Genomic DNA, 138,269 nt, shown 5'->3' on the forward strand with positions numbered 1-138,269 from the left:
TTACAAGACGCGTGGAGTCAGATGAGTCTCGTTCCCCAAGACCACCCTCAGGCTCAGAGATTGACTAGAAGGACTCACAAAGCTCTTAGAAAAGCTCTTAGACTCATGGTTATGGTGAATTACAACAGAGGGATACCAATTAAAATCAGCAAAGGGAGAAAGTGCATGGGGCAATGTCCAAGAGAAACAAGGCACAAGCTCCCAGATGTCCCCTCCAAGTAATATCACACAGATGTGCTTAATCTTTCTAGCAACAATCTGTAACAACATATGCAAAGCGTTATCTCTCAGGGATGTTCACCCGAGCCTCAGTGTTCAGGGTGCTTATTGGGGTCAGTCACAAAAGACATGCAGCAGGGCTTCCCTGGTGGCGCAGTGGTTGGGAGTCCGCCTGCCGATGCAGGGGACGCGGGTTCGTGCCCCTGTCCGGGAGGATCCCACGTGCCGCGGAGCGGCTGGGCCCGTGAGCCATGGCTGCTGAGCCTGCGTGTCCGGAGCCTGTGCTCCGCAACGGGAGAGGCCACAACGGTGAGGGGCCCGCGTACCGCAAAAAAAAAAAAAAAAAGACATGCAGCACCTGCATGAAAGACCTCAAGCTACTCAGACTCCAGCCCCTACAACAAAAATAGGTGTTCAGCATAAATCACACTGTTGGCATAAACTATCTGCTTGCACTGGCACCATGTGGCCCAAGGCCTCAGGCATACAAAAACACTCTTATGAGGTACATTATTACAAGGACTCAGAGCTCTTCTCTTAGGAGCCGGTCTTAAAAAAACAGGTCTTTCTTGGGAACATGCAGGATTTGAGCAACCTGGGCCTGCTGAGTTAACCCTTTCCCGCACACATTCCCAGGGTCAAGACGCAGGAATGCTCTGGCAGCTGACAGCACCTCCTGCACCTCAGTTACCTTCCAAATATAAGGTCCTCTCTGCCTTCCACACAGGGTCACTGTGATTCATAATAATAATCATTGAACTCTTTCAAAACCAGCAGGACACCTACAGCAAAGATGCTTTTATTATTACTATTACTCTCATCGTAATCACTACTGTTCATGGGACAGGGCATGGGAATGAGCCCTTAATGCTTCTGTGTGATCTCAGAACAGGTCAGAAGTGCCTTTTTCCAGATGCTGTAGACAAGGACAACCTCAGAGTAGTGTGTCTTCACTCCTCCCTGGCATTTAACCCTGTCCTTGCTTTTCTCTGTCTCCCTTCCCTTGGCAGTGGCTCAGAAATCCAGGCCCCCAGCACGAGAAGCGGACTCTGTTTGGAGACATGGTGTGCTTCTTGTTCATCACTCCTCTGGCCACCATCTCGGGCTGGCTCTGCCTACGGGGCGCCGTGGACCACCTGCACTTTAGCAGTCGGCTCGAAGCCGTCGGACTAATTGCACTCACTGTCGCACTCTTCACTATTTACCTCTTTTGGACACTAGTAAGTATGGCTCAGGGCCTGGGAGTTAGGTCGGTGGGAGCTGGCACAGGCTACCCTCTTGTCTGTAGCTCATCTCACCCACCCGGGAGCAGACAGACCTTCAAATGCTGGCGAGAGTGTGTGAATCGGTTTACTACTGCACGTGAATGTGTGTGTGTGTGTGTGTGTGTGTGCACTGCTGGGAAGAGCAGATGAAGTAAAGAAAAAGCCCCAGCTTCTGAGAGTTCCTCAAAGACATGCACCCCAGACATCCCTCTCCTCTCGTAGCCAAGGACTCCATCTGTTAGGAGGCCTGGCGTTTTCTTTCTCTCGTCTATGCTCCTCTCTCTTGCCGGGATTGTAATGTATGGTGAATGATTCACTTGGCCACTGTTGCTGTCGCTGCCTGCACAGATCATGAATCCTCCTGCTGGTTATTTTCTTTTTATGTCCTGACGCGGCCTAAAGTCCTTGTTGGACGTGGAGCTGCACTTCGCCTGTTGATTATTCTGGGTTGGGATATTGACTGTGCTGCCCATAAAAACACTAATTCATCTAGCTGAGAAGCTGTCACTAAAGAAAAACCATTTCCCAATAAGTGTTCCTGCTGTGTATGAGGGGAAAATCTTTAACCCTCTCTGGTTCTTTATTGTTTTCACCCCGTGATTGCTCGGGTACCAGTTGGCAGTGCAGCATCTGCCATCTCTTGATGCTTCCCTCTGAGACCTGCAGGGAAGGATGTCACGATCCTCTAGAAGGTTTTCAGAAAGCGGGCCCCCTGCTTCCGGGCATGACTCTCTAGTGCCTGCTCATCTCTAATCTGAGCACATTCCATTGTTATTCAATATGTACTTCCTGTCTAGACTGTCCCGTTCCCATACCGGCAGCACGGTGGTGTCGGAATGTAGAAGCTTCTAGCGCTCACACTTGCTCCCTTGCTCTGTCTCCCGAGTCCTGTGCCACAGCTGCCATTCCTGCCACACCGACCAACCGCAGCCCCTGCTCCTCGCGTTTCCCTCTTGTCCAGCTCTTTGCCTTCTCTCAGGGGGGAATTTCAGACAATAAGTGGGGGACACATTTCAGTCTCAGTGAGAGGGGCATGACATGAGCCTTGGTAAACAGGTAGTGTTTACGATGCTTGGAGCTTTATCAGAGTCCTCTGGTTAAGGTAGGCATTCTGTTCCCAGCCTAATGAAGCACCCAGGCAAAACTATTATTGTCTCCTTTAAATGTCTATGCTTCCAAAGTGTGTCCTGATTCATTGTGAATCAAGCAACCATGCTCACTCAGAAGCCACAAGGACACGGTGATGGGAGGAGGCTTAAAAATAAGAAATTAAAGGGCTTCCCTCGTGGCACAGTGGTTGAGAGTCCGCCTGCCAATGCAGGGGACACGGGTTCGTGCCCCGGTTTGGTAGGATACCACATGCCGCGGAGCGGCTGGGCCCATGAGCCATGGCCGCTGAGCCTGCGCGTCTGGAGCCTGTGCTCTGCAACGGGAGAGGCCACGACAGTGAGAGGCCCACGTACCACAAAAAAATTAAAAAAATAAGAAATTAGGGAATACCCTGGCGGTCCAGTCGTTTGGGCTCAGAGCTTTCACTGCTGAGGGCCCACATTCAATCCCTAGTCGGGGAACTAAGATCCCACAACCTGTGTGGTGTGGCCAACAAAAAGAAAAAAAGAAAAGAAAGAAATTGTCTGTCTACTACTGTCTAACTACTGAACCACCTTGGGAAGTCATTTCACTTCTCTGAGCCTCAGTGTCCTCATCAGTAAAGTGGGGATGAGATTAATACCCATCCTGCCAACTTCCCCTGGTCTTACGAGATTGAAGTGAAAGCATCCATGGGAAAGCACTTTGGGAAATAATTAAGTGTAAGTTTTTACCATGTTTAGAGGTTTGCTAGTCTCTGATTTTTCTTATACAAGTGCGTAAGGTGAAGGACGGATGAAGATATAGACTTAAATGATGGGCATTCAAACCAACTTAAGGCCTTTTTGAAAATCTGCTTTGTAAAGCACACACTTACCTAACAAGAAAGAAAAAAAGAGATTACCTATGATGTGATCCTATTTCATCTCTCATCCCAGGTGAAAGGAAAATTTGGGAGGGAAAGGTCCCCGGAGTGGCTCTTTCAGGAGTCTGATAACATACGTCATTCCAGAAATGCTTCCAAAAGGCAGTGCTGCGTGGTAACAAGCACATCCCTTCAGAATCCAAAGGCTCTGTGTTTAAACCCAAGGTTTAGCATCCTGATAGCTGTGTAACTTCAAACAGGTCCCTAACCTTTCTGAGCATTCTTCTCCTAATGCAAAAACTTGGGGAAACGACTGCTAACCCCTGGGCCAATATGCTATTGTGAGGATGAGGTGGGATGACCTCGGGAACATCCATCAGAGCACCTGGCAGAGGACGGGTTTTCTTCCTCTGACTGCTGTGTTCCCACATCCTGCACTGCCCCCTGGCTCCCCGTAAAATGCCGAGCAGCTGGAGGGAAAGAAAGCGCTTCTCCCCTTGGGTGTGAAGAACGCACGGCCATAGCTCAGCAGCAGGTTATCGAATCTAGATAAATCTAGATAAATCCCAGATAAATGCTGTACTGAGTGGCCCTAGCAAGAGCCGTAATTCAGAAGCTGACAGCACTTGGAAACTGCCCTCCAGCAGAATCGCACTGTAAACAAGCTGTCAGGCTTCAGGAGAATACGCTGTGAACATGTCTTAGATAAACAAACAGTGTCAGTCCCAGCCCGGCTCCTCGGAGGAGCCCTCCTGGAAGGGCCTCGCCGGGCGCTGTCAGGAGGGACCCGCGCCCCGTGCTGCTCGCCTGCGGGTGCCTGTGGAGCTCCTTGCCTCCACCAGGGCCCAGGCTTGACGCAGACTCGGGGAGTTCTGCCTTCTGAAACCTACTGTGCGGGAACACAGGTGTCTGGGACCCAGGAGGCCAAGACCTCTACCACCTCCCCACTGAGGGCTGGGCGGGGGGGGGGGAAGGGGGGGGAAGATACCCCAGAAACATCACTGTGCATGTCACCAACGATTTGAAGCCCATGGACACGAGAAGAGTAGGTGAGAACTGAGTCCACATGAAGCATTTAGAAAGTGTCCACATAGGATGTGCATTAACCCAGTGTAGCGATGCCCACGTGCAGTGACCCCCAGGAGGTACCACCATCCGCCACATCGCTGATGCAACCAGTGCCCAGCCCAGAAACCAGTTACATCACAGGATGAAATGAATGATGCTCCGGCTCCACTGGCTGACTCCCAGTCCCACGGGTTAATCATTTAAAATCTCTTTACGAAGGGGGAAGGTCCCACAGAACACTGTCCCGGCAAGGCTCACTGTGGGGCGGGTCTAGACACACCCCAAGGGTGTCCAGCACGACCTGGTGTGGCTGATTCACACCCACGCCGCCCTCTTCTCTTCCACAGTGCCATCACAGGTCAGTGAGCTGGGCCCAGTTCTGGGAAGGCAGCTGCCAAAGCCCTGGCCCCACCAATATGCTTCTGTCCACACCATAAACTCCCGAGAGGGCAGAATCGAAATTCATAATGAGATTTCCCAAAGCCTGCTGCGACTTTACAGCAAAGCTTCAGTGCAGCCCATCACCTTCCTCAGGGAGAGGTGATGCTAATACGCTCCAGCCCTCTGTGTGCCATGCACATGACCGCAGCTCTCTGTGCAGACCTTGCCCGTGACAGGAGGTTAATAAATAGCCTTTGGATGAAGAAATGAAGACACTTCAAGAAACCCATCCCATAAAGAGTAGTGTTTTTAGAATAGTGGCCCTGTGCTCTTTCTTCACCCTCTTTCTTTAAAACCTCAGAAATTTAAGAAATATCTAAATGAAGTTCCCAGTGTTACTATTGCCATAGCTTCTTCTTCCTTCATGTTGTTTATTTTTTCCTCACTGCCTCTTTATTGCTCTAAATCAAACCTGCTTTATTCCTCTTCTTTTCCAAGGGGAGGGAGTGTCTTGGCGCTCCTAGAGACCAAAGCCAGGACTACCCAGGGCGACTGCAAACCCATGGTCCCTCTGCCCTGCACCTACCTTCCTTTATTTTCCCCGATGCAGCGTCATCTTCATGATGCTTTCTTCTTATTGGTTGAATTTGCCTGCAGACACGGTGGTGAACAGCAATCAAGATAGATTAATGCATTATAAGATCTCGTTCGTTTGTCCGAACAAGCGGGCTGATTTTTGTACTTCCCGGCCAAGGAACCACGAGACCTGCTAAGTCATGGACTCCCCACGTTTCCCTGTGCTTCACAGGCTTGAACTTACGTGCGAATCACCAGGGGATCTTGTTAAAATGCACGCTCTGATTCCGTAAGTCTGGGCGGAGCCCACAGGTGTCACATTCTAACAAGCTCCCAGGTGGTACGGCCTCCACGGGCACACTGAGAGCAGGGCTTTCAAGGAAATAGCCCAGCCTCTCTTTTTCTTTTTGCCCCCAGTTTCCTGTATCCAAGAAGGAGTGTCACAAAGTTATCTTCTTTTCCAGATTTAACCCATCAGAAATAACAGGCCAAGAACAGTAACGTGTGGCAGTGGCACTGAGCTAAGTGCTCTTTGTGCATTCTCTCTGATATCATTATTCACAGTATACAAATGAGGACACCGGGACTTGGAGGCAGCAAACAACCCTCCCAAAGTCGCAGAGACATCAGTAGAGGATGGGGCTTCGGCCCGGTGCGCCCGCCCGCCCGGAGCCCTCGGGCTGCTCCCTCCTGCGCACAGGTGCAGCTGCTTCTGCTGCTTACTGAAGACGCCGAGCGTGCACAGCTCTTTAACATCCCGGACGAAGGGACTCTTGATTTCAAATCCAGCTTTCCTGTAATATTTCCAGATTCCAGACTTCTTGTACTGCCTCAGCTCTTCATTAGTACTTTGTTTCGTACACCTTCCCGGCCCTTGGCCCTGAACAGCCTGCTTTCCAGCCTGCCTCTTACATTCCTGAGTAGCACCAAGCAGCAGCAGGACAGAACAGAACAGATAAAAGAGACTTGAACTTAAAAAAAAAAAAAAAAAAAACCTCTGATCCACTTTGGCATGTTCAGAGCCTCTTGGAGAAAAGCACATCTGTGTGAGTTTAAAAGCTTTTATTTTCATACTCAAATCTCTCTGGCATTCAGCCTGTGGCATCTGCTTTCTAGCCTCAGAAATCTGAGTGGCCTTGGATTTCATGATCCTGCCATGAAGACAGACAAGCCCTTGCTGATCAAGGGCCTGCATTCTCCTCTACTTCCAGAAACACCGAGCCCAAACCACAGGGTCAGCCCACTCTTTGACCGATGTAGGCCCTGTACCAGGGTCAACATGACCCACACAACCTAGGTGGTTAAACAGCCCATACCTGGATAATTTGTCACTCTCAGGTCATGGGCGCCTTCCTCCCCAGCACTTACCTAGTTATCTGGATATACTCAAACTAGAACCTACTTCCACCTTTAAAGGCAGTTTGTACATCTTCAGAAGGACAGATTATTTGAATTTCCTGGGCGGTTCGTCAGTGCTTTGTGCCAGCCTTCTCCAAAGCAAACCACAGATGTAAGCATCTCATTCCAGTCTATTTACACAAGAAGCAAGCACTTTGGGGGCAAGTTATGTCACAGTTGATGATGCGTTTACTGCTCGTGCTGTCCTGTATCATGTAAGAGAGGCCTAAATCTAAAGCAGTGTTGCAATTAGAAGGTACAGGATACTTCGTCACGCATCCATTCACTCAGTGAACTTAACTAAGCAGCTTCCTAAGCGCCAGACACTGTGATAGGTACACAGCATGCCAAGATGAATACAACACAAGACCTGCCCTCAACGTGTTTCTAGTGCAGGGTGAGAGAGAAACAAGTGCCGTGGTGTACAGGGCACTGATGCCACGCTGAGGTGGGCACAGGCACTGGCTCAGGAAGAACTCATCAGCGGAGTTGGTGCCCAGGCCAAAGCTTCCCCACTGGACGCCACGGAAGGACTGAGCTGGAGGCAATGGGGATCACCCACAGGGGCCGCCAAGTACAGCTGTTCAGTTTGTCCACAGCACAGTACGAAGGGTGCCCTTCCTATCATACCGTGAATGGGGTCCTTCGAGTTGTGCAGTGTCCAACCTACAGAAGGGTGCGTGAAGCCCCAGCATCCCTCTCATTTAACAGAGAGAAACTTGACGACCAGAAAGGCACATTGCCTAGTCCCACAGCTGGGCAAGGGCTGGCGCCGTACCTACTCTGCCCACTGCCCCCAGCCAACTTTCTTCCCCACTGACACTTTGGGGCCCAGACCGCTATCCTGAAAATAAATCCAAACTCAGGAAGAACCTCATTTCCTATTAATACTCCGATTTTACCCAGTTTGAAGAGGCACGAGGGAGACCTGCCCCTTGTTCATACGTGGGTGCTCTGTGGCTGGGGCCAGTCTCCCAGCGCTCAGCTGCCTGCTACAGCAGTTTCCCCCCAGCTGTTGCCCCGCTGTACTGCTGTTTGGAGCTGTTTTAAATGGCGTGTATGTTGTTTGGGTTGATAATCAGCTTCCGCTTACCTGAAACCTTCCCTTATTTTTCCTCTCCTGACCCCAGGTGTCATTTAGGTACCACTGTCGATTGTACAATGAATGGCGTCGGACCAATCAGAGGGTGATTCTCCTCATTCCAAAGTCTGTCAACGTCCCTTCTAACCAGAAGTCCTTGCTGGGCCTCCACTCTGTCAAGAGGAACTCAAAGGAGACGATTGTTTGATGTTTGTGTGTTCGGTTGGTTGATTTGTTGTTTGGGGTTTGGAAGTTTCTGCACTGGGCCACCCCGAAACCCTTCCTCGAGCCCGTGGGTCGAAGAACATCCAGAGCCATGTTATCATGTCGCCCTGAGCAACAGACTCCGCCTGCAGAAAGCAAATCGCTCTTTGACTTCAAATCATGGATGCTGCAATCATATGATATTTGCTAAGCTGCCAAACATGTTTATTTAGCAGATACTGTATGGAATTTTCCGAACACCTCTTTAACATATGAGGAAGGCTGTCCTGCTAAGGATGCAATTCAACTCTTCCTTTTTTATTACTATTTCAAATATATATATATATATATTAAACTTAGATGATAATCAAAGTTGAAAAGCCAATGTTAAAACTGATTTCATGGTTGGTTTGGATGGGTTTTGTTTGGATTCGTTGGTTTGTTTCCCAGTTTCTACTGTAGATTCTTTGGGGTAATTTGATAGCTTGAGTGTCTTTTCCATCTCTTCCATGCCCCTTACTCAAGGGGACAGCGTAGCAGCTGCAGGACAAGTCATATTTGAAGGATGTTTTGTACTCAACTTCATTTAATTATTCAGTTTTTAAAGGAAAAACAAGCGTGGCAGCTCTCCCCACAGTGAACTGTTTACTTAAATTTCATTAAGGAGAAAAACAATTTATGGTGAGAAGCACGCTCCTTTCAACTTGTTTGGTAATGACAGCTGACAGAAGCTATTTTCTAATAATAAATATCCAGTGTGTGAAAGACAAACCCCCACTGATTGCAATACTATTTTTTTTAATCACAAAACCTGTGAAGTTTCCCAACGTAGATTTGAAAAAGGAAAAAAAAAAAGCAAAAGCAAAAAGGTTGGTGTTCCTATTCCCATTTCATTTAGCGCATGTCTTAATCCTTCATTCGCATTGAACTGGAGGATCATTAGACATTTCTAGGAACCCTGGACCTGTTTTGCATATCAATTAGCATTCCCATTGCTCTGCCGAATTTCCGGCTTGACAGGTAGTTGTGGCCAAGAAAGCCTGTCCGAGCAGTCTAAGACCCCTTTGTCTGATTTTCCAAAAAAACAGAGAAAAAGGCCCCACGCAGTGCCTTCCCCCAACCATGAGCCAATTCTGTCACAGGCTGAAATAGGCTTTTTCTAAGGGCTCCATGTCCCTCTTTTATCCATCGCAGTGTAAAGGGTCTAGACTGCTCCCTGCCTTTGTGTGTCCACTGAAGCCAGGGAGCAGACATGCTGTCTGAGGAGAGCACTCGCTCAGATTGGCACTCAGGCTCCCGTCCGCCCACCTACCCACAGCCCTGAAGAGAAGACGGAGCCCAGCTTTGGGGAATGCTTAAAATATGGATTTCTAGAACATGACCCACATTGCAACTATCACTCCAGCGTCTGCCTCGTGCTCCAGGAAGTGCAAAGGAACAGGCAGTGAGGAGGGTAACGATTTTTGTCTGCAGATGGATCAAGCTGATGCAGGTGTCGCCTTTGTCTGGCGAGCCCTCCGTTCACAGACCGCTCCCCACGCTGCCTGGGGAGAGAAACAGCTGTACTGCTCTCCGCTGCAAAACTCAGATGTGCTTTATGGCCTGTGACAATAGGTTTCCCCCCACCACGCTTCACTTCGACACTTCAATTCCAGTAATATATGTCTCAGCCCTTCTGTTTACTCAGCCCTGCTCACCCCTCTGGGCTGTCATTAGCTGCACCACCATCGACCATTTCTTAATTGACCTTTCTAAAATGCTGGACACCACTGGCTGCACGCAGCTGTCACACATTAAATTTCCAGAGCCAAGAGTCCGGCTTGGTAGCGTGTGAATTGCAGCCCTGTAATATAGTTGACAAACGATGTCCACCCAGCCTTGGTCCCTGAGCTGTCTGGTCAACCAGCCTCTCAACGGAGTGGTGCAAACATTCATGAGGGAACCATGCCCTTGCTCCTCCCTGTTGTTTCCATGAGTTAAGGAAGCAGTAGCTTCCCGGGATCATTTCCTGCTGAGGTTGGTTGGCTGCAGAAAATTCCTGCTGTCTTGGTTCATGAGATGAGATGTAATGAAGCAAAATATCAAAAGCAGGCAGGTCCCTCCCCGGCAGCTCGCTGGGGCTTCCGGGCTGGGAAGGTTGGCACGGTAGTACTGTGCCTGAGCCACGCCTCTCTCCCCGCAGTGCACACTCCCACCCCGGGAAATTAAGCAGAGTCCACGTGCAAGGAGTGGGTTGCATGTGGGGTGGTGGGCAGGACACCCTGGTGGCCAAGGGAGGCATCAGTGCCTCGCTGCCCAGTGAGAGACTCTGATCTCCACAGCACCAGGGCCCATCTGGGATTCTGAAAGCTCTTGCAAGACACTTCATCCCCTCTTGGCCCTTTAACCCTGAGGTCATTCAAGGTGGGAGAGTCCGGGAACTGCAGCATAAGCACAAGACACCAGCCAAGAGGACAGAGGCAGCGGGAGCTTCGGTCCAGGCTCTGTGTGTGTCGACAAGCCACGCAGCACCTGTCCGAAGGTAGGTGCATTTGCTAACCGGGGTGCTGCATGAGTCACCAGTGGTCCTGCTAGCCTTGTTCTCTCTCGCTCTCTCTGCTTCTTTCTTTTTGAAAGATCCAGAATGAAACAGGGAAAGGAACGAGGAGGGGCAGGTAAATGATCCTACTGGTTCACTGCTTCCCTCCACCGACCCCTTTACACAGTCCTCTCCCCGCGTCCCTCGCCGTATCCTGTCTGGACCATTTTTCTTGAGAATATTAGATGGAGACAAACGTGTGTCACAGTGAAGCCAGAGAGGAAAGTAACAGAATCAAGTGCAGGGCACTCTCACTGGCCCCTGTGTGTACTCACGTGCCTGCCTGTTTCTCTTCTGGGGAAGGACAGGGACACAGAGCATTCACACGAATTCTCCGGCTCCTCAGAGAACTAAGCAGAAGCTCAGATGGGCTGTGAAGCCCAATTAAGGAAAAATAAATGGCATGACTTGGAAGTTGCGTGTATTTGTCTTTGGTGTCCAGGTCTCCCTCCCTGTGCCCCACGCACCCAGGGTGGCCACTTGCGTGCGGCTGGACTGTAGCCACAGTCATTTTATTTTCAGTGTAAGTCACTCATCTGAGGACGTGGAGAAGCCAAAGGAGAAAATGGAAGTGAACCAGCAGCCTGGCTACCTGCACTGGGGCCCCAGCCGGCTGGAGTCTCCCTACCCTGGGGCCTCTCATTCCCCTCTTGGCACTGGCCTGGGCCCGGCCCGGGTCTGCCTCGCCCCGAAGCTTCACGCGGCTTACAGAGAGGCCTGGTGTGCACAAAACCTCTGTCCTCAACCTGCCCTCCTAGGGGGTGTCCTCAGGCCGAAAGACCCAGAGGAGGAAGCAACCTGGGGAAGGGAATCGGCAGCACATGCTTCCTCTCCGCTTTCATCCAATGTCTTCCCAGAAGCTCCCTGCAGACCAGCCACAGAGCAGGCAGCCCTCGTGCTGAATCAGAATTACAGATTGTGATTCTGCAGGCTTACGTGGGATGGGGTCAGTGGGTGGGGACGGGGTTCGGGATTATTTTAGGTGGAGAGGTTGGGACCAGGATGGACCTGGTTGGACGCCATCCCTCCCAGCCATGCACATGCAGGATCTTGCAGGCTGCCAGCCGGAGGCTTCTTGCCACGGAGGCCACAGTCATGAGAAATCGGCTCTAAACTGCAGACCCTCTCCAAAATGTGTCAGTTCTGCAGAAATACACGGGCTATTAGGTTCCACAGTCCACCTTTTCTGACTTTACAGAAGTCTTGGTGTCTTGGAGTTGTGGCTTTGGGACACACTGCCTTCCCCTTGCTGTTGAGTTGCTCTGGGGTGAGTCTGGATCTTTGCTTCCCGGTGGGACAGAGTGGGAGAGGACCAGCTGTGAGTCAGGCTACCTGAGTTTGAATCGGGCTCTGCAGTGTCCCAGTGGCGGTGTCCCACCTATGTAAGCCTCAGTTCCTGCCTCTGTAAAATGGGGACGATACCTACCTCAGACAGTCAGTCCCTGTAGGGTTTGTAAGGTGCCCAGTAAGCAGTTCATGCATGAACATCAGCACCCTTCCCACCACTTCCTTCCACTCGCTGTTGCTAACGTCTGGGCGATCGCCTGGGTTTTGACAAACGACTTTGATCAATGATTTGAAGGACCATAAACGGTTTTAAATCCTTTTCAAAACGAAGAGGGATTAATTTTAAATAATCAACACATTTATTGAGCACACTGTGTTTGGGAGTAAAAAGAACTGTAAGAGATCCTTCTGGAGGTTGAAATGACTGACTTGATTGAGATCTTTGAATTACGCATGGATTTCATTTATCCTTGCATTTCCTTATACTGGAACCTATGGCTAATTGAGAATTCATCACGGATAAAAAATGTGCTTGTTCTGGCTCTAGCGCTGCAGAGGAAAACAAATATAGTCCATCAGTTGTCTGTGTTCCCAGAAATGAGGGACTCGTGAGTCACTGAGCTCATATATCTAGTGCCTTCTTGGAGGCTCTGAATTCCGGGCACAAAGACAGCAGAAGAGATGGGCTCAGGGAGGCCTGTGTCATTTTGAAAAACTTTTTTTTGGATACACTTTTCACCTCCTGGGCCACAGTTACCCTATCAAGGAAATGAATAGATGGACCTATTGTAGGTTTTATTTTATCTTATTTGTGGGCACCAAGTGCGAAGAATTGAGTTACTCCTATACTTTAGCCCAGGACACGGTTTCTGTCACCGTCAGCCTCTATAAATCCCTGTTCTATTTTATTCCACAAATGTGTACATAGAGCCAAGCACTTCCCACGAGCCATGAGCTATTCAGCACTTTGAAAACTACCTCCTTTAATCCTTACAATGACCTCATCCATTGTCGCCTAACAGAACACCCCCAAATTTAGTGGTCTCAAACAACCATTCTATGGCACCTCACTGTTCCGTGGGATGGCTAGGGCTCAGCCAGGCAGTCTGTGGGCAGTGCCTTTTCTGGTCGCACTTGTATGTCTCAGACAGTCATATGGCCCAGGTGCTTCTCCTGTGGTTTCTCTCCACGTGACATCTCAGTTAAATGGCCCCTCTTTCCACGGCGACTCAGGGCTCCAAGAGGGAAGAAGCTTCTCTCCTGCTTCCTGCCTGGGCTTGGAAGTCCCTGAGGATCACTTCCTCTGGTCCTATTGGTCAAAGCAGTCACAGGTCTCTCCTCTTGATGGGAGGTGCTGCCTGCACATACAGGGAGGGGCAGAATTGTTTGGGGCCATCTTTGGAGATTAGCTACCAGACCCTTATTACAGATGGAGAAGCTTAACCAAAGAGGTTAAATTATTTGCCCAAGGAAACAGAGCTAGTAAGGGGGAGAGCTGGAGTTCAGACCCAGGCTCTGGAGTCCCTGCTCTTAACCACTGTATTCTGATGCCTCTCAGCTTCTAGTTTTTTAATAATTTCCTCTTCATTCCTAATCTCCACTTTAATCTCCTTCCTTCATTAGTTACTCATTCTAATACCTTTGACATATAAACTGACTATGGACATATCTTTGCAAAACATATTGTTTTGTGAGTATATGCCTTAATTTACATAAAAGTGATTATGCTGTACATCTCGTTCTTCTCCCCCACCCCCCTCCCACCTTAGCACTATGTTTTTAAGATTTGTCTGCATGTGCCTCTAGTTTATTGCTTCCAATGACTGCTTGGAATTCCATTTCCTTTTCCATTCCCTTCATGTTACCTCCAACTCCCTGCCGCATCCAACAGTGCTGTGATGGACATCCTCTTACCTGCCTCCTTAAAGCCCTGTTGGAGGGTTCCTCTGCTCTGGTCGGTGGGAATGCTGGGCTATAGGATGTTGATGTTTAATTGCAATATTTTTGTATGGTTCTCCAGGACAACTATTCCACTTTAGATGGCCCCCAGTAGTGGCTGAGTTTTCCCATTTCTCCACATCCTTTCCTGTACTAGCTATTATTTATTTATTCATTTTTAGCCAATCTGACCATATAAACCTAGGTCTTATTGCTTATATCTGTCCACCTTTACACTTCTCTATGTCTCCTGTTGGGCTGACTACCTTTTCCTTTTTAGTCTCCCTCGTCAGTTTGATGTGCCGCAAATTATCTCATTTGTTCAACTCTCTCTTAACTTTTCTATAGTATACTTTGTTGAATAGCAATCCTGAACTTTGAACAGTCAAATCTAGTTTTTGTCATGTTTTGTACTATGGGTCATCTTATTTAAATTTTAGAAGTCCTTTCTCATTCCAAAATCACAAAGATAGTCTCCCACATTTTCTTCCTTTATGGTTTTATGTATCACCTTTAGGCCTTCAGTCTATCTAGAGTTCACCTCTGTATCTGATATAATGATCCAACTTTATCTCCCTAAGGTAGGCGGTTTGCCATCACCATCTACTAAACAGTCTCCCCTTTCTTCATTCACTTGTGGTGTCACCTGGATCATGTACCCCGTTCCATATAAACACGATCTGGTTTTGCATACTCAGTCTATGGCTTTAACCCATTTGTCCGTTCCTGAGTTAACCTCACTGGTTTTCTTAATACGGCTTCATAATGTGCCTCTTTATCTGGTGGAATAAGCAACTCCTCCCCAGTCCCCCACTAACTTCTCTCCATTCTTCAAAATTGACTTAATTATCTGTGGACAGGCTTTTTATCCCTGTGTATAAATTTTAGAATAGTTTTGTTAAGTCATTTTAAAAGGCTTGATGGACTTTTGATTGGAATTGTAGTGAATTTACATATTAATTTCATGAAAATTACAATCTTTACAGATCTTCACAATTTTTGGCCAATCTCCTATAATTCCCACCACCAGGGAAGCCTGGGAGTGTTATTCTCTTGTTTTGTATTTCAGTTATTATTACATTATGGTCAAAGAACTATGTCCTTGATGATTTGATTCTTTGAAATGCTGGCATGTTTTTGTGGCTTCATACATGGTTGAGGGACTTCCCTGGTGGCATAGTGGTTAAGAATCTGCCTGCCAATGCAGGGGACACGGGTTCGAGCCCTGGTACGGGAAGATCCCACATGCCGCGGAGCAACTAAGCCCGTGTGCCCGAACTACTGAGCCTGCGCTCTAGAGCCCACGAGCCACAACTACTGAAGCCCACGCACCTAGAGCCCGTGCTCCGCAACAAGAGAAGCCACCACAGTGAGAAGCCCGCGCACCGCAATGAAGAGTAGCCCCCGCTCACCACAACTAGAGAAAAGCCTGCGTGTAGCAACAAAGACCCGACGCAGCCAAAAATAAAGAAATAAATAAATTTATTTTTAAAAAAGATACATGGTTGATTTTTACAAATATATATGAATAAATAAGGTACAGCTTATCAATTGTGTAGTTCACATCTTCCTATCTTTGCTTTTTTTCATGCTTGATCTGTCAGTTTCTGACAGATCAATTTCTGATTACAATTGTTGATTTATTTATTTTTCCCTCTAGCCCTGTTGGTAGCTCCTTTATGTATTTGAGGCAATTTAAATAGATTTATCTTTATGATTATATCTTCTTGCTATATTGCTCCTCTTCCCCAAATATAACATTCTAATATTCTGCTTGTCCATTTTGATGTTTTAAAAAGCTTTTTTGTCTGAATTAATGTTAAACATTTCTGTATCCTTTTATGTCTCTTGTAGACAGCATACTGCTAAAATATTCTTTTCACAATTTACTCTGAAAATCTCTATCTTTGGATTGGTGACTTTAATCCATTTACATTTGTTTTACTATTATGTTGGGTCTTAATTCTATCGTCTTATTTCATGTCTAGTTTTTTTTTTTCTGTGATCGCATACTCGCCTGGGGATCTTGTCTCCCTTGGCTAGTGATGTGTACCTATGACAGGGGAGCTAAACCCCTGGTGGGTCAGCAGAGGGTGGGAGATGCTCTGTGCTGCAGTTTGGACTGAACCACTCTCCACCTGCCACACCACAGCAAGTGACTCTGCTCCTCAGGGGAAATCCTCATATCTCTATCCCCATCACATTTTCTAAGTTCCGTCTGTCTGGATTGCCATCAGCTTTCCTTTGAAGCATAGGGGGATAGTTGGGGGTCCGGAGGGGTTGGGGAACGGGGCGGGGGGGGGGCGGCACATGTTAACTCCATATGGGTGGCAGATCTCCCTGCACGTATGCTATATGCACCTACCCCGGCATGGATGAATGCAGCCCTAATGTTACCCCACTGACCTGGTGGCACTGGGCTGGCACTGCTATCTTCTGTTTTCTGGGATGTGATGAAGCGGGTGATGATGCCTCCAAAGGTACTATACAGGAGAGAGAAAAGGACATGACCGCCTCCCCGCTCCCCCCCGTTTCCTGTCCCCTGGGTATGTCACCAAGCATCCATCCCTCCTCCTCACACATCTTCTGCAGCCCAAGTGTTCCGTGGGTTTTATTTTCTTTTCTCACATCCAGGGTTGATCATGGGGAGAAGTGAGGGGAGCCAGGACTCAGGATAAGTTTGCCGTAGTATCTGCCATGAACACTTTTCAAAAAGCCTTTCTTGCAGCCCTGAGTTGCTGTGGGGGACAGGGCATGGAAAGAGCCCCCAAAACCTAGGCTCTGGTGCTTCAGCCCCACCCAGCCACTTGACCTCTGCTTCATATTCTGGGGATCTGGGCTAGATTTCACCCAAGGGAAAATAATAGTGCTAGTCTGTTAGGTCCTTTTTTATTCTAAAATTCTGGGTAACCTCATCTAGCTCCCTGACTCTTGGGGACCCTGGGTCTGCCAAGGGCAATGGAGTGCTTGGCAGGAAAGGATCTGCACCCGCATGGGCCCGTCCTGACGGCCTGCTCCCCCTCCCTCCCCATCCCCTCCCAATTCACAGCAAGGAGGCATCTGTGACTTTTAACCCAGCTGCAAATAAGTAACACTTAGGCGACAAATGAACTGCATTTTGTTCTCAGATAAGGCTTAAAGGCTGCTGACGTTAGGATTTTTTAAGGTCAGTCTGGAGATTTGTGCGAGAAAACGTCTGGGAGTGACCGGGAGGGCGACTGTGCAGAACATCCATCACAGACCTGCATGGAGACCCTTCGAGGCCCGGGAAGCAGCAGACAAGCTTGCTATGAGCATGTCCCCCACGAGGGGCGAGTTGGCCTCACTTCCACAGTATAACAACTAGCATTGTCTTCCTGCCCCTTAAACAGAAGCTCAGACTGGCTTTGGGGAAATTTGCAAATAACTTAGCTAATGTAAAAATGTACTCCTACAGAGCTTGAAATGTCACTGGCTTTTCTCCATCATTTACCTTCCTTCTCACCGCCCCCGCCTAGTAAATGCGGGGCCAGCCACATTTGATGCCTCCAACTCAGCAGCTGAGGGTACCAGGCAGCTTAGTGACATCCACAGGACACTGACTCAGAGCTCACCCTCTACGGGTTCTCTCAGCAGCAAGGGGCTACTGACAACCTGGCTCCAGACCACGGAGACAGATTAAGCGGGGGTCTATGGGAAATGGTCTAAGACTCTGTCATCTGAGCACCAGTGGATCTATTCTGCAGCCTGTGTGAGGTACAGGACCCAAGCCTTGCAGGCAACATCTTAGAACGAAATTAGCAATCCTGAGTTAGGAGGTCCGTGTGTGTGTGAGAACCTCCCTGAAGGCATGCACCATCTGGGAAGGCGTGGGGCAGGCCCGAACCTCCCCTCTCAGAAGCCTGTGCTCACAGGAACGGTGAGAGGAAAGAATCTAACGGTTATGGGTAAATTTACTTCATCCCAGAAGGACCAGGAACCAGACTCAGGCAGGGTCTACAAAAGCACAGTCTATTTGAGGAGGTTCAGGTGGGATTTATTTTGTTTAATGCACCTGGTGAAAAATGCAGTGGCCGTCAATCACACCCTTGTGTACCACCTGGGTCCCCTCTGTATACAGATCCCTTACAGGCTCATTGCTATTTATGCAGTCTTCAAAAACTGGGCACACCTGGTTGTGGTTTCTAAATGCCCTTTTCCTACTAAAAAAAAATCAGGTATCCTCGGAGAAATGTCTGAGTCTAGGTCAGGGACAGGGAATGTGTAAAAGATGAATCTGGAGCAAGCACCTTGTCATATCAGAAAGCAAGGGGGACTCCTGTGGTCACGTCCAGAGGACACAGGATAAAACCCAAATAGGCTCCCACTGGCCTAAGGTGGACAATAGGGGCATCACAGAGAACAAGACTGTGCTGAATTGTTACACATCACCTATGTTAAAATTCATGAGTTTATAATGATACTAAAAAAAAAAAAACGGTCTTCCCTGGTGGCGCAGTGGTTGAGAGTCCGCCTGCCGATGCAGGGGACACGGGTTTGTGCCCCGGTCCGGGAGGATCCCGCATGCCGCGGAGCGGCTGGGCCCGTGGGCCATGGCCGCTGGGCCTGCGCGTCCGGAGCCTGTGCTCCACGGCGGGAGGGGCCACGGAGGTGAGGGGCCCGCGTGCCGCAAAAAAAAAAAAAAAAAAAAAAAAAAACTCACTGGCCACCTTTGGAGCATGCTAGAGAACCAAATCATTATTCCGATAATGGCTTTTTAAGAAGTGTCTTGTGTGCACTGTACCTTGGAGTATAAAGGATGAAGGAAAGTTCTTTAGAGAAGACTTGCACCTAAAAAGTGTAGAAATAATGATCGAATCTAAATGAAATCATGGATGTGTCTAATGTTCATTAGCTAAAACCATTAGCTGATGGGGAACTTATGATGGGGTCAGACCCTCAGCACCCAAACCCGCTCATCGATCTTAACCTCACAAGAAAGAGAGAATCTGACACTGGGCACCTCCTGATGTGATGCGGTAGGATGTGCACAGAAACGCTGTGAGGGTATTCCTGCAAAAAACTGAACCTGCGTGTGATCAAGCACTGCTGTCTACTAGCTTACAGGAGTGAGAGAGATCGATGGTTTGTTAAATGACACCAACATTTAACAGCACCAGTACTATTGACACTTTGGGGTGGATAATTCATTTAGAAGACTTTTAAAAATGTATCAACAAACATAACATATGGGCCTTGTTTGGACCCTGATTCAGAAAAACAAAATATTAAAAAAAAAAAAAAATTATGAGACTATCAGGGAACTTCGAGCACTGGATATTTGATCATATTAAGGAATTCTTTGTTTCAGGTATGATAATAGAATGACGGCTATGTTTATAAAACGCCCTTGTCTCTTAGAGATACATTCTGAAGAATTTATGAAGAAGTTGTGCAATATCTCACATTCCACTGGACGGCAGAGTCAGGGAGTATGAAAGACACAAGACTGGCCAGATGTGGATCATGGTTGAAACGGGGTGATGGGTACACGGGGTTCATTATACTATTCTCTCCACTTTTATATAGGTTTAAACTTTTCCATTGTAAAACTTTATTAGAAAAAAAACAGTAGTAGGACACAACTGCCTGACACAAACTCTAAAAGGCTTCCCGGCTCGGCAGGGAGCAGTGGGCTGGAGCTGTCGCCATAGGAGTGAGCGGCTCCGCAAGAACAGGAGAGACCAAGGATGGGCCTGAATCAGAGGCTGTAGGGTCAAGGCTGGTCATTTTCCTTAGTGATGTTATACACACCGAGGTCAACTACTTTGCTGTTTGCCACGCTGGAATGAAACTCTGCCAGACGGCACAGTGATACCCAGAGGAGGCGGCATGGGGGAGAAGCAGCCTCAGGTTCTGTGCCACGAACAATGCTTTCGGGCACAGATAGAAGACTGACCGTCCTCGGTGCGTCTGTTTAAAAACCCCACGCCCAGCTGAGACTGGGAGGCACCGGTGAGCTGTCACCCATCAGCCAGGCCTACGGCTGCAGAGGCCTCCACGCCCCAGAGACAGGACGCAAGCGCCCCGGAAGCCTGGCACGCGCCCAGCTGGGTTTGGAGGCTGGGGGTGGGGTTCGTGGTGAGAGAGTGATTTTCACGCGCTGGTTCTCGGCGTTCTCTCCGCATCCCCATGTCAAAGCGGGCAGTGCGGGGCGCTCCGAGGGCCCGAAGCAGGTGCAAGGGCGGGCGGGCGGGTCTGCCCCGACCCTTGCCAGGCTTCCCAGCTGGACAGAAAAGCCCAGCCCCTGTAAGGGCACATCTTATTGATCCATCGCCACCAGGGACAAGGAGGATGTGTCTGGTGGGCCCCGGGGCATAAGAGAGACTTGCCATCCAAAGGACAAAGCTTTGTGAATCGAACGCCCTCTGTGGTCCAAAATGAGTTAACAACATCTAGATAGAGGACCAAAACTGGGGTACTTCTCCTAGAGGAAAACTTAGCAGTTTAAGAAGTAATTGTGAACCAGAAAATATGCTCCCACAGACACACACATGCGTGCACAGGCGCACATTAAAAACCCCTGTCACACAGAGAAAGACAAATATCATATGATATCACTCATATGTGGAATCTTTAGAAAATGGTACAAATGAACTTATTTACAAAACAGAAATAGAGTCACAGATGTAGAAAATAAACTTATGGTTACCAGGGGGGTAAAGGGTGGGGGATGAATTGGGAGATTGGGATTGACATATACACACCGCTATATGTAATACAGATAATTAATAAGAACCTACTGTACAGCACAGGGAACTCTACTCGGTACTCTCTAATGACCTATATGGGAAAAGAATCTAAAAAAGATATATGGCTATATGTATAACTGATTCACTTTGCTGTACACCTGAAACTAACACAACATTGTAAATCAGCTGTACTCCGATAAATATTTAAAAAAACAAAAAAACCCTGTCACTCACACACACACACACACACACACACACACACACACACACACACACACACCCCATTAAGAGAATTCTGGGACAAGCCAACTCTTTCCGTTGTCAGTATCAGTGTGTCTCAAGGTGACATCCTCTGAAGCCCCCCCCTCTCCGCCCCCCGCCCCACTCCTGAGTTCAGCACCACTCAGGGAAGAAGTGCCTGGAACACAGTGATCTGAGGAGGAAAAAGAACGAGGCAGCAGCTCTGAGAAGCAAAAGTCGACCATGGAAGACTCAGGAAAGAAGCGGCCGTATGTCCGCCCAGGTCAGGGCATTAGAGAGGAGGGGAGGACACATCTGTCTCCACAACTTCCCGGTAGCTCTTCTGACATAACAGGGGTCACAAGGCCCCAGATGGGGACAATTTCCGTTTGAGTCAATGAATGGGTAGTAAACACGTTCACATTTCTTGCTCCTCCCCAGTATTCTTGGAACTGAACGGAGCCTCTTCAAACAACAGCCTTCCGGAATCCTGTCCATTTCCTCATTTCCCGCTGAGACAGTAGGGGTGAGCGTTGACTTGTTTCCCAGTTATAACCACCCAGAGTCACTCACAGGTCAGCTCCCGCCTCCTGAGACTGTTGATGAGAACACACTGAAAACAACTTGCTGAAGCATCGCCAGGCAGCCTGTGATACACCACCACAAGGCTGAGCTCATAACTAACTTAGGATGCATGAGCCAAGGATGACAGAAGCACGCCGACTGCCTTCCTTTACTTCACAATTCAGTGTTTCCCAACCTTCATCATGCAGTTTGGGAAAGAGCTGCCACAGACCCATAGTTACTTCTCCCAGTAACCTGGGGGGGGAGGCGGGGGAAGTCCCCCTGGCTGGTCACGTGCTGCTTTAGCAGCCAGAGGCCTTGCTCGGTGATGTAGCAACCCCTTTCCCAGCTGAAGGCTTGAATTATTTATTTAAATGAAAGCCTGAAATCAACCTACAGACACCACATCAAGGACAAGCGAGATCCTGTCTCCTCAGTTCCGTGGATCAACCACAACAAGTCGGTGCGCAGCGCGCATTCGAGGGCAGCTGGGAGGACAGCTCGGCTTCGGCAGCGCGCAGCCCCTGCGCCAGCAGAGCACTCAGAGAAGGGCGGCCAACTGGCGCGAGCCAGAAGATTTTCTCAGCGTTCGGGTCTCAGTGGAGAACCGGGAAGTGATTGCAAACACGTTCCAGAAATCCTCTCCATTTCCCATGAGCCCTGAGCACAGGGGGCCCCTTGACAGTCACGGGCATCTTTGTCAATCTGTGATGGGTTGGCCACATTGGCACCTCCGCCCCTGTTGTTTAAAACCAGAGTTCCCAAGTGCCGCCTTCCTACCTCCTCTTATGGGAGACCAGTTGCTCCTGGTCTCTTACGGGAAACCTGCTGTGTATGGTGCCTTCCTTCTAGAAGTGCACTTAGCACAGCTGTGGTTTTCTACCTTTGTATGGTTATTTGATTGAGGCCCACACTGAGCTGTAAGCTCCATCAGGGTCAGGACAAGATTTCCTTTTACTCAGTGTTGCACTTGCCCGTGCCTAGTACACAGCATGGCACTTGGTAAGTGCTGAATAAATGTGTGTTGAAATTAATATTTATTCATGAGATGAATAAAATGTGGTGCTTCCAGTATTCTCAATGGCTTTCCTTGTTTAACCACTCAGTTGACCAGAAGTGTTAGCTCTAACACCGTCTTCACTTGTAGACTTACGTACACTAAGAACAATGAACAACCTGCCATTTCAAAACCAAAGTCTCACCTTACGTCCCAATTCCCCTAATCAAAATATTTGAAGTAATCATTAGTTTTAAATTCCTATGTATTTTAAACCTACCATGTTGGCATGATCTTTCTACGTGCTCTAATGTAATTCTCCCATCAACTCTCTAATAGGACTTTTTTCTTTTAGTCTTAATTTACAGACAAGGAAACTGAGAAACAGGAATGTTAGCTTTTTCAGGATCACACCGTTAAGTGCCAGCAACTTAAGTGTCACTAATGCCGCTCCTATCGGGGGTTTTCCATTCAGAGTTAGTTCAAAGGCAGAAACAATGCTGTTCTTTCTTCTATTTATAGCCTGTCTGTGGAGAAGGACCATCCATGTGGGAAAGTACAAATTTGGGACATAACCCATGACTACACTTGGCATGTTTTAAATAAGAGTTAATTCTCTATCATTAAAAAAAAAATTTTTTTTTACCTCCTTTGCAATCAGAGCTGAATCACAGTGCTAGTAATTCCTGTCATTCACAGCCCCTACTGCCCACTAGGATAAATGGGGTGTGCGGTGCACACTCTCTGGGCCACTTTCAACAACTCCCAGATCTGTCACTAACATGTTGCTTCCCTGAGGCCCAGCCTGCTTTCAACTACTCATTAAGCCCTGTACCACCCCTGCTTAGCTTACCTAACAGTGACCCCACAGGAGACTTTAAACCAGAACAATTAATCAGCTCCCTGATGTCAGGAAAAACACATCTTAAAACGTAGCCAGTTCAGGAAAGGGCAGTCCACCCAGGCTGTAACCTGCCGTTTCATCGGACAGGGTAAATGCAGTGCAGAGTAAGGAAGACAGAATGAGCACAAGCTTGAGCTCTGGAAAAAAAGCAGAATGCCCCGCCCACTCCTGACTAAGGCACATCAGCTAACCTACATGAAAGCATTTTTTAAACAGCAGCATGCAAGTAATATTTATTTACCTTGACATTCATTTGAAGAACATCAGAGACAACAGAGGTTTAAAATGGGGACTTGGGGGGCTTCCCTGGTGGCGCAGTGGTTGAGAGTCCGCCTGCCGATGCAGGGGACATGGGTTCGTGCCCTGGTCCAGGAAGATCCCACATGCCACGGAGCGGCTGGGCCCGTGAGCCATGGCCGCTGAGCCTGCGCGTCCGGAGCCTGTGCTCCGCAACAGGAGAGGCCACAACAGTGAGAGGCCCGCGAACCGAAAGAAAAAAAAAAAAAAAAAAAATGGGGATTTGGGAGTCACCTGACAGTTGGAATTGTTCCCATTCATTGTTGACAATGAGTAGTACCACTGTCAATGGTATACTAGCTATGTACATTATTTCCTAACAGCTGCCTGGGACAGTAGAATAGGCAGAGCTGTTGAAGTTGGTAGCCTGGGGAATCCCCTGGCGGTCCAGTGGTTAAGACTCAGCGCTTCCACTGCAGGGGGCTCGGGTTCGATCCCTAATGGGGGAACTAGGATCCCACAAGCCGAGCAGACAAAAAAAAAAAAGATGGTGGTGGCCTGGGCAATCAGACTGAGTTCCCAAGAAAACCACAGGATCTCTCATCTTGGTATTCTGGGTGTTGGCAAGGCAATGCCTGGCAAAACTAAATCCCCCAGTGAACGGTCATTGAAGGAATGAATGAATGAATGACTTAGCCTCTGGGCAAGTTGACCCATCCGCAAAACAAGGATAACACTACTTGCCCAGTGTGGTACTACGAGCTTCAAGTGAGTTAATGTTTGGGGGACAAGCCTGAGCAGAGTGCCTGGCTGTGTAAACATTCAACAAACGTCTAATCCTTTCACTTTCTCCCTCTTTCCTCTTTATGGGTCTTTCCTCCTCCCGTATGAGATTGAAACTATTCCATGTGTAAGCAAGAGACCAACATGTGATATTCTGTGCCCCCCACACAGTGCGAGAGCAGCATTGCACATCCAGGACCCTGCCCCTGCCCATTCCTCTTGGTTGGATTCCCAAAGTTCCCCAGGTGCCCGACACAACTAAAGGCCCTGCTGCAGGTTCCTACAGGAGTTTCTGGTATGAGGCACCCTGAGTCATCCCCCCTCTGATGCCCAAACCCTTCCTTCTCCACAAAAGGATCCCACCCAGATTTGTAAACATAAGCACTGAGTCCTGGTGACCCCATGGCCACACCTCTCAGAGTTCAGTCCAGGCTATTTCTTTCATGACGTAGAATAATGAAAACTAGGCAACAGGCGCTCAGTGAATGTTTTCAGCTCGTTTTTCCGAAGTTCAAACTTCCTAACAATTTTTCTCTTAGCAGGACAAAAACTTAAGAGAAATGGGCACCTGGGAAAATGGTTCAGAGGAAAATTCTGGCCCTAGAAAGAGCTTGGGTTCAGCCGTCTTGACACGGCTTGGAAGGCAGCATAACAAAGGAGTGGGGAGCTGGCAGCGAAGAGCGAGGCTGGGTCACGATCCCAGGCTTCAGAAGAGAATGGACCAGTTGCCAGGGCCTAAGTCAAAAAGCAGTGCTTGTTAAAGGCGGGGGTGGGCTGGGAGGCTCCCTGGCTCACAAATAGAGAATGGAGAGAGAACGAGAAAGATGAGGGGAACAAGTGACCTGGGACTCAGAGTTTGGAAACCACAACAATGATCTAAGATCATTGTCTCTAAGACCGCTCTTGGCCACTAAGCTAGAAAGCCGGTTTCTGCCAGAGTGAGACCTGCTATCTGGAGACATGTCCCTCTGGTGTGGTCACACAATGGACACTTAGCTAACACTCGCGGCTAATTTACATCATAGGACACAGGATTATATGGAGGGGGTTGTGGAAATACCCAAGCGTATTTAACAGGCCAAACCAGACAGTCTGAAAATAATTATCCACATTGAGTCACAAAGCGCTGAAGAAAAACAAAGACTAGGGAAGGTACGCGCCCCCAACTGTTACAGCTGTATGGGGAGGTCTGCCGTAAGCCAGATTCATGAAGAAAGTCAGAAGGCTGGCAGACCAGACACTAGTGGCAAAGGGCATTGGGGCACACAAGCTGCGGGAAAGAAGGCTTAAAAGGCAGGTGAGGATGATGTTTTAAACCACAGAAATAAACACCAATATCAAGAAAAAGGTATACAAAATGCAGAGAAATCATTAAGGTACACAGACTGGGGCACTCACATAATAAATCTGCATGAATATGTGTTTTATTGTTATAAGTAATCAAACTACTGAACAAGCTGTCTCCTTAAACTGAGAGGTGCATTTTGTCTCTTGAGAAACATCAGCAGAAGACAGGATTTACTGTGCTGTTAAAGTAAAGGAAAACTACGTATCATGAAAGCGAGGATAGGAGGTAGGGAGTGAGGTGATTCCCCCGCTGTCGCTGTCGGGTGCATGTCTCCAGGGCAAACTGGCTCCCAGGGGACTTCTGTGATTGTCCTCGGCCCGCACTCTAACCTTCCAAAACAGCAAAGCCGCATCCACTCCCAGTCCTGTCTGCATTAATTCACTGTTCTTCCCATTCAACATGTTAATGTGAAGCTCCCTCTCCAACTTGAACTGTGACCTCTGTGAGCTTTACATGTATTTTGCCTAAATATTTTCCTCATTCCCATCAACTTTGTTCTGAATGTTCTTTTAGTAAGGTAGACAAATGGCAGAAAAACCGAATCCTAAATACCACCTCTTTCAGTGCCTGTTTTTGGTAAGAAGGGAAGGAGTCAGTCCCAATTTCAGAATTCTGGGTTTTGCCCGGTAAATATCATAGAAATTCCAGAACCTTGCTTCAGGGGCTCAGAAGTTTGAACCCTAAGACTCATTCTCCTCTGGTGGTACCTCCTAAAATTCACACCCATGCCGCTACTTCATGCAGTGGAACTAGAAAGACCTGCATTTTGTTCAGAAGCCAATGATCCAGAAGCGTGGATCAAAGCGTCTCTTCAATTTCTCACTTTGTGTTAAACATGTGATTTGGCCAGGAAAAGAAGGGGCATTCAAATAAATTTCTTTGTAATTTAAGATTTGGGGGCTTCCCTGGTGGCACAGTGGTTGAGAGTCCGCCTGCCGATGCAGGGCTGTTCACAGGTTCGTGCCCCGGTCCGGGAAGAACCCACATGCTGCGGAGCGGCTGGGCCCGTGAGCCATGGCCACTGAGCCTGCGCGTCTGGAGCCTGTGCTCCACAACGGGAGAGGCCACGGCAGTGAGAGGCCCACGTACCACAAAAAAAAAAAAAAAAGGGATGATGATGGGTAAGAAACTGAAACCCAAAGGAACATGATTTAGCATATCTGTATCTCTTAAAACTACACACATATGAAAATAAATGTGCATTTATTTGTATGTGTGTGTGATGGTGGAGGGAACTGGCCAAGATGACCCCTTCCTTCCACTATAAAACTGATAAACTAGAACTTATTTTTGTTTTAATCTAGGACTAAGCCTAAAAAAACAAGAAATGCCCGGGTGCCATAAGGAACAAAGAACTCAAAGTCTTAAGGAGAAGCCTCGGGGGCTGGAGATGGGGACAGGAAACATGGCTTTAAGTCCATGCAAGGAAGAGGGCCCGGTGCACAAGGCACAGGACCATGCCGTGCAGCCCACAGCCCAGGCAAGCAGAACACGGACCGCCTGCTGGCCCAGAGCAAAACCCAGCTCCTGCTGGGGCCGGGGGACTGCATGTGAAAGTCACCTGCAAGAACCAGCAAACACTCCGCACAACTGTCGTAGTGGACCTTCACCACCGCAAGGTGAGAAAACAGCAACAGAGGTCCAGACCACTATACCACCTCATCACTGGGGAGACAACACAGGAAACCTCCAAGTTACTCTACAGCAAAATCCTGGGACAGGGACAACTCACAAAATAAACAGCCCTTACTGAAGATAAGTTCACAATCCTAAAAACCCCACGAGGAAGCAAACCACCAATAATTTTTCTGCAGCTGAGAGAAAAAAAATGGGCATACTCAAGAACACAGACTAGAGACTACAAAATAAATACGATGAAAATGACCTTTTTAAAAGATGACAACTATAGTTAAGAAAAAAATAGTTGAAAAGAGGACAGGCAAATTTTGAAAAAGAATCAAGCACAATTTCAGAAATGAAAAGTACAGTTAACGAAACTAGAAACTACAACAAATGGGATAAACAGATTAGACAGGGCTGAGAACATAATTAGTGAGATAAATACTAAGTTACCGAGAATACAGCACAAAGAAACCTAAAACATATGAAAGAGGATAGTTTCAGTGTAAGGCTAAAAGAAACCCCAGAAGAGAAGAACAGCGAACAGGGATGAGCTGATATTCAACAAAATACGAACATCCAGAATTCTCTTAGTCAAAAACCCTGAGGTGAGAGCTGAGCAAGAGGAAAATAAATCTGTATCTAAACATAGTGGTGAAACTAGACCACTGCAGATGAAATAAGGGAGGAAAATCTCACGCTTGTTATGAAACAGTTCAATAATGCAGATACGCAGCCGTAGCCTCCACTGATGGGGAGAAGCACTTACTACAGAGAGGCAGCCGTTGAGCCTCTGCCTCCCAGATGCTCTGTGGGAACAGGTGTAGGTGCAGCTCACTTTCAGAAAATTTCTATTTAGTGTAAAGTCTGTCAGCTTAAATCGACTCAACAATCTCCTGCCACATATTCAGAGGCACCCAGCTATGTATCAACTGAGTCCTGGGTTCTTACTCTAAATTTCACTAGAGTATATAATATTCCTCTGTATTAAAACTGCCTGGGCTTCCCTGGTGGCACAGTGGTTAAGAGTCTGCCTGCCGATGCAGGAGACACAGGTTCGTGCCCCGGTCCGGGAAGATCCCACATGCCGCGGAGCGGCTGGGCCCGTGAGCCATGGCTGCTGAGCCTACACGTCCGGAGCCTGTGCTACGCAAGGGAGAGGCCACAACAGTGAGAGAGGCCCACGTACAGCAAAAAAAAAAAAAAAAGAAAAAGAAAATCTGCCAAATTTTCTTAATGCTTAACTAATTAAAGTGATTCCTATAACCCAATTTATCTGGCAATAAAGTACCCAGAATGAATTTTGATGGCAAGAATCCTATCTTGTGGCAACACTTTTCACAAGCAAGTTGGGCCATACCCTGCACTGCCATTCTCATTCTGAAGATAAATCTGTGTGGAGAAGTTATCATTTTATCTGCTTCACCAGACAGAATTTCTAACCCAGCATTTATCTTGTGTCTCCGACAGCACCAGCGAATGCAGTAAATCTGCAAAGCACAGTAATTCTGGGACTTTGTGAGTTATTTTCAAGTGTAAGTTGCTAGTCTGTGCAGCTTACTGCAGGAATATTTTAAGAGAAAAGCAAACACTGACTCTGGATTAGCTTCTGAATTGTTATCAACAGTTCATTCTAGGGATGGTTTGGATATTCTACTTTCTACAAGATGAACTAACTCACTTAGCTAAAGCAATCACAAGATAAACTCTCCAAATGCGTAAAAAATGACACTCTAGTTACCACCATACGTAACTACCCCATACAGCACACACATATTTTCTATCATTCATACTGTACTCCTTGTAATCAGTGTCTCTTCTGTGTTTCGAAAGACAGTAAAACTTGGGCTTCCCTGGTGGCGCAGTGGTTGAGAGTCTGCCTGCCGATGCAGGGGACACGGGTTCGTGACCCAGCCTGGGAAGATCCCATGTACCGCGGAGTGGCTGGGCCCGTGAGCCACGGCTCCTGAGCCTGCGTGTCCAGAGCCTGTGCTCCGCAACGGGAGAAGACAGTAAAACTAGATTCCAGAAATATTATCTCCATTTTTTTCCTTTAAAAGGAGTGTCTTCCCCAATTTCTCCTACTGTCCCTAATGTTCCTAAATGGCTTTCTTAAAGAGATTTTCAAAGGTCTTATTGTTAATAAGCTAAAAAATATAAAGCACTGAGCATGGTGTCTGGCTCCAAAAAATTAGCTATTATTATGGCTTTTATTAGTGCTATCATTAATGACAACAGAGTACTGAAAACAGGGGAGACCCCAAAACAGTTTGTGTGTTTATATTCCCCATTGTCAGTCTTAAAGAAAAATCTAGTTCAAACAAAAAGCCAAATTATTTTTATCAAAAGTAAAACTGAAACAACGCTTGTCTCCCCCAAAACAGTTCTAAAGTTAAAAGACAGCAGATTAATATTAAAAACAGCTTTTTATTTGTTAATGTCACATAAGAAATTTAAGCAAGTTACACTATCTTAAAAAACACAACTAATGCGTTTTAGGAGAAACCCTTCCCTCCCCCCTCCCCCCTCCCCCCATTCCCCTTGTGAATTAAGAATCTAAGAGAAGAAGTAACCATAAAACAAAGTTTTGTGGAATCCTTCATCCAGAGTGCTTACATGATGATTAGGTTAATATTGCCTTCTTACAAAATTTCTCTTTTCTATTTAAAAAAAATTTTTGTAGCCTTGATTGTTTATTACAAAAAAATTCAGTATAAAAGTTCAATATATTGAAAAATGCTTTTCCCCTCCCTCACAGCACCGTTATATATAGCAGAGAATAATCAAGAGCAGATTGCTAATCTAGATGGAGCAATCTTCAAATTAAACCTGGACACACAGTGGTTTATTTACCCTCCCCTCCTCATAAAAAAAAAAACCACACATACAAAAAAAATGTCAAAAAATTTGAGGGACCCTTTTCAAACAGTACACAGTTCAGTGTCAATTCACATCTTGCAACAAAGTGTATGGATATGATTTCTTTTACAAAACGTTCAGTGTCAAAAAAGGAAATTAAGGCCATCAGATTCGCAGCTTAAAAATTCACATAAAGGAAATATAAAAATATTCTGTGCTTCTGAGAAGGCTCTGCACTGCATGTAGGTAAGGATTACCATACTTCTTTATTTTGAGGAAGACAGTTGATGTGAGAAGTTTACATAATTGCACAGCTTCTATTGGAACCTCTTGGGGCTCCCTGATGAGGAAAACAGAAAAAAAAATTAGTGCTAAGAAAATGGATCACGGTATTTTAAAATAAGGCAGAGATACTACAAATTCATTATTACCTAACTTCAAATGAACGTTTATTACTTCTCACTTATCCTTTTTAACCTCCTCTTATGGACTTCTCCCCTAGAATACTCCAACAAATTCCAGAACAGTGATTCTCAACTCTAGCTGCACATTGAGATCCTGAGGAGTTCTTAAAACAAAATTCTGATCTAGGTCCCTAGATCAATTAAATGAGAATTTCTCATTTCAGACTTCCCTTGTGCCACAGTGGTGAAGAATCTGCCTGCCAATGCAGGGGACACAGGTTCAAGCCTTGGTCCGGGAAGATCCCACAGGCCACGGAGCAGCTAAGCCCGTGCGCCACAACTATTGAACCTGAGCTCTAAAGCCCACAAGCCACAACTGCTGAGCCCGCATGACACAACTACTGAAGTCCTCGCACCTAGAGCCCATGCTCCACAACAAGAGAAGCCACTGCAATGAGAGGCCCGCACACCACAACAAAGAGCAGCCCCCACTCGCTTTAACTAGAGAAAGCCCGCACGCAGCAACAAAGACCCAATGCAGCCAAAAATAAATAAATAAACAAATTTTTTTTAAATAAATGAGAATTTCTCATTTAACTGGGGAACAGTATCTATTTATATGTAATTTTAAAGCTCCCTAAGAAATTCTAATAAGCAGCTGAAGTTGAAAATTCCTATTCAATAACATCCTTTGGTAACTTAGGAAACAGGAGCTCAGTGGACGGCATTCTGAACAACCACATCAGGAAATATGGCTTGCTGGATCCTCAGCTTTCATATCCTGAAGCATGTGCATTGGGTTCGTCTTCAAATGTGAAGCCAAAACGGCTCCCTCTATCCATTTCTTTATCCCTCACTAATTCCTTAAAATCTCACAACATGACTGTGAAACACCACTTGACTACTGAAATTGGTTTCTTGAAGGTCAACCAGAAAAACTTCTAATCAACTCGAAAGGCCACTGGATTCATTCTCTAATATGAAGTCAAAATAGTTGATCTGTCCTTCCATCTTTCCTCTTTTGAACTTCTTTTTTTTTTTTTTTTTTTTTTGGCGGTACGCGGGCCTCTCACTGTTGTGGCCTCTCCCGTTGCAGAGCACAGGCTCCAGACGCACAGGCTCAGCAGCCATGGCTCACAGGCCTAGCCACTCCGCGGCATGTGGGATCTTCCCGGACCGGGTCACGAACCCATGTCCCCTGCGTCGGCAGGTGGACTCTCAACCACTGCACCAACAGGGAAGTCCCCTCTTTTGAACTTTTATATCATTATTTCTTCTGATCACAAAAGCTAAAAACCTCGCACATCTTTGATTTTTTTTCTTCTCCCCCTCAAGTTCAGTCACTATGCCTTAATTAATGAATCTCCATTTGCATAGTCTCTCAGGGTGTCTGCAATCTCCCTTCTACAGTCATCCCTCTGATATTGTCTCAACTTCTCCTTGCTCCAAAGTGTGCAGAAGCTCCTTCCCTAGGCATTCCAGAGTATGCTGATTTAACACCAACCTCCCCACTTCACTTATCTCTCACTCACACCCTACAAACACAACTGGATGGACAGATATACTTGGTGCTCAGGTCTTGACATATACCCTGTGATGAATTAAAGATCATGATAAATTCTTTGCCACTCCTCCCATTATGAGGTGGAGACTATTTACCCTCCCCTGGAATTGAAGCTGGCCTATGACTTACTTTGACTAAGAGAATATGGGCTAAGAAATCTAATGCTTTCCGTATTCACTCTCTTGGAAGCCAGCTGCCATGCTGTAAAGAAGGTTGGGCTAAACAACCAAATGATAAGAAACCACATGGAAACAGACATGGAGAACATTCGAGCCCTAGCCAAGCTTCCAGCTGAATGCAGCTGCATGACTGACTTCACTCTCCATCGGGTGGGAACAAATGAATTGCCCAGTGGAGCCCAGTCAGACCACAGAGTCATAGGAATTAAGAAATCAGTTTTAAGTCACTGAGTTTTAATTTAAGGTGGTCTCCTAATGTAGCAACAGATAATTCAAACAACCACAGAACACTACCATCTGCCTTCTAATACTCAAATAATTGCTCATCCTTCAAAATACTGGATAAGCCTATTTTCCAGAGATCTTCTCAACTGTTCTGGTGGCCTAAACAGCCTTCTCCAGCATCTGACCTGCTACAACTCATGCTCTGAACCACTAGCCTGGCACCCTGAGATATCTCTTATATTGTTATTTTACTTCCAGTCATTATAATGTTTCAAATAAGGGCAGAAAATGGATCTTGTACCTGTTTCTTGTTAAAACCAAGTATAAAACACCTGTTCTTAAATATTCCTCCAAAATGTACGAGGAAGTATCCATGCCAAAAATTCATTCTACTATAACCTACCTCAAGTGGTTCTCAACTCTGGAGGCTGAACACATAAGAGAATGTTTATTTGGAGCAGGACTGGGGCTAATTAAGCAAAACAAACAGATTTATAAATCTGGAGACATGGTGACGACATCTTATAAGGATAAGGGTAGGAATTTTGATTAATGGTAGACATGAACAGCTTGAGAATATAAACTGAAGGCTCATTACTTATTAATAATTCCAATTTAATTAATTAAAATCAAATTTGGAGTTTATTTCAAGGACTCTCAAAAGTCCAAGCGTCAGCTAAAATCTATCTTGCAATTAAATGATTAAAAACTTAAGACAGCAAGAATTTTGCTTCACACTGAAGCTGAACATTACTCTTTTTTTTAATCAGGTAATGATTTTTTTAAATTTAATTTATGTATTTTTTGGCTGTGTTGGGTCTTTCTTGCTGCACATGGGCTTTCTCTAGTTGCAGCGAGCAGGGGCTACTCTTGGTTGCGGTGCACAGGCTCCTTATTGCGGTGGCTTCTCTTGTTGCACAGCACAGGCTCTAGGCACGTGGTCTTCAGTAGTTGCAGCGCGCGGGCTCAGTAGTTGTGGCTGGCGGGCTCTAGAGCACAGGCTCAGTAGTTGTGGCTCACAGGCTTAGTTGCTCTGCAGCATGTGGGATCTTCCCCAACCAGGGCTCGAACCCGTGTCCCCGGCATTGGCAGGTGGATTCTTAACCACTGCGCCACCAGGGAAGTCCCTACTCTTTGTTTCTTTTGAGTTTATATGCAGATACCTGCTCCAATTTAGTCATCTAAACTCAATCAAAGAACCCTTCAATAAATAATTTTTAGCATGCATTCCAATCCATATATACTTATTTATGTGGCATACATGCCCTACCATAACATATTACATACATTATAAAACAAAAGACAAAACTGAAATTTGATATGAGAAATAATTTTTAAAAAAGAAGTGCAAACATTTTCTTCCAGTACCCAAATGTACTGTATCTTGAAGATCCCCTCAGGAAAAACAAACCCCACTTGGTAGATCACTGACTTAGTTCATCAAGTAATAGGGAAAAAACAAGCTCCACTACTGGTTTTGGTTTTCATGTAATTCTGTTAATAAAATTTAAAAGACATATATTAAAGTAATACCTGCTGGTGGAAAAGTTCTTCCTCGACAGCCACTTCAGCTGTTTCTTCCTCCTCCTCCTCCTCTTCAGGTATGGTTGTTTTGAAGACTGTACTTCTTTGAGCAACCTCCTAAACACAACAGTTTGATTTAAGTTAAAACACTGTACTTTGGGACTTCCCTGGTGGTGCAGTAGTTAAGAATCCGCCTGCCAATGCGGGGGACACGGGTTCGATCCTTGTCCCAGAAGATCCCACATGCCGTGGAGCAACTAAGCCTGTGCACCACAACAAGGGAAGCCACCACAATGAGAAGCCCGCGCACTGCAACGAAGAGTAGCCCCCGCTCACCATAACTCGAGGAAGCCGGTGCGCAGCAACAAAGACCAACGCAGCCAAAAATAAAAAATTAATTAATTAAAAAAAAAAACCCACTATACTTAAAAATCACAAAGACTGTGGGAGGACGACATCTTTTCGTTGCGTAAATTTAAGAAACAGCGTTCCTACGTCAGGGACTTTTTTTTTTTTTTTTTTAAGTGGCTCATCAATAGCTTCAGCTACTGAACAGAAATTTTTGCATAATTAGTAGCAGTTCTTAGATTTTCAATATTCCCTGCAGGGGAGCTACTGGTATCCAATTTGAAATACCTGCTGAGAAGTTTCCACTGCTTTTTATCCCATTCTGTTACTAAGAATTCTGTAAATGATTTGGCACACTAAATTCTTTATAACACTCAACATGAATTCAGCTTAAAGATCTTGGCTCCTAGCAAAGAGAAGGTGCTAAATAAATGCTGAATAAAATGAAGTCAGAGTCTAACTGCTGTGCTCTCAGGGACCTTGGTGGCAAGAGGACCACCTGATGAGTGAGATGAAAAGGACAAACTTTCATTCCTTCAGCAGCTAGTTCCTCTTGAATGAAACAGAATCAAGACACAGGAACACTATTTACTAATAACATACCAGTGAAGTTCCAATGTACTCTGTACAAAAAAACAGATCTCCTATTATTCACTGGAGGCATAACAGAAAGTAACCATTTCCATTTTCTACTGAAAGGCGCAAATACAAATGACTGTCCTGTAGAGAATGCTGACTTGCACAAATGCAGCAGTGTTTCTGTTTAAGCACAAGGCTAACCTGATGATCTAGCAGCAAGTAAATGAGTGTGTCCTAGGGTACTGCAGAATGTCTAATTTTACTCTGTATCATGCATGTCCTAAGGTTACTCAAGAAAGATAACTCCAGATGAAGACACTAAAATCACGTCAGTAAAAGCTTACCTGAAATTTAACACAGACCAGCTAGTTTAAAATGGCAGAGGAAGAAAACCAGAGAACAGTGACAGAGAAATGAGAGTTCTATTTACAACATATATATTTTATAAATGAAGTAAGGTAGTACAGTAGTATTTTGCAGGGAATTTTGATTATTGTTGCACGGCCGAGGAAGATAGACCATTTTGAGTCTGAATTAGCCAGAAACTTCAATTCTGTGAGATCAGTCCATGTTTATACACACAAATAGTCTTTTCACAAATAACACTTGCTTTAACCAAATTAGTACTAATAAAAAAGCATGTGAATCCTTAGATCAATTACAACTCTTTGAACTAAGATATCCACTGGGGGATGATGGCATACAAAACAGAAAAAAGATTCCCAAAAAGTTTTCAGAGTACCTAGCTTCCCTCAACTCATCTTAAAATGAGGAAAGAAAAGTCAAATAAAATCTGTTATAGAATTCTCACATTTCAGCTGCTAGCAACTCATGACAGTGTATACATCCCATATGGAAACACCAGCTCTTAAAGCTTGTGATGAAACACCAGACTATGAGCCTCAAATGAGAAGCTTAGAAAAGAGCAACTTGCCCAACTTCATTAATTATGAATTACTTCAGCATAACTGCCTTTAATGTAAGCCTGCTGTTAAGCACTTTTCATTTGACAACATTTAAAAATCAGTTAATTTAATGCAGAAAGCCTGTATGGAATATAAGTGAGCTAAATAAATGTTGACAAAATTAAATAGAAAAATAATAAAACAAATTTAGAACCAAAAGTTGCTGGAAGGTTTAGGCCCAGGAAATTATTAGTCAAGGTGCTAAAAGACAAATGTCTTTACCAAAAACATTCCTCTCAGCAAGACACCCAACCCTATCAAGTGCCCTGAAAGGCACACAAAAATGGTCTCTATCAACATGCCATGAGTCTGCCTGGGTAAAGCCCTGGGCACATAAAGGTACACCCATCTCCCCAGCAGTGCTGCAGGGCCAGCTAGCGCCTGCTCACGTGCTGCCTCTTCAACTCCGTGCTCAGTCACAGCGTGTGGGTATCCTGAAATCACCACAGTTCAGCAAATACTAAAAATCAAGGCAGTTTTTGTTGATGAAGGAGCTGACTGTTAAACTAGAGTATCTCTGTATACATAAGTAATCATCTGCATATACAAAAATTTCAGTGATGCCTATATTCTAGAAGGTACAGAGAGACTGCTTTATTTTTTATTTCCCTCATTAAAAAAACATTTTATTTCTCTTTGGTGACATTTGCTGTTTTTCATCCCTAGGACCACCCCTCCCCGGCCATTTCTCAGTAAGAGCCCCTACTTTTACCTGGGTACCCTCTCTCCCATGGAGATGTGACATGTGTATCACAAGCTGAATGTGATCTAGCCATGGAGAAGGCTCAAGTTCTAACTCTGTTCTCTTGACTCCAGGAACTGGCTCAGAGGTGGGCACATGACCCAGGCTGGTACTACGAGAGCAAAGCCCAGACGAGGACCTGACTAGGCACAATGCTCTTGCCCACGAGAAGTAAACCTAGAATGATGCACCTGAGGAAGACACTCAGGAAACAGACAACAGAAAGATCCTTGGGGACACTGGGGGAGCCAATGGATCAAGTCCACTATCTCTGGATGGTTGGTTTTGTGAACTCATATATTCCCATTATTTTAAAGCCAGTTTAATTGGGTTTCCTGATATCTCCAATGTCTCAGCAAGAAAATATACGTAAAAAAATTACACTGACTTAAGCCAATTACCTACAATCTTACAGAAAAGTGGTCCTTAGGATGGTAATTATGAATTATTGTAAATATGGTCCGGGATCTATTAATAAACATGGTCTCACAAAATTAAATGAATAAGTGCCAAAAGCACTTGCCTGACCATCACAGAAATGAGAACTGTATTCATAATACTTTCCTCATTTCTGACAGAGGTCACTTCATGGAGCCTAACAAGAAGAATGCAGAAGTTTATTAAAAGAACAGGAAAACAAACCAACCAAATAATCCATTACAGAGTTCAGTGGTTTGAATTATGAAGGGAAACCTGAGCTTCATTCAGCTTAATTGAAACATCACTGGTAATACTACCTCCAGACATATCCCATGTCATGGCATCTACTTTTTCACCTGTCGTATCTGTTTTGTGCGCTTTTAAACCCGCTGCACTCCAAATATCCTCCTATAAGATCGTTTCTAACTTGGAACACATTTTCACACAGAAAAAGGTGGTGACTAGATTCCATGGTTCATGAAAACCTATTTCATCTACCACAGCCCCTTAAAACCGTGCTTTTCAATCTGGGCAAATCGGCACTCGTAACACTGTTTTGAAAGAGACATGTATTCTGCCAGTTTTAGATGTCGAAGGAACTACCAGCATAGGAGCTGCAGTAATTTCAGCACTTGGGCAGCAGCACCAGTGACGACCGGGAAGAATTCCAAAGTGCCGAAGGCAAAAAGCGAGCAGGGCTCCACACAGAGAACAGGAGGAGATCCAGCTCCTCGAAGTTTGTGAATTCCGGAAGGCATCTATAAACGCCCACAGCCTGAGAACCAGCAAGTATTTGGAGGTGAACTGTACTGAAGTCTGCAGTGGAAAACATCAGATGCCCTTTCATCTTCAGCCTCAGTCTGAGATAAAGGGCATCCTTCATTCAGCAGACAGTGAATTCCTTACTAAGAGCAGTCTAAACACCAGCAGATGTTTACAGTGAGGGATGGCTGGAAAGATGGCTGGGCAGAGGACTTCTCGTATGCAAACACCTCAGACCCCCAGAATGAATGTTATTAATTACACTTTATTTCTCTGAACTTAAGTAAAGGTCCATGTTTGATTTTCCTAAAATTTTATCCAGTAATTTCTCACTAAGTGCCTATTATGTGCCAGGAAAAATCAGAACAGGTCCTTGCCCTTGACATGCTTATTACTCTAGTGAGAGAGGACAACGTGACAAGCTAGACAAAGTCTGTGCCTGGGCACTATGGGAGCAGAGAAGAAACCCCTAAGGGGATACTGTACTTTGACCTGAAACCACGCCATCCTTGAAGACACTTTCATCTCTTGGTATGTGTGCGTGGCTGGGGGAATTTGGGAGTGTCTTTATGTGACAGTGGGGGTAGGTAAGGTTCTTTGACAAGAGTTCTAGGACTGACATGTTGAAAACATACACATCAAGCAAATGTACACTCCACAATCCTTAAACTCAGTTTCACGAGCATGTTGAAAGTCAGTAACAAGGTTAATAACCTAAGCATTTACCAGTGGCCAGAAACTATTCTGACCATTTCCCAAGGATTGTCTCATTTATATTATTCTCATTATATTATCTTATTTATATTAGTTATCTTATTATTATCTCCATTTTAAAATGATAAAACTAAGAGAGGTGAAGGAACTTACCCAAAGTCACTGGGCAGTGAAGACAGAAACTGGACACAGACTGACTCTGGAACCTGTACTAACAATCATATTTCATTCCTAAAACCTGGAGTTAGCATCTCTTTCATTGACTCAGCAGCCTTGGTCTGATTTAAGCAATCAGTTACTTCACATTTAAATTTGATTTTTGAAAAGAAATCACACTCGCATGATGAACTCTCAGGTGAAACTGACACTGTGGTACGAACATAGAGAAGAGTCTGGTGGTTGCCAAGGGGGCAGGGGTTGGGGCAGGGATGGGAGTGGGAGGTTGGGATGAGCAGATGCGAACTATTATATATAAAACGGACAAACAACAAGGTCCTATTGCATAGCACAGGGAACTATATTCAATATCCTATGATAAACCATAATGGAAAAGTATTTTAAAAAAAGAATGTACACAGGAATTCCCTGGCAGGCCAGTGGTTAGGACTCCACATTCTCACTGCCAGTGGCCGGGTTCAATCCCTGGTTAGGGAACTAAGATCCCACAGGCTGCGTGATGTGGCCAAAAAAAAAAAAATGTACATATATGTATAACTGAATCACTCTGCCGTACAGCAGTAATTAACACAACATTGTAAGTCAACTATACTTCAATGAAGAAAAAAAAATTGACACTGTGGTGGTACCAATAAAATGACCATACCTCTCCCTGAGAATTTTTCAATATAACCTTCACATCTTCGCCAGTGCCCCAAGAGTTCTGGTTCTTCCAGATGAGGTCGGTGGGAGGACTGGCTGTGACACCGGCATTTGCAGCCCAGATCTAGAAAGAAAAAAGGAAATCATTCTACACAGAGCCCAGCTTTCCCACGTGCCAATAACAACATAATGATGAGACTTTAACACCTTGTAAGAGGACTGATTCTAAAAGTTCCAGAACTATGGCCTAGCTTTAGACTTGCTATATTAACTAGCTGTACATCCCATAGAGCTTAGCTAGGCCTCAGCTTCCCAGTCTGATAAATAAAAATGTTGACACACGAGACTCTGAAGTGAAGTTGCCTAGATTCACATCCTAGCTCGCCTACATGCCAGCTCACCTTGAGCAAGCTACCTTACTTACCCTCCAATGGTACAGAAATGGTACTGATAATACACGGGACTGTTGTGAAGAAAAATGATTACCCACATGGAGGAGATGGCTGACTCAATGAATATAAGCTCTCACTGTTAGCATTCTGTTATTCTACGGGTTTCATGAGCCATCCCTTCCGTGTTAGAGCCTTCTACCCGTTCCAATGGTATCCTCCAGCTGCCTATAGCAGGAATTGAGGAGATGACCAACTTCTCTCAAAAGCTCTGCAGCAGACAGCCTATCTAGAATATTCTAATGGAAGGTGGTATATATCCAACCAGAGACAGTGTCATAATACCCAGTGTCTGAGTCTGAATTCCAAAAAGAATTCAGGAAACAACCCATTATTCAATGGAAAATATGACTGCTACAGAAATAAGCAAAAGAAACAGATTTCCCTTTTCATAAGCAGGGAAATTCTGCAACATTTTTTATGTATTTACTGGCAGAAGAGCATTGGTAGAATAGAGAACACTTGAGAGTTAGAAAACCTGGTTTTGTATCATGGACATAACACTACACCTCTACAAACCTCTATGTCCTCACTTGTAGGGACACTACTACCAGTCCTGATCTTTCTAAAAGACCATATGAAAAGAGACAGGAAAGTTTTGTACTCCATAAATTGTCTTGCAATATAAAGAGCCATACGACAGCAGAATGAAGACTGGAGATAGTATAAGCAGGTATTCTTTTAAATGGGGAGAAAACCTTATCAATTACTAATTAGGAGAGACCCCTTCCTCTTCAAGTGCTCACTTGAAGCTTCCAGATCTTCCATCACCATTATAAATGGAAAGGGGCAAGGAGCATTACTAGGATAAAACTGAAAAGAGAACTGGATCTGGGCTGACTTTCAAGTTATGTGGAATGTTAATCTAACCTCAAGCTATACTTTTCACTAGTCCATATGGAATCATACAGTTGGTTTAGTGTTTAATAATAATCGTAACACGTCAGTAACCTTACTGGGTAATTTAACCTAAAACTAATATGTCCTAGAGCTGTGTCGTTCAATATGGTAGCCATATGTGGCTTGTGAGCACTTGAAACATGGCTAGTCCCAACTGAGGTGTGCTGTAAGGGTATCTCGAAGTGTCAAGATTTAGGTTTTTTTTTTTTTTTAAAAAAAGGGACTTCCCTGGTTGTCCAGTGGTTTAGACTCCACACTCCCAAAACAGGGGGCCCGGGTTCGATCCCTGGTCAGGAAACTAGATCCCACATGCCGCAACTAAGATCCTCCATGTCACAACTAAAGATCCCACATGCTGCAACAAAGATCCTGTGGGCCACAACTAAGACCCAGTGCAGCAAAATAAATAAATAAATAGATATTTTTTAAAGTGATCTAATAACTTTTATATTCATCAGATGTTGAAATGATATTTTAGATATATTGGGTTAAATTTAAAACATAGTTCTAAAGTTAATTTCACATCTTTCTTTTTCACTTGTTTTTAATGCGGCTACAAGAAAATTTAAAATTACATAGTAGTTCCCTTACTTCTGTTCTGGAGGGGGTTTTCTGCTTTTTTTGTTTTTTTTTTTTTTGCGGTACACGGGCCTCTCACTGCTGTGGTCTCTCCCGTTGCGGAGCACAGGCTCCGGATGCGCAGGCTCAGCAGCCATGGCTCACGGGCCCAGCCACTCTGCGGCATGTGGGATCCTCCCAGACCGAGGCACGAACCCGTGTCCCCCGCATTGGCAGGTGGACTCTCAACCACTGAGCCACCAGGGAAGCCCCTGTTCTGGAGTTTTAAACTGATCTTTGCTATTGTCCTGCCTTGTACAATTTTATAGAAATATCACTTATGATTACCACATTCCAAAGAGCTTCTTAACACATTTATGCCAGCTACCAAAGGAAAAAAAAAATGCCTTACATTTTTTTATGTGAAAATTGAGTTCTCCACTAGACCTATAGAATATATATATATAGTCACTGAGGAACTGTATCCAGTGGAAAAAGCAGATGATTGGCAGAGTGGTTTTATACTTTTAAAGAAATAAAGGGCACACTCAAATCTGAATCTTCTGAATTAAAAATGTCAGATTCTTTCCATCACATTATGCAGCTTCCGTAAGACACATAGTAGGGCTGAGAAATTTGCTCTCATTACAATAATTACTAAAGAAAAGAAAAGATAGCTGATTAGGATATCTTTTCCAATTTTTACCCATTATTACAAAATTAGCATCTGATATTTTCACAATGTGGTGGCAAGTTCTATGAATACACTTTTTAAAAGAGAAGTTCTAACCTGTTTGAGCCTTTGATCTTAAACACTCAGTAAGGTGTGTATCAATCATAAAATCTTAAACATGTATTTAATATTTTTACAAAGGAATTGATAAAAGGAGACAGTCACCTCAACTTCTTTAGGGGTGAAGGGGGGGTGTCAGCTGCTAATTTCTACTGGAGTAGAGAAAATAAAAATAATTCAAAGGTCAATTCTTTCACTTTTAATAGTCACTTACCACTCTCAATAACAAAGAATTTTAAAAATCTTTAATAGCACTTGTAATTCCCTAATAATGTCAAAAACATTTTAATGCCCATTTCTAAAATGCTTCTCTTTAAGCCAAAATGGTTTTAATTACTTTAACTATTGGTTAAGACAATGAAGTTAAATTAAATGATGACTAAATTAACTTACTGTAACAGTCTGGCCTGCCTTAAGCACATATCTTGAGGTATATTTGTAACTGACTGATGTGTCTCCAATTTTTCTGATCATCTCCCAGCCTCCCATTGGTTGATCCTATTGAAAGAACAAAATAAAACAAGGTCACTTCAAATATACAGAAAGTTATGGAATAATCAAATAAATCAATCCATAGGCAGTTAAACTAAGACAACTTTATGACTGTCTTCCCATAGTTCATATTTTCCTACTATGAAAAGAAAACATGGTTTTGTCATTCAGAAAAACAGAAACTTTGACAATGCTGCAGTTTTAATTATTAAAGTGTTTAATTTTAAAGAGGACAAAACTGCAAGAAAAGGGATGTGAACCAAATTAAATGGTGATATTCAATGCTAGAACAGGTATATAATTTAAATTTACAACACAATCTAGCTTCATAACCACCATTATAAACATCTAATTTTTGATTGCTTTAAGCTTTTAAAATATACACACATAAAGCCTAGAAAGAGAAGGAAGAAAATATGTCCTTTTTCTTCATCTGTACCACTTCTGCCCATATTTAACTCTTACCTTAAAGCATAAGGGGCTCAAAAATGGGTCAATGACATAATGAGCCAGTCCCAAGCACCGGCTATCAACGCTAGCCCGTAGGCTGCCCAGAGCTGCCTGACTCTCCTGAGGAACGGTGCAGGGTATTAAAGCAATTAGCTGAATTAATTTATTTATATCCATCTCTAACTCAAAGACAGGAGTAAACAAGGCTGAGAGCCAGCTCCAGAATAGCTCCACAAAGCACAGCAATGCCTTTTGAAAAACAGCCAAACTACTACAATGGAGTAGCAGAGGCGACTCTGTTCTTTAGTTTCTGAAGTCGTGACTAAGAGGGCTTAGAACCTATGCTCTTCCATATCAGGACTGCTAAAGCTCCTTTGCCCATCCAAAGTATTTATTCATCCACATGCAAGATAGTTTCAATAGCTTTGGTGAGAAAAGGAGTGATTTTACAAACATTTTACAAATCCTGAACATGCTTCTGGAAGTGACATCCATCCCACTGCATCCCCAATACACCCCAGACCTGCCTTCCTCTGGCATCACCTGATACCCCTTCACGACCCCAGCTCAATGATGCCTAGCCAGGGTATTCCCAAGACCTCCACTACTGAGCTCTCAAAAGCCCCAGCGCAAAAGTTCAGAATTCCCTGCTATGAATTTTTTTTTTTTTGCAGTACACGGGCCTCTCACTGTTGTGGCCCCTCACGTTGCGGAGCACAGGCTCCAGACGCGCAGGCTCAGTGGCCACAGCTCATGGGCCCAGCCGCTACGCGGCATGTGGGATCTTCCCGGACCGGGGCACGAACCTGCGTCCCCTGCATCGGCAGGCGGACTCTCAACCACTGCGCCAGAAGAGAAGCCCCTTGCTATGAATATTTTATGTTTACTTTTAAACAAATAATTTCAAGATAGGGCTTCATACTAGTCTTGATATAAATTAAATCAGTACTATTCATTCATTTATTTAGAGAGAAAAACACTCCCTACACGTGTCCGAGTCTGGGCTTGTATTTCCTTCCTTCCATAAAATTAACAGCTGGGAAAGAATATCTACCATCTATATCCATAATCTAACTTCTTCACAAATCTGGCTAGGTAGGACAGGGAATATTAATAATTCATCCTTAGGAAGGCCACAGTGACAAAATGACCAGATGTGAAAAAGAGCCCTGGCTCTCTGAAGAAGAGCTAAAGAATAAAATCTTTAAACTACTAAGCGCACCATCCCTCTTGCTCCTCCTATTTAAATTTATACTACATTTCATGAATTTAGGTTAAAAAGGAGAAGGAAACTCTTATTCCACAAAGACTGAATCCAAATAAAGGCTGAGAAGTTATTACAATTGCAAGACACCAATCAGCAAAGCCACGCTGGACAAAAAGGGGCCTGTGTTTCCACCTGTTCGGAAGTGTTCTTCAAGCGGATAAATTTCCCATCAACATCTATCTCTTCAATGCAGACATTCCCAGTGGCTGAGGCAGAGTGAGAGATGCTGACACTACTGCTGGCCTCGGATTCTTCCACATCCACTCTCTTCCGCTTCCCTCTGGTTGTACGCACACTGCGACTCGAGGATGCACGTGATACTGTCACACGGGAAGAAGGGCTCGGAGAGAGCTTCAATCTACATGGAGGAATAAAACATTCCAATTATGAAACACATATGCCCTTCCTTACCTTAAAAAAAAGGATATTAATATCCTGCACATGCATTACTAAAGCAAAACATTAATGACAATCTGTTAGACAAAGCCAACATACATTTTTTTTTTTTTTTTGCAGTACGCAGGCCTCTCACTGTTGTGGCCTCTCCCGTTGCGGAGCACAGGCTCCAGATGCGCAGGCTCAGCGGCCATGGCTCACAGGCCCAGCCACTCCGCGGCATGTGGGATCTTCCCGGACCAGGGCACGAACCCATGTCCCCTGCATCGGCAGGCGGACTGTCGACCACTGCACCACCAGGGAAGCCCCACATACATCTTAACGAAGAGAAACTTATTTGTGCTACAATGCCCACTGTCATACTTTTTTTTCTTTTTAAAAAAGTATTATTTGAATGTTTTAGGTAGGAATAGACTATAACCATAATGTAGGAAGTTTGGAAAACCCGGGGGTGGGGAGATGAGGGGAGGACATTGGGGTGAACATGTCATCTACCACCACCCTACCACAACCCCTGTTACACTTAGTATACTTTCCTTAAGTTTTTCATACCTGCCTTTTCTTTTTACAAAATTACAGTCACAATGTATACAATACTGAAATTAAATGGCTTTTATTCTAAATCAGACACTTTCCCTTTGGAACTTTTTTCTCAGAAAAGGTATAAAAGGATTAATACACTAACCAGATTTGAAAAATAAGTATAAAGTCTCTTTCAAAAAATCTGATATTTTGCAATATATTAAATTATCAAAACATTTAAATTTCAAAGGAAAGGACTCTATCCTGACAGAGTTCAGCATTTTAAAATAATAAGACTGCTTGAACATCTTCTATTGTTGAGGTAAAAGTATGAATCTATTACTACCTATCTCTACAGCTAGGTATTAAAAGAAACAAGAAAATATTTAAAGTTGCCTTAATTGTTAAAAAAAAAAAACCAAAAACCTATTTACTTTTCTTTAAATAGAAAGAGTGGGGCAAAAAGCAGACTATGAGGTAGGGTAACAACTAAGTTACTCACCTCTCTTCTTCGCCTTCTAAGAGCTTCCTGTACGCACTGATTTCCATGTCCAGGGCTAACTTTACATCAAGAAGTTGTTCGTAATCGTTCAGCTGTTGCTGCATCTGATCCCATATTTCCGCCATCTCTCTCTCTTTGTCAGACAGCAGGCGGCGAGAGTTGTCTCTTTCTTTAGCAAGCAAGTCCTCCAACTCTTGAATCCTCTCCAAACATGCTCTAGACTTAAGATTCAAGGGAACACATTTACTTTCTAGGAACATTCCAACAGTAGCACAAGGCAGCTATTCTAAACTATTTCCTGGACTGGAACAAATCCAATCTCTGACACCAGAATCCAAGAAAATTTTTATTTTAAGAAATTAAAAACCAAAAATGTCTCCAATACAAAATATAGCCCTCAGGAAAGTTTTATCTTATAAAAAGGCTAGAAAAAGATATATTCCTCAAATGTGTCATAAATGTACATATAATTTTTCTTTACTTGACCAAATAAAGCAAAATTGTAAGCTGTGGTTTTAGTAAAAGTCAAGTCTGGCTACCCTACAAACCACTGAGCTCAAAAGAATAAAGTAACAAAAGTAAAGAATTAAAAGATAGAAACTCATTGACAAAAGAAACCTAGTATCTTTTGGAGAAATGCTGGAACTGTTGAGAAACTGAAGAAAAGCGATTCCAGTTACCACTTAGAACTGTTGTTCTTTCCCACACTCAATCAGCATGCAAAGACTATATGATATATGGTAGTCTGGAAATATTATTGTAAACATAGAAACTTCATATTTGGTATTAAAAAAATGAAAAATCACACATCCTATACCAGAAGGTTCATCTTAGAAACCCTGTGGTTCACTAGGTAATTATTCATCTGTGTTTCTCCAAGACAGAATTCATCTCCATAACCTCAGAAAATAACAAAGGTAATCAACTCAGAAAGACTGATGTATAGCTTAGGCCCTTAAAACACAGTACCTGTGCATCAAAGCAGGAGAGAAAGGGCACATACTGTGCAAAAGTTAAATCTAGAAGGCTAAAGATAAAAAGGAGCTCTATGTTATGCAGAAACACTACACTCCAGGTTAGTGAACTTATTTCTCACAGGGTTACAGGTTAAAAAAATCCGAAATTATTTTGCATGTATACTGGGGCTGGATAAATAAGTAAATGGGATGGCAGAAACCAGGTTTCTTACTCTCAGAGAGCAGTTACAGGTAAGCAAGGAAGGAAGCCTAAGTGAACCCAGTGGTACAGGGTTAAAGTCAGAGACATATGTATAAACTCTTGGTTACCTTAATATAAACACAAGTGGACAGAGATACAATTACAGATAAATGTGTAAACATGGGTTAGCATATACACATTTATTACCTAGCTCTGCCCACAAGCAGGCCTAGAAGCAATGACACCCCAATACCAATGAGCATACTCAGTGCCCAGAGCTTAATTCTAGATGCCACTCTCCAATAAAAAGAAACCAGGGCTATTTTCAGAAATAGCTGATTCTAGTGCTGGGGCAGGGAAAATACAAGATGGGCCTAGAGCATCTTATAGAACCAGAAAGTAAAGAAGTGCTCAAAAAAAGGGGGAACATGGTAGCCAATCGGACAGAACTCCTTACAGCCAAAGCTAGAACAATCTGAGCCAGTAAAACAATGTAGTATTCGATATTATACTAAAAACATTTTATAAAAACATTTCCATGAGTCCATACTGATATAAAACTAATGAATAAATAAATATACAAATAGGGGGGGAAAAAAGATGAATCTTTACGAAAGAATTCCATTTAATAAAGGTAAATACTTTCTTCAGGATGTGGAGCTAAATTCCTGCCCTTTACCCTTGAGAGTGGGATGGACTTAGTGACTTGCTTCCCAAGAACAGAGTATGGAAAGGCGAAAATAGTAACTTAACAGTGGAGAAACCTGGTTAACACTGTCTTAATCAATGATAAGGGTTAACATCACCAGTGACGTTGTGTGTATGTCACGTAATCCCTGATATGATGTAACAAGAAGGGCACTTAAAATCCATAACCCCAGGCTGATCATGAGAAAAGCACCAGACAAACTTAGATTGGGGGACAGTCTACAGGACACCTGGCCAGTTCTTCTCAAGACTTTCAAGGTCATGAAAAACAAAGAAAGCCTAAGAAACTGTCACAGACCAGAGGAGACTTACAGAGACCTGTGGTATCCTAAAAAACACAAAAACTACAGTACAGCCTAGAGTATAGTTTGATAGTAATGTACCAATGGCAGTGTCTTAGTTTTTGACAAATGAACCACAAGTCCACCTAAGATGCTAACAATGGGGGAAAAACGCAGGGAGGGAGATAAGGGAACTGTCTGTACCAGCTTTCTAACTTTTCTGTAAATCTACAATTATGCCAAAATAAAAAGGTTATTTAAAAAATAATCAACCAGGGACTTCCCTGGCGGCGCAGTGGGTAAAAAATCCACCTGCCAACACAGGGACTTCGATCCCTGGTCGGGGAATATCCCACATGCCACGGAGCAACTAAGCCCGTGCACCACAACTACTGAGCCTGTGCTCTAGAGCCCATGCACTACAACTACTGAAGCTGGTGCACCCTAGAACCCACACGCCGCAACTACTGAGCCCATGCACCGCAACTACTGAGCCCACGTGCTGCAACTACTGAAGACCGCACGCTCTAGGGTCCTCATGCTGCAACTACTGAAGCCCACGTGCCTAGAAACCATGCTCGGCAACAAGAGAAGCCACCACGTTGGGAAGCCTGCACACTGCAACGAAGAGTAGCCACTGCTCACTGCAACTAGAGAAAGCCCATGCACAGCAATGAAGACCCAACACAGCCAAAAATTTTTTAATTAAAAAAAAATCAACTAATCAATTTATTAAAATCCAGACATTCTATATCAGAAGCAGGCATTCATCTCAAGAGTGATACTAAACAAAATCCTGCCTCAGAGAATTTGCATTTAACTGCATTTGCAAAAAACCAGGCTATAAACTGAGAAATCCATTTTTTCTCCCTCTCAGGCTTATGATCTTTTTGGAGGAAGAAAATATAAGAAGTGTAAATGTGTCCTCTTTGGGAACTCCTGGCAGTCCAGTGGTTAGGATTCCTCACTTCCACTGCAGGGGTACGGGTTCAACCCCTGGTCGGGGAACTAACATCCTGCAGGCCACGGGGTGTGGCCAAAAAAAATAAATAAAAAGTCTCCTCTTCAATCAATCTCTTCACTTTTATCTCCCATGTGGGAGAAACAGATGAGCAACAACGTGGAATCTAAAGGGACATAAATCACCCAAGATTCAGACTTAACTTCTGAGCCTCAATTTGTAAACACCAAAATGTCTCTATTTGTCCGCCTTTGATGTTATAGAGTTTTTTAAGAGGGAAAAATCACAATCTAGGTATAAATAAGCTTAAAGTTACTCTGAGTCATTTTGTATTTTAAATAGAAATAGTTAAATGTAGTTTAAATAGCTGCTCTACACCTGCTTTGTAGTGAAATACAAAGAACACAACATGAGAGATAGACCTAGACTCTTCTTCCTGATTCTGCCATTAACTGTAACATACCTCACTAAACTGTATCCACATTAGGAAATGAAGAGGTCTAACTAAACTATCCGTTAAGATTCTGCCTGTAGAGTTAATATTTTACTAACTGGTTTCTAATGGTCTTGGGTTTTTCTTTGTTTTAAAGTATGTAACATAATTGTACCAGTTTATTATGATCTAGCTGCAACAGAAGTTTCCAGAGTTCGGGTGTTAGAAAAACAAAAAGTAGAGGTAATCTCAAAGTGCCACTGGAGACTCTTTTGCCACTCAAACAGTCTCTGACCAATCAATTAATTTGGCCAAAGTCAAACATCTAGATAGAAATGAAAGAAATGCTATAAGCAATGTATGAAACTCCTAATTCCAAAACATAACACTATCATATATATATATATATCTTAAAAAATATTTTCTAAGTCAGCTTTTTTTTTTTTTTTTTTTGGCGGTACGTGGGCCTCTCACTGTTGTGGCCTCTCCCGTTGCGGAGCACAGGCCCCGGACGCGCAGTCTCAGCAGCCATGGCCCACGGGCCCAGCCGCTCCGTGGCATGTGGGATCTTCCCGGACCGGGGCACGAACCCGTGTCCCCTGCATCGGCAGGCGGACTCTCAACCACTGTGCCACCAGGGAAGCCCCTCTAAGTCAGCATTTTAAAGGCTATGTCAGGAAGATCTTCAAGATGGCAGAGGAGTAAGACATGGAGATCACCTTCCTCCCCACAAATACATCAGAAATACATCTACATGTGGAACAACTCCTACAGAACACCTACTGAAAACTGGCAGAAGACCTCAGACTTTCCAAAAGACAAGAAACTCCCCACATACCTGGGTAGGGCAAAAAAAACAGAAAAAAACAGAGACAAAAGAATAGAGACGGGACCTGCACCTCTGGGAGGGAGCCGTGAAGGAGGAAAAGTTTCCACACACTAGGAAGCCCCTTCACTGGGGGAGTCGGGGGGGTGGGTCAGGGGGGAAGCTTTGGAGCCACGGAGGAGAGCTCAGCAACAGTGGTGCAGAGGGCAAAGTGGAGAGATTCCCACACAGAGGATCAGTGCCGACCAGCACTCACCAGCCTGAGAGGCTTGTCTGCTCACCCGCCGGGGTAGGCGGGGTCTGGGAGCTGAGGCTAGGGCTTCGGAGGTCAGATCCCAGGGAGAGGACTGAGGTTGGCTGCATGAACACAGCCTGAAGGGGGCTAGTGCACCACAGCTAGCCAGGAGGGAGTCCGGGGAAAAGGCTGGACCTGCCTAAGGGGCAAGGGACCATTGTTTCGGGATGCATGAGGAGAGGGAATTCAGGGCACCACCTAAATGAGCTCCAGAGATGGGCGCAAGCCACGGCTATCAGCGTGGACACCACAGATGGGCATGTAATGCTAAGGCTGCTGCGGTAGCCACCAAGAAGCCTGTGTGCAAGCGCAGGTCACTATCCACACCTCTCCTCCCAGGAGCCTGTACAGCCCGCCACTGCCAGGGTCCCGAGATTCAGGGTCAGCTTCCCCGGGAGAACACATGGCACGCCTCACGCTGTTGCAATGTCATGCTGGCCTCTGCTGCTGCAGGCTCGCCCCGCATCCGTACCCCTCCCTCCCCCCGGCCTGAGTGACCCAGAGCCCCCAAATCAGCCGCTACTTTAACCCTGTCCTGTCTGAGCAAAGAACAGACACCCTCAGGAGACCTACATGCAGAGGCAGGGCCAACTCCAAAGCTGAACCCCGGAGCTGTGCGAACAAAGAAGAGAAAGGGAAATTTCCCCCAGAAGCGTCATGAGCAGTGGATTAAACCTCCACAATCAACTTGTTGTACCCTGCAACTTGGAATACCTGAATAGACAACGAATCATCCAAAATTGAGGCGGTGGACATCAGGAGCAACTGTAGACTTCGGGTTTGCTTTCTGCATCTAATTTTTTTCTGGTTTTACGTTTATCTTAGTTTACTATTTAGACCTTATTATCATTGGTAGATTTGTTTATTGATTTGGCTGCTCTCTTCCTTTTTTTATATATATAAGATATATACAATTATTACCTTCTTCTCTTTTTCTGACTGTGTATGTGTATGCTTCTTTGTGAGATTTTGTACAGCTTTGCTTTTACCATTTGTCCTAGGGTTCTGTTTGTTTTTCTGTTTTTGTTTTTTTATTAGTATAGTTTTTAATGCTTGTTATTATTAGTGGATTTGTTTTATGGTTTGGTTGCTCTCTTCTTTCTATTTTTTTATTACTTTTAAATTTTATTTTATTTTTAATAAATTTTTTATTTTAATAACTTTATTTTATTTTTTCTTTCTTTTTTTGAATTTTATTTTATTTTATTTTTATACAGCAGGTTCTTCTTAGTTATCCATTTTATACATATTAGTGTATATATGTCAATCCCAATCTCCCAGTTCATCATACCACCACCACCACCCCCTGCCACTTTCTCTTTCTTTCCTTTTTTCTCCCTTTCCCTCTGAGCCATGTGGCTGACAGGGTCTTGGTGCTCCAGCCAGGTGTCAGGCCTTTGCCTCTAAGGTGGGAGAGCCAAGTTCAGGACATTGATCCACCAAAGACCTCCCACCTCCACATAATATCAAACAGTAAAAGCTCTCCCAGAGATCACCATCTCAACGCTAATACCCAGCTCCACTCAACGACCAGCAAGCTCCAGTGATTGACACCTTAAGCCAAACAACTAGCAAGATAGGAACACAACCCCACCCATTAGCAGAGAGGCTGCCTAAAATCAGAAGTTCACAGACACCCCAAAACACACCACTGGATATGGTCCTGCCCACCAGAAAGACAAAATCCAGCAGCATCATCCACCAGAATACAGGCACTAATCCCCTTCACCAGGAAGCCTACACAACCCACTGAACCAACTTTAGCCACTGGGAGCAGACACCAAAAACAACGGGAACTATGAGCCTGCAGCCTGCAAAAAGGAGACCCCAAACACAGTGAGTTAAGCAAAATGAGAAGACAAAAATACATAGCAGATGAAGGAGCAGGGTGAAAACCCACCAGACCAAACAAATGAATTGGAAACAGGCAGTCTACCTGAAAAAGAATTCAGACGAATGATAGTAAAGATGATCCAAAATCTTAGAAATAAAATGGAGAAAACACAAAAAATGTTTAACAAAGACCTAGAAAAACTAAAGAGCAAAACAAACAATGATGAACAACACAATAAATGAAATTTAAAATTCTCTAGAAGGAATCAATAGCAGAATAACTGATGCAAAAGAACGGATAAGGGACCTGGAAGACAAAATAGTGGAAATAACTACCGCAGAGCAGAATAAAGAAAAAAGAATGAAAAGAATTGAAGACGGTCTTAGAGACCTCTGGAACAACATTAAACGCACCAACATTCGAATTACAGGGGTCCCAGTAAGAAGAGAAAAAGAAAGGGACTGAGAAAATATTTGAAGAGATTATAGTTGAAAACTTCCCTAACATGGGAAAGGAAATAGTGAAGCAAGTCCAGGAAGTGCAGAGTCCCATACAGGATAAATCCAAGGAGAAACACGCCAAGACACATATTAATCAAATTATCAAATATTAAATACCAAGAAAACACATTAAAAGCAGCAAGGGGAAAGCAACAAATAACATACAAGGGAATCCCCATAAGGTTAACAGCTGATCTTTCAGCAGAAACTCTGCAAGCCAGAAGGGAGTAGCAGGACATATTTAAAGAGATGAAAGGGAAAAACCTACAACCAAGATTACTCTACCCAGGAAGGATCTCATTCAGATTCGACAGAGAAATTAAAATCTTTACAGACAAGCGAAAGCTAAGAGAATTCAGCACCACCAAACCAGCTTTACAGCAAATGCTAAAGGAACTACTCCAGGCAGGAAATACAAGAGAAGGAAAAGACCTATAATAACAAACCCAAAACAATTAAGAAAATGGTAATAGGAACATACATATCAATAATTACCTTAAATGTAAATAGATTAAATGCTCCAACCAGGGCTTCCCCGGTGGCGCAGTGGTTGAGAGTCCGCCTGCCGATGCAGGGGACACGGGTTCATGCCCCGGTCCGGGAATATCCCACATGCCACGGAGCGGCTAGGCCCGTGAGCCATGGCCGCTGAGCCTGCACGTCCGGAGCCTGTGCTCCGAAACGGGAAAGGCCACAACCGTGAGAGGCCTGTGTACCACAAAAAAACAAACAAACAAACAACAACAAAAAAAAAGCGCCAACCAAAAGACATAGACTAGCTGAATGGATACAAAAACAAGACCAGTATATACGCTGTCTACAAGAGACCCACTTCAGACCTAGTGACACATGCAGACTGAAAGTGAGGGGATGGAAAAAGATATTCCATGCAAATGGAAATCAAAAGAAAGCTGGAGTAGCAATTCCCATATCAGACAAATTAGACTTTAAAAAGAGACAAAGAAGGATACTACATAATGATCAAGGGATCGATCCAAGAAGAAGATATAACAATTGTAAATATTTATGCACTCAACATAGGAGCACCTCAGTACATAAGGCAAATGCTAACAGTCATAAAAGGGGAAATCGACAATAACACATTCATAGTAGGGGACTTTAACACCCCACTTTCACCAATGGACAGATCATCCAAAATGAAAATAAATAAGGAAACATAAGCTTTAAATGACACATTAAACAAGATGGACTTAACTGATATTTATAGGACATGCCATCCAAAAACAACAGAATATATTTTCTTCTCAAGTGCTCACGGAACATTCTCCAGGATATATCATATCTTGGGTCACAAATCAAGCCTTGGTAAATTTAAGAAAATTGAAATCATATCAACTATCTTTTCCGACCACAACGTTATGAGACTAGATATCAATTACAGGAAAAAAATCTGTAAAAAATACAAACACATGGAGGCTAAACAATACACTACTACCTAACCAAGAGATCACTGAAGAAATCAAAGAGGAAATCAGAAAATACCTATAAAGGAATGACAATGAAAACACAACGACCCAAAACCTATGGGATGCAGCAAAAGCAGTTCTAAGAGGGAAGTTTATAGCAATACAATCCTACCTCAAGAAACAACAAACATCTCAAATACACAAACTAACCTTACACCTAAAGCAATTAGAGAAAGAAGAACAAAAAACCCCAAAAGTTAGAAGGAAAGAAATCATAAAGATCAGATCAGAAATAAATGAAAAAGAAATGAAGGACACAATAGCAAAGATCAATAAAACTAAAAGCTGGTTCTTTGAGAAGATAAACAAAATTGATAAACCACTAGCCAGACTCATGAAGAAAAATAGGGAGAAGACTCAAATCAATACAATTAGAAATGAAAAAGGAGAAGTAACAATTGACACTGCAGAAATACAAAGGATCATGAGAGATTACTACAAGCAACTGTATGCCAATAAAATGGACAACCTGGAAGAAATGGACAAATTCTTAGAAAAGCACAACCTTCCGAGACTGAACCAGGAAGAAATAGAAAAATTTAAATAGACCAATCACAGGCACTGAAATTGAGACTGTGATTTAAAATCTTCCAACAAACAAAAGCCCAGGACCAGATAGCTTCACAGGCAAATTCTACCAAACATGTAGAGAAGAGCTAACACCTATTCGTCTCAAACTCTTCCAAAATATAGCAGAGGGAGGAACACGCCCAAATTCATTCTATGAGGCCACCTTCACCCTAAGACCAAAACCAGACAAAGATGTCACAAAGAAAGAAAACTACAGGCCAATATCACTGATGAACATAGATGCAAAAATCCTCAACAAAATACTAGCAAACAGAATCCAACAGCACATTAAAAGGATCATACAGCATGATCAAGTGTGGTTTACCCAAGGAATGCAAGGATTCTTCAATATACACAAATCAATCGATGTGATACACCATATTAACAAACTGAAGGAGAAAAACCATATGGTCATCTCAATAGATGCAGAGAAAGCTTTCGACAAAATTCGACACCCATTTATGATAAAAACCCTCCAAAAAGTAGGCATAGAGGGAACTTACCTCAACATAATAAAGACCATATATGACAAACCCACAGCCAACATCGTTCTCAATGGTGAAAAACTGAAAGCATTTCCTCTAAGATCAGGAACAAGACAAGGTTGTCCACTCTCACCACTATTACTCGACATAGTTTTGGAAGTCTCAGCCACAGCAATCAGAGAAGAAAAAGAAATAAAAGGAATCCAAATCGGAAAAGAAGAAGGAAAACTGTCACTGTTTGCAGATGACATGATACTATACATAGAGGAGAATCCTAAAGACGCTACCAGAAAACTACTAGAGCTAATCAATGAATTTTGTAAAGTAGCAGGATACAAAATTAATGCACAGAAATCTCTGGCATGCCTATACACTAATGATGAAAAGTCTGAAAGAGAAATTAAGGAAACACCCCCCATTTACCAATGCAACAAAAAGAATAAAATACCTAGGAATTAACCTACCTAAGGAGACAAAAGACCTGTATGCAGAAAATTATAAGACACTGGTGAAAGAAATTAAATATGATACAAATAGATGGAGAGATATATATACCATGTTCTTGGACTGGAAAAATCAACATTGTGAAAATGAGTATACTACCCAAAGAAATCTACAGATTTAATGCAATCCCTATCAAACTACCAATGGCATTTTTCACAGAACTAGGACAAAAAATTTTGCAATTTGTTTGGAAACACAAAAGACCCCAAACAGCCAAAGCAATCTTGAGAAAGAAAAACGGAGCTGGAGGAATCAGGCTCCCAGACTTCAGACTATACTACAAAGCTACAGTAATCAAGACAGTATGGCACTGGCACAAAAACAGAAATACAGATCAATGGAACAGGATAGAAAGCCCAGAGATAAACTGACGCACCTATGGTCACCTTATTTTTGATAAAGGAGGCAAGAATACACAATGGAGAAAAGACAGCCTGTTCAATAAGTGGTGCTGGGAAAACTCAACAGCTACATGTAAAAGAATGAAATTAGAACACTCCCTAACACCATACACAAAAATAAACTCAAAACGCATTAAAGACCTAAATGTAAGGCCAGACACTATAAAACTCTTATAGGCAGAACACTCTATGACATAAATCACAGCAAGATCCTTTTTGACCCACCTCCTAGAGAAATGGAAATAAAAAAAATAAACAAATGGGACCTAATGAAACTTCAAAGCTTTTGCACAGCAAAGGAAACCATAAACAAGACCAAAAGACAACCCTCAGAATGGGAGAAAATATTTGCAAATGAAGCAACTGACAAAGGATTAATCTCCAAAACTTACAATCAGCTCACGCAGCTCAATATCAAATAACAAACAACCCAATCCAAAAATGGGCAGAAGACCTAAATAGACATTTCTCCAAAGAAGATATACAGATTGCCAACAAACACATGAAAGAATGCTCAACATCACTTATCATTAGAAAAATGCAAATCAAAACTACAATGAGGTATCATCTCACATTGTTCAGAATGGCCATCAACAAAAAATCTACAAACAATAAATGCTGGAGAGGGTGTGAAGAAAAGGGAACCCTCCTGCACTGTTGGTGGAATGTAAAATGATACAGCCACTATGGAGAACAGTATGGAGGTCCCTTAAAAAACTAAAAATAGAATTACCATATGACCCAGCATTGCCACTACTGGGCAAATACCCAGAGAAAACCATAATTCAAAAAGAGTCAGGTACCACAATGTTCATTGCAGCTGTATTTACAATAGCCAGGACATGGAAGCAACCTAAGTGTCCATCAAGAGGTGAATGGATAGGGCTTCCCTGGTGGCGCAGTGGTTGAGAATCTGCCTGCTAATGCAGGGGACACGGGTTCAAGCCCTGGTCTGGGAGGATCCCACATGCCGCGGAGCAACTAGGCCCGTGAGCCACAACTACTGAGACTGCGCGTCTGGAGCCTGTGCTCTGCAACAGGAGAGGCCGCGATAGTGAGAGGCCCGCGCACCGCGATGAAGAGTGGCCCCCGCTTGCCACAACTAGAGAAAGCCCTCGCACAGAAACGAAGACCCAACACAGCAAAAATAAATAAATAAATAAACTCCTACCCCCAACATCTTAAAAAAAAAGAGGTGAATGGATAAAGAAGATATGGCACATATATACAATGGAATATTACTCAGCCATAAAAAGAAACAAAACTGAGTTATTTGTAGTGAGGTGGATGGACGTAGAGTCTGTCATACAGAGTAAAGTAAGTCAGAAAGAAAAACAAATACCGTATGGTAACACATATATGGAATCTAAAAAGAAAAAATAGTTCTGAAGAACCTAGGGGCAGGACAGGAACAAAGACTCAGACATAGCGAATGGACTTGAGGACACGGGGAGGGGGAAGGGTAAGCTGGGACAAAGTGAGAGAGTGGCATGGACTTATGTATACTACCAAATGTAAAATATATAACTAGTGGGAAGCGGCTGCATAGCACAGGGAGATCAGTTCAGTGCTTTGTGACCACCCAGAGGGGTGGGATAGGGAGGGTGGGAGGGAGAAGCAAGAGGGAGGAGATATGGGGATATATTATATGTATAGCTTATTCACTTTGTTATAAAACAGAAAGTAACACACCATTGTAAAGCAATTATACTCCAATAAAGATGTTAAAAAATTTTTTTAAATAAAAAATAAAGGCTATGTCAATTTTAAGTAAAACTAAAGAAGTACTTCATGGGGCTTCCCTGGTGGCGCAGTGGTTGAGAGTCCGCCTGCCGATGCAGGGGACACGGGTTCGTGCCCCGGTCTGGGAGGATCCCACATGATGCGGAGCGGCTGGGCCTGTGAGCCATGGCCGCTGAGCCTGCGCGTCCGGAGCCTGCGCTCCGCAATGGGAGAGGCCCGCGTACCGCAAAAAAAAAAAAAAAAAAAAAGAAGTACTTCACTAACATGAGTCACTTAACCAAAAAGGAAGTTCTATGGCCTAACGTGCAGCATGACGAAACTAAGACTCCACAACAAATACAATTAAGATATACAATATATCTTACAATATATGGCTTTTTTTCTTTTTGGTGATCTTTTTAAGGTTAAAATTTATCAACCAAAGAAGATATCCCTTAAGATATATTATTTATCATAAAATCTGATACCAGTAATGAATAGATGAAAGGATCATTCCCCATCCCCCTGAAATTTAGAGAGAAATTTTAAACTATTCTGGCTGAAGGAGGTGCTTCTCTCCTATTTCCTAAAGAGTGAGCTCCTCAAAACCCCCAGGGCCCTGCCTGACATTTTTTAAAAACCACTAACATGAAGTTAACCAAAAAACTTGCGAAGATGCGAACATAACTACCAGGCAAACAGGGAAACAGCCCTGGACCTGAGTCAGAAGACGTAGCTACCAAATTTCAGAGCCTACCACTATTTAACCACAGGCAAGTCTTAGTCTTTTCATCTGTAAAACATCCATACCTAGCATAATCAAGTGGATTAAGCACCAGCCACATCCCCACACCCCCCAAAAGACAGGGAATTGTAAAATTGAGGAAGAGGGGATAATTAGAATACGATTTATTAGATGGATAAGAGTAGTAAATGTCAACTCGGAGTAAAAACAGCCAGGACTATTTTTGGACAGGTACCTATTAAATGGTTCAATGGAAAAGAGATTGTTAAATTCTTTTCTTTTTTTCTAGAATGCACTTACTCTCACAGGCATTCTCTGAAAGGCCAAATTCTTTTTTTTTTTTAATCTTTATTGGAGTATAATTGCTTTACAATGGTGTGTTAGTTTCTGCTTTATAACAAAGTGAATCAGCTATACATATACATATATCCCCACATCTCCTCCCTCTTGTGTCTCCCTCCCACCCTCCCTATCCCACCCCTCTAGGTGGTGAGATTGTTAAATTCTTAAAAGAAAATCTTTGAAGAGAGTGAGGTGTAAAGGGAAAAACTGGGAACTATGAAAGAAACCCATTTATCAGCCTACATTCTCTGGACCGGTCATTAAACTCACCCAGGTCTGTGGTCAGACTGAATGAACTCAAAGGTCCTTGTCCCTCCGGCTCTACTGTTACACGAAAACTTCAAAATACTATCAGGACAAAATAGGTCCAAAATAATTTTTAAATTTATGTTGTGAGTAATAAAGTAAGTACACATGATAAGCATTGTAAAAACTTCTGTTTTTTAATTAACTTTTTTTACATCACCCTGTTTTACATAACTCATTGCTTTCTAAATTCCTACAATAAATGTCTTCAGTTTTACAATCAAAAAAGGATATTACTAAAAACAAAAGAAAAAGAAAGCTTAATCAAGAATAAAAAAGTTTATTCATGTGGAAAATTTAAAACAACAAAATTTCCTCCCTTAAGGAAAACAGAAGCTGAAGTTACTTCCCAAGTAATTACGGTGAGTAGATTATCAAAACATTCTGCATACTTATATGGTTGTATATGTACTTTGTGTGCACATCGACATCACCCTTAGACTAAAAACCAGATTTCAGGCAGTGTCCACACCTGCTTACACTGCACTCAGTGTGCACCATCACATACTGACAGGCACCCATCAACACAACCAGTAACAGTCATGCGACAGTTAGGTGTGCCAATGAATCAATGAGTCACTAAATTCTTAACTAAGACGCAAATTGATGCTACTTCCCAAGATACTAACTATTGGGTATTCTAAGCACGGAAAGAATTTGTCTAGAAACACAAAGCATTTACCACCCACACAGAATTTCTGCAGGTTTTTCTTCATTATGGTTTCTAAATGTGATGAAAAAGAGTACGTTGGAAAGAGCACTATGTGGAGATCAGGCTGCTGGATGGGTCAGAAAACCTGGGCCCTGGGGTAAACCCAAGGAATAAGCCAGCAGGTTGCACCCTCAAGGGCAGCTCTGAGTAATCTATTAGGTCAGGAACAACAGTCTCTGCTCAGAGGATGCTTATGAAATGACGAATAGAAAAATATCTGGACAGTACTGTGAAACCAGAATTCAGGAAAATACTATCCTCTCTGAAAAGTGATTTCAGGCAGAGCTGAGCAGGTAGACTACCGTGGTGGAGGTGGCCTTCAAGTACAACTCCCATGCTTACTTACCTCTTTCTGTAGATTAGAAAGCTGAGATGAGAGACTCTCAATTCTCACACGACTTTCCATCAGTTCTTCCCTGGCACTATTGACAGTAGATGTATTCATCTCTGACGACAGTCTGGCATTCTCAAGCTAAATAAAGAAGCAGACCATAGTCAGTTTTATCTAGTGAATTAGAACAAACAAATGAGGAACCATGATTCATCTTAAGGCATCTCATTTCAAACCTAAACCCTGCCAGTAACTAGTTGATGAAACAGGAAAAGCATCATGAAGTTTGCTGATGTGCTATGAATTACCTTAAAAGTCTTTCTGCCTTTTCGGCTCAATTCCCAATATAGGAGCTTAACAATGCTGATATACCTGGGTCTTTACCCAAAATTTAGTGCTTCAATATATAATCCATTACATCTCTAATGTCTCAGATAACACTGCTAATAAGGAGACTGGACAGGAGCAATTTAACTGTGGTGGCATTTGTAGGAAAACAAGCATCATATACCCCTAACCCACCAAATCTGATACAGAATATAAAGCAATAACCAGAAAGTACTAATTTAGAGATTATTTCAAACCAAACAGACACACTTCTTTTCAGAAGCAAAAAACAGCTCCTCTGGTAGAAACAATATCCCACTCCTCCAAATGCCCACAGCATTCTGTTCTGCATGTGTCTCAGGCACGTTTTTTATGTATGTCTCCTCCCTGGCTCCCTTTGAGGCCAGAGTCTCTTTGACTGACTAATCCTTACTTTAGCTCTGTCACTGCCCAGCACAATGCCAGCACTGAGTAAGTGCGGAACAACTAAATGTAGGGATTAAAAGATCTCTCCCTCTCACCAGGCAATTACTACTTCATGACGTGGATTAAAAGCAACATGAACAATTTGAGGCCATGCAATGGAAATTATTTTCAACACCTCTATGACCCTAATTTTCTAAGTCTTCCACTAATAACTCTTTTTAATCAAATCATGTAACATTTAACACATTGGGCTAAAATTATTTACTATGAAAGCCCGTACTCAGGGAGTTAATAAATTTTTGCATGGTCTCCTAATACAAGAGAGAAGTTTCTATAGTCTTTTTTTAATGAATAATTAGTGGCAGAGGAAACTGCAGACACTGTCCATTTGGCCTTTGTTCAAAAAAGTCCAAAGTGTGGTGGTCACAACCTATGTACAATGATGACATGGAAGTCAGAACTAGATGCAGTCCAACAAGATTAGTACTTGTTACTGAAGGAAAAGCTATTTTCAGATGTCTGGAGTTTAACTAATATGACTTGACATGAATGATCAGTTGGACAAAGAGAAAAACCTTACCTTTGATAAAAGTGGAATAACCCTACTTTCTTTGAATAATCTCTAATAACATTTACTTTATTAAAAACTGCTTTCTTTAAAAAAAAAATCCATTTTTTAATATCCATGGAGACTAAGGGAATTCATTTAAGAAAACTAGAACAAACCAAACATCAAGTCATGTTCTCAGGGAGACTATGAAACAAAGGCTTCAAGTGTGTAAAGCCATCCCCGGAAGAGTCTGCTCACTTTGGCGTGGTAAGTCTGCTCCATCTCTTCCTTGTACAGCTTGACTTGGGCATCGTGTTGCTCTCTCATCTCATGAAGGGCTTGAGCCAGCTTGTACTCATACTCAATCTGACGCCCAGAATCCACCTCTACCAAGCGAGTTTCATGCTTCCTTCTGGTCTCATTAATCTCCTGCGGGGGGGATGACATAAAACCAAGTTACTTACCATAGCTGCACTGGTACAAGTCTGAGTGACATCAAGGCCATCTGAGGTATTACACACCAAGCTCCTCATGTTTTGTCCTAGGGCAAGTATGTGAATAGATACTTTTTTGCCTTCATTTTCAAGTAAGAAGATTTTTGAGCTGGAACTAATGACAGAAATGGTAGCATCTCAAGCCCTAGGAATTTTATGTTTCTTTTCAGTGGCATACCTATTTATTTCTCTAAAGGCAAGGAATGGCTGGAAGACTTACTAAAGTACCAGGCAATCGTGGAGAACTAGGTACACTGAATAGCACGTAGTTATTTTTCTAAATTGTACTGATGATACTAAGGACAACTCTGAAAAAAATCTACAAGGTTAGTTAGACACTTATCAGCAAAACTTCAACTAGAAGACTTATACATAATAAAACTTTTCTTAGGCATACTAAGATGCAATAGACAGAGCAAGCTAATTTACATGACTTATCCTAACAGCTGGTAGTGTGCTAAGGTATCAACATCAATTGATACAGAATCTTACTGACAATATTATGTTGCTATCTCAAGTACATATGACAATTCACTATTAAAGAATAGAAATAATAGGCATAATCCTTCACATTATGTTTTAAGGAACTATCCAAACTTGAATGGCTAGGAACACAAGTCCAAGAATAAAATTTTCATTCTAGCTTCTAGCTCTGAAAATACAACGGATCTGTCTTTAATGGCAATAATTAAAGGAGGCCACAAGAGGGGGATATAAGAAGAACATGTTTCTGTATCATCTTACAGCATGCAGTTTTTCTTTGCATTTCCTCATTTTTCTCTTAACCAGAGGCAGATTGCACTCGATAGAATCAGAAACCCAGGGTTCAAATTCCAGTTCTGCCATTAATCTCCCAAGGCTCACATCTATATGATGACGCGAATGATACTTAAATCATAAAAAATTATGCAAATGAAAGGTTTAGTTCAACAAATATTGAGTACCTACTAATCATTTTGCACTTCGTCTGCCCTCCTTTCCTCTTCTTCCTGTTTTTCTCCTTCCTCTTTCCTTAACCCCTAAACTGTTCATAATAAGGAATTTACGATAATTTATTGCAGAGAATTTTATTCTCCATGTTAAAAAAAAGAAATGAGGAATATTTTAAATTCATTCTCAAAAAGGCAAAACCCCAAAATTCAAAGTTGCTACCCAAACATTCTAAAAATACTAATTACTTTTTACTGATGCCGTTTTTCACTTAACATTTTTATGTAGAATCAGTGACTTACAAAGAAAAAAAATACGCAATTCCTGGTTTAAAGATGCGGGAGTACACACAGCGTCAAAAGTTAGAAATAATAAATCACGGACAATTTTAACAAAACAAAACAAAAATGTAGGTCAACTTAATATAAAGATACTTCAATTTATAAGCAGAACTGTAGTTAATAATTATATGACAGGGACTTCCCTGGTGGTGCTGTGGTTAAGAATCCACCTGCCAATGCAGGGGGACACGGGTTCAAGCCCTGGTCCAGGAAGATCCCACATGCCGCGGAAGCAACTAAGCCCAAGTGCCTAGAGCCCGTGCTTGGCAACAAGAGAAGCCATTGCAATGAGAAACCCGTGCACCACAACAAAGAGTAGCCCCCACTCGCCGCAACTAGAGAAAGCCCGCATGCGGCAACGAAGACCCAATGCAGCCAAAAATAAATAATAAATAGATTTACTGAAAATAATAATAATGATAATAATAATTATTATTATATGACAGCATTCACTGTAGTTTACAAGAAGCTATCACACACAATATTCCACGTTGATCTCACCACACCTTGAAGAAAAAAATAGCAGGTACTGATATTTCATTTTTAAATAGGAAACTGACTCAAGAACTGTCCAAAGTCTGGCTGCTCATCCAGTGAGTGCACTTTGCCCCCACAATACCTAGTTTAATACTATATTGTCATAAAAAATGGTCATATTTTTATTATATTATTTTTTCTCTCCAAATAAAAAAAATTATTTAACTTCTACAAAAAATTTCTATTTTTAAAAGCATTGTTAGTCACCGTTTTCAAAATTACATTACTTGTAAAAACATTATGTATTTAACTGCATGTTCTCTAACCTGGGTGAACTCCAACCCTCTTCAATTTGAGAAAATATATATTCCCCTTTCTTCAACTGTATTACAGTATACTTCTTTTTTGGCAAATGTTGCTACCTTCACCCTCAAGGCTTAACCAGAAGTTACGGCTTATAAATGATACTGTTAGATATACATATATAACTATAAGCTCTGGGTAACCAGCCCCCAGTGGTTGCTGCCTCCCGGTATTCACCCGCTGTGTGATTCCCCTTCCATAGTGCATCTTGGTTGGTCTGTGTGATGGGGAGTGAGGGTATATCACTTTGGGATTAGTTAATAGAAGTTAATGTGGCTTGTCTTGCTCTCTCTCTCATCACTCCGCTCGAAGAGTCCTATCATGAGCAGCCCTATAGAGAAGCCCATGCTGAACTGATACCTCTGGCCAAAAACCTACGAATGAACTCCAAACCGGTTCTTGCAGCCCAGGCTGAAAGCCTGACTACAACCTCATGAGAGACCCTGAAACAACCATCCAGTTAAGCAGCTCTCAGATCCCTGATCTTCAGAAACTGTGAGATAATAAAAGTCCGTGGTTTAAGTTACTAAGTTTTTGAAGTAATTTGTTAATTTGAAGTAATTTGTTAGGCAAAACATATAACTAATACAAATGCAGAGGTTGATAGTAATTAACAGCTGTAGCCAAGCCTTTTTAAGTTAGATGGAAGTAAAAGCTTTTAAGTTTACCATAAGCACCCTGAGTTCTTCCTCGCAGTCCTTTAGCATCAGTGCCTTAAATAATTTGCCTACAAAATTCTTCCCATTTTTCATACGTATAGCTTATAACAAAGCCTTTGGGATCTCTCCATGCCTTAAAAAAATAAAATTATATATAATTACCTCCTCGTACATGTTTTTACGAAACTCCAAGTCCTCAGTAAGGCTCTGACAGCGATTCTCCAAATCCACTTTAAGTAAAGTTTCATCTGCTAACTGTTTTTTCGCAGCAGCTAAAGAGGCTTCCAACTAATATAAGGAAAAAGAATTAATGAAAATTATACAGCAACCATTTAGCAATGAATTTAATAGATACCTACGGATTGAATCAAATCAAGTATTACAATTTCTATCTATTTGTTAATGTATGAGAGTCCCTCATGATAACAATTTATCACAGAACTGTGGGTTCAACTGCTGGTCCCACCCACAGAGTGTCACATCAAAACACCTCTCAAATTTGGTAAACGGCAACAGGGAATGAACAGAAACCTATGACTTACATTTCAAAACTCAAACTAACAATTTTAGCTACCACTTTCATTTTTCCTGTGTGCAGAGCACCATTATGACACCTTCTCTCTTCTTAGCTCACATTTTGGTACAATAATGAAAATAGGCTGTGAGAGCAAGAAACAGAATGAGCATAAGCACAACAGAGAGGACGGAGAGCAGCAACAAGATCTGCATAATCCAGACACAAGGACTGAGAGGTGAGCGTGCTTTACATGTTAGTTCAAGGCTATCCTTGCAGGTTAACCACCCACCAAAATAACTTAATAAATTTTTAAAAGTAAAAAGCATAAAATAAATTTACAATCAATCAATCAAGACAAATGGGGCAATTAACCTGCCACAATACGGCTCAAGAGCAGAGTTTACCTTACCTGGGCAATCTGATCCTTCAGATCCTCCAAATCACTCTCTAGAACTTTTTTTATCACCAAGTGCAGTAGCCAGAGCTGCATCTTTTGAATTCGCGCTGCTATCGTATTCTCGAAGCTTGATCTGGGCTCCATTAAGATCAGATTCTTTCTTAGCATAACTGCAAGACATTTGAAAAAGTGCAAGAAATCAAATTATACCTCTGACTTGAAGCCTTCTCCCTCCCTGCTTAAAGGGGGAAATAAAAGAAGAGGCAATTTAAATAAAGGCTGCCATACCTAGTAAAATTACAGGAGCAATTCAGGAACACTATATCTAGAGTTTTGGTGAATAATAACTTTCTCTTTCAATGATTTCCCTTCCCTGATTAGGAATGACTCTAGGTCTAAAATGTCCATAGGCCCAACGTACCAGAATCCTGGTTGTCTCTGAGGGATGAGCACAAGTCCTCCTTTTTCTATAAAGAGACATCTATATGCTTCACTAAAACATTTTTGAAGAAAATGGAAATTTGCTATTTTTTAAATACAATGAATATTATAAAACAAGATGTACAGGAGACATAAATCAAGATAAACGATGAGATTAAGTGAAAATGAAATGTACTTTGAAAAATAATATTTATGACTTGATGATATATAGAAACTCCTTTGACACTACCTAAGAATTAACTGACCCCCCTTTTGACATTACCTAAGAATTAACTGACCCTAAGCTTGCAAGTAGTTTCCATTTCTTACATAAGAGGTGATTTTAAAATTTCCTTAACTACAAATAAGGGGCTTCCTAGTATTTTGAAGAAAAGTTAATTTTTCCTGGGCTTCCCTGGTGGCGCAGTGGTTGAGAGTCCGCCTGCCGATGCAGGGGACGCGGGTTCGTGCCCCTGTCCGGGAGGATCCCACATGCCGCGGAGCGGCTGAGCCTGCGCGTCCGGAGCCTGTGCTCCGCAACGGGAGAGGCCACAACAGTGAGGGGCCCGAGTACCGCAAAAAAAAAAAAAAAAAGGAAAAAGTTAATTTTTCCTGTTTATACTATTAACTACCCAAGAATGAAACTCAAATTAAGGTTTCTTTTACTTCTAAATATCACTTTTTATTCAATGGAATTCTACATTATAAAATTAAGATTCCTTAGGATATATTTTGTCAAATAATTATATTTTAAAGATCAGTATTTTTTAATCCAAATAAGTCCATTATCATTAATTAGTCATATGGGCAAAGCTTAATAACATAAAAATTTTTGATAGCTGTTCTTAATTAAAACTGATATTACAGACAAGTATTTCTACTACTGATGTGTGAGAGTGGGTTTAACAGAGGAATCTTTAGTTAATAGAACTTTTTAAAAATATTGTAATATTATAATAAAATGAAGAAAACAGCTATCCAAAGGATAAGCAAAGGTAGTTTGAAGAGAAGATTTAATAGTACTCATTTCTTACTCATTTTGGTATTATACAACAACTACGTACACACATAAAATCTCAGCAGTCATATCACAATAATTTTTTTCTTAAATCCTGTATTTTTAAAAACCACAAGATGGCAGCCTTTCCCTGAAGACTTTGTTTAGGAAGGTGGTGGTGGGGGATGGACTGTTGGAGGGAAAAAAATTCCATACAGTCACTACTTTGTAACAAAAATGCCTAGTTCATACAAGTGCTGGGTCTGAAAGCTAGGAACACCATAGAAAAGAATCAGTGCTTGTGGAGGAGCTATTACTTTACCTCACTATATAAATGACCAGAGCTGACAGGGAAAAATACCATAATAGAGAATTGCACAATATTTACAAAAGCTACTTACTCAAAATTACTTAACAGTTACAAAAATTCTACTGCACCACTGTCCAATATTTAAGTCTCAGATCATAATGTGGTGCTTCTGAACATGGTGCCTCAAGGCAGGAGAGTGAACCTGTGCTTCCCAGAAACCAAAATGGCACACCAAGAAGGATACTGAATTAAAAAAAAAAAAAAAATTCACACCAATTTTACTGGCTACTGCATGTTCTGTCTGTTTGATTTCATTGGCTTAATAGATAATAATACATGTCATGATTCCAAATTCAGAATGTTGTAGCACAAGTGAAATTACTGCGCAATGGTCTTGTGGAGTGTAGGAAATTCGAGAAGCCAAAAATTACGACAGTACACCTAAATGGCTAGAATATGGTGATTTCTTCAACAAAAATCAAGACCAGATAAGACAAGGAGTGGTGGACTAAGGGGTTGAGTAGGATATGCTATTATCTTATTGTGATAGGTACCCTCTAGCCCTGCAATGGTACCAGCTGAAATCTGATGTCAAGTTCTTAGTCACTTATACCACCGTTACTCTGTAAAAATATAAATTGTTCCATTATAAATTCTTTCTTAAAGTTGTAACTTTTACATTACTGAACAAATTAAGCAGATATACATCAGAAGTTGGAAATGTGCTTAAAACAAATAAAAGCTAACCCCATATACGCCCTGGCTTGAGGGAAGAGAGTCGAAAACTGCTTCTGCACGTGGCACATACTTATATTACACTTACCATACTGACCCTAACTATTTGTGGATATACTTATCTACCCTGAGAGACAGAACTCTTTGAGGGCAAAGGCCATGACTTATTATTCTTTTATCTTCTGTATAGACAACCTGTAGACAATGAGTGTTTTGGTAATTGTTAAATGAAAATCCCCCATACACTCCCCCCAAAAACTCGCTCTGCTTTTTTTTATGCGATGTAAAATATCACGTCCTTTCCTACAAGAAAAAATAACTGTGACACTTCTGTAATCTCTAAAATTCACATTCCTAGATGTCCTCCCTATTACCTTGCCAATTTCCAAGGCTAGATGGGTCATGAAAGAAATTTTTGCTTACACTCAAGTCTCCATCTGCTAAGAAGCCACAAATCAGTAAGTTTTATATGCCATACAAGCACAACAAGGACAAACGTGGGCCAAGCAGCAAGTTAACATCTTGAACATAACTGATGTCATAGTTTTCTAGTTGTATTATTTTTCATTCATTAAAAATGATGCAGGTAGATTGGTTCAAAATGGTGGAGTAGAAGGACGTGCTCCCACTACCTCTTGCAAGAGCACCAGAATCACAACTAACTGCTGAAAAATCATCGACAGGAAGACACTGGAACTCACAAAAAATGATACCCCACATCCAAAAACAAAGGAGACACCACAATGAGACAGTAGGAGGGGTGCAATCACAATAAAATCAAATCCCGTAACAGCTCGGTTGGTGACTCACAAACTGGAGAACACTTATACCACAGAAGTCCACCCACTGGAGTGAAGGTTCTGAGCCCCATGTCAGGCTTCCCAACCTGGGGGTCCGGCAACAGGAGGAGGAATTCCTAGAGAATCAGACTTTGAAGGCTAGTGGGATTTGATTGCAGGACTTCGACAGGACTCAGGGAAACAGAGACTCCATTCTTGGAGGGCACACACAAAGTAGTGTGCCCATCGGGACCCAGGGGAAGGAGCAGTGACCCCCACAGGAGACTGAACCAGACCTACCTGCTAGTGTTGGAGGGTCTCCTGCAGAGGCAGGGGGTGGCTGTGTCTCACCATGAGGACAAGGACACTGGCAGTAGAAGTTCTGGGAAGTACTCCTTGGCGTGAGCCCTCCCAGAGTCTGCCACTAGCCCCACCAAAGAGCCCGAGGAGGCTCCAGTGTTGGGTCATCACAGGCCAAACAACCAACAGGGAGGGAACCCAGCCCCACAAATCAGCAGACAAGCAGATTAAACTTTTACTGAGCTCCGCCCACCAGAGCAAGAGCCAGCTCTACCCACCACCAGTCCCTCCCATCAGGAAACTTCCACAAGCCTCTCAGATAGCCTCAACCACCAGAGGGCAGACAGCAGAAGCAAGGAGAACTACAATCCTGCAGCCTGTGGAACAAAAACCATATTCACAAAAAGACAGACAAGGTGAAAAGGCAGAGGGCTATGTACCAGATGAAGGAACAAGATAAAACCCCAGAAAAACAACTAAATGAAGTGGAGATAGGCAACATTCCAGAAAATGAATTCAGAATAATGATAGTGAAGATGATCCAGGACCTTGGAAAAAGAATGGAGGCAAAGATCGAGAAGATGCAAGAAATGTTTAACAAAGACCTAGAAGAATTAAAGAACAAACAAACAGAGATGAACAATACAATAACTGAAATGAAAACTATACTAGAAGGAATCAATATCAGAATAACCGAGGCAGAAGAACGGATAAGTGACCTGGAAGACAGAATGGTGGAATTCACTGCTGCAGAACAGAATGAAGAAAACAGAATGAAAAGAAATGAAGTCAGCCTAAGAGACCTCTGGGACAACATTAAACACAACAACATTTGCATTATGGGGTCCCAGAAGGAGAAGAGAGAGAGAAAGGACCCAAGAAAATATTTGGAGATTATAGTTGAAAACTTCCCTAACCTGGGAAAGGAAATAGCCACCCAAGTCCAGGAGGCACAGAGCGTCCCATACAGGATAAATCCAAGGAGAAACACGCAGAGACACATAGTAATCAAGCTGGCAAAATTAAAGACAAAGAAAAATTACTGAAAGCAGCAAGGGAAAAACGACAAATAACATACAAGGGAACTCCCATAAGGTTAACAGCTGATTTCTCAGCAGAAACTCTACAAGCCAGAAAGGAGTGGCATTACATATTTAAAGTGAGGCAAGGGAAGAACCTACAACCAAGTTTACTCTATTCAGCAAGGATCTCATTCAGATTCGATGGAGAAATCAAAAGCTTTACAGACAAGCAAAAGCTAATAGAACTCAGCACCACCAAACAAGCTCTACAACATATGCTAAAGGAATGTCTCTAAGTGGGAAACACAAGAGAAGAAAAGGACCTACAAAAACAAACCCAAAACAATTAAGAAAATAATAGGAACATACATATCAATAATTACCTTAAACATGAATGGATTAAATGCTCCAACCAAAAGACACAGGCTTGCTGAATGGATACAAAAACAAGACCCATATATATGCTATCCATAAGAGACCCACTTCAGACCTAGGGACACACACAGACTGAAAGTGAGGGAATGGAAAAAGATATTCCATGCAAATGGAAATCAAAAGAAAGCTGGAGTAGCAATACTCGTATCAGATAAAATAGACTTTAAAATAAAGAATGTTACAAAGGACACTATATAATGATCAAGGGATCAATCCAAGAAGATATAACAATTATAAATATATATGCACCCAACGTAGGAGCACCTCAATACATAAGGCAACTGCTAACAACTATAAAAGAAGAAATCGACAGTAACACAATTAATAGTGGGGGACTTTAACACCTCACTTACACCAATGGACAGATCATCCAAACAGAAAATTAATAAGGAAACACAAGCTTTAAATGACACAATAAACCAGATAGATTTAATTGAGATTAATAGCACATTCCATCCAAAAACAAAAGATTACACTTTCTTCTCAAGTGTGCATGGAACATTCTCCAGGATAAATCACATCTTGGGTCACAAATCAAGCCTCAGTAAATTTAAGAAAATTGAAATCTTACCAAGCATCTTTTCTGACCACAATGCTATGACATTAGAAATCAATTACAGGGAAAAAAAACATAAAAAACACAAACACATGGAGGCTAAACAATACGCTACTAAATAACCAAGAGATCACTGAAGAAATCAAAGAGGAAATCAAAAACTACCTAGAGACAAATAACAATGAAAATACGATGATCCAAAACCTATGGGATGCAGCAAAAGCAGTTCTAAGAAGGAAGTTTATAGCAATACAATCCTACCTCAGGAAACAACAAACATCTCAAATAAACAACCTAACCTTACACCTAAAGGAGCTAGAGAAAGAACAAACAAAACCCCAAAGTTAGCAGAAGGAAAGAAATCATAAAGATCAGAGCAGAAATAAATGAAATAGAAACAAAGAAAACAATAGCAAAGATCAATAAAACTAAAAGCTGGTTCCTTGAGAAGATAAAAAAAATTGATAAGCCATTATTAGCCAGACTCATCAAGAAAAAGAGGGAGAGGACTCAAATCAATAAAATTAGAAATGAAAAAGGAAAAGTTACAACAGACACTGCAGAAATACAAAGCATCCTAAGAGACTATTACAGCAGTTCTATGCCAATAAAATGGACAACCTGGAAGAAATGGACAAATTCTTAGAAAGGTATAATTTTCCAAGACTGAACCAGGAAGAAATAGAAAATATGAACAGACCAATCACAAGTAATGAAATTGAAACAGTAATTAAAAATCTTCCAACAAACAAAAGTCCAGGACCAGATGGCTTCACAGGTGAATTCTACCAAACACTTAGAGAAAAGCTAACACCCATCCCTCTCAAACTCTTCCAAAAAATTACAGAGGAAGAAACACTCCCAAACTCATTCTATAAGGCCACCACCACCCTGATACCAAAACCAGACAAAGATACTACAAATAAAGAAAACTACAGACCAATGTCACTGATGAACATACATGCAAAAATCCTCAACAAATTACTAGCAAATAGAATCCAGCAGCACATTAAAAGGATCATACAGCATGACCAAGTGGGATTTATCACAGTGATGCAAGGATCCTTCAACATATGCAAATTGATCAACGTGATACACCATATTAACAAATTGAAGAATAAAAACCATATGATCATTTCAATAGATGCAGAAAAAAGCTTTAGACAAAATTCAACACCCATTTATGATAAAAACTCTCCAGAAAGTGGGCATAGGGGGAACCTACCTCAACATAATAAAGGCCATATACGACAAACCCACAGCAAACATCATTCTCAATGGTGAAAAACTGAAACCATTTCCTCTAAGATCAGGAACAAGACAAGGATGTCCACTCTCACCACTATTATTCAACATAGTTCTGGAAGTCCTAGCCACAGCAATCAGAGAAGAAAAAGAAATAAAAGGAATACAAATTGGAAAAGAAGAAGTAAAGCTCACTGTTTGCAGATGACATGATACTACACATAGACAATCCTGAAGATGTCACCAGAAAACTACTAGAGCTAATCAATGAATTTGGTAAAGTTGCAGGATACAAACTTAATGCACAGAAATCTCTTGCATTCCTATTCACTAATGATGAAAAATCTGAAAGAGAAATTAAGGAAAAGCTCCCATTTACCATTGCAACATAAAGAATAAAATACCTAGGAAAAATCTACCTAGGGAGACAAAAGACCTGTATGCAGAAAACTATAAGACACTGATGAAAGAAATTATAGATGATACAAACAGATGGCAAGATATATCATGTTCTTGGATTGGAAGAATCAATATTGTCAAAATGACTATACTACCCAAAGCAATCTACAGATTCAATGCAATCCCTATCAAATTACCAATGGCAGTTTTCACAGAACTAGAACAAAAAATCGTAAAATTTGTATGGAGACACCCAAGACCCCGAAGAGCCAAAGCAGTCTTGAGGGGAAAAAATGGAGCTGGAAGAATCAGGCTCCCTGACTTCAGACTATACTACAAAGCTACAGTAATCAAGACAATGTGGTACTGGAACAAAAACAGTAATATAGATCAATTAAACAGGATAGAAAGCCCAGAGATCAACCCATGCACCTATGGTCAACTAATCTATGACAAAGGAAGCAAGGATATACAATGGAGGAAAGAGTCTCTTCAATAAGTGGTGCTGGGAAAACTGGACAGCTACATGTAAAAGAATGAAATTAGAACACTCCCTAACACCATACACAAAAATAAACTCAAACTGGATTAGAGACCTACATGTAAGACCGGACACTATAAAACTCTTAGAGAAAAACATAGGAAGAACCCTCTTTGACATAAATCACAATAAGATCTTTTTTGATCCATCTCCTAGAGTAATGGAAATAAAAACAAAGATAAACAAATGGGGGCTTCCCTGGTGGCGCAGTGGTTGAGAGTCCGCCTGCCGATGCAGGGGACGCGGGTTCGTGCCCCGGTCCGGGAGGATCCCACATGCCGTGGAGCGGCTGGGCCCGTGAGCCATGGCCGCTGAGCCTGCGCGTCCGGAGCCTGTGCTCCGCAGCGGGAGAGGCCACAACAGTGAGAGGCCCGCGTACCGCAAAAAAAAAAAAAAAAAAAAAAAAGATAAACAAATGGGACCTAATGAAACTTAAAAGCTTTTGCACAGCAAAGGAAACTACGATGAAAAGACAGTCCTCAGAATGGGAGAAAATATTTGCAAACTAATCAACGGACAAACGATTCATCTCCAAAATAAATAAACAGCTCATGGAGCTCAATATTAGAAAAACAAACAACCCAATCCAAAAATGGGCAGATGACCTAAATAGACATTTCTCCAAAGAAGACATACAGATGGCCAAGAAGCACATGAAAAGATGCTCAACATCACTAATTATTAGAGAAATGCAAATCAAAACTACAATGAGGCATCACCTCACACCAGTTAGAATGGGCATCATCAGAAAATCTACAAACAACAAATGCTGGAGAGGGTGTGGAGAAAAGGGAACACTCTTGCACTGTTCGTGGGAATGTAAATTGATACAGCCACTATGGAGAACAGTATGGAGGTTCCTTAAAAAACTAAAAATAGAATTACCATATGACCCAGCAATCCCACTACTGGGCATATACCCAGAGAAAACCATAATTCAAAAAGACACATGCACCCCAATGTTCACTGCAGCACTATTTACAATAGCCAGGACACAGAAGCAACCTAAATGCCCACTGACAGACAAATGAATAAAGAAGATGTGGTACACGTATACAACGGAATATTACTCAGCCATAAAAAGGAACGAAATTGGGTCATTTGTAGAGACGTGGATGGAGCAAGAGACTGTCATACAGAGTAAAGTAAGTCAGAAAGAGAAAAACAACTATCATATATTAACGCATATATGTGGAACCTAGAAAAATGGTATAGGTGAACTGGTTTGCAGGGCAGAAATTAAGACACAGATGTAGAGAACAAACATGGACACCAAGGGGGGAAAGTGGCGGGGTGGTGGTGGTGGTGTGATGAATTGGGAGATTGGAATTGCCATATATATACTAATATGTGTAAAATGGATAACTAATAAGAACCTGCTGCATAAAAAAATAAATAAAATAAAATTCAAAAATAAATATACTTACAAAAAAATAAATAAAAGCCTGCCCTGCTGAACTCCAGAGGAGCTATGGGCTCACTTGGCCAATGAAAAGTGGGCAGAAGTGACACTAAGAACATAGTTTCCCATCTTTCTTTCCCTCTGTCTCAATGACAGGAAATGTTCCCAGGAGAGGCTACTCCATCAGCTTGGCTTCAGTATGGAGATATGGAACGGAGTGGCAGCTGAGCCTTTATAGGACATAGGAGTGAGAAATAAACCCTTATTATCATTAAAAAAAAAAAAAAAGATGCAGGAGGGCTTCGCTGGTGGTGTAGTGGTTAAGAATCCGCCTGCCAATGCACGGGACACGGGTTCGAGCCCTGGTCCGAGAAGATCCCACATGCCGCGGAACAACTAAGCCCATGTGCCACAACTACTGAGGCTGCGCTCTAGAGCCCACGAGCCACAACTACTGAGCCCTCATGCCACAACTACTGAAGCCCACGCGCCTAGAGCCCATGCTCCACAAGAAGAGAAGCCACGGCAATGAGAAGCCCACACACTGCAATGAAGAGTAGCCCCCCGCTCGCCACAACTAGAGAAAGCCCACACAGAGCAACGAAGTCCCAATGTAGTCAAAAATAAATGAATAAAATAAATTTGTTTTTAAAAAAATGATGCAGGACGTCTTGAGCTAATTACCAGCACATGGTCAAAGTGCAGAAACCTGCAAAACTGACATCATAAAACATTCGCACATGAATAGAAAAATACACATTACCTAAGCACAGAGTAACATCTGACAATGCTCCGGAACAAAGAGTAATTTAGACAGGAATCCAAAGTTATCAGAAAGTATCACTGAAGAGGTTGGCATTTTTCTTTGAGTATATTTCCTAACTGGATTTGTTCACTTACTGACCTGCCTATTCCTACCTCCAGATAAAGAGACATTCTCAAGTATGCACACTGCTGAGTGTAAGTCAGAAAACATACCGATTTACTGTAAATGTTCACGTGAGAACCTAAACTTTAATTGCAGCTAAGAAAAAAGTTTTATAAAGGGCTTCCCTGGTGGCGCAGTGGTTGAGAGTCCACCTGCCGATCCAGGGGACACGGGTTCGTGCCCCGGGCCGGGAAGATCCCATGTGCCACGGAGCAGCTGGGCCCGTGAGCCATGGCCGCTGAGCCTGCGCGTCTGGAGCCTGTACTCCACAACAGGAGAGGCCACAGTAGTGAGAGGTCCGCATACCGCAAAAAAAAAAAAAAAAAAGTTTTATAAAATGTAATTAACAATCTATTCTAATTAAGAATTTCCTTCCTTAAAAAAAAATTAAAAAGAATTTCCTTCCTTAATAAACAAAATTAGGGCTCCCCTGATGGCGCAGTGGTTAAGAATCTGCCTGTCAATGCAGGGGACACGGGTTCAAGCCCTGGTCTGGGAAGATCCCACATGCCACGGAGCAATTAAGCCCGTGTGCCACAACTACTGAGCCTGCACTCTAGAATCCGCGAGCCACAACTACTGAAGACCACGTGCCTAGCGCCCATACTCCGCAATAAGAGAAGCCACTGCAATGAGAAGCCCGCACACCCCAGTGAAGAGTAGCCCCCGCTCGCCACAAATAGAGAAAGCCCACGCGCAGCAATGAAGACCTAACGCTGCCAAAATAAATGATAATAAAATAAATATTTTAAAACTCTTATCTATAAATAAAAATAAATAAAATTAGCTTTCATTTCAAGTAAGCTTGACTGTCAGTCATAGCAAGCAACCAGGTCTAATCGAATATCTGACCATTAAAAAAAATAATCAACTGGAAAGGATACATTTACATTCCTGTTAACATTCTATAGCAGTGAGTCAAGAGTTAAGACATAGCCTCAGTGATGTACTTCTCCAACAGAACCTGGTTCTAATTAACAATCTGAGACCTGTCCTTATAATCTCCTGAGACCTGTAGGACTAACCTAAATGCAACTCGTTACTTGCTACTTTCTGAATTACTCCTGACCACCTCTGACTACCATCAATACCACTGTACTTCACTGCTTTAATCATCTTGGCTTTTCAACTTACCAACTCTTTGAACTTGACTTGTTTTCGGATCAGCATTTCAACCCTGGCTTCCGCACTGAATGAACTACCTGGCTCTGGAACTCAGTGTCTGCTCGCTTAGGACTGTGTACTATCCTTTCTGTTTGGATGACTCAAGTATCCCACTCCCTCAGGGGTATCCTTTATTTGTCTAAGGGTACCCCATTCCACACTACTCCCACCAATAAGGAAGTGGAGATTAGAAAATGCAACCGGGACTTCCCTGGCGGTCCAGTGGGTAGGACTTCGCACTACCAATGCAGGGGGCCCAGGTTCAATCCCTGGTTGGGGAACTAGATCCCACATGCATGCCATAACTAAGAAGCCTGCATGCTGCAACTAAGAAGTCCACGTGCCGTGACTAAAGATCCTGCATGCCGGAATGAAGATCCCATGTGACGCAACTAAGACCCAGCACAGCCAAAATAAATAAATATTTAAAAAAAGAAAGAAAGAAAGAAATGCAACCAATTACAGAATTGCTAGAAAATGAATGAGGGTTAATGCATCATTGCTAGGTAGTAATTGTAGAGCATTTAAATAAAGTCATATCACATATATATGACAGAAAATAACTTAAGACCTAGTAAGATATAATAACTACTTGAATCATATTGTAATTTTAACACTTGAAAAATTAGACTGACCACTTAAACAGGGAACAAAGAATTAGTGTGAAACAAAAACTAAGAAGCAGAACTGGAGGGACAAACACATACTTAGGACATAATCTGAAACACATTACAGAACAGTTTTTAAATTAAAAAACTGTTAATTAAAAATTACAGTTTTAATTAATCAAGCATTGGCAAATTATTGCCTTTCTGTTAACATTTCACTGGTCAGTTTATACCATACAAGTCAGTATGTATCACAGACGCTCAGCTGAATGAATTTTCTAGTTTGACTAGTAACACAGCCACAAAAGTCCCTGAACTCAGCTTTTCTAAATCACCTATTATGTACCCGTGAACAAAGAATCCATGTTCATTTTCAGTATGGGATCTATACACATGCTTGGGTTTGGATTCCTTCTTTTACAAGCGCCATTAATTTTCACTTTTTTTGCAAGTACTTTTGCCCTTGTTCATTGATTCTCATATACAGAAATATAAGAACAAAGTGTTACATAAAGCAATTGAAAATGAGACCTAAATTATTAGATGGTCTCTTAGAGATAGAATAATTACATATCTAGAAAAAGGTATACAAAATTAGTTTTTGGATATTAAATGGCATTTCCATGAAACCCACCAAAGATTATTACACTGCATATATACAAGAATAGATAAGGGCAAGAATTTGTGTTCACCAAATGCTTGCTAAATGCATAAAATCTGTTGGAGATGTGTATTCTTATGGAAAAATTCACCCAAAGTATAATATTGATAGACTTAAGAATACAGACTTTTAAAAGCTACACATCTGAAAAAAACAGACAAGAAACATTCATGTTTCTAAAGATAAAAAATAGAAATTCAAACATCTGGATTTTTTAAATGACTGCCTTCACATGTCAGATAAAACAACAGCTTACGGAAACCAAAACTAACTCTGAGGTCAGTTTTAAGTCCCATTCATAATATTCTATAGCAAAATACTAGGCAACTCTCTGGTTGCTTAGATCACTTCTTAGCAATTTTGAGAAGCTATTATAGATTGTCAGGTTCACCTTATATAAGAGTAGCTGGGCTTCCCTGGTGGCGCAGTGGTTGAGAGTCCACCTGCCGATGCAGGGGACACAGGTTTGTGCCCCGGTCCGGGAAGGTCCCATGTGCCGCGGAGCGGCTGGGCCCGTGGGCCATGGCCGCTGAGCCTGCGCGTCCGGAGCCTGTGCTCCACAATGGGAGAGGCCACAACAGTGGGAGGCCCGCGTACGGCAAAAAAAAAAAAAAAAAAAAAAAAAAAAAATATATATATATATATATATATATATATATATATATATACATACACCATCTGATCTTATGGAAGGTACCCTATACTGGGGAGAAGCAAACAATAAACAAATACCTATACAGTCGGGGTAATCAGTATTTTGAAGAAAAATAAATCAGAATAAAGAGTTAGAGAGGGACTTCCCTGGTGGTGCAGCGGTTAAGAATCCACCTGCCAATGCAGGAGACACGGGTTCAACCCCTGGTCCATGGAGATCCCACAGGCTGTGGAGCAACTAAGCCCGTGCGCCACAACTATCGAGCCTGCACTCTAGAGCCCGCAAGCTACAACTACTGAGCCCGCGTGCTACAACTACTGAAGCCCACACACCTAGAGCCCGTGCTCTGCAACAGGAGAAGCCCGCACACCACAACGAAGAGTAGCCCCGCTTGCCGCCACTAGAGAAAGCCCACGCACAGCAACGAAGACCTAACACAGCCAAAAATAAATAAATAAATAAATTTTATTTTTTAAAAAGAGAGAGAGAAGAGGGGAGGGTGATCATTTTATATAGTGTGGTCAGAAAGAGACTGATTTTATGCCAATAGCCATTTTTCACATCAGAAAATCACTTTTCAAACCCAGATTTTATCCAACAATACAGTTACTAGTATCATTAGTTATTTCACTGCTCCTCTATGGGTTATATGCAACCCAATCTTATAGGAAAATAGTCTCCTAAAAAAATGGTTATTACTAAGTCAATAATTATTTGGGGGGAGCCTAGAGAGTGCTAGGAAATGTGCTGATACAAGAAGCAAAATCAGACACTAGCCCTGTCCACAGAGAGATTCCACTCTAATAAGGGAATCAATCAATCACACAAAATTGTCTTAACAAATCAAACTTGTCAGCAACTTTCTTGTCTAAGACAAAAAAGTACACAGTGCTGCAAGAACACCTGATGTAACTTCTGGGTAAAAATGGCACATTAGACATTACTCCACTATTACCCCTTCCAGAAACACAACTAAACAACTGAGGAACAAATTCACAATGAAAACAACTGACAAGGAAAGAACAAAATTTTAGAAGCTGAAATTAGATGAGTGAAAACGAGCTTAGTCCACCCAAGAGTGCTGAATCCCAAAGTCAGACACAGGGCTATGTGAGAAGTAACCTAATTTATACTGCAGATACTGCTGATAGCAAGAGATACCCTGGTACTCTGAAGTAGGACTAGATGAAAATCTATCTAAGAAGCAAAGCAGATCGCACTCCATGCTCCTGGGCCAATGGCCCTTCATTCACCAGGATAAAAGAGGAAAGGTTTACTCTCTAAGGAATAAAACAGAATCTCAGACCTGGTGTCACCTGGTACAGCCAAAGGCAGCACTACCATACTGAAAAGGCAGGAGAATTCCAGTGGACTTTTACAGATGCTGATGTTGCCTCTCAATCTCCCTCAGCTTAAAGTACACTGTGCAGCCAAAGCCCAAGAGAGAAGACCTGAAGACACTGATACTGGGTGTCCCCAGTGAAATGATTCCACTGTTACACAATGAAGCTTAGTCAAGAAGCCCCACTCATGCGTAGAGCTTCCCATCAGATTTTTAGAGCCCTACTTCTGAATACAGAGGACATACAATAGTCATCAGACCTCAGAGAAAAACTCTGTGAATTGACTCACCCAATGGCCATACCACCCTCCCAGTTGTACTTTCTTAAACTAGAAAACTAAAAACTACATTTGCCAGAATCTCTTGCAGCTAGGCTTCTGGATGAAAATTAGGTACTCTAATACATCCATAAGCAATGAAAGAAGGAAGTATCATGGGGCCACCGTCCTGGTCTTTGTGGCAATTTTGCTGCTGACAAGCAGGGTCATTAAAACCTGAAATTCTGGGCTTCCCTGGTGGCGCAGTGGTTGAGAGTCCGCCTGCCGATGCAGGGGACACGGGTTTGTGCCCCGGTCCGGGAGGATCCCACATGCCGCGGAGCGGCTGCTGGGCTCGTGGGCCATGGCCGCTGAGCCTGCGCTTCCGGAGCCTGTGCGTCTGGAGCCTGTGCTCCGCAACGGGAGAGGCCACAACAGTGAGAGGCCCGTGTACCGCAAAGGGGAAAAAAAAAAAAAAAAAAACCCTGAAATTCTTTTGTCCTATATCAATACCACACACATTACTGTAGTAAACTTTGAAACCAAGAACTGACTCCTCCAATTTTTGAGATTGTTTTGGCTATTCTGGATACCATGCATTTCCATTTAAGTTTTAGGTTCAGCTTCTCAATTTACAAATGAGGCAGCTGTGATTCTGATAGAAACTGCACTGAATCTGTGGGTCAATTTGGGGAGAATTGCCATCTTAACAATATTAAGGTGTCTAGACACGGCTGTGGGCTCAGGAAGTTTTAGGGCAGCCTGTCTGCTGATGGGTGGGGCTGTGTTCCCACCTGGTTGGCGGCTTGGCCTGAGGCGTCCCAGCACTGGAGCCTACAGACTGTTGGGTGGAGCCAGGTCTCAGTTTGGTTACCTGGGCAAGATGTCCACCTCGAGGAGAGTTCATGCAGATGGATACTCCCCAAAATGTCTGCCACCAGCTTTCATGGTCCCAGAAGAACCACAGCCAACCCCCACCTCCCCAGGAGACCCTCCAAGACCAGCAGCCCCAGATCCAAGATGTCCAGTCCCCTGAAGCAGGTTCTGGCTGTGATGGTCACCACCTTCCACAAGTACTCCAACCAAGAGGGCAACAAGTTCAAGCTGACTAAGGGGGAGATGAAGGAATTCTGCACAGGGAGCTGCCCAACTTTGTGGCGGAGAAGGTGGATGAGGAGGGCCTGAAGAAGCTGATGGGTGATCTGGACCGAGGACAGCAACCAGTAGGTGGACTTCCAGGAGTACACTGTTTTTCTACCCCTCATCACTACCGTGTGCAATGACTTCTTCCAGGGCTCCCCAGAGCAGTGCTGATGCAGAACTCTTGGCTCCCTGCCATGGGTCTCTTGGGCCCAGGAGGACTCTGTCTTTTTTAGTTTTATATTCAGTAGATGTTTTTGCTTCTTGACACCACCCCCGCCAAAAATACATATATATATGCCAATATTAAGTCTTCTAATCCATCAATATAGGATGTCCTTCCACTTATTTAGGTCTTTAATTTCTTTCAACAATGTTTTGTGATTCTCAGTATACAAGTCTTATACTTCTTCTGTTCAATTTATTCCTAAGTACTTCATCTCTTTGATGCTACGGAAAATGAAGTTTTCTTAATTTCATTTTTGAAAGTGTTCACTGCTAGTTTACAGAAATACAGCTGAGTTTTGTACATTGCTTTCATACCCTGAAATCTTGCTGAGCTTGTTTATTAGCTTTCAAGAGCTTTTAGTTTTTGTTTTTTACAGATTCCTTAGGATTTTCTTAGAATCATTTCATCTGCAAATAGAGACACCGGTGACCTTGAACATCAAAGGTTTTAACTACAAGGGTCCACTTATGTGAAGATTTTTTTCAATACTAAAAACTATAGTACTACATGATCTGCAGTTGTTTGGCTACAGAGGGTTGACTATAAGTTATACATGGATTTTTGCCTTGCAAAAGTCGGCCCCCCCCAACCCCCATGCTGTTCAAGCGTCAACTGTGTAGTTGTTTTACTACTTCTTTTCCGATCTGAATGCCTGATTTCTTTTTCTTCCTTAACTGCCCTGGCTAGAACCTCCAATACAATGTTGTATATAAGTGGTAAGAGTGGGCAACCCTGTCTTATTCCTGACCTTAGGGAGAAAGCAGTCAGTCCTTACCATTAAATATGATGTTAGCTACAGGTTTTTCACAGATACCTTTTACCAAGTTAAGAAGTTCCCTTTTATCCCTCATTTGAATATTTTTATCATGAAAGACTGGTACATTTTGTCAAATGCTTTTTCTTCCTCTATTGGGATGATCATATGGTTTTGGTCCTTCATTCTATTAATAACAGTATATTACACTGTTTACTTTCACAGACTGAACCAACCTTGCATTCCCAGGATAAATCCCACTTGGTGATGGTGTATAATCCTTTTACATGTTGGTGGGTTTGGTTTGCCAGTATTTTTGCACCTATATTCATAAGGGATATTGGTCTGTAAAGTTTTTCTGAAATAATGTCCATTCTAAGTCCATTCTCCAGATTGCTTGGTGTCATGAGGCAGTTGTTCTTACAGCAACAGCAGTGACAGCTTCCTGGTCCTGAAGTATAGCTATACACTGTTTTTTCAATTCAGTGGTTTCAGTGGTGACCTCAGACATAAATAAAAGCTCCCAAAGAAGATCAGTTCTACAGTGTTTGAGGTATTGTTACTGCTTCTCTGACCCTTCTAATAATTTTTTATAAGCATCTACTTTCCATATTGTTTTCCTTTCTGATTAAGATATCTATTGGTTTCCTGAAAGATACAAAGACCTAAACAATTAGAAAAAGAAATTAACTTGGAACAATCGGGAACTATGAAGGAAAACGGAGACTTCTGAAAAGAGAAACCATTGCATCCATGAAACTGAAATGAGATCAGTATGCTATAAAGAACCATTAAGAATAAAAAGAAGCTATTGGAAATTTCGAATATGACAGCAAAAATTGGAAGATAAAATTGAGAACATCTAGCAGAGAAAAAGAGATTTTTTAAGATAAGAAAACTAAAGGATCAATTTAAGAGATCCAACATTTGAAAAACAGGAGTCTCCAAAAGTAATAAGAGGAAGAAATCATCAATAAAATAATTTAAGAATGTTTCCAAGAACTGAAGACATGAATTTCCAGACTGAAGAATTCTCACCAAATGACCAGCACAGTGGATGAAAAAAGATCCACACCAAGGAACATCCTTGTGAAATTTAAGAACTAGACCACAAAGATGATACAAGCTTTTTAACTTTTCACTCATTAGTACTTCTTAGCAACAACAGAAGCTAGAAAACTGTAGAGCATGCCTTCAAAATCCTGAGGAAATATTCTTTACAACTTAGAATTCTATACCAAAACTATCAATGCTTATGAAATGCAACTAGACTAGAAAACAGCACAGACTCCAAATGATACTTCTTTAATAAGATAAAACTGGGACTTCCCTCGTGGTTAAGAATCCACCTTCCAAAGCAGGGGACGCAGGTTTGATTCCTGGTCGGGGAGCTAAGATCCCACATGCCGCAGGGCACCTAAGCCCACACTCCACAACTACTAAGCCCGTGTGCTCTGGAGCCTGCGCGCCACAACTAGAAAGCCCACGTGCTACAACTAGAGAGCCCGCGTGCTGCAACTACTGAGCTCACGTGCCACAGCTAGAGAGAAGCCCGCGTACCACAATGAAAAACCCCACATGCCACAATGAAGATCCCGTGTGCCACAACTAAGACCCAACGCAGCCCAATAAATAAATAAATATTTTCTTTTAAATAAGATAAAACTAATAGAAAGCCTCCTGATTCTGAATGACTTGGTGTTTTAACAACTGGTATCATCTTTCTTTATAGTTAGACAAAACTAAGTAAGTAGGAAAAAATCCTATTTTCACAAGCAATCAAAAGGTGGTAGAGGGAAGGGAAACTAAGTATAGTACACTGTTGAATTCTGCTGGGGGTTATGTTCATAGAGTATAGGTATTTTTGCTATAACACAATATATGTGTTCCTGAAAACTCTTACATTCTGCACATATTAAAATTAACAAAGAATGGGAAAAATAAGGTTGGAACAAACCACTAAAAACCTATGCAACCTTGTAACCAGAGCACTAGCAGTAACATAATTAGTACCCCAGGGACTTCCCTGGTGGTTCAGTGATTAGGAATCCACCTGCCAGTGCAAGGGACACATGTTTGAGCCCTGGTCCAGGAAGATCCCACATGCCGTGGAACAACTGAGCCCGTGTGCCACACTATTGAGCCTACGCTCTAGAGCTCACAAGCCAGAACTACTGAGGCTGTATGCCACAACTACTGAAGCCCGAGCGCCTAGAGCCCATGCTCCGCAACAAGAGAAGCCACCAGTGAGAAGCCCATGCACCACAACGAAGAGTAGCCCCCACTCACCGTAACTAGAGAAAGCCCACGTGCAGCAACAAAGACCCAATGCAGCCAAAAACAAATTAAAAAAATAATAATAAATTTTTAAAAATAATAATGATGATAATTAGTACTCCAGGAGATGACTTGGACAATGCAAGCAGTCAGTGTGTCTAGAGCTACCTCAAGAGATGCTCAGAGATGCACAACAACATCAGAGTGGCCATGCTGGCTTGCAGGAACTGAGACATTAGAGATAGAAATAGACTCTGAACACAACCCCGGCTACAAGAACAAAGGTGGTGCACACCTCTCTGGGGGAGGGAATCCTGGGTGCAGGCACTCCTTTAACTTTCTTAAAATAGAGTTGAAATCAGAGCTTTCTTTCCCTCTGAACTCTACTCTTGATATTCTGACTCTCCTTTACTAGGAAAAGTCATATATAAGTCAATACAACCTCTAATTACAATATCATTTCTCTATTTACCAGTCACATATGAGTGAATTGGTGCTACAGACACATTTGCAGCAGAACACAGTGAAATAATACTTTATATACCAAAACTGATCTAAACTAATCTCAACTAAAATGTAATGTATGACTATTGGGAGGATAAGAGGAAGAAAAATTTGTTATGAAGAACAAAATGAAAAAGTCAATTCCTCATCTTCCATGGCACAAAGTCAATAATGCCATTTAGATATCAAGATAAATATCAAATGAGCAGTTAAAATAGCTGAAGGTAATTTTTTCATAAGAAGTCTTGGAGATCTCTGAATCCTTAAATTATGTTCACACATACACATTTGTTGGATAGTCACAGGTTTTGGGGTTTTTTTGGTAAAAGCTCACATTTACAAAACCAGATAGGGAAGACTTCCCTAAGTAATGAATTAGAGATCTGATGTTTAAGGAGGAGTTAACCCAATGATGACAGAAGTCCAGACAAAGGAAACTGCATATGCAAAGGCCCTATTAAGAGACAGCATGGTAAACAGGACTGAATAAAAAATTTCATGGTTGGGGAGGAGAGAGCAAGACCAAGTATGGTGTGAGTTGAACCCACAGTCATTCAGGAGCCAGCTCATAAAGAGAAGAACTTTTAGGTATGTCCAAGTTTGTCTAGGGTAATTTCCATTGATGCCAGTGTCCCAGCATAATTATCAATTGCTCCCTCTTTCACACCAAGAAGGAAGTAACCCTGTTTGAATGCTAAATTGTACGGTCACCCCAGTATTAGGTAATACTGAGGATTTTACTCTTCATCCTAGAAGCTACTATCCTGGAAACCACTTAAAGTGTTTTAAGCAAAGGCGGTGAAGCAATCATTTTTTTAGTGAAGAATGTTAGAGGGATAAATGTTCTGGTACCCTATCCAATGTTTTGTTATATAAACATTGAGTAAGAACCTACTTTAAATCAACCTTTAAGAATGTCTTCTTCCTTTCACATCAAACACTCTTTATGACCTAAACTCATGACCTTTATTCTCATTTCTTCCTTAATTATGGTCAGTGGCTTTGACCCTACTGCTCTTCTCTACCATTAGATGCTCCTCACAGTCAACAGTAAGTTCCCACGAACCAAAGTCAATGGATACTTTCTAGGCCTTATCACACCAAAACTGTACTACCATTCCTTTGTAACTCTCCTTGCCTTTCAGGACAACGCCTCTACTAATGTTTTCCATTTAGAAGCCAACCCTACTTATCTCTCAACACTCAGATTTCACTGCCTCCCCAATTCCTCTGGGATGTCTCTGAAAACTTTACAAAGCTCCTACTCTGCTTTACGTGGTATGGAGAAAGGGGTAGCCCCTTTCTCCATAGCAAGATGTGGATACTGCTATCACAGCACTTGTTACATTGTACTAGCATATTGCAGTTACAGTATCACAATACTGTAGTGCATTTTATGTCTTCCTCACTACATTGTAAGCAACTTGTTAACAGGCACTAAGTGTCCCATCTCCCTGTTACCAGCATCTGATTCAAGGCCTGGCAGGTAATACTTGTAATAGGGAAGAACCTGACTCCATATTGATCTGTTTCTTCTACTTTAACCTTTGTATTCTATTGCTTTTGCTATAAGTTAATCATTAAATGGATGTTGCCTACAGCTTAAAGTATACATAATGAGCCATCTCCAGGAACCCTGTCTCCCAGTTAAGCTAAAATACCTTGGTTTAGTATTGGAATACCCTTGGAATACCCTAACCAGGCCCACCTGAGAATGGATGCAGGTAAGAAGAAATGAACATATCCCCTCCCGTTCTGGCCTGAACCAGGAAATATTAGCAACAACGTATCACCTTTTTTACTTTACCCCTCACCTCCCCTTCTTTGTTCTGAAAGAAACTAGCACCCAAACCCAGGCAAGATGGTTCTTTGGGAAACTAGTCCACCATCTTCTTGGTGTGCTAGCCTTCCAAATAAAGTCACTATTCTTTGCCCCAACAACTCGTTTCTCAATTTACTGGCCTGCTGTGTGGGGAGCAGTACAAGCCTGCACTTCGTAACAGTACCTGTCCCACAAATGTGTGCTGAATAAAAAATGAAAACAATATTTCTGCCATGAGTATTCACGACTTATTTAGAGATTTTAGTTTATTTTAAAGTTATTATTAAGGCACGGAGTAAAGTAGGAAAGTTTTTCAACAAGGAAGAAAAGACAAAAGAGGTCTCTTTCAGTAATTCATTTTTATCCTTTCCTTATTAGCAAATGAAGCCCTCAGTATTTCAAACAGCTGCCTCAGTTACTGCACCCTCCTGACAAATCCAAGATTATCTCAAATATCACTGTGAAAAACTCACATCTAGTACCATTTCCAAAAGTAGCACCCAAACCTGAAAGTCAGCTGTCTTATGTAAAACTTCAAGTCCAAGGACAGATGACAGTGCTCCATGAGCCTGCTTCAGGTCGGTATTAAATGGCATGATCCACGTAAAAACCCTGTAACAATGCTAGAAGACAGAGCTAGGATCTATTCTAGCTCTGCCATTGATCTGCTAAGTTATCCCAGGCAAAATATTTAACCTCTCTGAGCCTCAAGTTTCCTCACCCATCAAACAGGGTTATCGTAACACTTAAAAGACAGTGTCTGTAAAGCACTTAGCATAGTACCTGGCAAACACAATAAGCAGAAGATAAATGTTAGCTCTTTTTGTCCCACATCTTGCACCAGTATTCATATCTCTCTAGGTCTCAATTTCTGAACCTACACAGTGGGCTGGATAGATCAGATGATCCAAGTCCCCTCCTAGCTATAAAAGTGCTATAATCCTATGATCAATAAACACAAATGCGGGGCTTCCCTGGTGGCGCAGTGGTTGAGAGTACGCCTGCCGATGCAGGGGACACGGGTTCGTGTTCCGGTCCGGGAAGATCCCACATGCCGCGGAGTGGCTGGGCCTGTGAGCCATGGCCGCTGAGCCTGCGCCTAAGGAGCTTGTGTTCCGCAACGGGAGAGGCCACAACAGTGAGAGGCCCTCGTATCGCGTGCATAAACAAATAAATACATAAATACAGACAGACAAAGGCAAAAAATTAAATTTAAAAAGGACCAAGTAGGGCTTCCCTGGTGGTGCAGTGGTTGAGAGTCCGCCTGCCGATGCAGGGGATGCGGGTTCGTGCCCCGGTCCGGGAAGATCCCACATGCCGCGGAGCGGCTGGGCCCGTGAGCCGTGGCCGCTGAGCCTGCGCTTCCGGAGCCTGTGCTCCGCAACGGAAGAGGCCACAACAGTGAGAGGCTCGTGTACCGCAAAAAAAAAAAAAAAAAAAAGGGAAAGTCTCACTTATCATCTAGGTCTACAGCAAAGATATCAGCAGAAACCTAAGATTATGACCCAAATGTGGATCTTTTTACTCCTTTATGTTTGCAACATGAGCATAACAATAAAAATGATCGAGAACTAAAAAGAACCTGCAGAAATTAAAAATAAATTCCCCCAAATGGACACCCATATGCTGTTACTGGCATCAAAAACTGGCAAAGTTGTAATTACTTTATGCAATGGTTAACATTTCACCAGTAAATTAGTTCAACATTTAACCATTTTTATCAATATGTTAACCAGGAGAAAAAATTTGATATTGTCAGTAAGTGGGAAGAGGATAATCATGGCCCTCTATGGCCTCTGAGAAATTAGGTAGTCACTGCAAAGCCGACATCTCTGGTCACGGTAAACTAACCCTACCCATTAAAGGCTGTTGACGTATCTTCAAAATGACGATACAGCACATTTACTGACACGTAAAGAAGTTCGCAAAGCAGTGTAGCATGAAAGAAGGTTACGCATCAATATTTATCATGAACCCATTTTTCGTTAATAATATGGATATAAAAAGAAAAACTTCAGGGCTTCCCTGGTGGCACAGTGGTTGGGAGTCCGCCTGCCGATGCAGGGGATACGGGTTCGTGCCCCGGTCTGGGAAGATCCCACATGCCGCGGAGCGGCTGGGCCCGTGAGCCATGGCCACTGAGCCTGCACGTCCGGAGCCTGTGCTCCGCAACGGGAGAGGCCACAACAGTGAGAGGCCCGCGTACCGCAAAAAAAAAAAAAAAAAAGAAAAAGAAAAACTGCAGAGCTCTTATGGAACCAAGGGTGACTTTTATTTTCTTCTTGGTGTTTATCTGTATTTTCTAATTTTCCATAATGAATATATAATTTTTGTGTAACAAAAAAAAAATAGTTTTTTAAAATTTCCCAAATATAACAGCCAAAACACAATCCCTTTCATCAGAGAGATATATTGGAAAAAAAAAAAAAAAGAAGTTAAAAACTCTGATTAGGAAACTTCCCTGGATCCCAGAAATAATTGGGAACTTCAGTTAGACAGGGTGTCGTCACCCAATTAACACTTAAGGCTCATTCTCACTATTTGTGCATGAAATAGACCTACAGTGATGATGTAAAAGTCTAAAGATCTCTAACTCAGAAATACCTGAGGTGAAGTCATCTGGACAAATGAAAAGAACAAGCATAATGGAGTATATGGAGAAAAAAAAAAAACATTCAGCAGCATATTTTTACAGTGCTTTATCTTTCATTCTGTGTGTTTACTTCCTTGAGCCTGGGTACACCAAAAGATTACCTAGTCTAACCTCCTAGTTTAAATAAACAACTCCAAAAGATACGCTCTACCAAACATCCTTTGAAAGCATGGGAAGGAAGCATCATGATGGTTTCATTACTTAGGACCTGTCACCTAGACTTTAACACCAATTCTAGTCGTCTATCCTTCCTGTTCTTCCCTTGAAAATTAAAGTAATATTTACCATGAAGTTTTATACCTCTCATGTTAAGGCAAGGGTGTTACTGGCAACTTGCTTCTACCAGGGCAAAATAAGGGCATAAACAAAAGACCAAGTAATATATGGGATCAAGATTTTTGTTTTTCAATTAATTATCCTACCTACAAAGGAAAGTCCCTAGAGCAGATTAGCATTTATTACTTTAGGTTTGAAAACTGAAAAATATTAATGTTAAAACAACCCTGAAGATACTGTTTAGCCCTGCACCTAAATTTCATTCTGTGTGACCAAAATATGTAGAAAGTCAACACAGTAAACATATACAATAAGTCCAAATATACAGTAAATCCCCAGCACCCCCTTCTCCCCAAAGAAAGAGAAAAAAGTTTATCTGATTTACTTTCACTTCCATATACTTCCTAATTTCTTCAAATAGCCAATTCTGATAAAAATCCACCCGTTATTATGAGACAAGTAAATGACAGGCTAGAAAAAGATCTGGGTTTCTTAATTCTTCCTGAGATTCAGAAAACTACTAGTTATGCCTTATCCCAATTACACAGATGAGGCATGAAAGCTCAAAGAATTAAAGTATTAATACCTGCCCCAAGTCACAAAATGTAGGAAGGTGCAACTTCATGTAGCACTCTTGCTTAACACTACTGTATCTCAGGCTACTGTGACTGACAAGTGTCCCAGTTATACATGCGAGTAGCACATGAACATCTGTACACATTTTTTAACGAAAACACACAAATCCAAATTTCCCAACAGAAGTTTCCTTATTAACGTACTGACAAAGCAAAATCAGAGGAATGTCGTTTGCCCAAAGGGATATACTATGTAGGCTTGATCCCCTCAACCTCAAACCTATCCTATTCAAAACTTGCTTGGGGGGCTTCCCTAGTGGCGCAGTGGTTGAGAGTCCGCCTGCCGATGCAGGGGTCACGGGTTCGTGCCCCGGTCTGGGAAGATCCCACATGCCGCGGAGCGGCTGGGCCCGTGAGCCATGGCCGCTGAGCCTGCGCGTCTGGAGCCTGTGCTCCGCAATGGGAGAGGCCACAGCAGCGAGAGGCCCGCGTACCGCAAAAAAAAAAAAAAAAAACTTGCTTGGGGACGAAGGTAGGAAGCCTACAAATCTTCAGGTGCATATATACTGTGAAAAAAATACAAGCAACATTACACTTTATTCTATTTTAAGAAAAACTTTTCTTTTCATGAAATTATATTTAAAAAGAAGCACCATCTGTTTTGAAAAGATATGAAATTCTGCTTTAAATAACAAATTTTTTGTCCAGTATCTCAAAGACTAATTTGAAAACACTGGCTTTGAGGCCCAATACCTATAATACACTAAACTATGTTTCTTGGGACATCCTTTTTATTTTTTTTTAAGATTTGGTTTTATATTTTTGGCTGCACTGGGTCTTTGTTGATGCGCGCAGGCTTTCTCTAGTGGCGAGTGGAGGCTACTCTTTGTTGCGGTGCACGTGCTTCTCATTACATTGCGGTGGCTTCTCTTGTTGTGGAGCACGGGCTCCAGGCACACGGGCTCCAGGCACACGGGCTTCAGTAGTTGCAGCATGTGGGTTCGGTAGTTGTGGCGCACAGGTTTAGCCGCTCCATGGCATATGGGATCCTCCCAGACCAGGGATCAAACCTGTGTCACCTGCATTGGCAGGTGGATTCTTTTTTTTGTTTTGTTCGTTTGTTTGTTTGTTTTGCGATACCCGGGCCTCTCACTGTTGTGGCCTCTCCCGCCGCCTGAGCACAGGCTCCAGATGCACAGGCCCAGCGGCCACGGCTCACGGGCCCAGCCGCTCCACGGCATGTGGGATCCTCCCAGACCGGGGCACGAACCCACGTCCCCTGCATCGGCAGGCAGACTCCCAACCACTGCGCCACCAGGGAAGCCTGGCAGGTGGATTCTTATCCAGTATGCCACCAGGGAAGTCCCGGGACATCCTTTAAAAAAATTTTTTTTTAATGAAGGGACAGTAAATTGACTTGCTCAGCATCTCAAACAATGCTACAGCATCCATTATATTAGTTATATTCCAGTGAGCCCCCATCTCCAGTTTCCTAATTAATTCATAATTCTCAAAAAAGAGAAAATGACTTTAGAGTTAATTTTGCATCCTTTCAAGCTTGAATATCTACTGTGAACCAATCAATCAATCAAATTTATTTGTGTTTGAGGAATAAAGCACAACTTCTAGAACCTGATGAGTCAAGCAAAGTTACTAAGAAGTAGTCAATTAAAAAACATGAATCATTACTCTTATATGTAATCCCAGAGCTCTAAAACTTAAATTTTCATTAATTCATTTGGTGACAAAACTTGACCTGAATGGACATGAGGCTATTTTTAGTTGTCTTTCTCCATTTACTGTGACTATTAATCTTTCCCTGCAGAAATACCTGTTTCACATAGAGTGCTACCCCAGACCCCACTGGGGTGTCATATACAGTATACGCATCATACTACCTTCTTAAAGTTGGAATTGCTTTTAATTCCAAACACTTGTGGCTATAAGGGTTTTACATAAAAGACTATGGATCTGTACCACTGAAGAAAAAAAAATGTATGCATCTACAAAATTAGTTACTGAACAACTGTTCCACATAACTTTCTCTTACATTTAGTTTTCCTGCAGAATTATTTAATACTGAAATTCTCAATTAAGTCAATTTTTCTTTGCTTTTTTTGTTTAAAGTGTTGACTGATGGTATTCATCATCATTCTTGGCAAGTATTCAAAAAAGCTTCCAATGAAATATAATTAGGCTTGGAATGAACTGGAGTAGCTATATCTTAGATCTAAGATCAGTTTCCCCGTAAGAGACCATCTGCACAGAAGCCGTTGTCAAATTCGTTCTAGCAGGACAAGTGTCTCCAAGAATTCTTCTGTCTTTGAGGTATGTTGTATGCTAAAGAACCAAAAAGGGACTAAGTAATTTTGGAATCTATAATTCTCTCAAGACTTGCTTTCTTTTTTTTCTTTCTTTTTAAATGAAAGCTTATTTATTTATTTTTGGCTGTGTTGGGTCTATGTTTCTGTGCGAGGGCTTTCTCTAGTTGCGGCGAGCAGGGGCCACTCTTCATCGCGGTGCGCGGGCCTCTCACTGTCGCGGCCTCTCTTGTTGCAGAGCACAAGCTCCAGACGCGCAGGCTCAGTAGTTGTGGTTCAAAGGCCTAGTTGCTCCGCGGCATGTGGAATCTTCCCAGACCAGGGCTCGAACCTGTGTCGCCTGAATTGGCAGGCAGATTCTCAACCACTGCGCCACCAGGGAAGCCCCAAGAATTGCTTTCTTAATCTAAATCCACCTAACAGACTAATTACAAAGACTCTAACTCCAAATAAATTACAGAAAATTATTCTTAAACAAAAGAGCTCAATGGACCCAAACAGATAATAAAACATTTCTTCCTTTTCATCTTACAAATTGTACTTCAATTATTGTTCAAAATTAAAATATTTCCAAGATTTCCAAGGATTACTATGCACAGGCACTGACCTCCCCACTAGACCCTAATAAAAAAGCAGTAGGGACTTCCCTGGTGGCGCAGTGGTTAAGAATCCGCCTGCCAACACAGGTGACACAGGTTTGATCCCTGGTCTGAGAAGATCCCACATGCCACAGAGCAACTAAGCCCGTGCACCACAACTACTGAGCCTGCTCTCTAGAGCCCACGAGCCACAAATACTGAGTCCACGTGCCACAACTACTGAAGCCTGTGCGCCTAGAGCCCGTGCTCAGCAACAAGAGTAGCCACCACAAATGAGAAGCCCACGCACCGCAATCAAGAGTAGCCCCTGCTCGCCACAACTAGAGAAAGCCCGCATGCAGGAACGGAGACCCAACGCAGCCCAAAATAAACATAAATATTAAGGGAAAAAAGCACTAAACAACAAATAAACCCACAGCAAGAAAGTGAACAGAAAAAGAATCATTAGCAAACATTTCAACAAATTTCTAGTAGATAAAATGTAGAGGACGTCCCTGGTGACACAGTGGTTAAGAATCTGCTTGCCAATACAGGGGACATGGGTTTGAGCCCCGGTCCGGGAAGATCCCACATGCCGCGGAGCAACTAAGCCCTTACGCCACAACTACTGAAGCCTGCGTGCCTAGGGCCCATGCTCTGCAACAAGAGAAGCCACTGCAATGAGAAGCCTGCGCACCACAATGAAGAGTAGTCCCCACTTGCTGCAACTAGAGAAAGCCTGTGTGCAGCAACAAAGACCCAACACAGCCAAAGATAAATAAATTAATTAATTTAAAAAAAATAAAAACTTAGTGGCTTAAAAAAATATATAGATAAAAGTACCTACCACAGAACGTGCACACAGGGGCTACAGGAGAAAGTGAGGCAGACTTAAAATGAGGGATTAACTCATGAAACAGCTTTGCACCTCGCCCTCCTGGGCACCCCTTAACATAACTGCAGGCTTTCCAACAAGTTGGCCAAGAATACATCCCATTCCTACATAAAGAGATCCTAATATGCTCTTACACTCAGAAAAGTGGTAAGGAGATACCTAAATAACTCGGCAGTAATATTCAAGCATTACCTAGTTCTTCATTTGAAAATGTAGACAACCAAGGATCAGCAATTGACAAAAATGAGTAGGAAGATAAAAAGCAAACCAAACAAAAAGAACAAGTGACCAGGGAGGGAAAAGAGATAATCCAATTAACAGAAGAGAATTTAAAAAGAAAACCCTAAATATTACCCACAGACAGATTAAAGAAAATAATCATCCTTAAAAATAAACACAAAAAGAAAACCCTAAATATTACCCACAGACAGATTAAAGAAAATAATCATCCTTAAAAATAAACACAAAAATAAACACATCCTTAAAAATAAAAAGGCCCTCAGACAGGCCTTCCTTAACTATACCATCCCTTCACCCTGCTCTATTTTTATTCCCCTAGTATCTGTTATCCTAACATTATATCACATTCACTGATTTCACAAGCTGAAAAAAAGAGATACCTGTACAAAAAGATTTCTTGGAATTAAAAGTATGACTTGTGCCTTTAAATGTCACTATTGAGCTGGAGAAGAGCAAAGTAATTTCCCAGGATGAAAAAAAGAATTATAAGGAAACAAGAAACCCAAGAGTTCAACATTCCAACAGGAGAGAACAAAGAAAATGGAGCACAGAAAACACAGAATAAAGTAAAATTCCCAGAGCTAAACAAAGACCAAGACTTTAAATGGAAAGGACCTGCTTATAACAACTACAATGCATAAGAGAATATCCATACCTAGACCTATCACCATGCAATCCCAGAAAACCAGGAGAAAAGAAAATTCCAAAGCTTCCCGAGAGGCAAAGCAATTACCAAAAGAAAGTAACTGTGACTGGCATTAGGTAGACATGAACAACAACTGGCTACTAGAAGACAACGGGGCAATATGATACTTTCCAAGCTGTGAGGAAAAATGTTGAACCAGTATTCTATACCTAGCCCAACTATTCATCAAGCATGAGACAAAAATCAAAATTATTTTCAGATACACGAGACTTGGAAAGTCTACCTCCTGCCATCTTTTCTGAATAAGTAACTTAAGGATGTTCTCCAATAAAATGAAGGAAGAAACCAAGGAACTGAAAATATATGATACAGGAGGAAACTGGGTCTAAATCAGGTAAATTCCTAAGACGTCAACTGCACATCATGTCTTAAGAGCAGAGAGCTTAAGGGAAGAAAGTAGCCTCATATAATAGATATTATGATTAGATATCTTTTAAAAGTTTGAAGATATGCTAAAGGCAAAATTTTCTTTAATCAGCAAGAAAAATGGAAGGCTATTTAGGAACAAAATTGTACAAAGAAAGTCAGGATTGAAATATGAAAGTAAAATGTGGTATGTTTTGAGGAATTGATGGCACATCAGAAAATAAAATACATCTAATCCTAATAGATATATATGTTCAGGCTCTCTCTATATAGTTATATATAGACATTTATCTATCTATAAAATCCCAGTACACTACCTGACATCTCAAAGAAAATTGTTTTCAATTGTCAAGCCCTCAGACAGGCCTTCCTTAACTATACCATCCCTTCACCCTGCTCTATTTTTATTCCCCTAGTATCTGTTATCCTAACATTATATCACATTCACTGATTTCATTGATTCTAACACATATATTCTTCACTTTTTAATCTTGATGAAACCAGCATGCATTTTACAATCCATGCAGAGCATTTTACAACTACAGTCAGCCAGGTGGCAGTCTTGTTACTGTGTGAAAAACCTTCAGTGGATACCTTCTGAAAAGATTACAAAAGCACCAGCATCAAAATGTTTCAGATTAGCTGAAATACAATTTTTATTCGCTTGCTGGGTATCTCCCCTATCATCAACATAAGGGCAGTAACTTATTTTTTTCAAATCTCTGTATCCTCTACATAAAACAGTGACTGGCAGGTAACATACTTAATCTGTGTCACACTTTAACATCTCTGAAAACAGGGTGGGTCCAACAGGATGGATCCTGCATAGTGGGCCCTTACGTTTTTCTTCTTAGTGGTACATGTGATAATGGTGAATCATATAAGCAATGGCATCCAAGATATGAAGAAATTCAGTAATGAAAAGTTTGGAGGAAGATGGAGACAGTAGTGAGTGAACTGACCCATTTCAAAAGACGACTCCAAAGATTAGAAAATCCAGGAAACAGAAACATAAACTTATTATTATTTTTATTTTGTGGAACTAAATACTCAAAGAAATAAAAACAAAAAAGGCTAAATGTGATTGTCTCCTGGAAGGAGGCAAGAGACATCGTTTTTCACTATAAGCCCGTCTATACATTTTTTTTTTACCAAGTGCACACATTCTTTATGAACCGTTTTTCAAGTATTGAACAAGATGGGGAAGTTGAGATTCACATAGTGAAAATCACAGAGACTGAGACAGGAACATTTACACGGAGACAGAGGGACATTCAGGGGAACACAAAGTCAAAGTCAGAATCAGGTATCTCCACAGATTTCAACTGGCAAGAGGGGATGAAGACCACCGGAATTCTGGAGGCAAACCGAGCAATATTCTAAAGCGTGACTTCAACACTAGCTGCCTACTGAGGATAACTATGACATTTTGCTCATCAGAAAGGCAAGGTAGGATCGGCAAAGGCTTGCTAGTTTATCCGTGTGCCCTAACTGAAAAATTCAGACCCTCTTATGTGAAAAAATTACAAGCCCTCCCTCGCCACAACTCTCCACATTTACACAACACCCTTTCACCTGCCCTGGCCTGTCAACATAAGGACAGATGCGGGGACTGAGCTGGGTCTCCTCTACACCCGAAAAAGCAAGTGACTATGTCTGGGCGATACAAAAGCTAGGGGAGAGGACTGCTGCGGGAGGGCAGGCGGTTCGTCGATCCGAGAACGGTGGCCAAGACGTGAAAAAACCCAGCTTGCGGAGTCCGGTGCAGAGAAACACCCAAAGACCGCGGCCTGTCTCGGCATAAAGAAAGAACACCTTTCTCCAGAGAAAGCTAACCAGCTTGAACACCCAACTTGCCCAGAGCCGACAGTGGCGCGCAGTTCAGACTCCGCCCCTCCCTCTTCGCCCAAGGCAGGCGCAGAAAGATCGCAGAATGTCACAGGGCCAAGACTGAGCGCGCCAAAGCGGGACCCACCCCCGGGAGACCGGGACGCCGGAGGCAGGTCCCTCCCCTTCCTCTCTCCGCCCGCGCAGAGCTCATTCATTCTCCAGGCGGGCAGCCGGTCCTCCCCGGCCGGCCATTCCTGCACCGCAAACCCACCAGACGCTTTGTCTCGGGCCCGGCCGGAAACCGGGGCGCGCATTCGAGCGCGCGCCCAGACGCAACCTCCCCGCACCTGGCGCCCGCCCGATCTCCGCGCGTTTAAAGCTTTCTGGATCCCGGGGTCCGAGGCCCGAAGCCGGTCGCCTGTCGCTGGCGGCCCCAGGCGCGCACTTCGCCGAGTCCCACTGGGTATCCAGGATCGGGAAATGTGCATCCCGGTCCCACCATCACTACAGCTTGAGACCCCCGCGCGACCCCCGCCCCCGGTGAAAAACACTAGATTCTTTCTCCTTCTTAGAGACCGAGACCCTGCCCCTTCCGAAGGACGTGAGCACCCCGGCCCTCGCCCTCCCGCCCGAGCTGCGCCCCCGGCACTCACTTGAGGAGCAGCTGGTCGTGCTCGGCCTTGAACTTGCCCAGCTCGATCTGCAGCTTGGCGCGCTCGCGGGCCGTGTCGTCGAGCGCGCGTCGCGCGTCGGCCAGCTCGGTCTCGTAGAGTGCCTTGAGGCCGGTGAGCTCGCGGCCGCGCACCTCCTCACGCTCCGTCACCTGCAGCTGCAGCGCGCTGTTCTCCGTCTCCAGGCTGCGCACCTTGTCGATGTACACGGCCAGCCGGTCGTTGAGCTCGCGCAGCTCCTCCTTCTCTTGCAACCGCGACAGCCGCGTGGGGCTCAGTGGCGTGGCGGGGCCGCCGGCGCGGCTGCCCGTCCGCGGCTGCACGGGGGTCGCTGTCGCCATGGCGATCGGCGAGGAGAGCTGAGCGCTGAGGCAGCGGGCAGCGCCGGAACACGGAGGGGGCGTCAGTCGGAGAAGCGTGAGGGAAAGCACGAACCGACGATCCGCGCTCGCGGAGAGGCAGACGTCGGGGGAAGGACGAAGCACCTGGGATGGCGGGAGAGGGGTTACAGCACAAAGGGCAAAGGGAGAGGACTACGAATCAATTAAACGTAAAACGTCCTTTGTAAGAAAACATGCACACACTCACACACGCTCAGGAAATACAGGGTGAGGGTGGCCGGGAGAGCCGAGCAGAGTCCGCGCGCCGCCACCGCCGCCGCCGCCGCCGCCGAGTCTCCCGCCCGCAGCACTTTGTTTCCTCTCAGGCGGCGCTGAGCCGCGGGCGGGGGGAGGAGGGCGGAGGGGCGGTCTGGCTGCGAGCCGCTGGGGGCGGAGGTGGCGCGGGCCGCGGCACCGCGCTCCCCAAGATGGCCGGCGCGCTCCGGCGTATCCACGTGACCGTCTCTGGCCAATGGGGGGCCGGCAACTCGGGGGCCGGGCCTGTAAATTCAAAATCTGGCCCTCAGGCAACCGTCGGCTCGGCGCGCCCGGCTGGGCGTGGCTGGGGGCGGAAGGACTGAGGGCTGTGGGGAGGGGTCCCGGGGACTGCTCGAGCGGCGGCTTTGGGCTCCGCGCCGGCTGTGCTTTCCCACCAGCCCGCGGGGACCGCTAGTCGGGTCGGGTCGGCGGATGGCGGGAAGGGGCCCAGAGGCTTCCGGGGCGGGTCCGTGCCGCCGCCCACACCCGGCGGTTCAGGGAAATTCAAATGTAAACGTCTCTAACTGACACACGCACAACTCGTAGAGCCCGGGACGACCGCGGGCGTTGTAACCTTATCCCCGCCCCGCGGTGAGGGTTCGGAAAAAGGCCTGGAGGCCCGGCCGCTGTGGAGTTATATAATGAGCGCTGGTGTCCGAGGTTCAAGACCAACTGCGTGCGCGTTCCAAGTGCAAACCTTTATTTTTCTCTCAGGTGGAAAACGGTGTAGCAAAACACCTCCTCCCATCAAATTGACGCACGCGTGTCTTGAAGCGGATGGATAAAGACCACAGAAAAGCCAGTGCTGATGGGCGGTCCCCGATCCGTTTATTTCTTAACAATTTAGGGCTTTATAAAATCAAAACCACCTCACAAGTGATATGATTAACATGTTACTAAGTAAATAGCACAAGCTCTTCATGGTCATGCTTCACTAAAATCCCATGTATCAAAATCGAAACTTGTGAAAACTTAAGTAGAAATGCTTTTTGCTTTGAAAAGGGATTCCCCTGAAATGTAATTGACCACAGTTCTAATAGAATGTCCATCAATCCCTTTGAAAACTTTTAAAACTTTTAAACTTTTAGACTTAACATTTATTGAAGTTTACTATGTGCCCTGCCCTGGGCTTTTCGTGGATTATCCATCCACACATTCTGTGGTGTGGGAACCAGATTCCTTCCATTTGAAAATGTATCCACGTAATAGATGAATTTCCTTACAGCAGCCCGGCAGGCGACAGGACTGCCTTTGAACCCAGGCGGTTTCAATCGCCTCCAGAGCCTCGCCCTCAACTATAAGCTGGAAGGCCAACTCAACCCTTTAGGGACGCATCAGTAGAGTAATTACAGGTTAGTTACCTTAATAATGGCAGAAATGAAGACTAGAATGTTCTTTCTTTCTTTCTTTCTTTTTTTCTTTATTTATTTATTTTCCGGTACGCGGGCTTCTCACTGTTGTGGCCTCTCCCGTTGCGGAGCACAGGCTCCGGACGCGCAGGCTCAGCGGCCATGGCTCACGGGCCCTGCTGCTCCGCGGCATGTGGGATCTTCCCGGACCGGGGTACGAACCTGTGTCCCCTGCATCGGCAGGCGGACTCTGAACCCCTGCGCCACCAGGGAAGCCCTAGAATGTTCTTTAAATATTAATCATGCACATAAGAATTAGTGAAGGGCACCGGTTGAATATCATCCTCCTTGAATTTCCGGGCACTCTATTAGTGGCGATACTCTTCTTGTTAACGGTTCTATTTCCTACCCTGTTTGTTATCTATAATACCTCCTTCCTTAACGCCCTTGACAATTAAAAAGTTGAAAAGGTTCTTTTTTGAAGTTGGTGTTAGGAGTTTATAAGTATTCAAGTAAAGTTTTAATAACTTAAAAGGACCTTGAAAATCTAAATTACTTATAAAGAAATGAGGCCTAAAGAAGGTGAGTGCTGGGTCCAAGGTGGTAGAATCCGGATTGCAATGTAATTCCAGTCTTCTTGAGGCCCTTTCCACTACACTGACAGCTTGGCTTTCACTCCATACCCTCCTTTTACCTCAGACGTTAAAAAAATATATTTGGAAATATTTGAAAGTTATTTTCTCTCCATTTTTGAAGACTGTATGTGAAGTGATTTCAGGCATGATTTCTACTGCTCTCAACCCCACTAAGCTTTCCCTTGAAAGCTTGAGAATCCCTCAATCTCATTGTTTTAGGAAACTCAGATTATATCCTATTAGCTGAAACAACAAATACACTGGAGTCAGACAGTTGGGGATTTGCTGTTGATAGCAATGTAACTTTATGGAAGTTACTCCTCGGGTTCCTCATAGGAAATGGGGATGATTCCTACCTTGCAGGGGTTTGCAATAATTAAAGTAATATGTGTAGTGTTTAGACATAATATGGGAAGGCTAAATAGTAATCCTTACTAATAGTAATCCTGTGTCTCCTACCAAAAGCAATGAAAAAAGATGGAAAACCTCTTAGCCTTAGAATTAGGTACTTGCGCAAACATTTGGTCAGGCACTTTACTAAATGTAAACTTCTCTTATTCTCTTGGCTTTTCCCAAGCATAACTCTGTACCTGGAATAAGGCCTATTTCATCCCTGCTCTTTCATACTAAATGTGCCCAGCCCTCTTCATTTAAAGAATTCCTGCAATCCCATTACCACCACTGTTTTCCCCAATAAATGGGAAGTAGCAAATACTGTATGAGTATGGTGACAATGCTCCTGCATTTACAAAGACAATCATGATTTCAAATATTCTGTCTGATTGTTTTCTATAAACCTTCACTTACTTGTCAGTGCACGTATTCTGATTAGTGGTTAGGCCATATATATTGCCACCAAGCTTCAACTTCCCATGGCATCACTTACCTCTTTGAAACTCCTCCCAAAACACACAGCTGCCTCGCTACATGCAGCGAATTTATTTGACATTTGCCCTAATTTCTGTATGTCTTATGGATCTGAGACAAAAAAACACAGGATACCTATCAGGTCTGGGCAGAAGGGACCCAGACTAGGATGGGGGTAGGTGGGAAGGGAGAAGAGAAGGAGAGACTGAAAGCTAGCAAGTAACCCAATTTTGTCCCAGGAGATGGGGGAGACAGCTGGCAGTTAGCTGAGTATACAGTGTAAACAAATGGGGAAGCTAGGGATGCGGTACAAAATGAAGAGAAGTATTGCTAAGCAGTGTCTCTTTTTTTAACTGGTATCCCTTCAGAATATGTTTTCTGAATATTTGAATGACGAAATAAATTAATACATGGTCTTCCACTAGACCAGATTGTTTCTATTTAATATACTTTGCAAAGTTAATACTTTTTCTAGGTATCGTAAAAACATAAGAATAAATCATGTTTTAGAAGGTTGAGTGACTATCCAGAATCCACTCCAACTCTGATAAAATAATATTTGTGTTTTAAAAAGAGCTTAAGAGTTTTAAAGGGTATTTACCACCCTCAAGAGAGTTCTCTTAGCGTAGCCCCATGAAGTTTATACACTGCTCAAAATTGTTTTCCAAATTGCTTGTTAAAATCTGGATACATGGCAAGAGTAGGATTGGCAGGATTATTTTAACTCAATGGTTCCATCTGACTGATCGCTTGTGATTTACTCAAAAAGAAAAACCAATTTGCACTTTTGTATTTTAGTTTTATTTTATGCCAAAATATGCTCATAAACCTACAACATTTTATTTAAATTATTTTTAAAAGATACCTTTCAAGCATTTGTTAAACTAAACTATGCATCTGATTTTTAACAGCTTTTTTTTTAGTCGTACAAAAGTATGCCCCTTCACCCTGTATTCTGCATCTTTGCCTTTAGAATGGTAAAAATAACAAAAAAGACTGGTGTCTAAGTGTAGAGTTTACATGTAATTCAGCTGTTTCTGCTCTGATTGGAACTGACCCCACTCAAAGAGTTTTTCATGAAAAAACAAAGTCTTTAGTCACTTTATCTGGATGTATGGTTTATCCCTCCCAATAACACTTAATTTATTCATTTAGTTCATAGATTATTGAGGTAAGACTTTCCTTGCCTAAAATATCTTCCCCCCCAGCCTTCCTCTGTCACTTTGCCTGATATTTCCCCATAAAACTTAGTCTTTTAGGTCAATCTAGAAAAGTAAGGGCACTGTTTCCAGACCCCACAGCTGAGTTCAGGAATGCAGAGGAAAAAGGAAGTTACAATATTTGCACAGTTGATATGGTAAAGTAGAAGAATGAAGTTTCAACCAGCTGTCAGGATGTTCTTTTCTTCTTCCTCATTACCACAGTTTTGGGATGCCATTCTTCCCAGAATGGCATGGTTAAACCAGAACTAAAGATAATCACACCATTCTCAGCTTTTAAGTTCAATAGCGTTGACATTGGTATAAGAAAAGATTTGAAAAGAAGTGTAATCTGGCTAAACCAGTCCCCTCCACCCCATTTCCCATCCCTATCACCCCAACCCCAGTGAATGCCTCCTGGCTGGGAAAGGAAGGAGAGTTTGAAGCCAGATGCACTGTGGGAGTCATGGTCCCTTGTCCCATTCCTGAGCTGAGTTGAGGAGAGGGGTGAAGGATCCAAGAGTAGAGATGGTTTGTGCCTCACAACAAAGTCTCTTGTTTCCTTCTGTCTTGAGGCAACAGAACAGAAGCCAAGAGCAGCCTTCCTTAGAACGATTGTAGACAGCAGCCTCAAAACAATGGCAACAAGGGGTATGAAGAGCAACAAGGGGAGTGCAGAACAGCCTAACCTTCTGTGATTGTTAATGTTATGTGTTAATTTAGCTGGACCACAGTGCCCAGATACGTGGTCAAGTATTATCTGGATATTTCTGTGAGGGTGTTTTAGATGAAATTAACATTTGAATCAGTGGACTTTGAGTAAAGCAGATTGACCTCCATGCTGTGAGTGAGCCTCATCCAATCAGTTGAAGGCCTGAAAAGAACAAAAGACTGATATCCCCAAGCAAGACAAAATTTTAACAGCGGACAGCCTTCAGACTTGAATTGCAACATTGGCTCCTCCTGTATCTCCAGCCTTCCAGCCTATCCTGTAGATTTTGGACTTGCTAACCTCCCTAATCACACAATCCAATTCCTTAAAATAAATCTGTCTATATATACACCCCCTACTGGATCTGTTTCTTTGGAGAACCCTTACGTACACCTTTCCTATGCCCATAAGAAGAATGGAGGAGCTAAGGAAAGCCAACAGATTGAATTGAGAGAATTGCACAGGGACGCTGCAGACTGAGCTGGGTGAACTGGCCACTCAAGGCATGGTGGAACTGCAGACAATTCAGCAGAAGCATTGAAGACAGGCGTGACGGAGGCCAATGTACTCAGGAACTAAAAGAAGTCACATATAGAAAAGGCCAGCACAGAATGGAGACAGAGCAAAACCAAGAGGCAGATGGCTCTCCCTACGGTGGGTAAGAATCTCCTTGGACTTAAAATCAATCTAAGGACAGAAAGGATGAGGTGAAAAATCTTTGGAATATTCAACTCGAATATAATTTATATATAAACCTCAACTGGTCCATGCCACTGGGAGATTGCAATCCCATCATCAAAATGGTCTCCTTCTAGATCTCTTCACACTGCTTTTCCTCCCAAGTAGACTTTATTCTAACATGAGCTCTCTCCACAAGGTTGAAAACCTGGCTTCTAAACACTGAAGCCAAAGTTCTACTAACTCACAATATAACAAATCTCAGGAAAACTGATTTGCCTCTTTGGGTCACATGCCCAGCCTTGAATGGACTGCTGTGTCCAGAGCTAGTATGTACTCTGGTTAACCAAGTCCAAGCCCAAAATCACCTGTTTGACGGTCAGGGGTGGGAGAGAGTCAGGAGTCAAGGCTGGCCTCACCAGACCACATAGGATGGGATTCCATCAGCAATGAAGAGTTCATCCTAAACAGGAATGAAGGGATGCTAGACAAAATAACCCAGCACATATCTACCTCATGGAAGGACAGTAAGAGAAATAACATAAATAGTGCTCTTCTGGCCTAAAATTCTCCATAAATTTGCATATTAAAAAAACATTAAAGTAGAAACTCTTAAAGGCTCAGGATACCTAAAAAGTCATGCCCATTTTCTCACTCATTAATCCATGCATTTATTCATCAAACATTTGTGGAGGACTTACTACATTCAGAGCAAGGATGACTGAAGTCCATGCATGATCCCTGCTTTGAGGAGCTTGCCAGTCCAGTGATGGACAGGCAAACATTCATGTAAATAAATTCTGCCTCACAGTGCCCGGTACTAAAAGTAAGGCATGAACAAGGTAGTGTAGGTTCAACAAGGACCAGACAGGCCTCTGAGTTGGGAGGAGGAAACCACTCACAGACAGATGATCCCTGAGCTGGGCTGGTAAGAATGTCAGTCTTCAGGGACTGGCAAATGGATCGGGTACTTAATGGAGACCTGTAAATGGCAACCAACATCTCCAGGGGGAATTAGAGGGAAACCCCAGATGGAATCCTTAACCTCCTTGTGGTGTGCTTTTTATTTCAAACCACACTGTGTAGGGGGTGCTTCAAACTAGGAATTAGTAAGGTGGTAAGGGAAACAGATTTTAGTCAACAATCTTAACTTTTTTTGTTTGCTTTTATTTTTATTATTTTTTATTTTTAAAATTTATTTATTTTTTATTTACTTTTGGCTGTGTTGGGTCTTTGCTGCTGCATGCAGGCTTTCTCTAGTTGTGGCAAGCAGAACTACTCTTCATTGTGGTGTGCAGGCTTCTCGTTGCAGTAGCTTCTCTTGTTGCAGAGCACTGGCTCTAGGCAGACTTCAGTAGTTGTGGCACACAGGCTCAGTAGTTGTGGCTCACGGGTTCTAGAGCACAGGCTCAGCAGTTGTGGTACACAGGCTTAGTTGCTCCGCGGCATGTGGGATCTTCCTGGATCGGAGCTTGAACTCCGATGTGGTTAAGAAGTGGTTAAGAAGTGGGTTCTTAACCACTGCGCCACCAGGGAAGTCCCAACAATCTTAACTTTAAACATGGCTTACATTAGTCAAGAAAATGGAAAATTGAGGAAATTACCATATAATTAAAATATTACGGAAGCTGAGTCGTAAAATAACAGTTATGCCTTTTGCCTAAAGCAAAACAAAAATAGAAAACCAACTAAGCAGGAAATTTTATTGAGTAACTCCTGTGTGCAAAGTGCAGCACCACATGCTATCAAAGAAACTTTTTAAAGTATGAAATGTGGTTCATTTCCTCCATAAAGGTATTGTATTGTGTGTGTGGAAATGAGATGTATACATGCGAATAATTAGGTTAGGAAACTAAACCATGAGTGACAAAGGCCCAAAGGAATGACATCGATGACAGGTGTCAAATCTCTGGGGCTGCTAAAATTTAGAGAGTGAAGAAATTAGAGAATGAGAGGACAATGTGAAAAAAGAGGATTTAACTAGACATTGAAGTAGAGAAAGTGTTATCCAGTAAGTGATTTGATTTATAAAAAATTGTCTTTACAGGGTCTTCCCCAGCAGTACAGTGGTTAAACCTCCACGCTTGTGCTGCAGGGGGTGCGGATTCAATCCCTGGCAGGCAACTAAGATCCCACATGCCACATGCTGTGCCCCCCCCCAAAAAAAAATCTTTACACAGTTTTTCAGGAATAGAACTATCCCATAAAGTGAAATGATTTTATATTTTTCATGAAATATTTGTATTTGTCTATGTTTAGTACATATATTAGAAACTGGGCAAGACGTATCCAGAATTTGGATACCCACGTGCTTGGGATTTAAACAATATCAAAAATATTCTGTTAAAGTCACTGAAAAGAGATAACATTGAAAAGCACTTAGTGACCTCTCTGATTTACATGTATAGTGCGTAAAGTAGGAACTGAAACTTTCATATATTGCTGATGGGAGTGTAAAATAGTACAACCACTTCAGAAAACTGTTTAACTGCTCCTTATAAAGTTAAAAATGCTCCTACCCTGCATTCCAGCAGTTCTATTTCCAAGACAAATGAAAGCACATGTCTACTGAAAGACTTGCACAAGAAGTTTGTAGTACCTTTATTCAAAATAGCCCAAACTGGAAACAATCCAAATGCCCATCAACAGAATAGACAAATAAATCATGGTGTAAGTACTACTGAGCAATTAAAAGGAATGAGCTACAGTTACATGTAACAACATGGATGAATCACACAAGCAATACAAAGCACATTTTATGTGACTGGTTTATATGAAATTCAAGAACAGTAAGTGTAATCTATGTGAAAGAAGTCAGAACACTGGTTGTCTACTGTGGTGAGGATTGATTGGAAGGGGACATTGAGGAACTTTCTGGAATGATAGGGTCATAGGTACATGGACAAATACAGTAATCAAATCTCATTAAATTGTACACTTCAGATCTGTGCATTTCACTATATGTAAATTTTACCATGATGAAAACATAACCTGGTCTCTTACAGATTAGATTTAAAAATTCATAAGGTATACTTGGAAGCTTTTTTTATTCCTTTTTTTTTTCTTTTCTGGTAAGTGGATACCATTTCCACCTTATTTGTTGCTTGAATTTTAAATTTTCTGTGGACTCTTCATTTTTTATACCTATGCTATAAACCTGTGTGATTTCTTCAGGAGTCAGAAATTGTATAAAACCTTTTTTTTTAAGCCTATGACTTAATCAGATTTAAAAGATGTATTTGAGTGGCTTCCCTGGTGGTGCAGTGGTTAAGAATCCACCTGCCAATGCAGGGGACATGGGTTCGATCCCTGGTCCAGGGAAGATCCCACATGCCACGAGCAGCTAAGCCTGTGCACCAAAACTACTGAGACTGCACTCTAGAGCCTGTGAGCCACAACTACTGAGCCCGCAAGCTACAAATACTGAAGCCCTCACGCCTAGAGCCCGTGCTCTGCAATGAGAAGCCCGTGCACCACGATGAAGAGCAGACCCCGCTCGCCACAACTAGAGAAAGCCCATGCACAGCAACGAAGACCCAACGCAGCCGAAAATTTTTTAAAAATAAATAAATAAAACATGTATTTGAGTAATGAAGCCAGGTGTTAAGGGTGAAACTGGTGACTTGAAGAGAGCTACTGCCATTTTTGTCTTAAAAAGGTTGGAATATGAATACTAAAAAACTGAGAACTTAATAAATTTCTAAAGAAAGAAATAAACCTAAACAGTAGTTTCTACCTATGAAATTCTGTTTTTTACTACTATGTTTGTTTATAAGTTGACATATTTGGACACTGATCATCCTATTGATAAGATACAAATATTTATTTCTAGTAATCCAAGGACCTAAATTCTTTTATTGATGTAACAACTTTCTAAACAAAAAGACACACCACAAGTTTAATTAAATAAGGATAGAGACGAAATTTTCAAAGGGGATGAGGATAAGGGAAGAAAAAAAGGGAGTTATCAAAATCTAGGATAGCAAAAAAAATTACCTATTGTTTTAATAAACATATTTAAAAGTTTGACTAAATCTTCTTGGCCAGATAGCCTTTGTAAAAGCTGTGATTCTCAACTGAAGGTGGGGAAGGACATAAGGCACCCTGTTTATAAGGGGCTTTCTCAGGTTTGGGGGGGCGGATGAGATTTTTATGCTTATCAAAAGAGATCGTGGGATGATAAAGTTATGAGACACTGCAGTGGAGAACGTAGAGGAAGCAAAGCACATAGCTCCTGCCATTGGTCTCACTGGGCTCTTGAGTTACATCCAGAACAATACAAGCCTGTATACCATTACATACCTGAAGTAACTAAGTCAGACAACCCACCATGACAACCATGACTGCAGAAAAGTTCCGTCACTGTGACTTTCATTTGGAAAAGTCACCCTGTGGTAACTTGAATCAACTCCTTCACAAGGTTTTCAGAAATGTGTTGTCATTTAAAAGAAATTGGTTTCATTTCTCTAATCTTAACTTCTTAGTTCTTTTCATTTACTATATACTTCCTTTAAGGGATTTAAGTTGGGTTGATCTCAAAGTGAGGGATGTAAAAACAAGATCTCAACCGTCATAGGGAAAAGAGAAGTTACAGCGATGAACACAGCATCATTATTTTTAAAAGTAAAGTGAATCCAAAATGTCTGTTTCACCCCAAAATAATTTAAATGTCATTCCTCCTATGAACCCCCATGGCATGATCATCTATAGCAGTCACTCGGAACCAAGCATATTGCTTTTTGGTCCATTATTTTGACCAAATCATAAGATTCTTTAAGGTAGGAGAATTTCCCTGGGGGACAGTGCAAATGATGAAATGTTGTCACTTTTGTGTCCACAACTCCCAAATGGGAGTAGAGCAATATACAACAATGGATAATCTAAGTATCCTGACCTTTCACCAATCTCTCATTTCTCATAATGGGTCTACCTCATCTAAGAGGAAGTGAGCAAAGAACTCTAATAAGCATGAGTCAAGAGACACCCGTAAAACTTCCCAAAACAATTATTTAAAGACTTTGTAAGAATTCCATTTGGAAAACTTCTTATTTTCTATAACTTTTGCCTGAAAATAAGAGTCTGATCTATAATGTTTATTTCTGTGATTATCTATCTATTATTGATAAAATAGTACCAAATATAGTAAATAACAAGATGTAATATAAGACTTTTTCTCCTTAAATATGAACAGCCTATTTCAGTTTCAGGTTTACTATGTCATCTCAAATGCTTCCAGCAAACTTCATCATGAAGAAATTGGAGGAAATCAACGACTTGACCACTTGATTTTCTTTTTTTTTTTTTTTGCCACACTGCCCAGCTTGTGGTATCTTAGTTCCCCAACCAGGAGTTGAACCTGGGCCCTCAGCAGTGAAAGCACGGAGTCCTAACCACTGGACAGCCAGGGAATTCCCTAAAATGCATATTTAAAAATTGATGCTAAGCAATGAGAAAGAGAACCAAAGATGTATCACCTGCCCCAAATGGAATCTAGCTAACATCCAACACGTTGCTAGATCTAAAACATGTTCAGCCCATAGGATAAATATCAAATACAAGAATAAGATACATGTGTCACATATTAGCAAGTACAAGGTGAATGTGAAGGTTGAAAATTTGGTAGAAGGGAATTGCAGAATTGTACATTAGGATCAAATTAATGCTTTGTTCTGGATTACCAGCAATATACTATTTCACTTCCCATTTGTCTTTTAAAGCTCTAAAATGATTTAGTGTGAGAGAGTTAAGCAGTTGAAGACCTGGATGCCAGATCTCTGTCTGCCATTGGGATGGGGGAAAGAAAGAATGTGGAGACTACTTTAGAGTAGAGTAGGCTGATTCAACCAATCACTGGACAAATAAAACAGAATATTGGGGGGACCAATGGAGATACTGGGGTTCAGGTAGAATAAAGGCAGGACAGTAGAGTCAGGCATACCCAAGTGTGTATTCTGCTCAGTCACTATGTGACCTCTAGCAATTAACATCTGTGAACTTCCATTTCCTCATCTGTAAAAAGCAGAGAAAGAACTACCATGTAGGGATGTTGAAAGAATTGAATATGTTAATGTATGTAAATTATATCTGTTACATAGTCAGTACTTAGTAAATATTTATTCCTTTCCCTTCCTCAAAAACAGGTATCAGGATCTTTACTTCCAATTTTGAAAGCTATTTAATTTAGCATATAAAGCCCTATACCAGCACTGAGAAAAATCCATGCCTGTTACAACACCACATTTTCAAAATGTTAACGGTTTAACTTTGTCATGCTCACTAATATTTATCTTGCAGAAAGTCAATAATTATACAAATATTGAATAGTAACATATAGTGGTTGACTTACTATAACTTCATTCCATTTAATAAACTTTCAGTGAATATCATTATGGCCAGCTCCAGAGAAATTGCGAAATGATCAAGCCACAATCCCTGCCATACAGAACTGCTGGTGTCCAAGGAGCGAAGTCAATGTTAGTACTCTGACACGTGCCCTGCTGAATCTTCTTACAGTTGTCTATAAGCCAACCTCTCTCCAAACACAAGGTGCTATGGTATTGAGTTTGAACTTCATAGCCGTTTTTATCATTTTATCGATTATCTTTTAGATATCCAGACACAGTTTGATTAGTTTGGATTTTTTTTTTTAATATTTATTTATTTATTTATTTGGCTGCGCCGGGTCTTAGTTGCGGCATGTGCGACCTAGTTTCCCTGACCAGGGATCAAAGCCAGGCCCCCTGCATTGGGAGCGTGCAGTAGCCACTGGACCACCACCAGGGAAGTCCCTTGGACTGATTTTTGTAATAGAAAGAACAAATCACTTTCAATTGTTGTCAAAATATGAATGCACATATACTTATTGCAAAGATGGAAGGAGATACGATCTATTTTTCTTAGATACATATAACATTTAAATCTAGATTTTCCCTTTGTATGCTTCTCCACCACTTCCACATTTTGAAGAGGAAAAAAAAAGTGCATGCTTTCTGGTGACGCAGTGGTTGAGAGTTCGTCTGCCGATGCAGGTGACGCGGGTTCGTGCCCCGGTCCGGGAAGATCCCACATGCTGCGGAGTGGTTGGGCCCGTGAGCCATGGCCACTGAGCCTGCGCGTCTGGAGCCTGTGCTCCGCAACGGGAGAGGCTACAACAGTGAGAGGCCCGCGTAAAGGAAAAAAAAAAAAAAAAAAGTGCATGCTTTCTGCCTGACCACAAGGTTCAACCACTACTGCCTGCTGGACAAAAAAAAAGGGTGGTATTAAGGGTGCAGCCATCTGCTTGACACTGGCTCTGGGTGAGCCAAGGAAAGCTAATTAACGCCTCTACCCTCCCTCCTCTCCTCCACCCTACCCTTCTCTCCATGCCTCCACCATCTGGCTGACCTTCCCTTCCCTCTCACACCAGCTTCTTTCTGCATCCTATGGCTTGGGGAGGTTAGAGACATTTGCCCATCCCAGGAAGAGACAAGAATGGACTTCAGCAGCATCCTGGGCCATGAATTTCTAAAATTTGAAAGGAAATTACACAAATTACCTCCCCCACTCCCACCAATGGTGCTCTCTTTCACTGATGAAATCTTACGTGAAACATCTTTCTTCCCTGTTCAAGGAAATTGGTAGTCTGGAATCCAATCCACTTTGTAATGGACAATAGTCTGATAGGCAAGTAACTAATTTGTACACTTAGTCTCTCTCGACAGTTTCTTTAGGGGCAATTAGTTTTAGGGGCAGAGATGGAATAAGAATCACAAAGTAAATATAGTATCTTTCACCATAAAGCCACAGGAAATGATGAGAGGGTACATTCATGTGAAACGGCAGGGACAGCTCAAACGTCATTACTCATTAAAAAGATATCAGATAAATAGGACATCAATGAAGCAGACTAAGATTTTGGGACTTTAAAGAATAAATAGTCTTTGAACTAGTAAACAAACACAGACTAGCTATTAACACACAAGAAATATGATTCTATTTACCTGAGAAATAATGCAATCTGGATAAACTGATGTTTCACTAACAAAAATCCTTGTTAACCTTGGATTTGGTTACAAAACTAACTATTTTTTTCCTGTACTTCACTCTTGTTCTGCCTTATTTTTTCTCTTTTATACCTTGTAGTAATACAAGCTATGTACTTTTTTTTTTTTTTTTTAAAGTTTATTTTTTGCTCACATGACAGTCTAATAGCAATCTATAGTTTCAATAGCAAGGCTAGTTTTTTGGGGGGTTTTTTGTTGTTTTTTTTTTGCGGTACGCGGGCCTCTCACTGTCGTGGCCTCTCCCGTTGCGGAGCACAGGCTCCAGACGCGCAGGCTCAGCCGCCATGGCTCACGGGCCCAGCCGCTCCGCGGCATGTGGGATCTTCCCGGATCGGGGCACGAACCCGGGTCCTCCTGCATCGGCAAGCGGACTCTCAACCACTGCGCCACCAGGGAAGCCCTGTACTTTTTTTTTTTAAAGAAAATCTAACTTCCAGTTTAAAAGAAGAAAGACAATAGAAAACAAACTCTGAAAATTACAAAACTGTAAATATTGGTCAGAAATAAGAACCTGATTAGAATCTTGAAGGTAAGCTATAGTTAAGTTTACTATAAAAAGACTTGCTCCATAGCTATATTTCAACACAATAATGTAAACTTGAAAAAGACAAAAATACTGTGAGGTTTTGATGTCAGAATTTTTACATTTCTAAAAGAACTTGCTAAAATAAATTGCCCAAGTGTATCTTTTTAAGAACAGAAAGGGAGGCCAACAAACCAGTTTAGAGTATTTTCGAACACAGATAAAATTAAGCTGTGACTCAGATCTGTACAGAGCACCAGATGCTTCCTACCTGTAGAGGACATCTGTAACTTTTTTGGTTGCTCACTCTGAACTGTCTTCCTATGTTTGGGGAATTCCTTACCATTTGAGTCTTAGCAAGAGACAGGTCTGCCTCCCACTCTAGATGCTAAAAAAGCCAGCCAGCCAGCCGTTTCTTTTTCAGGCCTAGGTTTAGCCAATCAGATGCAGCAGGTCCAGAATCTGACCCAAAGCAATGCAAGACTGGCGAATCCATTCTGGTATCGACCTTCAAGTTCCCAAAGGCACTGGGGACAGAGTACCATCCTACCTGCAGGGTTTGTGGATAGCAGCTACAGAACCTACTTTACTTGGAACACTAACGACCTTCCAGACAAGTTCTGGGCCCTGATATGAAGCCTCCTTTGACCTAGGACCTCTAGCCTTCCCACCATTCTGTGAGTTACACAATATGTTTTCAGTACTTTCCTTTCTGCTTAAGTCAGAATTAGCTTCTGTTGCTTATAGTCAAAAACCTTAAGGCACACAGAGCCTCTGGAATACTGACATAGAATTTAAAAGAGAGGAACGAGGAATGGATAACAATTTCTCATAGAAGCTATATATGACTCATAAAAGAGTTGAAGGTAAGCTCATTAGTGATGAGATATGTGCATATTTTCCCTTATTGTAAGTCAGGAGTGTGTGTCCAGGATATATGGGGAAAGGCTGGTTTCAGTGATAGTCTAGAAACAAGGATGGGAAGCCTTACCCCTTTATCTAGGTCCAGGCCTAGATAACTTACACAGGTTAAAAATGCAGGAGTACAAAACTGTATACATTTTACGAAAACATAAAACAAAATAATGTACGTTAAACACATGAAAATGGTTGCCTATGGGAGTTGGAAATAGGAGTGGGGAGTGGAGTTAAAAGGGAATGGTTGAATAAACTCATGCAAAATGCAGAGTTTCTATCTGAAAGCATCTGGCGCACATGCCTGGTGCCATTTCTTCTGCCTCTGAGATCTCCAGGAGAGAAAGAAACCCCAGCTGCCCATCCTTCGGGCTTGGAGAGGAGCCTGCAGGTATTGATGGGATTCACCATGAGGCTGGTGCTCCCAGCTCAGGTACCAACAGGAAGCAGGGGGTTGTAAGAACACCGGGGGTGGGGAACCATGGCAGAGGATGATGATATTAAACACCCTCTTTTATAAACAAACTCTTTCAGTCTAGACCTAATTATACCATTGCAATATTGTGAGCAGTTTTGTTTAGGGTGATGAAAAAGTTTGGAATAGACTGCGGTTATGATTATACAACATCATGAACGTAATTACGGCGCTGAATTGTACACTTAAAATGGTGAATGTGGGGCTTCCCTGGTGGCGCAGTGGTTGAGAGTCCGCCTGCCGATACAGGGGGCATGGGTTTGTGCCCCGGTCCGGGAAGATCCCACATGCCGCGGAGCGGCTGGGCCCGTGAGCCATGGCCGCTGAGCCTGCGCGTCCGGAGCCTGTGCTCCGCAACGGGAGAGGCCACAACAGTGGAGAGGCCCGCGTACCGCACAAAAATAAAAAAGGTGACTGTGGCAAATTTCTTTAGATTTACTTTAACACAATTTAAATATTAATAATGTAATATACCAAAAACCATTGAATTGTACACTTTAAATGGGTGAATTGTATCATATGTGAATTATATCTCAAAAAAAGCAGTTAAAAAATTATTCTAAGTGTTTTAGGGATCTTCACTTTTAAACATTTGACAACTTGGCGCTGAACACTGGTTTTTTGAACAAGAGGTATTTTGGGAACTGAGAAATTGTTCCTCCTGTCTAATGGATGACCAGTCACTTCCCTTTCATAGCACGTTAGAGGCATATATCTGGGACAATAGTAACACAAACATCCCAAGATTTGGAATACATCAGGGGTTTATCATTGAAAAGAAATAAAATGTAACGAATCACAAGAATCTAGCAGAGATGGACAGCTCACCTAGAAACTGGCAGCACTGCTGGAGGGAAGTTGAGAATATTCAAGAGAAAATGAAAACCACACTTGGCAGTAATTGGCTACTTTTTTTTTTTTTTTTTTAAATCTATGAGGTTTAAAGGAGAAGCTGCTGGCTCCAGGCCCACAAAGTGTAACACAGCCCACTTGAAAGCTCCCAGGACTGGATCAACCGCAGCTGGAAGGGTCTGAGCTGCGGCGGGAGCCCAGGCCTGCCAAACATCGCAGCTGCTGAGTAGTTTTCCAGACCCGTCCCTGTATCTGCCCTGTTCCTACGTCTGTGCCATCACTCATGCTGTTCCCTACACCTGGAATGTCCTTTCCACTTATCAGCAGACTTTCCCAATCCTACTGATCACTCAAGGTTCAGCCAGAATAGCATTCTCTCCTTTCCTAGGGCCCAGCAGGAGGGATGCTGCTGAGAAAAAACCAAATTGATTTCAAAGGGATGATTGCAGACACATCTCTCAGATATTTTTGACCAGGCAGGGGGTAGGGAATGGGAGATCTGAAGTGTAACATGACTCTCATCGCTGGCAGGGGGGAGACCAGCAAAATTGTATTAAGAGAAAATACTATCCCTACTGCTCCCTACCATTCTACAAGTTTAGACTTCCTAGATCACCTGATGATCTTTCAATATCAAAGAAGGCATTTTAAAATAATTACTTATGTAATGTAGCTAGTGGTTTTAACATCTTCATTCAAAGTAATGGCCTCTCGGGGCTTCCCTAGTGGCACAGTGGTTGAGAGTCCGCCTGCAATGCAGGGGACACGGGTTTGTGCCCCGGTCCGGGAAGATCCCACATGCCACGTGGAGCAGCTGGGCCCGTGAACCATGGAAGCTGAGCCTGCGTGTCCGGAGCCTGCGTGTCCGGAGCCTGTGCTCCGCAACGGGAGAGGCCACAACAGTGAGAGGCCACAACAATGAGAGGTCTGCGTACAGCAAAAAAAACCAAAGTAATGGCCTCTCTTTACAAATTATTCTTCTATAATTAAATATTATGGGAAAAACACCTGTATGCACATTGTTTTCTCTCCTGGTTTGACATTTAACTTTTGTTGAATTGCTATTAATTGCTACTTTTGGTGGCTTCAAGGAAATGTTTGCATTACCTAGAACAGCTGCTTCCCAATCTTTTAAAAGTCACACCAATAAAATAATTTTTTATTTAGGAATACAGAAGCAAAAGGCTGAGTCAACCATATCCCCAATCCCTCAGCACAGGGAGCATATTTATTTATTCATTCATTCATTCATCTATCCATCCATCCATCCCTCTATCCCTTTTTATCTCCACTCCCCACTCCTATTTCCAGTTCCATAGGCAACCATTTTGACATGTTGAATGTATATTATTTTGTTTTCTGTTTTACTGTAAATGTAGGGTTATTTTGTACTCCTGCATTTTTAATTTATGTAAGTGATGTCAGGATGAAGATCTCATTCTGTTTCTTCCTTCATTTCCTCAGCACAGCTTTGGAGACCCACAGTGTTGCTGTGTGCGCATCTAGTCTGTTACTCAGGACTTCTTGGAGGGCATCTCCTACATTAGCACCCATCCCCAGAGACACACACCTTGATTGCACGGCTCCCTGTCTCTAAACACCTGATCATGGTAAATACTCTCGTACGTGCCCCTTGAGAGGGAACTGACGGGTCATAGGGTACCTAGACATTCATCCCAATGACGTACCCTCTACTGCTCTCTACACTGCCTACGCTCATCTAGAAGCTGTACATAAGGTTTCCTAGAGGCCTACAGTGCCACCAGCACTTGGCATGAAAATGTGAGTATTTGTACAGCACACTGGGGTGAAAACAATGACGCTGCTCCTTGGAAGAAAACGGGTCCCTGGACTCTTGCAGCCTCATCCATGCAGCCTCCCTCAGGGCAGAAGCATCAATACTTCTGGTATTGATCTATTTGCCTGTAACCCCTTTCAAAGCATTTCTCTGCGGCACAACACAAATGAAGAAATGCCAGAGCAGGAGGCCTTCCCTCCCCATCTCCCACTGTCTTCTTAAGAGTTAAGTCTCAGGAGTCTATGGAATGAGGAATAAGTGTTAAATTTCTCAGGGTGGCACTTACTGTACCTGCACACCCCAGGTTTGAAGGGTGTCTACAGGGAGAACCCAGGGTTACCACTAGCAGCCACCATCACTTCCAGCATTCCTTCCCGTGCCACTGACACTATTGCTTACCATCCTGCCACAGTCCTGGACCAAATAGTGCTATTTCCAGTTTAAGGAAGAAGCTAATACTAAGGACAGAACAGTCAGAGCCTCACAGCAGGGGTGTGAGGGGCAATTGGAATCCAGGCCTGCTTGACTGAAAACCCCAGTTTCTTTGTAGGCCCTCCTGGAAAATACTGCAAGAACAAAGGGCAGAATAAGCCCTGCGGGAGAAATTAACCTTGCTTCCCTGGGGAACCTCGGAGCTATAAGCACAGAGCTAAAGACTCCAAGACTGAGCTTTCCCCATGAACACTGCAGATTCCATTGAGAGCATGGGTCACTTTCTTTGCTTTGTTACCCCAGATTTCTGGGATTTCAGTCTGGCAGTTGAGGTAAAAACATGTCAACTTTGTTTGGAAAAATCTGATGATCTAAGAATCATTGAATTTGCTTTGATAGATTTTCTTTTTCTATTTGGTGTTTTGTTTTCCTTCAGAGGTGTAAATTGCATGACTAATGTGTTTTCACCATCTGTGGGTTGAGGTTGACAGAGGGAATAAAATAGGTACCTTTTCTATTGCTAAATAATGGAAGAAAAGGAAAAAAACCCAAAGTTAATTTTTCTAGAGAAACTATAAAAAAAAAATCCCAGCCAATGCGATGATGAGATAAATAGTTCAAGAAACAACATCTTCATTTATTTATATGAAATATAGTCTTTGTTGCTGCCTGGAGTGAGGATTTCCAGGACTCCCATGTATATTAAGTTCTGGGAGAGGGAGAAACATTTTCTTATATGTGTCTCTAGAAATGAAGACAACTTATTAACCAAGCAGGAAGTTATATTTGCATTCTTGGCCTCCTTCACAGTTTCTAATGACACCAGGAACTGGGGATGGAGAGGGGCTGACACAATCCTGTTCCTAGTAATGAAGTGTTTCAAATCTGGGGGTCATAGCAGGCATGCTGAGCCGTTCTCTGGATTTCCAGAAAAACATTTTGACAGTCCTTTTCACCTCAGGACTTGCAATAGGTGTATCATGTCCAATGTATCATATAGCTATGGGAAACCGACTTAGGACATTTGTGTGAGACAAAAAAAAAAAAATGGGTCCTTTAAACAAGCACAGGCTACCAAACTAGTGACTCCAACAGCTACATTTACATGTACATAATATAGGCATTGTTAATTATGGTTTTCCATCTGTATATTTAAAAAGACTGTAATAGCATAATTTTTGTGTGTTTTTTTTAATAAATTTATTTTTATTTATTTATTTTTGCCTATGTTGGGTCTTCATTGCTGCGCACAGGCTTTCTCTAGTTGCGGCGAGCAGGGACTACTCCTTGCAGTGAGGGGGCTTCTCATTGCGGTGGCTTCTCTTGTTGCGGAGAGTGGGTTCTAGGTTCGTGGGCTTCAGTAGTTGTGGCACGTGGGCTCAGTAGTTGTGGCTCACAGGCTCTAGAGAGCAGACTCAGTAGTTGTGGCGCACGGGCTTAGTTGCTCCGCGGCATGTGGGATCTTCCCCGACCAGGGCCCGAACCTGTATCCCCTGAACTGGCAGGCAGATTCTTAACCTCTGCACCACCAGGGAAGCCCATAGCGTAATTTTTGGGTGTGATGAAGGACAGTGATGTTAAAATATATGTACATGTGTCTATATGTATATATACATATTCAAGAATAGAAGCCAATTAACATCTGTGGCATAGAACAATAATGATACATTTTAGACCTTTAAAAATTTTTTAATTCTATTTTAAAAGCTAATTAGGGACTTCCCTGGTGATCCAGTGGTTAAGAATCTGCCTTCCAATGCAGGGGACGCAGGTTCCATCCCTGGTCGGGGAAGATCCCACATGCCACGGGGCAACTAAGCCCGTGCGCCACAACTACTTAGCCCACGCACTCTAGAACCCCTGCACCACAACTAGAGAGAAGCCCATGCCACAGTTAGAGAAGCCCACGTGCCGCAATGAAGAACCCACGTGGCACAGTGAAAGATCCCCGCCCCCCGCATGCCACAGCGAAGATCCCACGTGCCGCCACTAAGACCCGAAGCAGCCAAATAATAATACAATTTTTTAAAAAAGCTAATTAAGTAAGAGATCTGTTTTTGATTGTATGTTTATAGTAATAACTGCAAGTTGTTTGCCTCTCACATACCTTCCACTGCATATCAAGATGCCAGACTCATCCTCTATTTTCCATTGGTCACGCCTCTGACTCACATCACTGCGCTAAGCCTTAATTTTGTAAAGTCTTGAAAATAGAGTATTAGGAAAGAACAGATCATTTAATGTGTTCATCCCTCTGCTATGGAAAATAAAGTTTGCTTTTAATTGTAATACATGGTTATTGTATTAAACTCCATGTGTGGGGGGCAGTGGACTGCTCCCCACCCTCCCTACCCCCCGTCCCTGCCTCCCTCACCACCATTCTCCTTAAGAACTTCCACTTGGGCTTCCGGGGTGGCGCAGTGATTAAAAATCCGCCTGCCAATGCAGGGGACATGGGTTCGAGCCCTGGTCCGGGAAGATCCCACATGCCATGGAACAACTAAGCCCGTGCGCCACAACTACTTAGCCTGCGCTCTAGAGCCCGTGAGCCACAACTACTGAAACCCATGCACCACAACGACTGAAGCCCATGCACCACAACTACTGAAGCCTGCATGCCTAGAGCCTGTGCTCTGCAACAAGAGAAGCCACCGAAAGAGAAACCCGTGCACCGCAACGAAGAGTAGCCCCCCTCGCTGCAACTAGAGAAAGCCCACGCAAAGCAATGAAGACCCAATGCGGCCAAAATAAATAAAATAAACAATTAAAAAAAAAAAAAGAACTTCCCACTGTCTCCAGATGAGTGGGTTATCCTAAGTCTTGTTTCTGCTGTGTGGTTCTGTCCTACGAGAATAGTTGACCAGTCCAGAGCAGAACCCTGAGCAAAGAGGGACTATCAGCTTCTGTTCTCCAGGAAGTACATTTTGACCAAGAGTGTTTGAAGCAGCAAGCCCTCTAAGGAGAAAGTCTCTGACTGTGTCTGGGTTCACCGAGGTCCCCAGAGATGTCCTGGTTATGCTGCTACCCACTCTTCCCTGCATTCAAGGCCATGCTCGAGTATTCTCCCACAAGGGCCTCCACCCTTCAGGACTTTTTTGCTTAAGTTCTGTTTGTTTTTGCTCACTTGTAAACAGAGGAAATTCAATTTAACACAATACAACACACATATGTAATATGACATTATTTCAGTGCTAACCTGGAATTTATGGTTTATGGTAGAATGAAGATCATAGACTCATCTTCCATCTGACACTGACACTACCTGACACTGTCCTTTCTGAAGAACCCCAAATTATTTGAAGTAGGTTAAAACAGTATGAGAGAAAATGATTTAAGGAATTTGCGGGGAAATGTGGGGCTTGTTAACTTGAACACTAACTTTAAAAAAATAAAAAGGTCTGTTAGACTTCCTTTCAGAATCCCAGCATCACACAGAAGACTATTTGTGGACTATCACTAAAAGCTATTCAATTTCCTATAACCAAAGGAGGGTCTTTGTTTTGGCTTAAGCACCAGATATAAATGTCCTTGCTCGCCTACTCAGGATTTAAAAGTCTTAAATCATTACATGGCAGTGACGTTTCAAAAAAATTTTAAAAAGCAGGAAATAGAGCAGAACTCTTACCAACACATGCAGACAACAGTAGCAGCCACAAAATACACAGTATCCTGTTCTGCCACATTCACTGGGCCGGATTATATTGTTTCATAGGCCCAGTTAACTCTGGAGAATTAATAGGTGGCATATTGTTTAGCGTGGGTGTAGGCAGTGTAATTAAACCCAGAGTCTTTAATTCTTCTCAAGGTCAGATGAAAGAACCATTTTGGTTTTGTCTAACATTCAGGTGTGTTTCCAGTTAAACTAAAATCAGAGCAAGCAGCTCTGGGTTCTTCTTCAGGATCTCTCTCATGAAAACTAATTGCACGGCTCTGCTCCTCCCAGGCCCACCCCTTTCTTCTGGAAGCAGCACTATCTTTCTGTACCTGAAAAATCTCCATTGAGGGCACAAGTAGGCCTCATAGAATTTATCTGATCTCCTTTTTTGCCCAAAAATAATGGCCTAAAACTGGGGGCAGTGTGTTGTTTTTTTTTTTTTTTTTGCGGTACGCAGGCCTCTCACTGTTGTGGCCTCTCCCGTTGTGGAGCACAGGCTCCGGACGCGCAGGCTCAGCGGCCATGGCTCACGGGCCCAGCCGCTCCGCGGCATGTGGGATTTTCCCGGACCGGGGCACGAACCTGTGTTCCCTGCATCGACAGGCGGACTCTTAACCACTGCGCCACCAGGGAAGCCCTGAGGGCAGTGTTGGGTAAGATTAGACATGGTGATTTGAGTTAGAGTTCTAATCTGTCCCTAACTAGAACATCCTTTTATTGACCCTGACCCCTCCCACCAGTTCATTAAGGTTCTTTATCACTCAAGTAATTGTTTATAAGAGAAGATATTAAAAGAATTCTTAGGCCTACCTTTTTGTGAAGTTGTCTTATAAGACTACACCTTCCCTGGTCTAAATGAGAAATTCAAACATGTCCTAGGGGTCCCCTAGTTAAGTTCAGGAGTGACTTATTGTCAGCCCAAACTGCCAATTCTCATCACACTGTGAATGAGTCCTTGAGTGTCATTCAATTCATCTTTGCATCCCCGGCACCTGCCATCATGTGGGCTATTAGGAAGGAAGCTCAATAAATATTTGTCAAATGAACATATCTTATTCATCTTTCCTATTAGAATTTAGTTCTCAAAAGGAGTAAGAACCATGTGGACTTATACTTTAGATTCCATGCAATACAGACAAATTTCATGCCCAGGGAAAGAACTTAAGACATATCGCAACACATATTATCAAATTAAAGAAAAACTAGGACTTCCCTGGTGGTGCAGTGGGTAAGAATCCACCTGCCAATTCAGGGGACATGGGTTCCATCTCTGGTCCGGGAAGATCCCACATGCTTAGAGCAACTAAGCCCATGCATCACAACTACTGAGCCTGTGCTCTAGAAGCCCACGAACCATAACTACCGAGCCTGCGTGCCGCAACTACTGAGCCCACACGCCTAGATCTCGCGCTCCGCAGCGAGAGAAGTCACTGCAATAAGAAGCCCGCACACTGCAACAAAGAGTAGCCCCACTCGCGGCAACTAGAGAAAGCCCGCGTGCAGCAACGAAGACCCAACGCAGCCAAAACTAAATTAAATTTTTTTAAAAAAGAAAAGTAGTAAGTTTGGCAAATACAAAGAGATTTCAAAAATAGAGCTTTCAGTCAAACTGCAGCACCTGAACAAGGTATATAAAAAGACCACTCAAAAACTCAGAGCTCTGCACTTGGAACCAGATGAGTAGTCCCCAGAGAAGGGGTGGTGGGGCTGGAGATTTCGAGGAAAGCCTCGAGGTGAGAGGTGGAACCCACTGCAACTGCAGTGACTGGATGAGAGTCAGACCACTCCCACCTCCACAGAGCTTCATAAATAGTCACCACCCTACTCTCGTCTGTTGGTTGATGAGTCAAACAAAACTGTCATCAAAGCTGCTAGGATTTTTCCCTCTGTTCTTTTTGCACCTAAGGCAGTACACGGAGAGTAAAAAGACAAAAAACAAAAACAAAAAACAAACCCCAAACCCTTCATAATAAAACAGTGCGCTCGAAGGAGTGACATTTATTGTCTTTGGCAAGTGTCCTACTGAAGGTTTAACTCAGCGTCTCTCCCGCCCCGTAGTTTGTGTGAGAGGAGGGGGGCAGCAGGAGTACAGACTTCATTCCTTCTCTACACAAGCTTTCACTCATCTGCCTCTGAAAAATAACTCTATCTGAAGTTTAAGTGGAACCAGGTCTAATGGGATCTTCACATGTGATATTTTTTAAGTAAGAAAACAAGAAACAAAAACCTAATACAGCAAATGCCACTGAACTGTACACTTTAAAATCGTTAATAATTAAGTTTATGTTATGTGAATTTTATCCCAATTAAAAAAAAAAAGGTGTGGGGGGGTACTTCCCTGGCTCTCCAGTGGTTAAGATTCTGCACTTCCACCGCAGGGGTCACGGGTTCGATCCTTGGTCTGGGAAATAAGATCCCACATGTGGGGCAGTGTGGCCAAAAAAAGAGTGGAGCAACCTTAATTTGCTGTTAAATCTTTCCAGGGTCATTAATTTGTCCATCCTACTTTGTGTCTGTAAAGGGCTGGACAAGACCAGAAGGAATCTAGCACTGTGAGGAAGCCCTGGACTCGGAATCTTGAGTTTATAGTGCCAGCTGTGCTTCATCTTGGGGGATCCTTTAACCTCTCTACGCCTTTGTAAAAAAAAAAAAAAACTCCAGGATTGGAATATCTGGTCACCTAGGTCTTTACAAGAAATAAACTGTTTAATTTAAAAGCAAGAGTCTTATTGTTATCTTCAAAAGAGCTGCTTTCACATTTCACTATTCAGTAAGTCTAGAGGCCCAGTGACGTGACACAAGCACTGAAAGCCAAGCAAATCACTTTTCCTAGGTCTCTCCCTACCTAAACACCCATTCATTGAAAAAAGCAACAATTAACGCATTCCAAGACACAAAAATAAATAAAAACCCAATCCTGCCCCCAAGAAGTGAGCAGTCTACTGACTGTTATGCAAACCATTTACAGAAGGACAAATGACAGCACAGGCCGGGAAGCGTGAGAAGCAGAGCGCCTTGAAAGCTAAGGAAGGTTGGTGGACCCTGAGGGCGTAGCCGCGGGGGAAGGGCCGGCGGGGCTGAGACCTGCTGGCGCAGGCTGGGCGGGGCGGAGAAGCAGGTGAGCTGCGGAGCGGGCCTCCTATGCACCCTTAGGCTTCCCAACCTGGCCCAAGAGGAGCTTGGGCTTGGCGGTTGAGACACGTAGGTCCCTACAATATGCTTCTTAATTACTAAGAGAAAATTAGTTACCATTACAGTGGAGAAAACTGGCAAACAGCTTCTTATCCAGGGATAAAAGTTAAAATCATTAGGTAGAGAACAATTGACATCATGTGCTTCCTGATATAGTGCACTGAGAAATCTGTGGAATTTCTGCCCAAAGTACCTAGTCTGATTTTTTTTTTTTTGCGGTACGCGGGTCCCCTCACTGTCGTGGCCTCTCCGGGTCCCTCACTGTCGTGGCCTCTCCCGTTGCGGAGCACAGGCTCCGGACGCCCAGGCTCAGCGGTCATGGCTCACGGGCCCAGCCACTCCGCGGCACGTGGGATCTTCCCGGACCGGAGCACGAACCCGTGTCCCCTGCATCGGCAGGTGGACTCTCAACCACTGCGCCACCAGGGAAACCCTCTTTTACTTTTTAAGGTCAGGTCTGGGTTATTCACTCACAAAGAGCCTGACAGTGTTCATCGGAAACAGCTAAGAGCAAAGGCGGAGCACCCAATAGAGCTGGGCAGGGCTGATATGTTGAAACTTCTGGTCCTGCTGGTCTCAGGGTCAGGTTGGGGATGAGCACTTTTCACCCCCAGCTACAGTGTATGGATCCAGTCCCTCCAAGAGAGCACCATCCGGTAAGGTGTGTCTAAAATGATTATCAGAGCGAGCAAGTGGCCAGAGACAGGAACCGGGAGAGGTGCAGAGCCGGGGGAGTCAGATGCCAGAGAAGGTAAGAATAAGGAACGCCTCCAATACAGCAGAGGAATGAGAAACTTCCAGAGCAATTTCAGAGGCCTTTAGTAATTGCCTAAAGCAGAGCTTTACATTCTACTAATAGAATGTTGCTTGGTCAGGCTGAATGCTTTGGAATGTTCCAGAATAGAACACATAGGAAGAATAGAAAGTTTAAAAGAGGTTTTGAGGTCAATGTCACAAAACATAGGGTAGAATGGAGCAGAGGCAAGTGGCTCTGACAAACCAAAAAAGAATTAGATTCAATTATTTGAGAGAGCTGATTGAGTCAGTAACTTCTAATAAGTTTGGAAAAATAGTGTTTATGTAGGTTTTAAAGCTCTTGAACTCAACTTGACAGCTAGTATACATAATTAAAGAAGTGCGTCTATTGGATATTTGTATTTGAAGTAAAATTTTTTTCTTAAAAATCTTTTAACTTTGTCATCATCCTTGGTATTATGTGACAAAGTTTTAAAAAGGAAACTGACTTCTATTTTGTAATAGTACATATCTATGTAAAATACTCTGTAAGAAGAGGTGTTGTTTTTGTTTTCTTAGTTTATGTTCCCAAAGCTTTCCATGCCCAAAAGGGAGTGCCTGTGACATGGTTCAGAAGACACCCATGATCATATGGTTTGGGCATGCCAAAACCTCCCCCGGTATGTGTCAGACGCTTTAGTTTGGCAAATTAGAGCTTGTATATTTCCATGATAAATAATGTGATTCTGTTTGTTTCTCAACTACTTAAAGAAAGGTTGAAAATTGTCTACTCCCCAAAATCAAACAAATCCAATCTGCAGAAACAGATCTACAGGATTATTTTTTAATATCTTAACAAAAGATAAATGTCATCAGAGAGCTGTATCAATTTGGTTGTGTTGAGGTGGGATTTACAGAAAATCCCTCAAACATAGCCACTTGTATAATCTGCTTGAGTCAAGAATTTGGGCTTCCCTGGTGGCACAATGGTTAAGAATCCGCCTGCTAATGCAGGGGACACGGGTTTGAGCCCTGGTCTGGGAAGATCCTACATGCCGTGGAGCAACTAAGCCTGTGCGCCACAACTACTGAGCCTGCGCTCTAGAGCCCTTGAGCCACAACTACTGAGCCCACGTACCACAGCTACTGAAGCCCAGGCACCTAGAGCCCATGCTCTGCAACAAGGGAAGCCACCCAATGAGAAGCCTACACACCGCATCAAAGAGTAGCCCCCGCTCGCTGCAACTAGAGGAAGACCGCACACAGCAACAAAGACCCTACACAGCCATAAATAAATAAATGTATTTAAAAAAAAAGAAATTGGACCGACTCTGCAAATATTGAGGGTCTACTATATGGACCATTACAGTTATGATATCCAATGAAAACTCTAGAAGAATATTGGCTAGGTTTCACGTTTTAAATATTTGGAATCTTTCAGTTAATTAAATCCATTTAGAATCAAAACCTTAGGATCTTTAAAGGAATAACCCAAAGGAAACATCAAAAGCAGACTAAAGTGTTGATTTAGTAGCAGCATCAATTCATCAAAATTTTTAAAAAACAGATTGATTCAAAACATGAGGCATATTCTTTTCTTTTCTATGAACGTCCAGAATGCCCAGAAAGGATTAGCAAATTACAGCTGGGATACATAAAAGTTTCAGTTACGGATTTTTTCAAAGGGCTCTTTTTTTTCTTTTTTTTTTTTTTTGCGGTACGCGGGCCTTTCACTGTTTTGGCCTCTCCCGTTGCGGAGCACAGGCTCCGGACGCGCAGGCTCAGCGGCCATGGCTCACGGGCCCAGCCGCTCCGCGGCATGTGGGATCTTCCCGGACCGGGTCACGAACCCGTGTCCCCTGCATCGGCAGGCGGACTCTCAACCACTGTGCCACCAGGGAAGCCCAAAGGGCTCATTTCTTAAAGCATCTACTTTTTAGACTCAGGTAGCCACAGGATACTCATATTTGGAGGTTAAATAAATTTGCTTTTAGGAAAAAAACAAATGAATTTGCCAGGAGACTTCATTGTTAACAAGGCCAATTTTCAAAAATGCCAGAAACCCAAAGAAAACCACAACTGTGAAGGGAATCTTTCTAGTACTCCAATGGGAATGAATAGGTCTCCCTGAGCTTCCTTTTCACTGGAATGTATATCCCATTAGGAATGATATCTCAGTGGAGTAAATGCTTAACACCACTCAGGCTGGAATCTCACCAGCTATAAAACATTTCAAAAATACACATCTAAAGCCAGCCTCGGCTAGGAGCCAAGACAATACAGTAATCCACTTGGACAGCTGTGAGGGTGAAGTTGGGTCAGAGATAAGCAGCTCCCACTGGAACGTTTATAGTTCACCTCCCACCTGACAAGCCCAGACACCAGGCTGTGAAGTGCAGGTGTCCTGGTTGTTCCTGTCTAAGGCTTCAAGACACCATGATCCAATCTCTGTTACTGTAACTACACTCACCCCTGATACTCACATTTGCCGAAGTGAATACATTTCCTAAATTCATGCATGGATACTAAATTTAGCTGCAGTGTTTTTCATTTAAATTGTTAAGTTTCTACCGGGTTCTATTTCATGTATTCAATAAATATTTATTGAGTGCTTCCTATGTGTTAGGGTTCTTTTTGGTTAAGCCAAACAGAGGAAAGAGAGCTGCCAAGGTTTGCCCTGTTCAGTTTTCTTCCAAGTGAACAAACTCCCAAAGGAGTCCACAGTTTAGACTTGATGTTTCTGTAGCAGCTGCCAGCCACAGGGAAATACAGTGTCATAGCTCACTGGTGACAGATGGCAGTAATGGCTTGGGTTCAAAAAAATTGCAAGTCTATGGACCAACAATATACAAAAAGCAAATTACCTTAGTTACACAATGCTTAAGGTAGGAAGTAGCATAAAAGCATAATTTAGATAAGCCCTTTGGTGTTACTAAAATACCAGTAGATTTGAAAATTAAAATGTTGTGATTATGAAATACGTTAACACCCTCCATACACTCCCTGCCTCTAGTGTACTAAGCAGAATGCTTTCCCTTGCAAGTGACAGAAACCCGATGTAAAATTGTCTGAGCATAAGAGAGTTTACTGGTAATTTCTGGTATTACCAGTAAATAAAAAAACTTACTGGTAAGTTTACTGTACTGGTAATTTCGGGTTATGGCTGGCTTCAGGATGACAGATCCAAGATCTCGGATGAACTTGTTAGGTCTCTCAGCTATGCTTTTCACTGTTCTTGACCTATTCGCTTCTGTGCAGGTGGGCTTTTTCCACATGGCAGGCAAATTAATCAGACCATGTCCCCCAGTTAACATCTACCCCCACCTCCACAATGCGAAAAGCAAAGCACTTTCCCCTCCAACTCTAAATGTAAAATCCCGGAGGGATTTTCATTGGCCTGACTTGGGTTGCATGCCTTTGCCTACTAAAGCCAGGTAAGCAGGATATCAGGAATGTTCTGTGCCCACTGTGGAATAGGGTCCTGGTTTTAGCAGCCCCACCAAAATCACACGATTGCTTGCTGTGGGAGAGAACGAGTTCCGCAAAGGAAGAGCTTTTTACATGGACAAAACCAAAAGACATTCCTGAAGATTCCAAATTCAGATCTGCCCTTACCTTTTGGTTCAGCCATGTTCCACTGAACGTTTGACTAATACGGTTATATTTCTGGCTCATTGGTTCTTAAACTTTAACATGTATCAGAAACATCTGGAGAGCTTGTTAAAACACAGATTACTGGGGACCACCCCAGTGTTTCTGATTCAGCAGATCTCTTTCTAAGTGACGTTGATGCTGCTGGTCTGAAGACCACACTGTGAGACCCCTGTCTTGGAATTTATTTTTTTAATTTTAAAAGAGCTCCTTATCCAAGTAAATACCGTTCCTGGATATATCTTGCAGGTAAAATCTTCTAATTTTCAATGAACATGTCATCCTGATGCTGATTACCATTGTGGCCTTGGGCAAGTTACTAAATCACTCTCCCAGTTTTTCCTTGTATAAAATGGAAATAACAGTACTTACTTCATATGGTTGTTGCAGAGATTAAATTAATTAATACATGTAACACACTTAGAAGTACATGGGTATGTAATATATGTTTGCAAGTATTTAAAACTGTTCCAGAGGATAGAGAGGGAAATCATGCAAAGTACTTTATAATGGAATCAAAATATGAATATCAAATCCTGAAAAGGATTATGCACACCAACCTCACCTATGAATTAACCATGAAATCCTAAATGAAATATTAGCAAATAGAATCCAGCTGTATATTAAAAGAATACAATATCACAACTAAGTGGGCTTTATTCCAAACTTGGAAAGATAGTTCAGTGAAATCTATTAATATATTTACTATAGTAATAGGTCTGAAGCAAAAAACATCATATGGTCATTTCAAATGCTGGAAAGGTAATCAGTATTGAGTCCTGGTGAAATTTTTTAGTAAAGTCAGAATAGCTGAGTGGTAGACACATGTCATTTATATTGTTAGGCTAACCAGCATCAGCTTCCTATTCTGCGGAATGGAGTTTGTGTGAATCTTGGTGGGACACGGGTCCCCACTAGAAAAAGCCAGGCACTTGCTTTTCCTGACCCTGGGAGACACAGTGCAAGCACCAACCCAAACCTGGTCAACCAGAGACCCTCACCTGGTACTGAGTCAGAAGTGGGTAATACAAAGAAGTACAGGTGGCAGGAGGCAGTCTCAACCTGACTCCTCTTGGGGCCTAATTTTGTCTGCAGTCTGGCTTCCCAGGATTTTTTTTTTCTTTTAGAACAGATATAATTTTATTTTACATTTAAAAGATCAGTATTATTGTTTCTTTTGAAGGTGGGAATAAAGCATTCTTGGTAGAGGGAACAGAATGCATTGGGTTTGTTCCGATAACCCAAGACATAAAACTAGTAACGAGGGCTTCCCTGGTGGCACAGTGGTTGAGGGTCCGCCTGACGACGCAGGGGACACAGGTTCGTACCCCGGTCCGGGAAGACCCCACATGCCGCGGAGCGGCTGGGCCCGTGAACCATGGCCGCTGGGCCTGCGCGTCCGGAGCCTGTGCTCCACAACGGGAGAGACCACAACAGTGAGAGGTCCGCGTACTGCAAAAAAAATAAAAAAATAAAACTAGTAACGATGGGTAAATGCTATAGGAAGTCTAAAAGAATTGGCAAGACCATTATTGGCATTTAGACAGAGGCTAACTGATCTCCACTTGATAGGAATGTTGCAGTGAAGAGTCAAATATCATATGGATACTTGGACCAGATGAACTCATATTTGCAAACTGGAGATTTATTACTGGATGTTTCTCAGTCCAGAAATAAACAAAACCCAAAATTTCAAGAGAACCCCCAATTTTATAATTCTTAATCTTTCTTGTTCTTATGAGCCAAGTTTGGAACTTCAGCTGTCCCAGAGATTCCATGGGCTGTCAAATAGGCTTCCAAAATTTTCTTCCCATAAGTTACCCAGATTCTATTTGGGATTTTGAAACCAAGAATTTTGACTAGTCCAAGATGAATATCTTCTTGACCTGACTTAAAAAGTGTATACCTCGGGCTTTCCTGGTGGCGCAGTGGTTGAGAGTCCACCTGCTGATGCAGGGGACACGGGTTTCGTACCCCCGGTCCGGGAAGATCCCACACGCCGTGGAGCGGCTGGGGCCCATCAGCCATGGCCACTGAGGCCTGCGCCTCCGGAGCCTGTGCTCCTCAACGAGAGAAGCCACAACAGTGAGAGGCCCGCGTATCGCAGGAAAAAAAAAAAGTGTATATCTCAAACCAAAGTCAACATTCTATTTAATGGTAAAACATCAGAAAACAATCCCATTAAGGCCAGCAATACGGCAAGGTGATCTCTATGCTCATTCTACCACAGGAGTCTCTAGATTGTTTAGGGAGAAGGTGTCAGGGAACAGCTTTTATCTCACGAAAGTCTTGTGAACAGGGCACGGGCAAGGCAAGCTGAGTGGCCAGTAGAAGGCCTGAATCAAGTCTAGGAGAGAGTACCACATACCAGGTCACAGGAGCCGCAGCGGGAGAACTTGATAATATATCTTATATCTTAAAAGGCTTAAAAAATGTTCTTACCCTTGTCTCAGCAGTTTACTTCTGGGGATTTGGCCTAAGAAAATAACCAGGGCTGAAACAAAGACTTGTGTGTGTAAAGGGAAGAAAATAGACAAGAGAATAGACAATAGACCTGGCCCCAATAGACAACAAGTAGCCTGTCTTTAAGTAGGAAAGTTACTTTCTCTTTCTTCTCCTTTTGCCCCTACTCCTCTTTTCTCCATCTTCCTCCTCCTTTTCCTCATCTCCCCAGCTTGGAGAAAGGAGGAAGAGCCAGTCCAGCCCCAGCTCTGGGCCCTGCATGGCCCATCTACTTTCCTCCCTCCTCCCAGCTCTATTCTGGCCATAGGGGGTTGTATGCACTTGTGGGAACGTGTCATCCTCATGTCCAAGCTCTGTCCACATGCTTGCCCACCCCTCCGGGCTAAGAGCAAGCACACCAGTGGTGTGGCCCATTCTTGGAGAATGGACCAAAGATGGGGCCGAGTCAGTCAGGTCTCAGAAAATGAGCTTCTTGAGGCAATTTGGCCAGGGAATTCCAGGGTACACAGAGCACACTTGAAGGGGGAATTGGGACAGGGAGGGACCTATCGGAAGAGGTCTGGTTCAAGCACTGGATCAAATCCAAAAAGGCTTTTCAGGGCTTCCCTGGTGGCGCAGTGGTTGAGAGTCTGCCTGCTGATGCAGGGGACGTGGGTTCGTGCCCGCTTCCAGGAAGATCCCACATGCCGCGAAGCGGCTGGGCCCACGAGCCATGGCCGCTGAGCCTGCGTGTCTGGAGCCTGTGCTCCGCAACGGGAGAGGCCACAAACAGTGAGAGGCCCACGTACCGAAAAAAAAAAAAAAAAAAAAAAAAAGGCTTTTCAAAGATGATCTATCTTAAGCTTTGTTTCCCCTGTGAGTTCAGCAGTCTTGTTATGGGTACAAGGATATCTGAGTACAGGTATACTAAAGATAAGTCTAAGGAAGAAGTACAGTCCAAAAGATGGTTAGTAAGAAAAAGGAAATAACTAGATAATGTAGAAAATGACTCCCTAAATTACTAATGTAAGTTTTTAGCAGAGAGCCTTCTGTTCAAGTATTCCCAGGTTGTACCTGGGAATCTTAGGATTCTCAGCACAGCGAATCTTCTCGAGAAACATTTGGGGTTTTTGTTTTGTTTTTAATTAATTAATGAACTTATTTTGCTGCACTGGGTCTTCGTTGCTGTGCATGGGCTTTCTCTAGTTGTGGCGAGCTGGGGCTACTCTTCATTGTGGTGTGCGGGCTTTCCTGGCGGTGGCTTCTCTTGTTGTGGAGGCACGGGCTCTAGGTGCATGGGCTTCAGGAGTTGTGGCTCATAGTTGTGGGTCACAGGCTTAGTTGCTCTGTGTCATGTGGTATCTTCCCAGACCAGGGCTTGAACCCGTGTCTCCTACACATGCAGGCGGATTCTTAACCACTGCGCCACCAGGGAAGCCTCCCTCTTCTCTCTTTAAAACACCTGCAGAGGGCTTGCCCTTGGTGGCGCAGTAGTTGAGAGTCCGCCTGCCGATGCAGGGGACACGGGTTCGTGCCCTGGTCCGGGAAGATCCCACAAGCCACGGAGCAGCTGCGCCCGTGAGCCATGGCCGCTGAGCCTGTGCGTCCGGAGCCTGTTGCTCCGCAACGGGAGAGGCCGCAACAGTGAGAGGCCCCGCGTACCGCAAAAAAAAAAAAAACACACCTTGCAGAACTGCCAAGAGTGTGAGAAGGGTCTGTGTTAGTGAGCCACAGTTTCAACCATGTTGCTTTGGACATGATTAGCAATGGCATGTGATGGCAACAGATGTAAGTAGAGAGCTCTTTGATTACCTAGGTTTCAGCTGGATACCACTTCCTCTGGCTACGGCAATAGGCATCATGGAGGCTCCTTCTACTCTAGAGCAACTGTCTTCAGATGTGGAAGTCTCCAAGGCTCACAAGAGGGGAGTGGAGAGTGGGCATCTGAGTTTTGACTCCAGCAGTGATACATGAAGCAAGGAGGACTGCCCCGTGAAATGAAGAAGCACTGAAAACCCTGCATCAAGTCCGTTTCACCTGCCTTCACTAATCAAGGTCATTTTAAGACTTGCGTGTCCTCCAAGCAGCACATAGCCTAAAGATGTTTGCCCGAGTTGTTTTCCAGGAAGTTTGGAGTCAGCTGTGTCTAGTTCCAGCCACTGAGCTGGGTAAGGGGCTAGGACTGCCCCTTAGCACTGAGCATGCGCAGGTGTCCGCTCAGTGACCTTTTGACATCAGAGGGCCAAAAACTCCACCCTCAAAGCGTGCTAAGTGCCTCCATTTTTAAACATGCAGAGACCTGGAGATGAACTACCCCTGTTCAGAACGACGATTACACACCTTTTCCCAATCACCTTTTGCTATACTCCTCTGCTTTTGCCTCAGACCACCCTGCTGCTGTATTTTTTGTCCCATAAGTACCCCAGCCCCTTGGCTTGGGAGAGCAGATCTGAGACTTGTTTTCCCTTCTCCTTGTTTGGCTGCCTTGTGAATAAACCCTCTATTTGCTTCAAACTTTGGTGTCGCAGCATTTGGCTTGCTGGGCGCCAGGCAAAACAAACTCGTTTTGGTAACAGCACTTTGAGAGGCTCCCAAACATAATGGGGTTGGGGGCATGGGGGCCGAGGGATAGAAATTGAGCTTATAGTTGTACACCTGAAACTAACACAACACTGTAAATCAACTATACTCCAATAAAAATTAAAAAAAAAAAAGAAATTGACCTTGCTGATAATCTGAGGATATATGCAAGTGGGAAGCATTGCTTGCACCTCAAATCATCATATGTAATCTCAGTTCCATTTTTATTTATTTATTTTTTGCTGCGTTGGGTCTTCGTTGCTGCGTGGGGCTTTCTCTAGTGGTGAGCGGGGGCTACTCTTTGTTGTGGTGCATGGGCTTCTCATTGCAATGGCTTCTCTTGTTGACGGCCATGGGCCTCTAGGAGCACAGGCCTCAGTAGTCGTGGCTCGGGCTCTAGAGCGCAGACTCAGTAGTTGTGACGCATGGGCTTTCGTTGCTTCAGGGATGTGGGATCTTCCCAGAGCAGGGATCAAACCCTGTCCCCTGCATTGGCAGGCGGATTCCTAAACACTGTGCCATCAGGGAAGCCCCCTCAGTTACATTTTGAAGATAACTGGGCATTTATACTGTTGTGCTGAGGTCCTGGAATCTACACTTTGACTTGGAGATGACTTTAAAAGATTGGCTTATTAACGATACACCCAGTATTTAACTCTTCTTGCCAGGAGTTGTCCAACCTATTTCAACAAGGCTCAAGACTGGGATTCACTCTTTTCTGAAGCACCTCATTCTATGTTTGGAAACATTAATAAATAGTATTTTTGAAGATTAAGCCTGAATTTGTCTCCGTGTAATGTTCACTCTTTGGTTCTACAACCTGAGGCAGTAAGGGTTAGACTTATCTAATCTATCCCCCACAAAATACCTGTCAAAAATTTAAAGGCAGTCAGCCTGATACATCACTTTTCAAGGCTAAACACGCTAAGGTTGTTTGTGCAACTGTTCTTTGTGTGACATGTGTCAGGGCCCTTTGTGCTCCTGATTTCTCTGAGAACTTTGCAGTTGTTTCTTTTCCTTATGAGACGCAACATCCAGAACTGAATGTCATGTTTCTGGGGTAGAGAGAGAGCAACTGTCACCACTGCTTTTCTCCTAATGCAGACCAAGATCATAGTCGCTTTTTTGGTGGAAACCTCAAAAATGGGTGTATACTGATATAAATGCTGCCTGCATTCCCTAAATCATTTTCACATGAGCTACTGCTAAACCCTGCTTTTGCTTTGCTTTGCTCAAGGCAGCTGCTGTACTCTTGTGAGACTCAAATGCCCTTAGGGGTAAGTTCTAGCAACAGAGGAATAGTCCATCCAATATTATTAAATCTGTGTCTCCAGATTCAAAACAATCTAACGTTTTCAGTCACGAGTTGTATCCTTTCGCAAAAGAATGATTAAGTACCTTTTAAAAAGACAGGGAGAATGGCAGTTTCTCTAATGTTTTAGCAATTATTACGCCTTGCTGTGCCAAATGTGGAAACAGCATAAGAGTTATAGCCATTTTTGGTTTCAACATAAAATTTAGGTTCAATTTATTTTTTAAAATATATTTATTTATGTATTCATTATTATTTATTTGGGCTGCACCAGGTCTTAGTTTCAGCACATGGGCTCTTCGTTGCAGCATGCAGGATCTTTAGTTGTAGCAATGCATGTGGGATCTAGTTCCCCAGCCAGGGATTGAACCCAGGCCCCCTGAATTGCAAATGTGGAAACAGGCATAAGAGTTATAGCCATTTTTTGGTTTTCACATAAAATTTAGGTTCAATTTCTTTTTAAAAATATATTTATTTATGTATTCATTTATTATTTATTTGGGCTGCACCAGGTCTTAGTTTCAGCACATGGGATCTTCGTTGCAGCATGCAGGATCTTTAGTTGTGGCATGCATGTGGGATCTAGTTCCCCAACCAGGGATTGAACCCAGGCCCCCTGAATTGGGAGCATGGAGTCTTACCCACTGGACCACCGGGAAAATCCCCGGTGGGGATTAGATTCAATTTAGAAATATCTTTACTATTTCAGTTTCTGAGAACAATAGATTCTTAGGAGAATATAGTAGAATGTTTGTATTAAGCTTAAAGACTAATATTTGAGATCCTGTTAGGGAAATAGCTACTTTTCTGATTACAAAGTCTAACTCAAAATATAAAATTATAGTTCAGCTTTAGGGTTTTTTATTTAGTTAGTTAGTTAGTTAGTTACTTTTGGCTGTGTTGGGTCTTCGTTGCTGTGCACGGGCTTTCTCTAGTTGCAGAGAGCGGGACTACTCTTCATTGTGATGCATGGGCTTCTCTTTGTGGTGGCTTCTCTTGTTGTGGAGCACCGGCTCTGGACATACAGTCTTCAGTAGTTGTGGCACGTGGGCTCAGTAGTTGTGGCTCGTGGGCTCTAGAGTGCAGGCTCAGTAGCTGTGGCACACGGGCTTCATTGCTTCACAGCTTGTACGATCTTCCCAGACCAGGGCTCAAAACCCGTGTCTCCTGCATTGGGAGGCAGATTCTTAGCCACTGCACCACCAGGGAGGCCCCCAGCTTTTAGTCTTTAAGGGATTGAAAAAGATTAAAATTAAAGTAAGAGTCAGCAATGTGTAAGAAACCTTATTGGATTTTTCAAAGCACTAAATTGTTGCCCTTTTAAGTTTAGCTTCGATAAGTGTTTAAAACCTCAGAAATCAATGTTACACGAGCAAAGTGTCAGTGCTGAGATTACGGTGCTCAGAACTGCCAGTGCTTGCATATCTGTCTAGCATAGGAAGTGGAATTTGTCAAGTTCTAACAAGTATGCGAGTTTCTAGGTTTTTAAAAGCCTATTGGGTCATTAAAAAAAAAAAATCTTACTACTATTCAGCTGAAACTAGTTTATTAGTTCAAAACAAATTACTTCATATTTCATCATTCTTTGGTATTTTAAATCACATTTGGCCTCAAGCTAATCATAACCTTATCCAACATGTAATGCCATAAAGGGAAGATTACAGAATTTGGGGGGCCAACTTTGGTGTTTTTATACTTGAATATTTCATTTTGCTCAAAGTAGAGAAAGGCAAAGAGTTTCATTTGAAAATTTCTTTTAAAATTACTGAATAATAGACAAAACTATTGATGTTAAATTAGCCACCCTACAAGAAGACAACTGTTTTACTCACCGACATGCAGATCGACAGGGTATATCCAGCACTGGCCATTCCTCCCCACCTTACCTGGAGAGCAGGGTCCTGGGTGGCATCTCTGGAGGTAGAGTTTGCAAAGTTAGCTGGTGGTCTTTGAAATGTGAGCTGAGAGGTAATGCAGACCCCCTCCATCCTTCCCTGTCCTTAAGTTCTGCCCCCTCCAGATGTCCCAAACCCCAGTTAGGGATGCAATGGGGAGTGTTTCCCCAACACCCCACTCAGTTGGAGAGGGCTCCTGCCTTGTATCTGGTCCAGTCTTGCTTAGATGAGGGCTGTCAATTATGGCCACAGAAGGCCAGCTGAATGCATGGAGCCCGTGGGGTGGGAGGTGGCAAAGCCTCTGTTGGGAAAGAGGCTGTCATTGCTGACAGACAAGCAGTGTGTGGCATGCTGACTGCTCTGGGTGTCAGAGAGGGGAAGGAGAGTGACAAGACGAGGATAATTAACATGGCAACACAGCAGAGCAATGACCATCCTCACGTGTCTAGAGACTGGATGGCCTCTGGGAGCTGACCGGCCACTGACACTGGGCCCCCTTGTTCAGGCTGAACACTGATGCCTCTCTCCACCCACCTCTTCCTGTGTGGTCTCTCCCTCTTTCTCTTCTTTCCTCCAGTGGAATCTTAACTGGTCAGAAGGTCAGAAGGGCGTGGGTGGGGAGAGGTGGGTAGGGAACTGTAAATGTGTATCTGAATTTTTTCAGTCTTCACCTCAACCAGTGGCTTTATAACTTTAACATGCCAATAATGGAACCCATGCCCCGAAGCAAGAATGACTCACATATAGCTGATGGGAGAGGCCCTCAAGGTACAGGTGAAGAATTTCAGTGAGAGCCCCTTGGGTGGGAAGGGATGGAGATTACACATTATTTATCCTTTGAAGTTTCCTACAACCAAATGATTTTAGAGAGAATGGCAATGGATAACCTGTAATTCATAATGAACTAAAAATATTTATATGGGTAGTTCCTCTAGGTTCTATACAGAAATAAAATGAGGGAAAGCACATAAAAAAGAAGATAACAAAACATATGCAATTCTTAGGAAAAAAGATAACAAAACATATGCAATTCTTAGGAAAATTAATGTTGGCAAGTGTTATTAATATCTATTTTTTAATTCCTGTTAGTGAATCTGTGTGTGTGTGTTTGTTTGTTTTTGGTGACATTCAACACAGTTGACTGTACATTCTTTTTTTTTTTTGGCTGTGTTGGGTCTTCGTTGCTACACCGCGGGCTTTCTCTAGTTTCTGCGAGCAGGGCCTACTCTTTG

General features: G+C 42.8%; 2 protein-coding genes across 4 annotated transcripts in view; one reads left to right on the plus strand and one right to left on the minus strand.

Moving 5' to 3' along the window:
• Positions 1–11,055, plus strand: part of MARCHF3 (membrane associated ring-CH-type finger 3) — a 149,595-nt gene extending 138,540 nt beyond the window's left edge. Inside the window, exons 4-6 of one of the 3 annotated variants that reach the window (XR_004349409.1) lie at positions 1,230–1,439; positions 5,545–6,509; positions 7,992–8,124. Coding sequence is in view for 2 of the 3 variants with exons in the window: in XM_032628801.1 (XP_032484692.1) it covers positions 1,230–1,439; positions 7,992–8,150 (369 nt within the window). In the remaining variant the exon portion in view is untranslated. Of the gene's footprint in view, positions 1–1,229; positions 1,440–5,544; positions 6,510–7,991; positions 8,922–10,549 lie in introns of those variants that run through there. The other 2 variants (XM_032628801.1, XM_032628802.1) reach the window with 2 other exon arrangements.
• An 18,707-nt stretch (positions 11,056–29,762) lies between these two features.
• LMNB1 (lamin B1) lies at positions 29,763–99,212 on the minus strand. The gene is given in 13 exon segments (XM_032627947.1): positions 29,763–30,551; positions 34,117–34,224; positions 39,461–39,580; positions 42,550–42,654; positions 44,498–44,723; positions 45,786–46,006; positions 60,402–60,527; positions 61,948–62,118; positions 65,116–65,241; positions 65,880–65,921; positions 65,923–66,037; positions 98,443–98,945; positions 99,049–99,212. Coding segments are annotated over 12 exon segments (1,761 nt in total). The 5' UTR covers positions 98,802–98,945; positions 99,049–99,212; the 3' UTR covers positions 29,763–30,509.
• Between the last annotated feature and the right edge of the window lie 39,057 nt (positions 99,213–138,269).

This window comes from Phocoena sinus, chromosome 3 (genome assembly GCF_008692025.1).
Source record: "Phocoena sinus isolate mPhoSin1 chromosome 3, mPhoSin1.pri, whole genome shotgun sequence".
In the NCBI taxonomy this organism is placed as follows: Eukaryota; Metazoa; Chordata; class Mammalia; order Artiodactyla; family Phocoenidae; genus Phocoena; species Phocoena sinus.